This window comes from Alosa pseudoharengus, unplaced genomic scaffold (genome assembly GCF_046254945.1).
Source record: "Alosa pseudoharengus isolate Yale_2024_CS ecotype anadromous, Long Island Sound unplaced genomic scaffold, YU_APseudo_1.1 YU_APseudo_1.1_scf_1, whole genome shotgun sequence".
Taxonomy (NCBI): domain Eukaryota; kingdom Metazoa; phylum Chordata; class Actinopteri; order Clupeiformes; family Clupeidae; genus Alosa; species Alosa pseudoharengus.
Genome location: NW_027468564.1, coordinates 58,638,834 through 58,747,266, shown reverse-complemented (window position 1 = coordinate 58,747,266; position 108,433 = coordinate 58,638,834). Strand labels below are relative to the sequence as shown.

General features: G+C 41.9%; 7 protein-coding genes across 13 annotated transcripts; 4 read left to right on the top strand and 3 right to left on the bottom strand.

Annotated features, from left to right (window-relative positions):
- The first annotated feature begins 9,270 nt into the window (after nucleotides 1–9,270).
- On the top strand, nucleotides 9,271–21,706 carry pex6 (peroxisomal biogenesis factor 6). Of its 2 annotated transcripts, none has more exons than XM_076295731.1 (17): nucleotides 9,271–10,470; nucleotides 10,664–10,833; nucleotides 10,982–11,065; nucleotides 11,147–11,240; nucleotides 11,330–11,463; nucleotides 12,136–12,247; nucleotides 12,490–12,692; nucleotides 13,321–13,507; nucleotides 14,040–14,116; nucleotides 14,330–14,462; nucleotides 15,811–16,016; nucleotides 16,892–16,953; nucleotides 17,191–17,299; nucleotides 18,756–18,872; nucleotides 19,821–19,898; nucleotides 19,997–20,136; nucleotides 20,672–21,706. In XM_076295731.1, the coding sequence occupies exons 1-17, from the start codon at nucleotides 9,271–9,273 to the stop codon at nucleotides 20,806–20,808; spliced, it is 3,243 nt and encodes a 1,080-aa protein (XP_076151846.1). In that variant the 3' UTR covers nucleotides 20,809–21,706. The 2 variants fall into 2 exon arrangements, with proteins under 2 accessions (XP_076151846.1, XP_076151841.1); XM_076295726.1 differs by having other exon boundaries at nucleotides 14,315–14,462.
- An 8,207-nt stretch (nucleotides 21,707–29,913) lies between these two features.
- On the bottom strand, nucleotides 29,914–43,912 carry LOC143119636 (voltage-gated delayed rectifier potassium channel KCNH1-like). The gene is made up of 12 exons (XM_076281260.1): nucleotides 43,840–43,912; nucleotides 43,324–43,350; nucleotides 42,560–42,683; nucleotides 42,074–42,180; nucleotides 41,846–41,974; nucleotides 41,561–41,679; nucleotides 40,111–40,503; nucleotides 36,740–37,169; nucleotides 33,838–34,037; nucleotides 33,421–33,673; nucleotides 31,781–31,977; nucleotides 29,914–30,804 (listed from the first exon to the last, which is right to left on the bottom strand). Exons 1-12 carry the CDS (start codon nucleotides 43,910–43,912, stop codon nucleotides 29,914–29,916), a joined length of 2,943 nt encoding a protein of 980 aa, XP_076137375.1.
- Nucleotides 43,913–45,624: 1,712 nt separating this feature from the next.
- rcor3 (REST corepressor 3) lies at nucleotides 45,625–51,444 on the top strand. The gene is made up of 12 exons (XM_076295715.1): nucleotides 45,625–45,855; nucleotides 45,985–46,041; nucleotides 46,482–46,559; nucleotides 46,669–46,721; nucleotides 46,836–46,997; nucleotides 47,693–47,817; nucleotides 47,985–48,063; nucleotides 48,188–48,406; nucleotides 49,028–49,105; nucleotides 49,230–49,287; nucleotides 49,422–49,666; nucleotides 49,824–51,444. Exons 1-12 carry the CDS (start codon nucleotides 45,732–45,734, stop codon nucleotides 50,181–50,183), a joined length of 1,638 nt encoding a protein of 545 aa, XP_076151830.1. The 5' UTR covers nucleotides 45,625–45,731; the 3' UTR covers nucleotides 50,184–51,444.
- Nucleotides 51,445–52,191: 747 nt separating this feature from the next.
- traf5 (Tnf receptor-associated factor 5) lies at nucleotides 52,192–56,921 on the top strand. 3 transcript variants are annotated; one of them, XM_076295699.1, is made up of 11 exons: nucleotides 52,192–52,354; nucleotides 52,994–53,232; nucleotides 53,340–53,397; nucleotides 53,494–53,595; nucleotides 54,101–54,265; nucleotides 54,372–54,449; nucleotides 54,527–54,601; nucleotides 54,746–54,838; nucleotides 54,952–55,071; nucleotides 55,331–55,502; nucleotides 55,854–56,921. In XM_076295699.1, exons 2-11 carry the CDS (start codon nucleotides 53,003–53,005, stop codon nucleotides 56,417–56,419), a joined length of 1,659 nt encoding a protein of 552 aa, XP_076151814.1. In that variant the 5' UTR covers nucleotides 52,192–52,354; nucleotides 52,994–53,002; the 3' UTR covers nucleotides 56,420–56,921. The 3 variants fall into 3 exon arrangements, with proteins under 3 accessions (XP_076151814.1, XP_076151822.1, XP_076151811.1); XM_076295707.1 differs by having other exon boundaries at nucleotides 52,192–52,369; nucleotides 52,994–53,190; XM_076295696.1 differs by having other exon boundaries at nucleotides 52,192–52,369.
- Nucleotides 56,922–57,039: 118 nt separating this feature from the next.
- LOC143134950 (creatine kinase, testis isozyme) lies at nucleotides 57,040–62,105 on the top strand. 2 transcript variants are annotated; one of them, XM_076295695.1, is made up of 9 exons: nucleotides 57,040–57,634; nucleotides 57,920–57,966; nucleotides 58,337–58,535; nucleotides 59,160–59,323; nucleotides 59,413–59,545; nucleotides 60,025–60,181; nucleotides 60,313–60,436; nucleotides 60,532–60,721; nucleotides 61,769–62,105. In XM_076295695.1, exons 1-9 carry the CDS (start codon nucleotides 57,430–57,432, stop codon nucleotides 61,909–61,911), a joined length of 1,362 nt encoding a protein of 453 aa, XP_076151810.1. In that variant the 5' UTR covers nucleotides 57,040–57,429; the 3' UTR covers nucleotides 61,912–62,105. The 2 variants fall into 2 exon arrangements, with proteins under 2 accessions (XP_076151810.1, XP_076151805.1); XM_076295690.1 differs by having other exon boundaries at nucleotides 61,718–62,105.
- Nucleotides 62,106–62,172: 67 nt separating this feature from the next.
- Nucleotides 62,173–84,923, bottom strand: mark1 (MAP/microtubule affinity-regulating kinase 1). Of its 3 annotated transcripts, XM_076295666.1 has the most exons (19): nucleotides 84,355–84,923; nucleotides 78,801–79,004; nucleotides 78,138–78,191; nucleotides 75,326–75,374; nucleotides 73,912–73,977; nucleotides 73,741–73,811; nucleotides 73,510–73,566; nucleotides 73,128–73,364; nucleotides 72,828–72,947; nucleotides 71,229–71,328; nucleotides 69,620–69,732; nucleotides 69,354–69,510; nucleotides 69,057–69,238; nucleotides 68,855–68,952; nucleotides 68,165–68,314; nucleotides 67,431–67,688; nucleotides 66,313–66,339; nucleotides 65,286–65,330; nucleotides 62,173–64,552 (listed from the first exon to the last, which is right to left on the bottom strand). In XM_076295666.1, exons 1-19 carry the CDS (start codon nucleotides 84,403–84,405, stop codon nucleotides 64,210–64,212), a joined length of 2,382 nt encoding a protein of 793 aa, XP_076151781.1. In that variant the 5' UTR covers nucleotides 84,406–84,923; the 3' UTR covers nucleotides 62,173–64,209. The 3 variants fall into 3 exon arrangements, with proteins under 3 accessions (XP_076151781.1, XP_076151790.1, XP_076151798.1); XM_076295675.1 differs by lacking the exon at nucleotides 66,313–66,339 and having other exon boundaries at nucleotides 84,355–84,922; XM_076295683.1 differs by lacking the exons at nucleotides 62,173–64,552; nucleotides 65,286–65,330 and having other exon boundaries at nucleotides 65,366–66,339; nucleotides 84,355–84,920.
- A 478-nt stretch (nucleotides 84,924–85,401) lies between these two features.
- ptk7a (protein tyrosine kinase 7a) lies at nucleotides 85,402–107,048 on the bottom strand. The gene is made up of 20 exons (XM_076277745.1): nucleotides 106,610–107,048; nucleotides 96,399–96,695; nucleotides 95,807–95,909; nucleotides 94,495–94,685; nucleotides 93,232–93,379; nucleotides 92,683–92,813; nucleotides 91,013–91,279; nucleotides 90,735–90,874; nucleotides 90,399–90,537; nucleotides 90,050–90,169; nucleotides 89,579–89,728; nucleotides 89,285–89,423; nucleotides 88,941–89,068; nucleotides 88,550–88,750; nucleotides 88,227–88,385; nucleotides 87,582–87,811; nucleotides 87,376–87,450; nucleotides 87,139–87,290; nucleotides 86,592–86,770; nucleotides 85,402–86,402 (listed from the first exon to the last, which is right to left on the bottom strand). The coding sequence occupies exons 1-20, from the start codon at nucleotides 106,734–106,736 to the stop codon at nucleotides 86,242–86,244; spliced, it is 3,237 nt and encodes a 1,078-aa protein (XP_076133860.1). The 5' UTR covers nucleotides 106,737–107,048; the 3' UTR covers nucleotides 85,402–86,241.
- Between the last annotated feature and the right edge of the window lie 1,385 nt (nucleotides 107,049–108,433).

Below are 108,433 nucleotides of genomic sequence, written 5' to 3'. Positions count from 1 at the left end.
ACACCAAAGAGTTGCTGAGATGTGAGCTCAATTTGTCTATTACAGCACCCCTAGAGGCCAAATGAGACCACTTTCCTTGCATGTCCTCACAATCAGCTACTTTGTCTCTGTATTAAGTTTGGACTTTGTACACCAAAGCGTTGCTGAGATACAAGCTCACTTCCTGTATTGCAGCGCCCCCTATAGAGGCCATATGATGCCAATTTCCTATTGAGTCATCACAATCAGCTAATATGTCCATTTATCAAGTTTGGACTTCATACAATGAAGCGTTGCTGAGATATGAGCCCACTTCCTGTATTACAGCGCCCCCTATAGAGGCTTAATGATGCCAATTTCCTACAGTGTCCTCACAATCAGGTTCCAAGTCCCTGTACCAAGTTTGGACTTCATACATCAAAGCGCTGCTAAGATAGGAGCTCACTTCCTGTATTGCAGCGCCCCCTATAGAGGCCAAATGATTCCAATTTCCTAGTGCGTCATCATAATCAGGTAACAGGTCCTTATACCAAGTTTGGACTTTGTACACCAAAGCGTTGCTGAGATACAAGCTCACTTCCTGTATTACAGCGCCCCCTATAGAGGCCACATGATGCCAATTTTCTTAGTGCGTCCTCACAATCAGATACCAAGTCCCTGTACCAAGTTTGGACTTCATACATTAAAGCATAGCCGAGATGTTAGCCCACTTCCTGTTTAGTAGCTTCATCGCCATATTTGATTGGCTGTCACGAGCAAACAAAAAAGAAATTAAAAGATCTGACAAGTATCGTTTGTGCGGATCGGTCTGAAGAACATCTCCGACAAGTTCTGTGAAAATCGGATGAAATTTGTAACCGCTGAAACTTTTTGGACTTTGGACTAAATCCAATATGGCGGAGGTCCAATATGGCGGAAAGTGATAGGATAGGGGTTGATGAACTCTGTATGGTCCAAGGATTCAGACACTACCTCAATTGTGAAAATCAGACAAAAGAGTCAAGGATCACGCGCATGAACGCATGTCCAGCATTGAACTGGTGGTGGCGCTAGAGCAGGGGTTCTCAAAGTTTTGATTGGTTTAGAGGCCAATTCAGGAACCCAACATTGAATTGAGGGCCGCCAAAGGGGCGGGGGGAGAAAAAAAAAACTGGAAAAAAATCCTATTTGTAATCATTTTAAAGACCAGGTTGCATCTCTACAGTTTCTATTTATTGCATTAAACACATTTTCATTCATAACTGAGGCTAAACCTGGCAAAACAATGCACACACAATCCCTGGGGTTCTCTACCATCAACAGACAAATTTAGGATATAACAGTTCTGGTTGCAGTCCATTTCAAGTACAAACTTATTTAGAACAAACAGTCTCAGTGTGCCTTGCTTCTTATCAGTATAGGCCTTATTCGGGCCAATTCCAGCTACCAAAGCACCACTGGAAAACCTGACGGCCACGAAACACCACTAAACGGAGATTCATTCTTTTCAAAGCACACAGTACAGTTGTACAGTTTTAACAGTTTTACAGATGTTATCAGATGTTATTATACGGCTCTTCACAATGCTAGTAGAACGCTCTATTGACTTGAATGGGATTTCCCAAAGTTCTAGCGGTAAATAAATTCATGTAATTATCGCTGCAAATATATAATTACCGCTGCCAATGGCAACGGGTTTTGTGCTTCTGATACGTCTTTCATATCACTACGCAAGGACTGGAACTTCATTCAAACGTGAAAGCAGACGGTTGATCAGCTGTGTTCTAAAGAATGTTTGATTCAAGTTCAGCAGCGAGTGTTGTTGCGAACTATTTGTTTCTCAGCAAATGCCACGATGAATGGTAACAAATAGGCTAGGTTATGTAGGCTAAAGTCATATCGTGGGGAGTTTATTATTTCGTTTTGGCCGTATAATAAGCGGGATAATGTATAGAACGCCGGTCATTACTGTGAAAATAAGTCCCTTCAGGGCGGAACAAGACCCCTCCGCTCAGGGTCCGGTTCGCCCTGTCGGGACTTATTTTCCCAGTAATGACCGGCGTTCTATACATTATCCCTAACTTATCGCGGGCCGCCAGAAATGTTTCCGCGGGCCGCCATTGGCCCCCGGGCCGCACTTTGAGAACCTATGCGCTAGAGTGTGCAATGTATATGCATATAAATTGCTGTGAGTGATTGGGACAGTGTCCTGACTAATGGTATCGAGTTTTGTTATGTTAACTCAAAGCGTCACAGAGATGTTAGTCCACTTCCTGTTTGGCGGGTTCATCACCATATTTGATTGGCTGTCACATAAAAATGAAATTGAAAAATCTGACAAGTATCGTTTGTGCGGCTCGGGCAGAAGATCATCTCCCCCAAGTTCCGTGAAAATCGGATTAAATTTGTGAACGCTGAAACTTTTCGTAGAGTTTGGACTAAATCCAGTATGGCGGAGGTCCAATATGGCGGAAAGTGACGTAATAGGAGTCATTGAACTCAGGTCGGTCCAGGGATTACAACAATGCCTGATTTGTGAAAATCGGACCCACCGTTCAATGGTCACATGCGTGAATGCAATCCAGGTTCGACCAATTGGTGGCGCTAGAGTGTTGGGCATAGAGTTATGTAAATTGGTGAGAGTGATCATGGGACGGTTCTGAATCAGTGCGTCGAATTTCATAACTTTAGACCCAGTGGTTCTATTTTCGGCCAAATTTCGACCCGTTGGTGGCGCTAGACGGCTGGGTTTAGAGATCCGTAAATGAGCGTGAGTGGTCAGTGGAGTGTCCCGAAACGTTCTGCCAAAAAATCTGCCCTTCTCAGCCAGGCGTTCTATGGGCTGCCATAGACTCCAATGGCAGATGTGTAATAATAATAATAGGAAAAGCTAGTAACTCAATGGGTGCCTTCGCAGCTTCGCTGCTTGGCCCCCAATAAGTAATAGTCTAGTGAAGTCAGAAATGAGCCTGTCTAAAGGCCTCTTGGAAATCATGTGGCATGTTACATTAAATGCGCACTCAATTGCGATTTGAAGCTAAAAGTATCACTGATAGCGAAGGTAAATTGCATATTTGTAAATGTGACGACGGCAAAACATTTTGTGGTTAAAGTGAATCGTGGACTAGCCTATATAATAACCAAAGAAAGTAAAGGAGATGATTTGCACCAAATAAAGGCCGTGGTTGTGTTTCTACAATATGTTGGCATCAAACGTAGGCTAATTTCTGTCAGAAACCAAGTAGGCTAAACGTTTTCATTGTCATCGTGAACTATGACGATGCCCATGTTCACTAGGCTATGTTTTTCATTTTTCAAGCAGTGACATAGGTTTAATGCATGGGGTAACGTGAGGTGTGTCAGAAAAAAGATGGCCCTGTCCCTCTCAAAACATGTTAAAATAGTGTGATTAGCAACCAGAAAATTAAAAAAAAATCCCGGGGAAGACACCCCCGGACCCCCGTGTTATTATTATTACGCTATTATGACTGGCCTGCACTGCTAAAATAAATCTAGAGGTCACGGTCATCTCATTTAAATGGTGGGAACGTCAAATAGGCCTATAAGTCTGAAGAGCTACATATGCGACTGAATTCACCTGGGGGTCGTTTCTAGAAAGCATCGTTTGCTAACTTGCATCGCAACCTTGGTAGTTCTTGGATTTGGTGTTTCTAGAAAAGGTAGTTCGAACTCTCAATCGCAAAAAAGGACGCAAAGTTTGGTCGTTTGAACTACTGCCCCTAGGCAGTCGCACTTGTGTCGTTCCTTGGTAGTTCCTGTTGGTGTCCGGAGCGCCTAACCAAAAATCACAACCGCCTAACCAAAATTTGCGAAGTGGATGTTTATCTCGTGACTCAATGATTGATCTATCCTGTAGCTTAATTTTGATTAAGACACTGACTCCCCTACTTGGGTCATTCTTGCTATTTATGTTAATTTAAGTATTGCCTTGCTTTTAGTATTATAATCTTCACAGACCCTTACATCAGCAGTGCTAAATGGTGTAGTGGCTAAAGCAGATTACTTATTATCCCAACGTTGTAGGTTTGATTTTCTTATGATGTGAGATTGTCCTCTTGCTTCTCGCTACCTGCAGGTGAACTAGTGTGACACGTAGATTCAATTGTTTTTGACTGATGTATTGTAGGCCTACCTATGGTCTCTCGATGTAGAGTAACTATATACATAAATATGTATGGTAAAAACCTATTATGTCTCGTAGACCTACTCTTACTCAGAGATGAAAAGAAGAGATAGGATGCGAACTCGGGCCGAGCGCGCAGTGCACCGACGCATTCCCGTTAAGCCACGAGACAGTTGACAAGCTATGGGATACCCAGACATTTGTCCAGGCTATATATTTTTTCCAACATATTTAAAGGAACCGTATGTAAGAAATGTATTTCAATTAATCATAAAATGGCCCTAATATGTCACTAGACATTAAGAAATCATGTTCATTTCAAATACTTATATCACTGACAACAGTAGTCCGGCCAGGATATTGTCATTTAAAAAGTGAAGTTGCAGCCCTCAACTGATGTTGATGTTGTGTTTTGTCATGTCATGTTGTGTTTTGGCCTGATGCGCCACCCTCCACCTATCTACTAATCACAAAGTCAGTAGTGTTTCGGCATCCGGGTTGGCAACCTCGAGTCAGGGGGGAGGGGGAGGGGATACACCTCTCTACAGTAATTTGAAAGTGATTGCAGTACCAGTTTTGGCCACAATCTTACATATGGTTCCTTTAACACAAATAATGACTCATATTGGTCTGCTTAAGTTAACTGTTTTATATGCTTGCAATAGGTTTAGGTTTTGGCTGGTGGCAATGACAATGCCAGCATTAATCACTCGGTTTAGATTAGAAAAATGTCGACATAGGCCGTGACAGAACATTTCTAGGGGGTGGGGTATTACACGTTGCCACTGTTCGCTGCATCATCAACAACGTTGTTGGAACTACGGTGTTCGAACGACGGAGGTAGCGAATTGCGACACAGGTACGATGCTTTCTGGAAACAGGTGTAACAGTGTCGTTGTTTGGTCGCAAGTTGCGTCGTACCATGGTGGTTGAGCAACGTCGTTGCTAACTTTTCTAGAAACGACCCCCTGAACAGTGTTTGAAATGAGGAGGACAGAGGTACTCATTTCATGAACTTTACTGAGTCTCTTCATGCATCTACAACTGGTCACTTGATGGTAATCTGTAGTCTGCTTGTCTTTGTAGCGCCACCTATAATAATAATAATAATAATAATAATAATAATAATATTACATTATCAAGTTCTAGTATTGAGGCAAGCACACATACCAAATCCAGTGTTACTAGAAGTAAAATGTTTTTTACTTGTCGGTTGTTGTTGACGGTAGATGCAGTTCTGCATTATTCCCGCTATCTAAGATCATATGTACTGTAGGATATATTCTGAGTTAAAGGTTATCTGTGCAACTTGTTATTGTGATGAAATGCATTAAACGGCACAGTGCCTCACTATGTTAGCAATAAAAATATGGTTGTGTTTTGATTAGAATTTCTGAGTTTATTACCTGTTAACTGTAATCATGTTTCCATTAAATACGTTAATAAACTATAGTATGGCTTCTTTAATGCTCAAACATGTATTTAGAGAACACTTTTATTTGGTTTTAGTGATTACTTTTGAAATTAACCCAATTTAGGGGAAAATAAGCAAAATAAATCGCTATTTTATGTTAAAATGCTGATTATGTGGCTTAGAACAGAATTGAGCTTGGTAAACAAAATATTCAGAATCAGCACCCTCAAATTAGGTAAGAAGGGTGGTTTACCAACTTTTCCTCAAATTTGCCATCAGAAGTTCTCTTCTGTGAAGCTGTAAACTTTCTGGCAAAAAGAAGGGAGGCGGACTGGTGCTGTACATTAACAATAGATGTGCAATCCCGGACATGTAACAGTAAAGGAGACTGTATGCTGTAAGGATGTGGAGTTATTAGCGGTTAGTCTCCGTCCGTACTACATGCCGAGGGAGTTCTCGCACGCAATTGCTGTCTGTGTTTACGTTCCACCTCGAGCTCTCCCGGATACAGCGTGTGACGTCATCCACACCACAATCGCAAGGCTTCAAACCCATCACACTGACGCCTTTTTTGTGATCTCTGGCGACTTCAATCACATAACACTGGATTCCACACTCACACATTTTTATCAGTATGTTGACTGCCCTACAAGGAAAAACAGGACAATAGACCTCATGTGTGCAAACGTGAAGGGATGCATACAGTGCAAACCCCCTCCCCCCACTGGGAAAGTCAGACCACAACCTCATTCATCTCCAGCCAATGTACAAGCCCAAAGTACAGAGGCTACCAGTTGCCACACGCACCTTCAGGAAGTGGACACCCGAAGTGGATGAGGCTCTGAGAGACTGCTTCGAGTGTACTGACTGGAGTGTGTTACAGAATGGAGAGGACTTAGAGGAGGTCACACAGTGCACAACTGACTACCTGAACTTCTGCATGGACATTGTTGTTCCCACCAGAACTGTACGCAGCTTTCCCAACAAGCCTTGGATAACCAGCAATGTCAAGACCCTTCTTAACAACAAAAAGATGGCGTTCAGAGAGGGGGACATGGCAGAGCTGAGGCGCTTGCAAGGGGAACTCAAATTCAAGCTGAAGGAAGCTAAGGAGGATTACAGAAAGAAGGTGGAACAGAAGCTGCAGGAAAACAACTTGAAGGAGACATGGGACTGCATAAAGGTTATCACTGGCCTGAAGAAGAACAGCAGCTCTGTGGAGGGGGACCTGGACAGGGCGAACCAGTTGAACCACTTCTACAACAGGTTTGACTGCCCTGCTCCAGCTCCAATGGCGGTGGTCTGTCCACCATCCCCCAGCCCCCACCCCCACACCCCCTCAATACCAGCGAAACACTCACCTCCATCATCACAGGCTATCGTACCCCCACCATCACTGGATTTTGCACCCCTCCCCCACATAGCGATCACGAACAATGAGGTGACAACGACCTCAGTCAACAGCCATCAGACACACAGATCCCAGATGCACCCCTCCCCTTACACCCCTCACCATTACAACAGATCAAGTGACAGTCCAACTTAAGAAATTGCGCATAAATAAAGCAGCGGGGCCTGACAGACTGTGTCCAAGGCTACTCAAGGCCTGTGCTGCTGAACTGGGGGAGCCACTGAAGCACATCTTCAATTTGAGCCTACGCCTTGGACAAGTTCCAACCCTGTGGAAGACATCATGTCTTACCCCTGTCCCTAAGAAGCCACACCCTAGTGAGCTTAATGACTACAGACCTGTCGCTCTTACATCACATGTGATGAAGACAATGGAGCGATTGGTCTTAGGTATGCTCAGACCCCAGGTACGCCATGCACTAGACCCGTTACAGTTTGCATACCAGGAGAAAGTGGGCGTGGACGATGCCATCACTTATCTTCTACACAGGACACATTCCCACCTAGACAAGGGGAAAAGTGCTGTGATAATCATGTTCTTTGATTTCTCAAGTGCTTTTAACACCATCCAGCCCCTCGGATTGGGAGACAAGCTCTTGCAGATGGGTGTGGACGCTCACCTGGTAACCTGGATTACAGATTACCTGACCAAGCGACCACAGTTCGTCAGACTGAAGAACTGTCTCTCTGACACTGTGATCTGCAGCACCGGAGCGCCACAGGGAACGGTGCTCTCTCCAGGCCTGTTCACCCTGTACACATCTGACTTCTGCTACAACACCGAGTCATGCCACATGCAGAAGTTTTCTGATGATACTGCAATTGTGGGGTGTATCAGGAACGGGCAGGAGGAGGAGTACAGGAGCCTGGTGGAGGACTTTGTGCAATGGCGCAAACTCAATCATCTTCAACTTAACACTTCAAAGACCAAGGAGATGGTGGTGGATTTCCGCAGGTCTAAGCCCACTCTGCTACCAGTCCACACTGATGGGGTCAATGTGGAGGTGGTTAGTACCTACAAGTATCTGGGTCTCCACCTGGACAATAAACTGGGCTGGTCAGCCAACACTGATGCACTCTACAAGAAAGGGCAGAGCAGGCTGTACTTCCTGAGGAGGCTGCGGTCCTTCAATGTGTGCAGTAAGCTCCTCAGGATGTTCTACCAGTCTGTTGTTGCCAGCGTCCTCTTCTATGCAGTAGTATGTTGGGGAGGAAGCACAAGGAAGAAGGATGCGGGGCGAATTGACAGGCTGGTAAGGAAAGCTGGCTCTGTAGTGGGAGCTGAACTGGAGTGCATCACTTCACTATCTGACAAAAGGACCCTGAACAAACTGATCAACATCTTGGACAATGAGTGTCACCCACTCCATAGCACTATTGTTAAGCAGAAGAGCTGGAGACTTCGCTCACTGCCTTGCACAACTGACAGATTGAGAAAGTCATTTGTCCACAGGGCCATTGAACTGTTCAATGCCTCACTTAAGGGAAGAGGAGAGATAGACTTCTCTGCATAGTCTGTCTGCCTCTTCACCCCCTCCATGTTTGGTACTGTCTGTCCACTAGCCACTTGTACCACTGTCTTTATGCCTCACTGTTTGCATGCTATATTAGCACATTAGCACATATGCATAACACCCCCTCCATGCCACAGCCGAACTGTGGCCACACTTATACATTTTTCTTAAATAGTTAAATATATAGATATAGACTTTACTTTATTTCTGCATTGTTGCACTGTTGGACTTACTCATTTGCACTATCACCATGACCACTATCACCATTGCATTACCACCATGACACTCATTCACACAGAGCACCTTAGAGCACCTTACCATACCTTACTATGCTCAGAGAATCACAGGCTCAGTCCCTGCCTCAGTCATTGCAAGCGCCTCTGATTGATTAATCACCACTATGTGGATACTGTTTTTAGAATTGATTTAGATTAAGTGTTAGTTAGTATAATTTGTATTTTTGTAATTGTGAATGTGTTTGTGTTGTATGTATGCTGCTGAGACCTTGAATTTCCCCTGGGGATCAATAAAGTATCTATCTATCTATCTATCTATCTATATCTATCTATCTCTCCCTCTATAGAACATTTGCCTGTTGATGGGTATGCCTATCATACTCCATGCCACCCATGTTATTTGTCTAAAAATGATTTGGTCTAATGCAAAAATCGTACATAACTTTTTGTATATAGATATCGCTAAGTTATAATCTCGTATTATAAACCTCATAAGACCTCATTTGAAAAGCATGCTCCGAGTTGTCTCGAACGCGGCATCGAACACGTCCTGTTTGCGTTGCACAACAGTTTGCGCATGTGCAACTAGAAAACATGGCTGCGCCCGTCAGATTAGTTTTCCCTGAGACGTTTCCATCGCATATACCTGCTTTGCACGTTCTTATCAATAGGCAGGAGTTCAATAATTTCTTTCCAGGTTGCAAGGACTCGTCGCTGACGTTGTTGTACTCATATTGCAAGTCAAAGCTGGGTATTCTGTTATGTGCTTGTTTTGTATCAGATGAAGAAACGCCGTGGTGTGAGTCACCTGTGGTGTTGCACAACGGTAACAAACTTGCATTAAGAGTTTTTGCAAGTAAATTGTTCTACAAACACTATGGACTTTCGAAGGCATCAAAGGGTGTCGTGCGTCTCTTTCAACCACTGGTGTTAAGTAAAGTTGTTGTAGGCGCGCGTAGTAGACAAAGTTTCAAGTGGGCGACGTCCGACAAGTTCTCAAATGGCTTGCACGTTCTTGCAGCTTGTCAGGACCAGGCGCTTTTGGCCAGACAAGGAGACCCACTGTCGTTACCTTTTCACTCTCTAGTCTTTGATACCACGCAGGGTCGCCATCTGTCTGACTTGGTTGTGCTGGAGTCCAGCCCTGTGTCGCAGGGAGTCATTACCGTCAATACAAGTTTGGTGGTTACTGACTGTCGAGACATCAGTCCATATCAGACCTTGAATGAACAGCTGAACCACAATTCTACTCGTAATTTGATGTCTTTGATCGCTTCGGACTTTGCCCATTATGCCAATAGCCTGGGCAGTGGCAACTCTTTGCTGGACAATACAGCATTTGTTGGCTCTGGATTCTCTGGTTTTGTGCAGGCACTGGAATGCAGGGTTGAGATCAGAGTTGTTGATATTCTCAACCTCTGCCAGAAAGGTGAAATCATTTTTAGAGAAGGACAACATGCTGGGTTGGACATGGACAACACAATCTTTCTCAGCAAGAATTTGCTGCTTAAACTTGGGTTGTTTAATGGTGAATGGGTTGTGGTGTCTACATTGTGTGCACCCTCTGAAAGGACCAAGGCATCAGTGAATTTAGAGCCAACTCAAAGTCCTGAAAATTCAGAAAACAAGAGAGCCCGACTAGATAAACACCTTGCCTCGGTAATGGTGGTAGACTTTGCCAAGAGTTTCAACACAGCTATCAGTGACAATGTTGGTGTTATCTCCTTAGTTCATTGGTTTAATCTGACCAGTGGAGAGCCACTTCCTCGGGGCAGCAAGACTGTGAAAATCAAGGTGAGTTTTTATTAAAGCAGGTGGTTAGACCGTGCAATGAAATGAAAATCTTACTTTGTTAGTCCTCTGACACAAATATTAAATATAAGTAATTCATATGTTTGTGTCCTAGAGCCTAATCAGGAAATCACCTAGGGCCCAATGTCTTACTATTTGTTTATTTTTCATATCGCATTGCATTTTATTCCTATAGAGATGGAATCCCCTGTCTACTCTTCCAGGACATCAGCTGTCAGAGAGCTCTTCCCGATCAGCCTCACCACCATTTGCCACAGAGCTCCACATTGAGGCAGTCAGATCACCAGGTGTAAGCTTACACAGGCTCTGGGATGCACTTCTCCACCAATATTTTAGTACACCAAGGTTGGTAGCCATGTGCTTCCCTTGTAGCCCAGCCTAGTCCTCAATCAAGCGAACACTCATGTTCACCAGAATATGAGTGTATCATATCATGAATGATTTAGAATTACAGAATAAGGTAATCAATTCTAGAATAATTGTTCTTGTTCAGGCTGGTGTGGCAGGGAGCTGTCTTAAGTGTTCCTACAACTGGACATCCTGAGGTTATTGAGACCTACTATGAGGGAATAACAAGGTAATCCACTTTTTTTAATTGACATTTGGTAAATACAACTGTACTTTTTGTCAGCCTCTTTTACAAATCTGACACCTACAGGTGGCCAGTCTTGTGCTTTAAAGTGAAGAGAGCATGCGGCACAACAGACTCAGGACCCTACCTGGCGGATACAACACACTCCCGTCTGTACTTGGTGAGGAGACTCTCTTCCACTACACAAGTTGGGGATTTGGTAGTGCAAGTGACATGAATGTTTGTGTGTAAGCATTTCTATCTGCACAGGAGGGCAGCACCAATAGCCCAGCTCCATGGTCTGGCTCAAATGATGCCTCATTCTGGACAAATGTGTCACCTGCTGGGCTGTCAAGCACTGTAGAGCAACTAGTGACCATCATTCATCCCTATATCAGTGAGAGGTTAGTATGTTCTAGATTAAAGTATTTATTATGTTATGTTATTGTGTTATGGTTTGTATAATATTGTTTTATTTTCATTAGGCTGTTTATTAATTTGGCATTATTGTTTATTATTGATATTCTCCTTAATGTAGTCTTACCATGTCATTGTTTTGATTTGATTATTGATTGAATGGACATTATTGTTTTATTATTGCTTTTCCCCTCATTTCCATTGCTTATTTTATTAGGCTATTGATTGAATTGATATTGTTGTTTATTATTACTATACTTATTATAGTTTGACCAACATTCTAATCTGTTCCCTGTTCAATTTTAAATATTATGTTGTTTTGTATTTGTGTGTCGCTTTGGACAAAGGCGTCTGCCAAATCCATAACATAACCATAACCATTTATAATTTAGTTATAGATTAAGGTATTTATCATTCAGGCGGGTGGTTATAGTACCTCTGTGGGCTTATCTGCAATTCAATTCAACAGAATATTGTTATGTTAAAGGCATTTGGCATCTCTTGTATAAAGCAACTTACAGTATATTAGTTGAAAATAATAGTTAAGAATTAAGTTTAAAAAGCCTACAATATCATACATTTTTACTTTTGACATTTTCTTTAATGTTTTTTTTTTATGCCCTTGTGATTAAAAACTGACTTTCCTTAAAACCCCAAAGCTCATCCGCGTTCCAAGGAAGGGGCACCATCTTGCTCAAAGGACCAAATGGTTGTGGCAAAGTCACTGCTGTCCAGGCAGCATGCCGGAGGTTGCACCTGCATCTGCTGAAGGTGATACTGCTGAAACTAGTTCTCTTGTCATTAAAAATGAAGAGTAAAGAGCTGCCGTGTCATGAGGGTATTTTATGCTCTGATTACACCTGGATCGACAGTTTCATATTGTGTTTTGTCAAATTTGTGTCATATCTGTAATAAATCATGTTTTATATTCTTTCTACCTCTTCCCTAATGGTTAACTCCGAACAACCCAAACATGCCACCATTTTCCTGTCTTCCATTGTGCCCTTTTGCAGTATGACTGTGTCACGCTCTGTGCTGACACTGCAGCTGCCTGTGAGGCCAAGATGAGATCTGCATTTCAGAAGGCGGAACTCCATCAGCCATGTGTCCTTCTGCTCAGGAACGCTCAGCTGCTAGGGCAACCACGGGATGGCACAGAAACGGATGCCAGAGTCCTAGCTGCACTGTGTCAGTTAATAGAGAAGGCCCCGTCCAGGTGAGCTCTATGATAAAACAGCCCAACTTTGCCACTACCACCTGCACAGCCCCATTTGTAGACATTTACTAGGAAAAAACGATTGTTTACCGTACACTAACATGCAGAAACATTGTATACATAAAAAAACATTTTGTATCTCAAACACACTGCCACATTTATTGGGGTTATGTAAAAACATTAGAAGAGTGATTTTTTTCAAAAACCTATACGGTAAATTTGAAAACACCAGCAACCAACTTCCACATCTTACCAAACTAACCACAGCTCATGCCGGCCTCCAACACTGCTGCTTGTTTATCTAACAAGATAACTAAAATATTTTCCAGCAGTACACACTACTAGACCTGAGCTAAACATGGTGGAGTGGCTTTTGGGAACTGATGATATCCAAGTCATAGTCAGTTTCAAATCCAGACTCCAAACCTAGCTGTTCTCATGTGCATGTATTAACTGATTTAATGCACTCTACGTTTTATAAAAAACATTTTGGTAGTTCTTTTATTTGTTCATTGGTGAGACACTTTAAATTGCCAATGTGTATGAATTGGGCTTAGAATATAAATAAATGCGCCTTGCGCTGCCTTGCCTTAATTATTGACATGTCTGCCTCTTGCCTCTTTGACAGGGTCATAGTGGTAGCCACTGTGAGTAACACAAAGGAGCTCTCCTCAGGTATGCTGGCAGTGTTTGTCCACCAGGTAGTGATAGAGCGCCCAACAGAGGAACAGAGACGAGCCCTGCTAAGCATGCTCAGTGAGGGCCTTCCCTTGGGCAAGAATGTCAACCTGAGCAAGCTGGCTAGGCAGACTGTGGTGAGACAGATTCATTTTTATTACAATACTTTCTACCATTCACTGATTTGCCTAAAGGCTATTAGAACCATTTTTAATTCTATACTGTACACAAGGTGTACAATTCATATTCTACACCAGTGTCACACATTTTTCTTTAGGCTTATTTAATCCCCCAAAATTTGAAATAAGATCTCACTTTTTTTTCTTAAGAATTAGAAGAAAAAGAGAGTATGTTGAGATCTTAATTTCTCAGCTGCGAAATAGCCCAAGCTGCTAGGTTGGAGAATCAGGTGATACCTCAGTATGAGCTAGTTAATTTTTTGTGAGACAAAGAAAAGACATATCCGAGACCACATTTTTCTTTGGGAATTAGTGGTTCAGGGAGGAACCGCAGTAGTTATGTGAGCAGGGAACTCAGCACAAGTGTTCCGTGCAGCCTGTTTGATACTATGTATTTGAGTGTCTGAATGTGAGACATTCACTGCACAGAGTTTAAGAGGTGTGTACCAGTAAATGAAATCAGCTGACAGGTACTCTATTCCTCTCCTAGGGATTTGTCCTTGGAGACCTTTGTGCGTTATTGACTCTGGCTGGAAAAGTTGCACACAAAAGGATTCTGAAAACAAGGTTTGAGTTCAGTTTACTCTCCTTTGGCCACTACCCCAATTCAACATATTTAGATATGTTTTAACTTAAGGTTCATCTGATTTTCTGTGCTGTTGTAATGCTTAATGCGGTATTCTGTAGTATGGACACAGGACTTGTGTTAAGTCTGTATATAATTGTTATTGCTTGAGGTAATTGTACATCATTAATGGTGATTAGCTGGCTGTCCTGTAGCTTTCCTGGAGGACTGAGTTTGCAGCAGGAGGAGGACCTGTGTGCGTCAGGAGTGATTGTCCAGGCTGAGGACTTCAGTGTGGCTCTGGACACTTTGCAAGAGATGCACTCGCAGGCCCTCGGGGCCCCAAAGGTGAGAGGATTCAGGTTGGGGACATATTTTGGCATTTTTCATATTGGCCTCCATTTATGAAGTGCACTGAGAATAATAATAATAATAATAATAATAATAATAAGTTTATTTTATATAGCACCTTTCTCAAACCCAAGGTCGCTTTACATAGTAGGAAGGCAGGGAAACACAATAACAAACAAACAAAACAATACAACAGAGACTAGTGGGGTATACTACGAAGCATGTTAGACATATCTAGGCTATGTAGACATATTGAGGCTTGACAAAGCCTTGACTCAGGGGTATACGTTAAGTGATACTACGATAGCAGTTATGTGATATATTTGTCAAACTAGGCTTTCAGCTCAGTTCTGTGTGCGTTCTCGGTGTTGGGATGACGTTGGCCAATCGTGAAATGTGGAGACGCACAAGACCGCCTCTATTTAAAAACAATTACTTCTGCATTTATGAGCGATAGCTTAATCTACACTGCGGTAATTTTTTGTGTCTAACCTATAACATCAAATAAATCAATTGTCATCAGTTGTTGTATGGTATGCACGTTCATAGTGGGATATTTGCACGCACAGCACTATTAAAGCGCATTCGAGATCCAAAATGTTAGTAGAGGCGGAGCTCCACCTGTAAGATATATGACAGAATCCTACACGTGAGAGAACTTCGTTTTTAAGACAATTGATTAGTCAGTGGGCGGTAGATTACACGATTTGAGTTATAACTTAGCACATAACCTCCTCCCGACCAGGTTTGGTTGACAGCATAAGATGATGTGATATAGCGACACTAAAACAGATCCACTTTCGTGTCACAGCATTCCCTGGCTTTGAGCGCAACATACCTCGCTAACCCACTAATCGAGATTCGTAGTATACCCCAAAGGGCAGGGAAACACAATAACAAACAAACAAAACAATACAACAAAGACAAGTTATCTGTATGGAACTATGTGTTGGGTGTGGAGGAGAAGTGATCATTAAACAGAAAGGTCTTGAGATGTGCTTTGAAGAAAGGAAGAGAAGGACAGGCACGAAGAGGTTGGGGGAGGGAGTTCCAGAGTTTGGGGGCCAAGGCACTGAAGGACTTGCCACCCAGGGTGGAGAGTCTGGAGCAGGGGATAGCCAAGAGGTTTTGGTCAGAGGATCTGAGTGAGCGGGAAGGAGTGTAAGGGGTCAGGAGGTCGCAGATGTAGGGGGGAGCAAGGTTGTGGAGGGCTTTGAAGGTGAGTAGTAGTACTTTGTATTTGATCCGGGACGGAACTGGTAGCCAATGGAGTTGATGGAGAATGCTCAATGCAGTCTAGCATTGATGGGTAAGATCTAGTCCTCACTCTTCTCCCTGCTCTCAGATCCCCTCTGTCAGATGGCAGGACGTCGGGGGCCTTCAGCAGGTGAAGAAGGACATCCTGGACACCATTCAGCTCCCTCTGGAACACCCCGAACTGGCAGCCATGGGCCTGAAGAGATCTGGGCTGCTGCTGTATGGACCACCTGGTACTGGCAAAACTCTGCTGGCCAAAGCAGTGGCCACAGAATGCTCTTTGACTTTCCTGAGGTAAACTACCACATTGGACATTAACTGACTATTGAAAGACTGTTGAACATGCCATAAGAATAAGTCAGTCTAGAAAGAAGAGGGCAAATACAGACATTCTATTACTATTACCAGTACTAGACTATCCAAACTAGTAAGGAATAGGTATCAAAACCAGCTTTAATTGATGGGTATAATTAGGCTTTAAATGATAACTCCAAATTAGTTAGGGAAAAGGCATCAAAACAAGCTTTAATAGTCATTGTAGCAGCCTCTGACACTGATTTTAGTGATTATAAACAACATTCCTGATAGTTTGGCCTTATGCCCATCACTGCACCCATGCCATTTTCAATACAGTCCCTTGCTATTGCCTATTAAACCATGCTAGCTGGTTAGCATGCTAACTTCAGACATGACGTGAAATCAACCAGATATTTATGTCAGATAAATGTCTGCATGTAAGAGAAAGCCAATGTTCAACTGATGTTGCTAGGGGAGAGTGGGGTGTGTCACACAGTCATTGGACAGTTCAGTACAGAAAGAAAAAGCAAGTGTCCAACTCTGCTTTGAGAAAGAAAAAGAGGGAAAAAAAACATAAATAGAACATTAAATAGAACTCATCTGATGAGAACAAGTGGTTCTGCTTTGACTTGTGTGGAACTTCAAACAGCTGGTCAAAGAAGACTTGGGCTCAATGTGTGAGATAAACAAAATGGCTCATGCTTCATGCAGGCTACCTCAGGAAAGGCAATTCATGTTTTGACAGAGCAATTATTTCAGAAAATGCTGAGAGACTATATTCAACTTAAGATCTTAAACATTTGTTTCATCTTACATGCAGACACTTATCTGACATAAACTTGCTCTTCTGATGTCTGACTTTGCTATTTTAGTGTAAAGGGACCTGAGTTACTCAACATGTATGTGGGACAGAGTGAGGAGAATGTCAGAGAGGGTAAGTATGGCTGTGTTGGCTTGTCCTGAGAATATCATCTTATCTTAGATATAACTAGATAATACATTCACACCTGTAGGGTTTGGCATGAAAAACATGTCCCAAAGTTTTAATTTTCACAAATTAAATCCATTTATCCATTTCATATGAACAACAAATTTGATTATTAAACATCACATGAATCTCTCTTTCATCTCTCTCTGTCTCTCTCTCTGCCTCATCTCATCCTCCTCTCAGTGTTTGCTTCAGCCCGTAGTGCAGCTCCTTGCATAATATTCTTTGATGAGTTGGACTCACTGGCTCCCAACAGAGGCAGAAGTGGAGATTCAGGAGGTGTGATGGACAGGTAAACGTTTTTTAACATATGGTCACCTCCAGACCCGTGTATAGCTACCTAAACAAGTTCTGGGATTCTGATTGCTGAGCCTGAGGTGCATAATGTATGCTCTATATGTATACATGGCTTTGGCACTGAGCTTGATGACTGTTCACAACCTCTATAGGATGTAGGAGTTGTGAAATGTGAAGCAGAAGCGTGACACCGTGTCCTAACTACATGCAATGCAAGCGACTGTTGTGTAGCATTGAAGTCTCGCTGTCCACACTGAATCTATTAAATAGGACCTTCTATTGCTTCATATTTCTCGTTCAAGAAAATAGAGCGTTCTGCTCAAAGCGTCACGCTGCACAGCACCATGTGTCTGCAGTTAAGACATTCCAATACAGTACCGAAGCCATGACGTAGCGTTGTCAAGGCAGCAATTTCTCTGGATCTAAACATACCAATCTAAGCTAGAGGTGACCATTGCGGTGGCTTTCTTAATCTATTTAAATGTTTAGGCAATGGTTTTAAGACGTTAGTACATCTTTATTACACTGTGGGAATCACATAATACAACACATATTAATGCCAACACAATCAAATGTGTTTTAGCATGGGCTTCCTCCGTAAAAGAGATCAGCATTTAACTTCACAGCCTGCACCTTTGTTCTGAGTACACAGCATGACAGATCTGGTCTACAGGGGCCAAGGGTCTACAGTCTTTTCATTCATTTCAAACCTTTATTTTCCTTCTCGGGTGTACAATTGAGGGCAGCCCTCATTTTCAATGTAGCCGAGATACAACATGAAACAATAATATAATAACAGCAACCACTGATATCACAGCCATAAAATAGATAAAATAAATAAGAATAGATAAAAAATACAATACAGACAATCAGGTAAAACAGCTACAGACTGGGACAGGGAGGTTTGTTACTAATGATTTGAATTGACCATAAGAAACTAAATGATTTAGTTTAAATGTGCGTTGAATTGAGTTCCAAGTGGTGGGGGCATCAAAACAAAAAGCTGACTTTCCCAACTCAGAACGAACACTGGGAACTTTAAGCTGAAGATAGTTATTTGAGCGAGTAAAATGATGACCTGAGTGCCAGCTTAACAGAGAAGATATGTAAGGTGGAAGTTCTCCAATAAGGGATTTGTAAATGAACAGTATCCAGTGTCTAGTCCATCTTTCTGTTAGGAATGCCCAACCAATACTGTCATATAAGATACAGTGGTGTGTATTAAATTTGGCACCTGTCACAAACCTGATAGCAGAGTGATAGACTGTGTCTAGAGCTTTAAGGGGGATGGGGTAGCGTTCCTATAGATTACATCCCCATAATCCAGCATAGGCATAAAAACGGCTTCAACAATCCTTTTTCTGCATGACATGGGTCGGATGATGATGATCTCCCTTCAAACTCTCAACTGTGTTTGACTTTGTTTTTTGTTTGTTTGTTTGTTTTGGCAGGGTTGTGTCTCAGTTGCTTGCAGAGCTTGATGGCCTCCACTCCACTGGTGATGTTTTTGTGATTGGAGCAACCAATCGTCCGGACTTGCTCGACCAGTCCCTGCTCAGACCTGGAAGGTTGGCACTTCATGAAGACTATTAACTTTGTATCAATTTTTAGTCCATGCTTCACCATACTTAGACCTTAGACATAGTATATCCACTATATTAAAATACCTCATACTTATTTTTGTCCTAGCACAGATGTTTTCCACATGAATTGTTCTTTGTATTTCAGGATGTATGTGTACCTATAAAGATGCTAAATGAAAATAATTTTATCTGGCACACAAAGTTATAACATCTTAACTAACACTAGCCTGACGAGCCAGACCCACATTAAAATGTAGAGTCTGGGCACTCACCGTTCGCAGTGCTCAGTCCGAGGGGCGGGATAATCGGTTGTCTTTCAAATTTCCTCTGCACGCAATAGGACAGCGTTGAGTCCCATGCGTTTTCCCACCAGCGGAGCTAGTTGGCTAGTTCAAACTTTTGCCATCTTAAAACAAGCTTAACTCGTGTCACACTGTTGGCCAACAGCAACATCCATCTTCTTTGTTTTCAAGTAGCAGGGAATTTAAGCCAAACCGTTCCCACTCTGCCATCAATCATTATGTTAAGCCCGCCTAACGACTCTATACACGATTTGATTGGCCTGATCAAAGTTTAATTTTTCAAGCTCACAAGCCAACAGAGAGTTGCTAGACTAGCCCTGGAAGCAAATGTAATTTGCTGCCGCTAGGGTGCGTCTAGATTTCTAGGCTAAACTAACACATAACAAGTTATGAAACTGATAAAAGTTATCAGTATTTAGCCAATAATTTGTACAAGGAGGAGGGACATACTGTATGCAAGGCCATAGCTGATAGTTTGGCTTTGACTTAAAATGTAGCTGCTTTGTAAGCACTGCTATTTCATTCAAATAATCCATGTTGCTTGTCCATTCTTGTTTTATGATCCTTTTATTAGCTGATCTCGTTATCTAGTGTCAGTTCTCATCTTGTGTTATTTTGTCCCGTTTTTTAGATTTGATAAACTCGTATATGTTGGGATCAATGACAACAAGGACTCACAGTTGCAAGTTCTGAAGGCCATCACAAGAAAGTAAGTGTGTGAAGTATGCGTGTGATGGGGTGTCCTGTCCATCCCTGCTGTTGTGTTTACCTGTCTAAAACAATGTTGCCTTCTTTGTGTGTGGTCAGGTTCAGATTGGAGCCTGGAGTGAGCCTTGCGGAAGTGGTGGCACGTTGCCCACCTCAGATGACCGGAGCAGACCTCTATGCACTCTGCTCTGATGCTATGATGGCTGCTGTGAAGAGGAAGATTCAGTGCATCAGTAAAGGTGGGTTCCTTGAGAGATTAGACAACCGGTGTGAGCGCAGGGGGCCGTTGATGTGCTGGGGTAAATGTGCTTATGCTAAGAGATTAAATTATTCTGTTAATCTTCATGTAAATAAAATATAATGTAATGGTATGCTTAGATTTTTTTCAGGTGTGTTTTGTACTTAAGAATCATACGTGTCATTTATGCTTATTTATTGATTGATTGTAGATATAATAATAATAGATTCTGCAACTTTAAACTCCAAAACCTGCCCTGATGCTGCAAAAGACCTCAATGTAGTACAAGGGAGTAGTTTTAATCACAGCGCTCCTGTTTAGGCGCTCAATTCAATTGGTACTTCTGACTGTAGCACAGAACAACAAACACAAAATCTATTAATAATATATAAAATCTTCTCTTAAGTCTTCTTAAGTCTTAAGTCTTCTTCTCTAAAGTCTTCTCTTCTTTAGTTTTCTTCCCTCCTTCAGTTTGTTTTTCATCATGACCTCGTGTACACCCTCTGTGTCTCCCCCATTTCCTCTGCTCCTTCAAGGCCTGGAGGCAGAGGACGGAGAGCTGTTGCTCTCAGCGGAGGATTTCCAGCAGGCTTTATGCAACATACAGCCGTCCGTGTCTGAACAGGAGCTACTCAAGTACAAACTTATCCAGCAGAAGCTCAATACAAAGTAACCCCACCAATTACACTTGGGCTCTTACACCATCCAACTCAGGCACTTCATTCCCAGAAAATAACCCACAACTCACACAAATCTAACACATACATGTATTTACAGTGCCATCACATTAAACTTTACACTGCTGCCATAACCTCAATCATATGACTGCATACACATCAAGTCAATGTAATTTCAGCATTGTCATTAGACATTTCAACGACCAAACAGTTTGTAAACATGCTTGTGTCGTGTACAAATATTTGTTTTCAGACTTCTTTCTGCATACTGTATTTGGTCACACTTTATATTAAGCACATTCATTGACTAGTGATTTAATGTGGCAGGTTTCAAAAAGTGAATCTTGAAGTGTACTTATCATGCCTGTTTAAAATGCACTACAGCTTCCTTTTGCAGTTTCGTTTAGGTGTAATACCAAGCTGTTTAAACAGTGTGGTCTATTCAATTAGATTTGTAGGTGTAGTACCAAGCTGTTTAAAAAGTGTGGTCAATTCACTTAGATCTTTGTGGTCTATTTCACCTATGCTGTGATATGGATCACAAAGGACAAAAGGACAAATTAATATAAAGTGTTACCAAGTTTATTTAATGTAATGTTGTAAATAATGTCTAAAAATGTAAATTCAGAGAAGTACTACTGGAAGTTTAAATGACTTTGCACCTGCCATCACATGGTAGCTCAAAATAAAAGATGAAGACACAGTGAACACAAAAAACAATCTTTTTATGGTATAAAATGTCTCATGTGTAAACTTTCAACCTGTGCAAGCTTTTCAATTCTTGGTGCTCATTAGCACAAAACTCTGAGCACTTGTCCATACTGGGCGTTATAGCATAAACCTCTTTTCCTTCTGTGAAATTCAACTGAAATAAAATTAATGATGTCAAATTAACCTTATTATTGTTCCTGTCACCTACACAATAATACTAAGATCTAATTATCGGGTAAATGGCACAATTTGTCTTACATATTCCAATTGAAATGATTACAGTTCAATTTAAATTTCTACCATGACATGATGTCTGCGCACTACTAAGAGTCAAGCATAATTCTGCATTGATGTTGTAATGCTTTAATGTTCAATTATCTCTCTGCTTTGTGCTTACTTTGCCAGATTCATGTGTCACAATTGTTTTGGTTGACAGCTTTAGTTGACTTCCATGATGTACTGTTTACGTGCTACTAGCCCGATGGATGAGTGCTGTTTTTTTTTTCAGCTGTTTTGATATTTTTTTTCCTCCATGCACTCAAACACAGTCACTTTGAACAAATCAGAAAAAAAGAGAAATGCTCTGACCAGAAAAAACTATGGACCAGAGAACACAGGCATAGAAGTCATTTGGCTAAACAATTCCAAGTGCTCAAATGTCACTTGAAATGTAAATAATGTACAGACACACTCATGGAAGGATAATGAACCATAACAGATGTGTATTTTAAAGAAAGGAGATGTACTGTACAGATGGCCTTTAGAAAGGATTAGAGTTTGGGTAAGTACATCTCCATTAATCAGGAGGTTTGGATTTCTGTGGTCGATCCCTTGTTTTCACATGTTTCACTGCCCTCTGTTGACTTTTGCTTTTAGTTCGTTGAGTCTGCAGAGTTTGAAATCTTAGCTCTTCCGTGTTGTCTTCCATGTTAAATCCAGGCAGGGTCAGTCTTCGGGCCAAGATCTCAAGTGAAATGTGGCATTCGATTGCAGGTTCTGCAAGACAAATTAAAGTTTGCTAATTTTTTAATAGATGAATTTGTTGTTTTGTTGTTATACAAAAACTGATCACTGGTCAGTCCACCTATGTTTCAACTTGGATATTCAAAATACATATTGCAGTGCCATTTTTCCCCAAGACTCAGGCCACCACTTCTAAGTTCTAACCTAATTAACTCCCAAATGCTTTTACAGTTGTGCGGTTTCTTTTTCTTCTCAGATTTGTGGAATTTGTGCAGTATCCTTCTTCTGAAGTCACAGCACCACCACTTTGGTGTAATATTTTGGGAGTCTCACATGCAACATGTAGCCATATTTACCGCTTACGTGGCCTTTGCTACTTTGGTACGCTTCATCCTTTTCCTCCGCATGAGCGTCACCTGAGGCCTCTTCAAGCCCGCGATGAGCAGCAGCAGTCTGGGCCGGGACTTGGTGAGCCAGCTTCTCAGTAGCGTGCCCTTAGGAAACCTTTACAGGGCACAGGGGGTCATGCATCAGATGCCACTCATATTTGTTGCAGGATAATTCAGTTAAGGTTATTCATTTTGTTCATGTGGTAATGTAACATAGTGGTTGTTTATAGCCAACAAACATAATCTCTCAAGCATGGTTTGTACAAGGAAATATTTCAAATCTAACAAAAAGAAAAATGTCTCTAGAAACTATCCTAACCTAACAAATACTCATTTTATGTTCAATAAGTGCATTTATGTTTCATCTTGCTGAAAAAATATGTAGTCAGTGAGATAAACAATGAACAGACTATGAGCAAGCTCTTGGGAGCAGTACAAACCATTCTTGTTGGACTTGCTTGAATGCACAGATGTAGGTAAGTTAAAACTATCGCATTTCATTTTCTGCATACACATGTTTCACAAATAACCAGGCAATCACTTGTGCAGAGTTTGTGCACCATTGATTATTATTATTGGTAACTGGAATCTAGTTGGTGACTTGGTGTTGAATTGAGGACAATAGCATCTTTCACCTCTTTCTTCTTCCTGTTTTTACTCATTTCATCATTGCACACCATGGCCATTTACATTGCCTGGTTATTTGATGTGGAAATAGATCTGGCATCTCTCAACAATGACCATATACTATGTCTCTGCAATCAGAAATCATTACTCATACCATTAATTCACATGCTAGGGTTGTCATTCATATCTGAAAATCTTGACATGCCCCACACACTCTAACTTGATGTCATTAAACTCAAATAATACCATCTGTCTGGCAGTGTTCTGAGCAGAGGAGTCTGGAATGTGCTGTCCTATACAATACAGGCTTGAACCTCATGATCTCAATCTACTCTTGAGGGAAGGGCAAGATCCACAACTGTAGTTGATTATACTTCTGCTTACAGCCATAGACAAAATGATAGTCTTTGTCAATTCATTTTTTTTACTTAATCACCCTTTCTATCGTCACCAGATTTGACTTGTAGTTCACACAGCCTGATAAAGTGCGCCCAGCAGACATGTTTCTGATCACATATCACAAAGATGTTAACCCTATTAAAAAACAAACTTTCCACATCCTCTCATCAGCTTTTTCACCAAACTGCTATTTTTTCCTCTCCAAATGACTCTTTGTATGAAGATGAAAACCATCTTCATAGACTTGCTAACCAAGGAACTCTATAAGCAGATCACCTCACGCCAACATACACGAATGACACTCAAAGGGCCCCTAATCCGGTGAAATGAAATCCCCACCCATCCAACAAAAACAGAAATCCGAACTGTACCTCAACCAGTAACACTCCTCACCGAAGCACCATAGCAACAGATTTAGCCTCTGGAAAAGCGACACCTTCAGACACAGAGTTCACATTCTAGGCCTGTTGGTTCGCGGGCAGATGGGCCATCCGTCTGCAGCGCTGGACCCGCCACTGGCGTTTTTATAGATGTCCGAGGTCTCATAGCGCCACTGAGTTCTGACTGCTGAGCACCATGGAAAATATAACACCTCTCAATTGTTCGACTTCTGCTTGCCGAGCACTGCCCTACTGGCCGGAGAGAGATCTAGCAATGTTTAGATGTGCTAGGACCTTGCTGAGGCCATTGTTGTCCCTGCAGGGGCTTGATGTGAAATGTACCGAAAGCAACATTGTTTGTTTTGCTGCCTGTTTTTTTTTCTGTTTTTCTTTTTTTCTTCTCTCGCTCTGTGCTGCCTTTTATGAGTGTCAGTGGAGGACAAAATAAGGTCAGATCAAAGTTAGCCTAATGTTTTGTTGATGGTTGTATTTAATGGAAAATTCAATCCATCCTCAGGTACTACTTTTCTCTTATCTAGTTGAAAATATAATTCCTAGTGGGGTTTGATGAGACCCTCACTGTCTTTATTCTGGCCTTAGTCTTCTCCTCATCACGGATCAGGATGTTATTAAGAACAATTCAGTGTTTATTGGGCTCTCCACCCCAACCCGCTTTATTATCATTAAATCATCTAGTTGTGAGGACACCACAATATTTAAATTTTAATCTTCAGTTGATTTTGTTAAATCTGCCAATTCAAAAGTGAGCTGCTTTGGCTACCATTAAGCCTGGATAAAATCCTACATATACAACACCAGTGCATCTCCAGGCTTTCTAATGACCCTCAAAAGTCAGGAATTCCACAGGTTGTCACGGTCCCTTAAGTATTCTCCTCCGTGGCCGGCTTGGAATGACCGGTCAAAGATGGGTGATCATGTGGCTTGCTCCCTAAAGACCTTCACTCTAAAAAAAGTCTGACCAGCAGGCATTTAATGCACATTAACTATAGCAATACATTAGTGTCTTATCATACTGTTGGCTACAGATAGCTGGTTTTACATTCAAAAGGGCAAAGACTGGCGGCTTCACTGAAATAAATAGTACCGATACCTCCACTCCATTCCCTGTCGTCTTCATGAGTTTCCAATAAGCTTAGTTTCCAAAAACCTTTGTACAATTGAAACACAAACACGTTTGACTTCTAAAATGCATTCTTGGCATTTCGCCACAACTCGAGCCCTAAATATTTCTGTAAATTAATTCCAGAAAAGCACATTTAATATTTGTTAAATAGCACACAAAACAACCCTGCCAATATTAGAACTCAAATACACACTCAAAACATAAACTTTTTTTTCCAAAAAAAAAAAAATCATGCCCCAGAGTTATTGAAGCACTTATCTTGAAAGAAGAGAGATCAGCCCTTACCAATTGACCCCGCACATTTGTCAGGTTATGCCCCCCGCTTCCCCGCAAAGGTACATATATGATCCCTTAACAGAGTTTTTTACGCCCCGCACTAGAAAGTTCAACCAGGATGCAAAAACAAATCTGTTAAATAATAGGAGGCCGTGAACTCCCTGGGCGGGCATGTGGGGGAGGGGGGGGACACACAGGGAGGGGGGCTTTTTAAAAGGAGGGTCCACTCAGCACTTCTCACTGACGAGGGCAACGGATGATCCTGTCTGCCTGGCCAATCCCAGTGGCTGGTGATGTGGTTTCTATGACATCCGGCACATCACATATATAAAAAGGTCCCTGCACTTGAACAATACAAGTAGAGGTCAGTCAAGTATTTCTGGCACAGATATGGGAAAACAGGATAAACCTACCAAATACACACAAACAGCTCCCTGATACCCACTCCCTGTTTGTGAAGCCTTCAGTCACTCAAATAGTATCCCTCATTTTATACAACACATTCCACTAGATTTCAGATGAAATGTCAGTCAGCAGTCTCTACTGTATATTTACATTCTCTTATTCTCAATCTTCTTTCTGTGTTGTCTTTGAAGAGAGTTGAGCAAAGCTGCTTTGTGTATGCTGTGCGTACACAGTGGGGATGGGAACAGACTGCAGAGTGCATGTTCTGATGGGGGAGCCACGGCCCTCTAAAGTCAGTGAAATGTGCTTAATGTGTAAAGATAGAGCATCCATATGTAATGAGGGGAGGGGGAGAGAGACCACTCTGTTCTGTTTGAGAGACTTTTTCCTGCATAAGCACTGCAGAGGTGATCTGGGAGAGGAGAGGAAATGGAGAGGAAACTGAAGAGTGAGGGAGGGGAGGAGAGGAGGAGTGAGTAAGAAAGGGAGGGAGGAGAAGAGGGACCCCAGCACTGCATTGCAGGAGGGAGCCTGGATGGTTAAGGGGAGGTGCAGTGTGGTTTGCAAAGGGAATCTCTAATAAATTAGCAGTCTTCTCTGATAAAGAGAAAGACACATACATTAGGCAGAATCTAACCAAAACCTGCTATCAGCACACACAATTGGTACTGTATGTGCGAGACCTTGGATCAGGTATGAGTCACTTGTTTTGGTAGGCGTTAGCTGTTCAAAAATCTGGCAAGAATGTTGAACCATGCTGCACACTAATTAGAGTGTAAACCTAGACTATAAGTGTTGTCACGTTTTTCAGTGTGTTGTAGTTCCACAGCCACAAACATGCAAGCAGCACATCTGAAAATGTAGTGTAGGCCCCCCATACACATGCAAGTTTGTGGTGTAATAAATAGCACTACTGCTGAAGGTTTCCTCTTCAACATAATTAATAAGGAACAACAGCATACATAAGAATAAAAATCCATTTATAAATATAAATCACAATCATGCATTTGCTGGCTGACATAATATGTAAGGGATACTGAACAACAGCATTAAGTTACCAGAATATATTAATAATTAAAGTCCTGCTTGCAAAATCACTGCAGGCTTCATCTAGTAATTGTGATAATAGTTATTTCAGACTTGTGCCACATGCTATTTATCTGTTACAAAGATGCAGTTCATTTAGACTTAAGAATTAGTATTGTGTGAATATCATAATTTGAAATAATGATTCATTTAATAAGCTGGGAGACGACCATCATCAAATATGATTGGACAAAAAAAACTTCATGGTTATGCATATCATAATTTAACTGCCATTCTAAAGGACATTTGACTGAAGGGAAATAATTATCATAGAGCAGGTGTGTGTGTGTGCACGTGTGCATGCATGCGCATAGACATGTGTCAACAATTACTTAAGGGAAAATGATATATAATGCAGTCAAGGACAAGAGGTTTATTGCTCATTAATTAATGTAATGTTCCCACCCATGAAATAAATTATTGGTTCACATAAAAGTATAAAAATATTTAATGAGTAACAGTAGACAGTTGATACATGTATATTTCATACAAAGACTTTGTGCTTAAAAGAAGTATGATTTAATTGAACTTAATAATAATAATAATAATAATAAGAAATAATAAGAAAATAGATAATAGAAAGAAGGGCTCTTATGTTAATCCATTCAACACAGGAAATGAAGACATTACAGGATTATTACAGGACTCCTGTTTCTGCCTGTACTTCTATTTGCTATAAAAGCATAGGTCAAGGAAATTAGATTTTCAGTTAAATTGTGCAAAATTCAACTCATGAAAATAAATGTCATCTCGATTCGCCTATCTTAACAAGAAGTCCAGTTAAGTCATATTTACTCTTGCATAGCAAAATGGAATAAACGGATAAATATTTCAGTTAATAATGCTGATATGTCATGTAGAACACATTAGTATTAAGATGACGGACATGCCTTCCTCTTTTTTATTCAAAATATTGTAATCATTGAGCAAACACTGGTCACCATCATATAAAAGAGACCATGCATAATTTTTATTCTAGTTTAAGCACAAATAAATATTCTTTGGATTTAATATGTTATACTTTCAAAAGTGAAACAACTCACATGATCAACCCCCTTGTTCTCCCCCTGACGATTACTACATATTACCACACACAATAAAAAAAAAAACACATTACAGACAGCTAGACAAACATACAACTGATTAAGATCCTCACAGTTTTGTGTAATTTATTGCCAGTCTGCCATTCTATGACAGTCTCTTCCCTTTTTTTATTAGACATTATTATCTCATTGTTTCAGTGCTGCAAGTCATCTCATCATAAATCAAGTTAAAGTGCAAACCACTCCATTACCATCAAAAAGCTTGGGTACCCGAAACTACACATTCCCACAGCATGCTAGATAGTGTGATGGGATAAAGTGTTTCAGTTGAGTGATACATAAAAAACAAGACTCAGATATTTAACAAATATACTGAAACTCTCCTGTTTATCCTTGATATGCATAAAAGCTGTCCACTTAAAGACACAGAGCAGCTCACATTGAATAGCAGGGCTCAAATGAGGCTACAGTGGGGGCGGGGGGGGATCCATTATTATCTGATTCCCCTACTCTTGCAATGTTGAAGAAAACCCTCAAATGCATTATGTGACATGCCTTTGCTCCTCAGCCAAGCCACACACATCGCTGTCAATCAATATATCGAAGAATAGATCAGTCATTGGCAACCAGTACACTGGGCAACTTTCAGAATCCTACAGAGATGTGTGGCTTGGTAATAGCACCAGTTTCAGATTTAGAAAACATTAGCTCACATCAGTAATCCCCCTTGTGAGAAGCTAATCAGTGGGGAAAGTGGCAGGACAGAAACCCTAGGGCCTAGGCTAACAATCTGAGACTGTGCTACTGCATGCCAAACACAATAACAACGTTGGTCAAATGCATTATGTGCATATGCTTACAGCAGAATCTCATTTTCTTCCCACAATTTCCTCATGATATTCTGTCCCCAAGGCCTAGTTTACCTTGAGACATTATGAGTGTTTTCATCCCTAAGACTGAAAGGTTAACATGGATGGAACCTTGTAATTAGAAAGTCATAAACCGTGGGTTCCATTTGATGTACTAATGACGTCAGAGCACCTTTTCGCTGGCAGTTAGTAGTTTGTATTATTTCAGAATGACGTCTGAAAACTCACTATGTAGAGCACAGCATTTGTAAGAACTCGTTCCACAAAGATTTAGGATAAGTTTTAGTCATAAGATAGTGGTCTAGCTTGCTAACAGCCAGCAAACACACCTTGTAAACACCAACAACACAACAGGCACTGATAAAAGTCAGTTGGCATGCTAACTGGTGTATTTTGACAATATAATTAGCGACGTTGTGTTGTAAGAGCTGTTTCACAGGGTTTTCAGGACCAAGTTGGAGCACAAATCTAGGGAAAGTCTAGGTAATTGGTGGGTGTGTTAATCTCTCCCTCACTGAAACATGCACCACACTTTAAAATCTGCATGATGTCACTTAAATCCTTTTTCACATTATACTATGGTATTCACCCCCCCCCCACATAAACACACACACACACACACACACCCACACACGATGGATGCTTTTGTAGGTGTATGACCACTCAAGATCAAGACATCAAGGTGAATCACAAAGTGAACATCAAGACCGCTCTCACACCTCACTTGAATACTTGACTTGTCACTCATGTGTTTCGTCCACCACACTGGCTCTGCAGGGGAGTCCTGAGTAGAGTTCCATTCTCTGGACTCATGAAAGTGTATTGTCCTCGCCGGACACTTGTGAGGGCTCGGGGTGTGAGGTGGTGGACGCTGACCTCGTCTTGAGACGGAGGAGCCGCAGCATCTCCGCCAGCTGTCCCTCCAGGGCAGTGATGCGGCCACTGAGTGCCCGCATCTCTCCCCTCAGCTCCTGCCGCAGCTCCAGCAGGGCCGTCTGCACGTCCAGCTGCTCAGCGGTCACCTGGAACACACGTCTGCCCTCTCCTGCTGCCCCGGTCATCGGCGCTTGCACCGGACTGCAGTCCTGAGGGGTTTGAGACACCCCTTCCCCAACGCTGTCCAGACGGAGGTCACTCTTGGTTATGCCACTATCACATGAATCTGTTTTCTTCAGCAAGATGACTTCATCATGCGACTTTGTCCGGTCTGGCAGCGTCTCCATGGACTCGGCCTTGGCCACAGTGACCCAGGCGTGATGGGTGTGGTCACGCTTACCTGGCGTCTCCTTAAAGCGGCCCCACCCTCGACCCTTTGGCAGCTCTGCTGACTTCAGACCATCTGGCATGCCGTAGGGGGCATCGAGTTTGGCACGACTGGTGAGTTTGGTAGTGGCGGACGAGGAGGATGATGTAATGGGAGCGGAGGTACTCTCTGTGACCGTGATCATGCTCGTGGCTGGAATGACTTCACAGACCAGTGTGGTCTGCTCTGCGCGGATGGAGCCCTTCTCGATGTCCTTCCCCTCCAGAAGGGCCTGCCTCGCCCTCTCCGCGGCCAGTCGCGCCTCCCTCTGCTCCCGGAAACGCCGGAACAGACGACGCACGGGGTGGTCTGGAGGGAGATTCAGCGGCGCCTCGTCCTTTCTCTTCAGTCGCTCCTCCTCCTCTTGTTTCACATCGCTAATTTTACGGAAAACAATCTGCAGAAAAGCAAAACACCATGTAAACATTACAACCGAGTCTAGTAGATGTTCTAGCTGAATTCTAGCTGGGTTCTTGTGAAATTCTAATGTTGCCCAGTGATACTGACCACCAGACTGCTTTTGCCTCAGAGCTTTGCCTGGCAACTTGGTTGACAGCTGATTAAATCTGTTTTCGTTATCCCTATGGGTCTGGGTTTCAAATGGACTTCCCTAATCTATCGGCTGTGACATTTATTTGCTGTCATATCATTTATCATTTTGTTTGTTTGTTAATGTTATTTTATATTTGCTATTTATGCCAGTAGTTTTGCAACCACAAATCTTCTGGCATAAATGCTACACATTATCATACACATTAACTAGCAGAAATAAAGTTAAACACTTGAATGAAAGCTTCTGCAACCTCTCATGTACTTTCATGTTTACCAACATCCATCAGATCTTTTGTCCTGTCAGTCTCCCTGTCTCTTCTTTCTCTCCCCGCCTGCTTACAGTAACCCAGAGTTCAATTCAGATAAGCTGAGGCATTTGTAATAGTTCAGTTCTGTCTTCTGACTGATATTTAACTCAACTGTCATCATCCTCTCACCAGGCCACGGAGGCCACAGTGGTTGTAAGTAAGGGAGGCATAAAACTCAGCCCTTTTTTGTATGATCTATTATGGAGCAACACCCTATTTTCATATACGGTATGTAAAATACAGTGTAAAATAATGCTTTGAACCCACCAGTGTCGTGAAAATTACCATATTTGTTATAGACCCTTTCAACAAGGTAAACAAAAACAATGCTTGAACATTCTATTTGGGCCCCAATCTACTTCCTCTGCATTAAGATAACATATGGAATGTTAAAAAGGAAGTCTTGTGGGGCCAACTATGATGCTGATAATGGAACTCTCTTGAAAGGGTCCATAGAATGTATTTCCTACAGAATTCCAAATGCACAACAAAAGGAAAGTACTGAAAGCTCACCCTTTTCCTTAGGTTGTATGTCAGATGTAGGTTGCGTGCAAAGTGGTTTGAGAAAGCTGTGTAGAACTCCAGAACCTTCTGCAGAGCATCACGCTTTATGATATGGAGGTCACAGTATGTGAGTGCCCGTACATTCGCACAGGACTGTGCCAGATTCAGCTCCTTCCAAAACACATCCCCAAAAACATCCCCTTTTCCTAGAAGATAAACAGTCCTGAGTGAAAGATAGAATATTCCATTCATGCATTTTCAATAACAATAACTTGTGATAATGGTTATTATAATGGACAGTTTTTCACAGAAGTCAGGCAAGTCATTTTGTATACTGTATTAAATCATTCTATTGGAAAATTGTCAGCAATGGGCTTTTCCTTTGCTTGAGTACACTTTCCCATATGAACTTCTCTAGCAAGAAATGACCACTGCTAAAGCTGATTACCAACAGCCTAAACCTTTTACATATGATGATGTAATTTACCGGTACTTGCATCTCCTCACAGATCTGGTTCATGCTGAAAAACGTGACTGTTAACAAATTCATGAGCCAGATTCTCTCACAGATCCTGAAAACGGTGCATGTTTGAATGAATAGATGTGTATTGTGCAGTGAAAAAAAAAATGTTTCTCAAATCATTAACACATGAAAGTTCTAAATTCAGTCCCTAATATGGCATTAAATATTAATACAGTCAGTTTCCAGTCACAAACAAATGCCTGCCAAAGATCATTTCTTGGAAAGGCCTTCAGCTGTGTTGCTTTTAAGCTGAGGGACAGGACAGCATAAATATTTGATTCTCACCCAACCCATGTCTTTATGAACCTGAACATCAAACATATAAGCGTTCTATAGGGGAAGTAAGCATCAGTGGGGGTATTATAAACCACTCTGAGCTATCTTACTTATTTATCTCTTCTGGCATCATCTTTCTCCTCCTCCTCCTCATCATCAAAATTAAACACATGTGAAAATGAGTGCAGGGGCAGCATATTTTAATCTCCATAACTCTGTTCTATCTCTGTGTTTGTAAATAGCACTGTTGTTTTGATATGATAAAAAATGACAGATAACCACCTGTGTTAACCTCAAAATTATTTGCTAATTTTACAAACCCTATTTATTGCAAGACTATAAGTGTATCCAAAGTAAAATGTTATACTTTTAAATGTAAGGTCTGTTACAATACATACATATTTTGTATGCTGCAGTACCCATGTGTCTCTGATATTATCAGCAAGATGTCCTGAATTATGTAGTCTTTGTCTTTCCCATATTGAAGAATGACTAGGGCATTTGACCTCTGTGTCACCACATTTTATACCTCAGGGAAACAGGAAGTCATGGATTACTGGTGCTTTAAATTTTCAGTAACGGGTGCCAATAATTGTGGCAAATGTGATTTTGATCAAAAAACAAAATTCTTCAACAGAATAAATGTATCTCCCCTTCTATCAGTGAGAGATTCACCAAAAGGCCCTTAATTGCCAATAATTGTGGAGGGCATTGTAAATCCGGTGTCCAAGAATAAAGCTGTACTCTAGGTGTCAACTTCCTATTAAAACGTTCTTTTTTTCTCCTAGCTTTAGAAATGTCTTATCAGTCCTGCCAATATACTGCCTCTCTTAAAGCACATAAAACTCACCCAAGATGGCAACAACCTCATCATCTTGGATGACCTCTAATGACCCCGACACCACAAAGCAGAGACTGTCCACACTCTCGCCTGCATGGAAGATCAGGTCACCAGGGGCACTGTGGACCGTCTGAAATTCCATAGCAAGAGCACGAAGACATCCATCACTGGCCAATCGGAAGGCCGGGTGTTCTTTAAAAACCTTCCGGTTCAAGTGAACACAGATGTCTGCACGCATGTCTTTTGGACAGATCTGCAGCACCTATAGGTCAAAAATGCCGAAAATTCAGGTCATGACATAGAGTTCCATCATGATGAATAATGTCAACAGTGGAGTTTTTTACTAATAAGCAGTGTAGGGTTTTTAATCTGAGTTGTACAAACAAGAAGTAGTCAGTGCTGTATGAGATGCATCTTGCCACATGCCTTATCAGTATCAATGCCCCTGGACATGGACCAGGTGGACACTATGTAGTCCATCACTCTCTCACTCAGGCCCTTAGGGACCTGGTAGAGCTTCAGGAAGTCGCGGACACTGTTCAGCATTTCGTGGTATCTGTTGGTGTTGGCATACATCTGCTGGAAGATGGTGGTGACATTACCAAAGATGGTTGCATACAGAAGGGCTGAGGGGTAAAGAATATAGAAGACAGGATTAGCACCAAACCACCAAAACAAATGGCACCAACACTGTTCAGTATAAATTTAGATGTTTATGCAATGAATGTTATCTAGCTCTGCACCTCAACTCAAATCTAAACACCATTCCCACAAACAAGACATGAACGTTTGTACAGTAACTCTGACAGATGTAGTTTGGTCTTCTGTTGTCAGAATATCCACAAGCATTCCAAGTGTCTTGTTGGATTAAGCTATTCTACTGCATTTGCCTACATACTGCATTTCAGTCATAGCAGATGTAGCTATATGTGGGGACTGTGTCACGGCTCAGACTATCAGCACTGCCTCTCCACAGGGGTGCCATATGGCTCTGCTGGGACTGCTTCTCTTTGCAACAACACTTCCTATGAACTCATTTCACTTTGATGCCTTTCAATATTTTATGTAAAGCTTTCAGTTCCTGCTAGCGCAGCGCAGTCAAATTGTTTTTCACTTTTTTTTTACCTTCCTTTTTTCCCGAAATATTCGGTCAATGACACCAAAACACCGGGCACATGAAATTGGTGAGCATGTAGCCCCATTAGGCTGATACAGAAAAAAAGCTTTCGGTTCCCATTAGTAATAATAAATACTGTTTGTATTGGTTAAAGTGTAGTCAAAGGAGATAATGGTAGAAGGAGAGGGAGGCAGAACTCGAACCCGCAAACAGCAGCACATTGGATTGGGAGTCGAGCATGCCAGCAATCGAGCTAAAAGCCCAGGCTGCTAGCTCTTCTGCCAGCACTACTCTTAAGGCGTCCGTCAGGAGGGAGATTTACCAATGTACGTACTGCACTGCTATGGACCAGTTGGCCGTTACATGTGCAAACTTGTGTAGATATATTCAGTCCCTTGTCATGTTATAATTTTGTCCTCTACCAATTCTAACTCACACACACACACACACACACACACACATACACACATCTGTCCTCTTTACCCCCCCCACACGCACACCACACCCCACACATATACACCTATCTTAACTTCAATGTCCAGCAACTCAGACACTTGCACAAAATACTTCTGTTTATAGCCTTGCAAGCCTTACTTGCCCTGCCAACACACATCAGCTTCATCCAGCAGTGAACATCCAAATCACCCTGAGGCCAAACAAGGCCACGTCACATGACAAGATGAACTCAATACAGCTCACTCACAGCACACACACACCCACCCACACACACACACACATACAAACAGAAATACATGGGTTTGGTATGACTTCAAGCATCATATTGTACTATTAGAATATTAGAAATCCATTCATTTCCAATCAGAAAAAGAAACTAGACCTAATCTATAAATACATTTATGGTTATGGTTTTGGGATTTAGCAAACGCTTTTGTCCAAAGTGACTTACAAATAAAACAATACAATAGTTAAATTAACAGTGAACAGTTTTAAAAACAATGGTAAGACTACAATAAGGAGAATAGCAATAATAAACAACACTGTCAATGCAATCAATAGCCTAATGAAAATAAACAATGAAAATAAACAAATACTATAATTCACTATAATTTAATGATCCAGATAATGTTACCAGCAGGTGCTTTGCTTCCATTATGTCCTATGCCAGGAAAGTTTTCCCATCAACTAAAAACTAATTTAACTAGTCAGTCACACAAACAGTATAATTTAGAAATGTCAGTGACAACTGGTAATTGAATGTTTTGGATAATTTTGTCAAATGACAAATTACGTATAATTTTCTTAATTCTTATTTTTCTTATCCATGTTTACACAACTCTTACCTGCAAAAGCATTCTATAACAGCACAACCACCAGCAGCAGTGCCATGTCTCAGTTCACTTCCAGTTCACTTCATCTTGACATTTATTATTTGTGCTTAACAAACATTACTCTCCACTGGCTCCCAGTGGCTGTTCAAATTAAATTCAAGTCTCTGACTACAGCAGGCTTCTGATTGGCACATATCTACCTCTATCATTCATGTCTGTTACTACTGTAATTGGCACTGGTATAAGCAAGAGATCCCTGTTCAGGCTTTTGTGTCATTTGTGGTCATTCTTTGGTGGAATAGCAAATCTAACTTCAAGGCTCCAGACTCACTTTGTGCGTGGGTTGCCCTGGTGCACTTAACATTTTCCTTTAGGTGCAACAGCACATAACAAATAACAAAAAATTCTCAACAACAGGGTCAAGGTCAGATTCATGGTCTTCCAGGTCTTTGCAGAACAGGGGTGAGAACTACAAGAAATTACATTCATTTCAATTAGTAATTGTGCATGTGTGTTTTGGACATATTTGGACAGATATAGAAAATATTGTAAGACAAGTCACTGTTATATGTGGATAAACTGATCCTATCATCATTGGCTTATCTATAGAGACATGTGCTTAGAGGATAGAGGAAGAGGAAGCTTTGGCTACATCCCAGGTTATGTATAAAGGCTGAAATCAAATGTCCCCACTTTCCTCTCTGCTAAGGGAGGACAGTGGGTAAATGTACTCTGCTGGACCATCACCCAACCAGTGGATGTCCCTCAGGCCCAAACATACTGTAGCTTTCTGGATTAGCCTTGATGCTGGACAAACATGTGCTCTGTTGGTGCATAACATTTCTGCATTTCTGTCTCTCTCTTCACTGTCCTGTCATAATAAAGTCAAAAAGCCAAAAAGACATATTTAAAAAAAACTTACATCCAATCATCATCATGGCTACAGCAAAGGTCTTCTCCCCGTCTGTTGTAGGGGCGATATTTCCAAAGCCGATGCTGGTAAGGCTGGTCATGGTGAAGTAGAGGGAGGTGATGTACACCGAGTCCTTGCTTGGGCCGCCCTCCCATCTCCCAGTGCCCGTGGCGTTGAAGCGATATGGGGTTCCCATCGTTTCGCTCAGCAGGTACAACCAGCTGTCTGTCCGCACCATATTGGCGTCCTCGTCGATGACTTCATAGTCGCCGATGCTGTACCAGATGCAGGCCAGCCAGTGGGAGGCCAGCCCGAAAACACACACCAGCAGCACCAGCACGGCCGCGCCGTACTCAATGTAGTGGTCCAGCTTACGCGCCACACGGCCCAGACGCAGCAGACGCACCACCTTCAGGGAGCTGAAGAGACTGCTGATGCCCTTCAGACAGCAGTGGATGTGGAGGAGCAGGATGGGGAGAGGAGGTAGGAGGAGAGACAGAGTGACTTTGGTTACTTTCACATCCGAAAAAAGACATGTCATAGACATGGAGGAGACAGCATATGAGATACGAAATAATTTGAATATGAAATCTACTTAACTATAAAACATATAATTGGTCTTCACAATCAGGTACATTAAAACAAGCAGTGTCCTTTCTATGTCGAACGGTAAGGTTCAAACCTTTTAATACTCAGTGATTCTGTAACTGTTACTAAAGATTACCTTGAACAATTTCTGAATGTCTGAAAATGAAAGTTTGAATTCCTTTTTGTTAGACATGTGAAACAAAGACTGTCTTCACTACACCTGCAGATTACAACATCACTGTCTCTTATTGGGCACCTTAACAATGTTCACTGAATCCAAAACAACTCACAGGGTATGTTCAGCACAGCTTGTTATTTCTGCTCAAATACTGCAAAATGTGACAGTATCGCTTTGTCAACGCTAAGAGAGCATAGCTTACTGCATGGGCACACAGACACAAGCACACAAACAAAGATTCAGAGAGCTGGATAACGCATGTTGACATGTGTGACCCTTTGAGGCATTAAAGTGTTCAAATCAACTCCCTTTCCCCTCTTTGCATTGGCACAACAGAACCCGGGAGACAGAAAGAGAGCAAAGCAGCAGAAGAAATGTAGGAATAGCCAAGACCGGTCTGTTCTCTTCATATTTATCCAATTATTTAGAAAAGAGGAGAGTAGACGCAATGATTGACTCCTGACGTGCTATTAGAAATGCATCACATGGTGATTTACATTTATATTATATCATTAATGGGTGGATGGAGTTGGCATTTTCTTACATTTGAGGGAGCTTATTACTCATAGTGCAATTCAAGCCTGCCTTTGTGATGGACGTACAATTTAACATTGTAGTAGAGAGATGGGAATGGGGAAATCTGTCTTCACAAAATGAAGTACAGTGACAGTCTCCACAATGTCCCTCAAACTGTAATACACTCTGTCACTGGCTTGTGCAAATTGTGTTTTAGTACTACTACAGTTAATACTGTGCAAATAGGAGTTTCTGTGTATTTCATATGTAGCCAAATGTGCAATCCATTACATCTAAAATTGGCTTTTAAAAAATCTTATAATTTGACCTCACTGACTAAGTATATTTTTTGGGCCTTTTTATGCCTTTAATGAGACAGGACAGTGGAGAATGACAGGACAATGACAGGACAGTGGAGAATGACAGGACAGTGGAGAATGACAGGACAGTGGAGAATGACAGGACAGTGGAGAATGACAGGAAGTGAGCGGGAGAGAGTCGGGGGTGAGCTCCAGAAAGGACCACGCGGTGGGAATCGAATCCGGTGCCCCAGCCAGTCGCGCCACGGTTGGGGGCTGACCAGTGGTTTTTAATGTGTCTCTGCAAATGCAAGAAAGACAGAAAGAAAGCAGATCCTCTCCTGAATTGTAGAACTTTTCATATTCCAGTTCAGTCCGTAAGAGTCTGAGCTATAACTCTTATGGAACTCTGGGCATCCTCACTGGACCAACACCTGTCGTCGGCCTTTGAAAAGTTTTTCCAGATTTAAAGAAAATACAACTCCTATTAGCTGGGAGTCAGGCTGAACAACTGCTGACTTGGATGCCGTCGAGTCTTCACAGTTATAGAAATCTGGACAATTTATTGCCGCTCATGTTCTGTTATACCCACCCTGGAGAGCTAAGACTCTGGCTGTTTCTCAAAGTCAAGGTGGGATTCTTCAAGGCTGCAATTTGAAGAATGTTACGTCATCGAGTCCCGTCGAAGCACTGTTCCAGTGTCAAGCATCCATCAAAGGCTACCAAATTCTAGCAAGGATGAAGTCCTTCGTTTTGCTGAATTTTGGGGATGCAATGTATTTAAATGTAAACATATCCTCTTATTGTCACTATGTAAAGTAGCCTAAATGAAGTATGGGCTCAGGTAATTTTGACAACTTTAAACTCTCACACCTTAATTGTGTAAAAAAGGCATTTAGGAAGGGTATTTAAACATTTTCCGATGAGAGCAATTGCAAGCTGATTAGTGCATTTTTCTCTTCACGATTTTGCTTAATGGTTGCTGCTCTGCGGTTTATTTTAGCAAACAAATAAAACATGTATAATTTAATTTATTGACGTGGGAGAATGACTGGTGCATTCATTGTTTTTCAAAAAGAAGTGGCAGGAGGCATGATTTTCAATAACACACACCTGCAGCTCCTGCACACTCGCCAGTCTGTTCCATTGTGTGCTTTCCTAATGCTAAGAGGAAGCCTTTCCTCATCTTTGAAGGATTTGACTAGGCAGGGCTCAGTTCTACCGATCTACCTTGTCTCTGTTTAAGACAAGCCTCCATTCAACAAACGTCTTGGGGACTTTTAGCTCAGTCTACTGTGACTTCCTCCTATACAACAATTATATATTTTCACTTCAATACACTCACGCATACCTTAAGCAATAGTATACTATTTATAACTGTAAATAATCACTATTTAATACTGTTCATGCTGATGTAAATGAAGTTGTTGGTCCAGACAGTAAAAATAGGGGTAATAGGGTCATATATATATGAATGGGCACTTGTAATGGAAGTTTATATTGATATAAGATTTGGATTGATAGTATTGCATTTGTGTGCATTGATTATGTAAATATTGGGTTATGTTGTCATCCTTTTGGGGATCACAGTAAAATTCAAGTATTACATTAGAACTAACACTTATTGCATGTCATGAATGATAACCGTGTCAGATTTCTTTCTTTTTTACTTAGTAATGCAAATCTATGGAAAACTAAAAAGCTGCATGTAAAATGAGACTCTACTAATTAGATGTTCATACACTGCCACACATTATATTTCTTTAAAAATACTTCAAGAGAAAAAAAAACATACCCACCTCATCTACATTCTCAAAGGCATTGATGACATCATAAGGTAAACAGGACAGCAGGTCAATGACAAACCAGGTCTTCACATAGTTCATGCGGATAAGCTTGGGGTCAGATATCACCTCCCCTCCTGGTCCGACAAACGTAGTATGGAAGTTCAGCACAATGTCCACCAGGAAGATTACATCCACAATGCTGTCCACCACCAGCCAGGTGACATTGTTCTGCTTGGTCTTAAAGGAGACGTTATAGGGCACCATAATGGCTGTGTAGAAAGTGAGGATGAGGATGACCCAGTCCCAGGTGGTCTTGAAGGCACAGTAATGCAGGATAATGTGAGGAGGGGTCTTGGGAGTCTCTTGCTTATACTGGGGAAGAATGTCAGAGCCCAGCTGCAACACCTGAGGAGACAGTTTGTGACAGTTTGTTTGTGACAGTTATGCCATTGAAACAAACAAACAAACACACACACACACACACACACACACACACACACCACCTCTAGCCTCACCATACTTAGCACTGGCATACCTACACTATGTGTTAATGTGCCAAAACAACATTCTGTCTCTAAATGTGGAACAGACAAATGAGTTGATTGGTCATCAAGGAATGTGCCTTCAAAGTCAGACTGAGCCCCAGCTCACTTATTGACCCTTCTTTTCCCCACACAGATATCTCAATCTGCTCCTACACTTCCCATTGCAGCCTTACTTTGACAGTAAACACTATATTGTTGTCTATTGTCATCTTGCTCTGCCAAATATTGGATGTTTATTGCCAATAGGTCCTTTGTACTATTATATAACACATTTCTCTGAAAAGGTATTGTATACTTGTACTGTATTTGCATAGCATGTGTTTATTCAGTTGTATACTCCTCCTCTGGTGTACCACAGGGCAGAGTGTTTGAAACCCTCCTATTTTCTATCTACAGGCACAGGGACATCTCAATTTGATTGAGTGACTGTCATCTTCAGCTCAATTGAGCTCCCCGTATTCCAAGCAAATCCAGATATCCCACATAATGTTAGCATCCAACTTGGCTTACTATCATTGACTACAACTAAGAAACCTGGGCGATTTGATCAGGTTTTTGTCAGTTCACCCTCTATAACATTAGAAACATCAGACCCTATCTCACACAAAATCCTACACACTTCCTTCTTCAAAGCCCTGGTCATATCTAGACTAGACTATTAAACTGTTATTCTAGCAGGCCTGTCTGCATATGTGAGTTCATAACAGATAATTACTCATTTGATTGTTTTTCAATATTCCATAAAATTCAATAAAATTGACATGCTAATACCCTTGTATACCCTGCACTCTCACCATGCCTTGAACTGTGTGAGCCATGTGTTATACCATTGTACCATAGAACTGAAGTGCTGACATGTCATCCCTCTGTAAACAAACTTGGTGTGACTTGACATGACTTGGTATGACAAACACTACCTCTGCCAGACGTGAGTGCTTATGGACATTCTCGCCTTTATGGACAGTAGGAGCCAGCTGCTGGATGACCCCACGGCTGCTTGTCAAAGCTCGCGTCAGACGAGCAAACTTCCCCCAACCTTAAATCAGAGTAAATAAATCAAAGAAAACAGATGAAAGCATGGACTGACAAATGAAACAAAGACCTTGCCCCTCCACCTGACTGTCCCTTATTAGCATCGACAGAACATTACCAACTAAATCCTGCTTATGATGAAATGAACATATCTGGGTACATTCACAAACCTTTTGATGAATCATCTTCAATAGGTTGCTTAAAAGCTGTAATGTCGTTGAAAGTACATAGAAACAGCACCACTTTGTCTTGTTCATTCCGAATCGGGGCAATCTTCACAAAGAACCACACCGGCATTCCTGGAATCATTAATCATTTTCAGTCCCAAGGCATCTTTGTCTTTTTAGACCTATTGCACTTTATACAATAGAAAGTGTGTTAATACAAATGGCACTTACTGTTCTTCTTGTACATGAGAATTTCAAAGGAGAAAATGTCATAGTTTTCAAATGTTTGTCGAACTTTCTCGCATGTGTCTTTGTCTGTGAGCTCTCCATACATGAAGCTAGGAAGAACAAACCAGCGGTTACAGAGTTGTTTCAGTTTGATAACTTTAGTCCCGGGATACCTAATTAGGTAAAGTATGAACACAAGAAGTAAGGTGACATGTAGCATTGTGTTGGTTTACATCAGCTCATCACTTGTGTAATATACTTTTGTGTTACAGTGTAGTCATAAGACTTAAATACCTAAATGTGCATTATTAGATTGGTAAATAGATTCTAGTGTCTTGCATATAGCATGTAATAGAAATGTGGGTTAATTATGAATATACTAGTATGTATCTCTGAAAATACAGGTTTAGAATTGTAAGAGCAGACACATGGTCTATGTTCTGTGGTTTATGATTGTTTTCAATGTAATAATCCAGAGAACATAAATACCTGCAGGTGCTGCTCTTCTGCATAACCTCAGCACGATGATAACCAGATAGTTTGCAAAATCCATCATTACTGTACACAATCGGCCAGTCCACAATCTGAGCATTGCCCAGGACAAAATTTGTGTCTGTAGGAAAAGTAAGTTACAGAGAGATATGGCAATACCAAAACTAAAAAATTTTTTGAAGCAACAGCAATGTTGTATTCTATATCAGTCCAACAAGAGCCACTCATTCAGAATGTGAGAAACAAAAAGGAATTTGCTTGAACTCTGCTAGATATTTAGGAGTTAAGCTACAATAGTTTGGCTTGATGAGTAGTCACAAATTGGCCTAAATGGGTGTAGAACAGTCACAGAAGGTCTGACCTAGACCTGACCTAGAAACTGAGAGCATCTTAAAATACCTCAAAAAACTGGATCAAACTACGTAATGTGAAGATGTCAAAACCATGCTGAACGGGACAAAGGCACAGCAGATTTGGGCAGTATTGAAATCCAGCCAATGCTGTCCTTTAACTACCATGACCAAACGTTTGTGAACGAGGTTCTGATAGGGTTCACACTGCTCACCTATAAAATCAAACGTAAAAATGAAGGCTAGGTAATGAAGGGAGAGGGGTACGGGACAGAATGAGCCGGTAGGATGAGCTAAATTTACAAAACAGATCAACTGGGAAACGAGGGGAAGCAAACAGAAGATATCACAAATAACTCGAGGGTGCACAGAAACAACATATAATTAAACCAATTCAAAAGGAAATTATACCTGTCTGTCTATGAGATAATGTCCAAACTGAAAAGTTGAAAAGAAATATGGTTAAATCACGTTGATGAAAGGATACAAACGCGTACTGAACGCGACACGCGTAATCTGTACCTACCCAAAAATGGATAGCTTTGGACGTTCATCAATAACGCTATTCATTAGCTAACTTAAGAACGATTCCCGATAACTATAACGGTGCTGCCAGCTCAACTGTCATGCATTTGTAATAAATACAACAGTAGGCTATTACCCTACTTTTTACGAAAACCTACCACTACAATCACTGGGATAACTCTTGTGCCATTGCGCTTTCAAGGGCAACTGCCCACTGCGGCATTGAGATGTTTACAGTTGGCTGTACATGCGTATTGTGGTCATTATGCTATAATTTAAAGATAAAAGTAAGGGAAATAAAATAATATCTTAGCAGTCGCAACTGTGCATATTATACATCCCGTGAACCGTTTCAATAGTCGTCAATATTTTAATGTAGAAAAATACAGAAGCTTTTCTTACCGTTTGATCGCCTAACAATGTTTTCTAGAAAAGTATTCTGTGGGGCCACGAGACCTCTTCGACCACCAGCCATACCGGCTGCAGATTCAGTGAGCTTACGCTAAGAGTGGGCTGGTAGAAGTATCCGCAGGACAAGAGCTTCTGTTTGCTGCCACCCTCATTAGGCTATCTGTTGGTAGGCCTATGGGCTACTAGGGAGATGTAGGCTACGAGGTTTTCTCATTACGCGCCGGCTCGCTCTCTTATGGAACTCCCCTTGCACGGCTCCATGCAAAACAGTATCAATCGAGTAGAACCGATGGGCAGAGGTGGGTAGACCCCTTACCGCCCACACGAAAATGCAATGCAAGTGATCTCCACCTGTCGGCGAAAATTGGACACTTCACGACTACATCTACAAACGATGGCGAAGCAAATGAAACGTTGAAGATGTTGCAGACACAAGAGGTCGGCGGTACATTGATGAAAGAAATTGGTTAGTGATAGTCAAGCCAGAAATAATTTTAATAGACTAGTACGTTTCCTAGCCTAGTAAATGTTAGAAAATAAAGTTGAACCAAACACATCTGTTTTTTATTTGACCTTGAAAGCATTGCAGTATTTTTGGTAGGGCTATGCTAAATCCACAATAATGACCATGCGTTTTGTGTAGCCACTATTACCCATGTAGATTTTTGTAATAAACCTAGGCTGTAATTAGGTAAGTGCAGGCTAACACGTATTTTGAAAAAGCCACTACAAACAAATGTAAATACAACACAGTCGTTTTTCATTAGTTTAAGTAAAATATATAAGATTATGTCCATACAGTTAAAGTTTATGTACCTCAAATTCTGGTCAGAAATTTAGTGAAACCCATACAAGTGAGCACTTGGCCTTAAGCCTAAATACAGTTCATGAGCAACAGCTGGACATTCCTGCTGTTAGCATGCCAGTTGCAAACCTATGCATCAGTGTTGTGAAGAAAACAGAGTGGCCTTTTTAATCAGCATATTTTGATATGCCACACAGGTAGCTGTGGCCTATTAGCCTACAGTTGAACACTTTATAGCTTACTTTAGACTTGATAGCCTATTCAGTAGACCTATACTGTATTTCCAAGGCCTTACTGCAAATGCAATAAAACACATAACAAAATTAGTGGAAAGATGAAGCATCTTACAACTAAATGTAAATCTTATGCCTAGGCTAGCCTACTGAACCGTATTGGCATGCACACTGATATGTCCAAGACTCATACAATAGCCTACACTGATCATGTAGTCTTCTGATTCTGGGGCCTGTAGGCCTAGTCTATGAAAGGACCTTCTCCGGTAAAAGTGCAGGCCAATCTTGTTTAACGGGCATAACAAAATGCATGGGTGTAGCTCCACCTAGTGGCATTTCAGTTAACATATCTAGCCATTGCAGAGACCAGTCAATGTTGTTGTTTAACAATAGCGATGACTGAAAACAAAATATAGTAGCCTATTTTGTCACAATATTTTACTATTCCTAAAAAGAACACGGCCCTTGCTGAATTTCCACCATATCAGAGAAACCAAAAGTCTTACACATCTTAATTGCGATATATTACAGAACCTTCCGCCAGAAGAAATAGTTTCCCAAAACATTGAAGATTTGATTAAGCCAAAGGTGCAAATAATTCAATCAACTACATTTAGTTTATGTATGTAACAATATGTTTTTACACGTATGTACAACAATGTCATTTTATAGGAAAAAGTGTAAGATCGTTCTGCACAGCAATGGAGGATTAATACTTGACTGTGGCACGGTGTCACAGCTGCGTAGCAGGGGGGTTATTGAGGGAGACAAGCTGAATAATTTGTGCATTGAATGCATTTAACTGTAATTTCTTTTAGAAATATTATTTAGCGCTCATATTTATAATGCCGGGAATGATGGATAAAGGTTCAGAATATCTCGGGAAAGGTAGATCTAATGGAACAAAAAGTCCCTCAAATGCTTCGAATGGACATTTTTCTGATGAGAGTGGCAGTGACGACGAGCACGGTATAGCCTCGAACACTTATTTCCAATACGAATGCATTACATATGTTTTGTCTGGACTTTGGTAATTAATTGCAGTGTAATTAGTGTGTATGTACTGATGCCATAACACATATTCATATTTATTTGCAGATGTGGGTATGCGTGTGGGATCTGACTATCAAGCAAGCATTCCCGATTACGACCCGGGTAAGGCTAACTTGCCTTTCTCAGCTTACGTTGGTTGCACTGAAAGTGATTAGCAAAAAGGCTCATGCTACCTAGGGTGGTAGCCTCGGTGTGTTTTGAAAATACGATAGCAAGGAAAATATACATTATTTTAGTGCAAACACTCAGTTAAGCAACTTATCACATTGTCGGGATCATGCTGTTTATATTTTTTATTCGTACACGTACCTGTACGTTATAATGGACTTTGTATTTTCGTGCTAGATGCTAGCAGCTCCTAGGCTACCTGGTCGCACAGTGTCTAACGTCATAGCACTTCTACTACTACTACCCCTGTTGATTTTATGGCAAGATTCAACTGTCGGATCTCTTGTATTAACGTTAGGCTCTAGTTTGCAACAATATATGAAAGGAAAGACCGAAATGGAAAAAAATACTAACAAACTTACGACATTGTGCAGGTGCGACAAAATACACTGATAAAGACATTGGTGGAATGTTAGTGTGGTCTCCGTACCATACCATTTTGGACACGAAATGTAAGTGTAACCAATTCAAATTTGAACACGTGGTTTTGTTTATTTTTTTGAGCGATTGAATTTTGCTTCATCCAGTGTTAACATTAACTAACAATTGCATTCTTCACAGTGGATGAATACATTGCCATTGCGAAAGAGAAACATGGATACAATGTTGAGCAGGTAGGTTTACAAACTTCAAGTTCATCAATCGCTCAATACCACGACAGCATGTGTTTGTTTAGTTTATTTGTAGCGATAACAATTTCATCTGTGTTGTGTTTATTTGTAAAATAGGCTTTAGGCATGCTTTTCTGGCATAAGCACAACATAGAAAAATCTCTAGCGGACCTACCCAACTTTACTCCCTTCCCCGATGAGTGGACTGTTGAGGACAAAGTTCTGTTCGAACAAGCTTTCAGTTTCCATGGGAAGAGTTTCCACAGGATACAACAAATGGTAACTGGGAGTGCAAACATCTAGTTTACCTTTTGAAATGGGAGGTAGTTAATTGTATGCAGCAAAAATTGTATGCTGTTAAAATTGTTTGTGAGTGGCGATATGCAGAGTAAAGAGATTTGGACACACTCAAGCCCTGTAAAGGCAGCACCAGACTCAAGTTCATGCTCATATATTTTGATCTGTAGAGAATGGATTTAGATGCTTTCAACTTATTTCTTGGGTCTAGTGCACTACATGATGCCAATGGCTACCTTACTGGATTTGCCAAGACAAGAGCTTGTTTCTTCACATTAAATATTTTTGTGTAGACATCACTAAATCATAAATGTGTAGTTTGTAACACCAAATTTCAGCTAAAAAAAATCAATTTAGATACTCATTTCTTTTTTAAGTCTAGGACTAGACATAATCCATGTACTGTGAACCAGCCCATAATGTTCAGTCCAATTCTAAAGGAAGATTGGTAATATGTATCTTACACTTGATAGGGCTTCTGTCCTAAGGGGGTTAAACATGTGCTATTGGACCACTAGATGGCATTATCACAATCAATAATATGTTTTTCATACAGCCTTCTATGTAGCTTTGTACTGGTTTTGTACAAAGGTGACAGGTGACAATTGTAAACCTCCTGAAATGTCAAAAATGTGCGTTCCATCATTAGATCCTAAGTGGTATTGTGTTTGCTGTAGTTGCCAGATAAATCAATATCCAGTCTTGTGAAGTACTACTATTCCTGGAAGAAGACCCGATCCCGGACAAGCTTGATGGATCGGCAAGCCAGGAAGTTGGCCAGTAGAAACAATCAGGAGGAAAGGCATGTTCAATTGGTCTATTATTATTATTTTTCTGTTGTTGTTTGTTTATTTGTTTTGAGAGTTGTTATGTGTTGACATTTTTATTGAAATTGCTATGAGTGTGAAGAAGAGTATGGTCAGGTTGATCTTTGAGATGTTGAACTGAGACATTATTTTCACACCTTAGTGATGAAGAAATGGATGAGGCTAATCCCATTGAAGCGAATGATAGTGATTATGATCCAACTAAGGAGACGAAGAGAGAGGTACTGGAATTCTGACTTGAATGATTCTCATTCACTGATGTGGAATATAATGTGTGCGACTCAGACACTGCATGTAAAAGTGACCCATTCTTACTGTCCCTTCTTCCATCCTGTCCCTGGTCAGAGCCACTCGGAGACACAGATGATGAGCTCTAAAATCGGATTGGGTCGGCGGGACCACCAGACGCTGCAACACCGGCACCACTCTCAGCGCTCCAAGTGCCGCCCCCCTAAAGGCATGTACCTGACACAGGACGATGTAGTGGCCGTGTCCTGTAGCACTACTGCTGCTAACACCGTCCTCCGTCAGCTGGACATGGAGCTGGTCTCCCTCAAAAGACAGGTATGGCTCCAAACGCATTGCTATTCTTTTTTTTGCCGCTTCATAAATGTTCAAAGTGAATTATGTAATGCTGGTGTGGTGTGTAGCATTAGACATTTGGATGAAGTGTGTGTGTGTGTGTGTTACCATTTATTATTACACAGCTGTTCATAATGCCGTAGAATGCTCCATTCACTTGAATGGACCTTCCCAACGTTTCCCAACGTCTGAAAATAACAGACCGCTGTCACAGAAAATGGGTTGTTTGCTTCTTATATGTCTTTTATATCATAGTTGGTTCCCTTATCGCAATGGAAAGTGGACGTCAGCAAGTAATACGTTGCACACAACACCTGAAACTTTCAAGTTCTATTTGTTTGGCGGACTATTTGTTTTCTCAGCGGAAGCCACAAAATGGTAGCAAAATAATTTTAAAAGACCCACTGAGTGAAGTTTCTTGACTCGTTGTGACAAGTAGCCGTGTAATAAGCTGGATAATGTATTGTCCACCGATCCCGTTTGCCCTGTCGGGACTTATTTTCCGCTAAATACCGGTGGACAATACACTATCCCTTACTTAGTTCTTATTAGTAGTACCTACTAGCTCACCGCATATGTGGTTCTTTTCATACTGCTGTTTAGGTTCAGAATGCCAAACAACTGAACAGCAGTCTTAAACAGAAGATGGAGACTGGTATTGATGATCTCCGTCTACCCGAGGTAGGATGGGTGAACAAAGATTTTAAACTTTTTAGTAACTTCAGAAACATTTTTTTCAATTATATATACTTTAAAGAGAGTCTAATGTTTTCCAGCATGGCTTTCTTGTTTAATCTCATTTTAGAGTAACCAAAAAGTCAATGCACGGTGGACCACTGATGAACAGCTACTTGCAGTACAAGGTAGGACTCAAAAAGTTCTTGAATGTTTGCAAACTCTTATGTTTCACATGGCCCATTTTCTATTCCTTTTTTTAACATCATCACCATGATCTTTTCTGTTACAACCAATTTTCTTTCAAATGTGTCACTTTCAGGTGTCAGGAAGTACGGTAAAGACTTCCAGGCCATTGCCGACGTTATCGGTAATAAGACAGTGGGGCAGGTCAAGAACTTCTTTGTGAACTATCGTCGCCGATTTAACCTGGAGGAGGTGTTGCAAGAGTGGGAAGCAGAGCAAGGCACACGTGCACCAAACGGGGACAGCGCCACCTCTGGCGAGGACACAAAGAACAACTCCAACACCCCTTCAGGGAAAAGTACAGATGAAGAAGAGGAGGAGGTTGTGGAATGTTACTCTGTTTCTTTCCAGAATAGATGTTAACCACTTATGTATGCTTACTGGGGTGATGCTCACAGAATAACATCTCTCTCTCTCTCTCTCTCTCTCTCTCCCTCTCCCTCTCTCTCTCTCTCTCTCTCTCTCTCTCTGTGTTTAGGTGACTCCGGCCTCAGGTCCGTCTCCAGTTTCGCAGGCTTCTTCAGGTCAAGCAGCAGCCAGCTGCACCACCTCACTTAACCAGCCTCCACCTCTACTGCGCCCGTCCCTGCCTGCCACCCCCGCACTCCATCGCCACCCCCCACCTCTGCAGCAGCAGGCTCGCTTCCTGCAACCGCGGCCCACCCTCAACCAGCCTCCGCCCCTCATCAGGCCGTCCAATCCCCTGCCTCCGCGCCTCAACCCACGCCCCACTGCGCCCACTGCTCCCTCGGCGTCCGGCACGGCTACTCCAGCTGTCCAGCAGCCCCCCACACTCATGGGCATCCAGCCTGAAACACCGTCCCCTTCTCTGCACTGAGCACATGCTTCTCCTATAAAGACTGAAGCTGAGCAGATATTGTTTTTCATTCTATCTTTAAAATGTCTGCCTTTATTCTTTTTATGGTAAAAATGTTCCTGGGGCACTACCAGCCAAATAACAAGAGCTCTTTGTAGAGCCAGCAGTCTGTAAAAAGGAGGAAACATGTAAACCTGTAGTTTTGTATTTATTTAAAGATTTTTATGTAACATTTAATTTAGAATTATGTAATCATAACTTATAATGATCATTCATGTGTAGATGTCCTAGTGTTTTAATAACTTGCTTAAAAAAAACATAATTGAAATTTCACCTGAGGTTATGTTGGCACAATCTTAAAATCACAGAGCGTCAACACTAGACTCCAAAATATCATGGCAGGCAGAACTTTTTGTGAGTGTTTTTGTCGTTCCTAGTAATGTTCAACATTTATGCTCAGTAATTTTAGATTTGTTAAAATACGCATTTGTGATTTGTATATAGAAGCATTTATTTATTTTTGTACTTGGTGCTATGGACTCTTATTTTGTTTTGTCCAAACTCTGGCATAACCTAAACCTTCAAAGTGCTCTTATAAGACTAAGAGAAAATAGTTCTTAAAAACTGGAAGATAAAATGAGGATGAACTCAACTGTGTCTCTTTTTTTTTCCAAATTGCTTTTTAAAACTTCGTACAAATTTGTGTTGAAGGTCACTGTTCCAATATGTTGATGGACAATGACTTATTTTAATCACAACAGTTACATCTCAATATATTTGTACTTTTGCCTTCAAATTGACATATGTAATGTTATTGGTTATTCTGAAGAGAATTGGTATTCTTGATGCACTTATTGGTATAACACTCCTGTGATCAGTGTAACACTAAAGAACCACTGGTTGTCATTTGTCTCCAGTTATGGTGCAAGGACATTCAAGGCAAACTCTCATCCTGCCAATGAAGCTATCTAGTGAATTACATACTCTGGTGTTGCATCTATATGTAAGCCAAGGGTTGTGAAATGAAGACTTCTTGTCTTTTTTAAAAAATTAAAAAAATCAATGTATTTTTGTTATGGAACTGATTCCACATTGTTCAGCATTTTTGCAGCTGTTTTGTTCGATTGACTTTGTATTGAAAGCATAGATTTTGTTTATTTATTTCCATGTCTTTTAGTCTGTTGTTTTCTCTTGCCCTCTGACTTTGTCTTGGGGTTTTAATGCTCACTTGTAATTGTTCACAGCTGAATATCACTGAACAATAAGCATTTTTACACCAACACTATGGTATTTGGCATGTTTATTAAATGTCAACTATAGATCTATTTGATTTAAAGGCAACCGTAGAAGCTGTAAATGGAATATGTCTTTTTTTTTCTTTTGTTTTGTTAAATCACAGCTTAAATGGGTGAATTACGTGGCATGCACTGAAATGAAAAAAAGGCTGATTGTTAAGTTCTTGTGGAATTGCATTGTATTTGTATGTAACAAGCTGAATAAAATGGAAAAGTAAGAAGCTTTTTTTTTTATATCCCAGATATTGTACACTTCTAGGAAGGCTGCTGAACTAAACTTTCTATGGGGATGTTGGATGTTTGCCCTCTAGACCTCACTGTAGTCTTCCCTCTTGCGGTAGCCTACTGTCATGCCCCAATGCCCTTGGTAGGAAATCGCACATGCTGTGGAGACCTCACTTTGTAAAGACTTTTATACTGACTTGTTCAGGCACTTGTATGCACATACGTCGTTATTCCGAAAAATTGTATGTCTGCATGCTGAAGCCTAAACTGTCTTGCATTTAACTTGAGTAGTTTATTGTATAATGTTGTACTATTAAACAGGTACTCTGTGCCTCAAACTGTAAAGTGCCTATGCTTTGTCTTAATTAGTGCATTTATTAGGCTATTGATAGCCTTTATAACTTATGATGACATTAGACCTCAAACACTGGACGTTTTTATTCTCGCTCTCTCTTCAGCATGAACTACAGTTCCTGTCATGTCTTTTTTCCGCTCTTATTGAGTGGCAACGCGCCATGTTCAGTTCTGACGTAGTAGGCTGTGCGATTTGAGCGACTACCGTAAGAAGCCCGTGCAGATAGGCTATATTCCTGTAAGAACTGTCAACTGAACAGGTGGGACAATTGACTATCCAGACCGTAACATCTACGCACATTTTACTTCAATTGTGAGGTATATCTGCATTTGGTGAGTTTTAAAATCATGCATTGGCTTAATAACAGCACTGGTGAAAACGAAAGCAAGTTCAAATTACATTTATTTTAATCCTATAACACGCTGTACATAAAATATTATTACGTCTTTCACAGGAGATAAAACACCAGGTTTATTGCATGAAATTCATGTTAATGTTGTTCCACAAGAGCCATAACTACTGGTCTTTATGTAGCATGAGATGGGGATTCCCCAGAAGTGCTGAGAACGCTGTTGTAACAGTGTATTAGTGCTGGCATTACGCACACCATCAGCATAGTTAAGGTGCATAAGAGCACCATATAAACTACCCCACTGAAGACTTTTGTCATGCTCGTCATGCATGTCACTTTTGTTGTGCCTCAATGAAAAGTTTCTACTAATGAGGTTCTAGTGAGCTCTGATGGATATGGAGGGAAGTCATGTTGTCTGTCAGCCTACGAGCACACCGTTTCGGAAGGGGATTTCTGTTTTGCAAATGTAGAGTGTAGCCTATTGGTTTATGTCACTAGATTTAGTTTATTGACCTATGTGGAAAAGTCTACCTTTGTAACATATTTACTTAAGCATTGTTAGCCTACTTTAAGTGAATATTTGTATGACGTTTTTCATTTATAGGCTATACTCATGTCCGCAGAGGAGAATGAATGCGTATGGTCGAAAGAGCAATCAAGACAGTGTGGTGGTGGTGGTGTGAAGTCATGGGAGCTGGAGTCTCTTCTTTCTGCCCGGACTCTGCACTTCGTGGAATGTATTGGGGAGCAGTACATGTGCCCTGTCTGCAACAGTGTCGTGCTGAATCCCCACCAAGCAGGGTGTGGACATATATTCTGCTATCAGTGCATCCGTGTACTGTTGTAAGTTGGCTTTGATGGGAGGCTAGACTCATCCCATTGCTCGTTGGTAGTCTTTCATAGACTATATTTTAACAAATGCTTGAATATTATCTTTATCTCCTTTCCAGAGACAGCAAAACGAGTCCAAAGTGTCCATTAGACAACATGCTTATCAAGTCAGACGAGGTAAAAATATACTGTTAGGCCTATAGGCCTACTGTTTTCAAAAATCTGCAAAAAGACAGAGGAAAACCCTTTCACAATATTTGATTGTCATGGCAGGTGTTTCAGGACAACTGCTGTCGAAGAGAACTGCTAAACCTGGAAGTGTACTGTACAAATGCATCAGCCTGCTCACACAAGACCATTCTAAGCCGTTTGCAGGTTGGCTTCACACCTGAGTAGCACATATCCCTTTTCACAATTATGGATGGGTGCTGGATCAGAGAAATAACTCCAAAAGTAAAATAAGAGAGAGTGATCCGCACACCATATAGCTCCCTTGAAAGGTTTTTTATTTTGCGTGCAACGTTTCGAGCCCCTGGCTCTTCCTCTGGCTTTACACCTGATACATTCAGTCACTTTGTTGGCCTAATTCATCTTTCGGAATGTTGGTCCTGTCTGTCTTTATCTTTTTGATGTTTCTGATGTTGACGATTATTAGGCTTAAAGGACATGGAATTGTGCTTAAACTCACCTATGACAGAGAAACCCATACTCAATGTAGTTTAGCTCAGGAAATGCCACATGGATGAAATCGAATGTAAAGTAGAAAGACTAGAATCAAATATAATAAAATAGCTAAAGTAGCTAAAAATATTCATAAATCATAAATATTGTATGAATATGTCACTGCTTGCCTCTCTCCCTCCCTCTCTCTGTTTTATAGGAACACCTGAAATGTTGTGAATATGAGTCTGTACAGTGCTCAAACTATGGCTGCACAGAAGTAATGCAACGAAAAGACCTGAAGGAGCATCAGAAGAGTGGCTGCGTGTTTCGTCTTGAGCTGTGCACTCACTGTAAAAAACCTTTCCCACTGGGCCAGCTGAAGGTTGGAAGTGTCCTATTTCAGTCACCTGCAATGAATCAACAACAACAAATAATGCAAATGTGGTGATGTTAATGTTAAGCACATAAACCTACATTTATGTCCACAGAAACATGAACAAGCCATTTGTCCTGAGGGTGAAGTGGAGTGTCCCAACAAATGTGTTCAAAGGATAAAAAGGAATAAAGTGAGATTTCACCTTCAATTTGCTTTGCTCCACCTAGCTGGATCTGAGTTTTAATTTGTCTCTTGTCCATTCACCAGCTCCATGAGCATGCTGACCAGTGTCCTGAAGAAGAGATAGATTGCTCTTACCGCAAATATGGCTGCAGCACCAGGGTATGCCCATGTTCAGACTGCTCTTGTTCTGCCAATGTCTCTCAGTCATGTTGTAGGAAGAAACATTTGACAATTCACATTTCACCTTCACTGACTTTTGATGTCTTGTAGATGATACAGACTAACCACCCCGTCCCTTTACAGGCCAAGAGAGCTCTTGTTCAAGTCCATGAAAGTACTGAGTTTAATCACCATGTTCTGCTGGTTTTGGAAAGCAATAGTATGCTGGAGAAAAAGGTAAGAACAGTTATTAAGAAGTACCAAACAATTCACAAAGTATAACAATCAGATTTCCTTCAACACTCTCTAATGCACTCTGTCTGTCACTCTTCACTGCTTAACGTGCGCAGGTAGAAGAGCTACAGCAAGACCTGGTGCACAGACACAGTGTGCTGCAGAACAGCTGTCTGCTGGTCAACACGCTGGACAGAGAGGTCTCCAAGTGTGACCGCACCATTTCTGCCCTCACGGTAAGATGGCACTTGAAGCATCATCAAAACTGTGACTAACTTAGCATTTTCTCCAAATTGTCTAGTTTTTGTAAGAAAGCTGAATGTATAAAAAACTACTTTTATTTGTGGAAAGACGTGACACTAGAAGTTAGCACTAATTGTCTTCTTAGAGCTGTTGAACCTGAACATCCCTGAAGTTTTCTGAAATGAAGTCAAATCCTTGATGGAGTTTAGCTAACCTTTGACCTGTGATGTTTTGCCTGTGTGTGTGTGTCAGTGCTCTCTGGAGAAGCAGAGAGAATGTGTGTCCAGCGTACAGCAGCAACTGCAGGCTCTGAGGTGTGTATTGAGAACAGACTTTGGCCAAGAGCAGCTGCAGAGCCTGAAAGCCTCGCTGGACTCCCTCAGGCAGCGGGTCGATGCAGCGGAGGTCCTCCGAGAACATCTGGGTGAGAGGACACGTGAGAACACCCAGAACATGCTGGAAGATTTCAGCAGCGTCGACACATTCTGCAATTCACATTGATAAGCGTGCCATCTCAGTCTGGGGCGCGTTTCCCAAATGCACCCCAACTAAGTTGCTAACCTGTTTGCTAACCTGGTGCATTTCCCAAAACCATAGCTGCTAACCTGTTAGCAACTTAGTTGGTTGGCAATGGGAAATTGCATTGCAACCAACAAAGTTGCTAACTTAGTTAGCAACTATGGTTTTGGGAAACGCGCCCCTGATGAATACCTGAATGTAAGGGTTGCTCTGAGGACATCCAGCTATGTGACTGTTTGCACGCGTGCCCCTTCAGGTGTTCTGGAGCAGACCTGCCAGCGCCACAGCCGTCTCCTGTCCATCCATGTGGAGCAGCTGCAGAACAACGAGGAGCGCTTTCGCCACCTAGAGTCCACCTCGTACGATGGCAAGCTCATCTGGAAGATCCGGGAGTACCGACGCAGGAAAGAGTCTGGCATCCCGCTCAGCGCACCTCCCTTCTACACCAGCCGCAGCGGCTACAAGCTGAGCGCGCGCGTGTACCTGGGGGGCGACGGGCCCGGCCGCGGGAGCCACCTGTCCCTGTACCTGATGCTGATGCGCGGGGACTTTGACTCCCTGCTGCCCTGGCCCTTCCACCAGCCCGTGGTGTTTTCAGTGCTGGATCAGAGCGGAGCGCGGAGTCACATCACTATGGGCTTCACCCCGGACACTGACAATGACAGCTTCCACCGGCCCCGCAGCGATGCCAACAAGGCTGCCGGTTACCACCAGTTTGTCTCCCACACCAACTTGGAGGCGCCGAAGAATGCCGTGTATGTGCGCGACGACACCCTTTTTATCAAGGTGCAGGTGGACACAGTGGGACTGGAAGACCTATAGCATACTCACACCTAACCGACAGTTCAGTTATGTGTCTGTGTTGTAGATTAGTAGTAATGCACGGGCTGGGGCCACTGTGGCGCAAGCGGCTTCAGCATCCATGCCAGGAGCCATTGGGGACCAGGGTTTGAGTCTGGCCAGCGGTCATTTCCTCACCCCACCCCGTCTCTCTCCCACTCCCCCAGCTCTCTGTCCCCCTTCACTGTCCTGTCTGCATAAAGACAAAGAGCCCCAAAATATATTTTTTTAAAAACATGCACTGGCTAAAAAAATTATAATTCAAGGCAAATTGAGAATTATGTGTATTCACATTTTTCACCCATTCAGTTTTCATGAAGTTGTGAGTTATAGATATCTTGTTAATCTAACCTAATCTAAGTTATCGTGTTAATAATGAACTTAAAAGTCCCCCACAATGTGAATTTTCAACAGGCAGCCTATATGTTTTTTTCAAAGCTAAACTCATGCATCTTACAAATACATCTTTGAATATTCTTCACTGCTACATTGTCATTTTTTCTGTTCCATTCTTTGATGGTACTAGAGCACATCCGTGGGTATGTTAACCGCTCCATGGGGGGGTGGGGGGCCAAGTGAAGCAATGTGTGAGCACCGTTTCTCCTGGTGGTATTAACAGGATGTCATAGTGTGAAATGACTCAGGGCCATGGCCTCTTTCGCACCATCAGATTCATATGGCAACTTCAGAATAGCTACCAGACACTGCTTCACTTCAGCTCGCGCTCTCCCTCTCGACACAGCCTCCACCTGAAACTTCCGAAACCGTTTCAGAACCTGCACGCCTGCACTGCACATCTAACCCTATCCAAAGCACACAACATACAACACACAACACAGCACACAGCGCCAGTACTACTGTGTAACACAGTTGCAAAAATAGACACAAAATTGAAGCCAAAGGCAACATGATACCTCAAGTGTAATGCAGGGCTTTGTGGGGGATGAAAGCCAAGCAGGTGGGTGACAACAGAGATAGCTGTGACTCGTCTGATGAGGCCTCCGCTGGCTATTCATAGCTCTTTTGTTAAGGAAGGACAACATTCATCAGTAACACATATCTTCTGCTGTTGCTTTGCTGCCTGGTCTGTAGCTGGCTGTGGAGCTTCTAGACTCTCTGATCTCGGTGCCCTTAAGCAGGCTTCCCCTACAACCAAAAAGATGTGGTCACATCAGAGGAAATGGAGGAAGTTCAAATGTAAGTTCCACCGTTGGTCTAACACCTTTGCATGTCCTCTGTGGCGTACGTGTGTATGTGGAGTAACTATTTAGTAGACGTGCAACCTTACTGTACTGTCCTTACGGCATGTGTTGTCCTTTTGTGGCTTGCTAGTAGATCTTTGCAGTGTGCTTTCATTCTGTTAGCAGATGTGTATCTAGCTGCAGTGAAGAATTAATTAAACATTGGGAGATTAAACAATAGCTCTGTTGTGCACAGTTCTCTTTCTGAGGACAAACGTTAACGCCAACCTTCTCTTTTCAGCCCCACTTGAATTTCCTTTGGAGGCCAAGTACAGGCCTATTCTTGAGGTACCCACAAAGATTGATTGAGTTATCACCTCTCCCTAAACAACATTGACATTCTTGGGAGGTTTTGTAATGCCTTGACCAGCAGGGTATTACCATATTATTCAAATTGATGTGCAAAAAGCCTAACTTTTCTAAGTGTTTCAGTTTAGCGAGATATCTGGCACCTTGGATACTAGTTTAAGTCATCCCCATATACATTAAGTGTTGATTAAAATGTGTCATAACTGTACTACTTTATGTATCTACTGAATGTACTATTTACTGTGTCTACTTTTTCTATCTTATTATATGAACCCATGGAACAACAGTGTTGTTATTTGCTAATGCACTACCACTCATCGTGATACACCATGCTTTGTTGCTTCTTCAGAGCACTTTTCCTATAGACCCCATGAGCCGTTTCAACTTGAAGAGGGGTTCCCCTCAGGAAGAGTTCCCCTACTTGAGGGGCAATCACACTTTAATGGGCGAAATCCTCACTCTGCATCTTTACACGCGACAGTTCAACCGGGCCACAGAAAGTGGAGTCATCTTTGACGATATCATTCGGCCTGGCTTAGAAGACCCTGGTGATATGTTTGAGTGTTTGTGTGTCTGTGTGTGTGTGTGTGTGTGTGTGTGTGTGTGTGTGTGTGTGTGTGTGTTCACTCCTGTGTATGTGTCTTAAAGTGTCAATGAAACAAGTCAGAGGTAAAGTGTACAAAGCAGCATGTTTACATTCCCTCTGCCCTGCCTCCTCAACCCCAGTGTCCGTTAGCAGGATTTTGATGGGATTCAGCAGGTCTGAAGCACCACAGTTGGGGTCATAGTCTCTAAAATGTCAAAACCCCCTCTGTGACTCCTCATAGAGCTTGGGGAGGGTTTGGGTTTGTGTGTGAGTATGGGCTTAACATGCAAATTTAAATCATTCATTCTGTGAGCAGACAGGTGCACTGGAAAATGATACAATACAGTACAATTCACCTTTTAGTGCACAACTCTAGCACATATGGCTATATGTCTGTAATTAGTCAACAACGCTATGTGTGAAAATCACTATAATGTTATAACTTTAATAGTATGTATAACTATAATGTATTTCTGTTTTAATGCATCTCAAGCCATTAATAGTAATGCTAGTATACCATGTGTACACTGCATAGTTTCCAGAAGTTAACTGTTGTGTCTGATGTCATGTTGCCTGCCATCATTAGGTAAGCCCACAGAGCCAGGTCAGGTCAAGTCAGTGGGCTGTTTGGCTGGCGATGCCCAATCCTACATCCTCTTCTGTGACTTCTTTGACCGCATCATTGAGGCCTATCATGACTACAAAATGACCAGTACACAGGAGAGTGACTTCAACAGCGGCAACCTAAAGGTTTGGTCCCACCGACTGCATACCACGTGCTGGATTATTCCTCCTACTTCATGTGTGTACTGTGTAGTGAGCTGTGTGTGTGTGTGTAGGGAGGGGAGGACTTTGATGCGGCCTATGCTGTGAGCTGTGAGATCAGAGCGGCTCGCTGTGTGGAGGACTTCTGCTTCCCAATGCACTGCAGCAGGGGAGAGCGCAGGGCACTTCTCTCACTGGCACAGAAAGGTACCAGACACACTCGGACATCAGCACGGTCAAACACATCAGCAAGTGTCCTCAGAAGAGATATCACACATCTTGCAGTACATTTTGATAGTACTTTGTGTTGGTTAAAGAGTTGGAAATACTACAAATGAAGTTATATTAATCACAACAGTCTGGTGATGTAATATGATCATATTAACCTCATGGGGGTGGGTCTGTGCTGTCAAGAATAGTGAACAACAAATAATGAGCAATAGTGTTTCGCTTATTCCTATGATAAACATATTTATATTTTCTTGTATTTCAAGTGGGGCCTTGAATAGTATACATTGAATCTATTTAACAAAACAACAAAAATGTTGATGAATCATCTGTGCTGACAAAAAAGTAGTTTTTAATTTGTCACACTGCTTCAAAGACAGGTCAATACAGATGCATGGTAAATGTGATATTTCATGCATGGGTTTTGTATAACACATTCCTGATGGCTCATTATTCAGCTCTGACCAAGTTGTCTGAGGAGTTCCCAGGCAAGCTGTACTCGATGGAGCAGCTGAGTCAAGATGGCGATGGGAAGGGGCTGTCCATGATGAGCCCATCCCCTGCCATGTGCAAGATTGGAGTGGCCCGCGATTGGCCCAGTGCCAGGGCTGTGTGGTAGGTAAAACAAACATTAGGTCTAGAACTCTATCTATATTGTGCTTCAAAACTGTTCATCAACAGTAATGAGAGATTGTCATTTGGGGATTTTGAATATACACATGAATTATATTCTCTCTACTCCCTAGGGTGAGTGAGGACGGACAACTGGTCATATTGGTCAACTTTGAGGACCATCTCAAACTTGAGTGCACCAGAACAGACGCCAATCTCCAGCTGGCATTTGACTGCATCTGTGCCAACCTGCTGAGGGTATGGGGAGATCTTTTTGCTATTTTATTGTCTGGAACAACTTGACCGCTTAAACCACTTGTGCTCTGTATTTGACTCTATTCCATCTGTCAAAGCTGGAGAAACTGTACAAAAATCTGCGCCACACATTTGTGTGGAAGGAACACTTGGGCTGGGTGGTGAGCTCTCCTGCCGAGGTGGGCACAGCCTTGAAGGCCAGCGTCACCGTCAGGCTGCAGCACCTGCCTGGTCACAAGCGCCTTGAGAATGTCCTGGACAGACTGCGCCTCCACATGATTCCTACTGGTACTACAGCCACATCAATTCTTTTTCACCATGTATTATGGTATAGAAATAGAGCCATCTGATGGGTAGCACTAACAGGTCTGTAAAACTATCTACAACTGAGTTACAGACTAATCTTTTGCCTCACAGTTTTTTCAAAACAGTTTACCTCAGCAACATCTATATGTAGATATTTGGTAAACCCAGAACTCTGCATGTATACAGATCTTCTATGCATATCACCAAAACTAGGAGTGTGATATGGTCTTACCAAACCCCTCCCCAAGACAACACTACTCTATGGTAGGTTTATATGCAGTAATGCAATTCTCCTGTCTTAGGCTGACTAATGAAGAAGGACAGCATCCAATGTGATCTCATTCAGTGTCCCTTACATCTGAGACACAGATATCAGTTAACAATTTTGCAGCTAAGAAGCCAAGCAAGCTAAGTGCAGACCTAGGGTCAGTTCTCTGTACAAAAAGCAAACACTATTTTTGTGTTTTCATACAAGGGTAACAGGGGTCACAAACTTAAAGTTGCATCATTGGTCATAATCAGCAGGTAGGTTTTCCAGTGAGATGTCATATAATGAAGCTAAACCTTATTTGGAAATACAGTGCACATCCAGTGTCACCGTATCCTTTAGCAAAGATCTTAAATATGTTAAAAAAAAACACAGTGTAATTATTTTATCTCACAATAATGGCTTCAAACTCATTTTGATGCTACGCTGACTTAAAAACAGATAATGGAGTCTCTGACTGTGCCCATGTGCGCCGGAAACACCTAGTACTGCACCATGTGACTTTGTTGTCATGTGAGGAGCATGACCCTTTCCTTTGGTTCTAGATGAATTGGTGGGTGGTTGATACCCAGTGTGTTGAAAATAGACGAAAAAGGGAATTCTTGCATTGTGTTACTATACAATATTTCTTTTTGTTTGTATTCTATAAGTGGTATAAATTGTCCCTTTTGAGATCATACATTACCATGTATGCCTTGTCTCCTCCATAGACAAACCCGGCCTGTACATAGTGACCAACACTCCCACCATTGGCTTCACAGAGGTGGGTGTGGTCCAGCTGGTTGTGGATGGTGTGAAGCTGCTCATTAGCATGGAGAAGAGGCTGGAGAACCACGGGGGAATAGACGATCTAGTACCTACACACAAACTCAGCGGCTACACAGACACACAGCTACACGTCTAAAAGGAGCAGCTACACTAGGAGTCCTGTGATGACAACAAAGTTTATGTGTCGTGTAAGGTAAACGGTCTTCATATGGTTTTTAAAAACAATGTGGGCCTTATTGTGGAACAGCACATGGTGAATTACAATATGCATACCTCAAATTCTGAAAATAAATTACCTTTGTCATTTTGTTGGCTATGGACTGAAAATGACCACTGCTCATGACAATCACTCCAATTTTGGGTACTTAAACTAAAAGACGAACAAACACTTCAGAGGTTCCTTTCAAGTCTCTTTTAATAGTGTGCATCAGTGAGTTCAGACAACCAGTCAACTTTTTCATGGATGTTTTTTTTTTTTCAGGATGGTAGTGAGGGGAACAGGGAACAAATCAAGATATGGGGTATAGGGGGAGCTATTAACTTATTCATGACTTTTGATCACAGACCACTGCCATCTGGTAAGGCAACAGAAAAAGTGTTCTCCAGGTGACAAAAGTACCATCACAATAAAAAATAAATCAGTGCCATCCCAACATCACCCTTCAAACCCGCACACACACACACACACACACACACACACACACACACACACACACAGTCACATACATACATTACCCACACACAGCTACGAGTAGGGAGAGGTTGGGGGTACTCACAGTTTAAAACCTTTACATATTTCTTCTCTCAACTGAGAAAAAGCGCTTCAAATAATAAATGGACTGTACTGTATTCCTCACCTTCCCTTCCTGTCCCTTTAAGTGTGTAGCGTGAGCATTGCTTTTCCCTCCTGCTCAGTACTGCTATAGAACAGTTGGTGATAATCCCAATACAGACTTTCATTGCACATTTCACCCTTTTCACTTAGTACAAAGGAATACCATACACTCAACTCTAGTGGTTTTACATCAACTCTTCCGCCAGGCTTCTCTCCATCACTCAGTCTGAAACAATGGAGACCAAATCATTAAAATGACACCTCCTACATGGGGAATATGCTTGGGTTTCTAACTTCACAAGGGGCCAGGGTGCAAAGACAGGCAGAGCAGCAAATGAGAAGGCATGATGTATGGCAGGGGGGAGGAACGGAAATCCAAGGCGTTCTCAGCCAACAGTTTGAGCTGTAGGCTCCAGGGCAGCACTAGAAAGACAAACCCAGCAGTGAGTAGTGTGAGCACAGCTTAAGGTCAAATCAGAGGCCAGTCCTACTATAGTATGCCTACAATACAGTACCATTTATAGAGTAGTCTTCAGTGTTCATTAAATATTCAGAAAACATTAAATATTCAAATCAAGATGGTCCCACATAAAAGGGGAAGAAGAGGAATGCCATTCATGTTCAATGCCATGTCAACATAAAACATTCTCCTTTTGTTTGTTTTGTAGAACCAAAAACGTACTACAGATGCATTATGGGTGGATGTAACTGGTGTTTGAATGTGACATGCTAACGTTTTCAAAAATACTGCTATCCAACTGTTATTTTTGAGGACTAGGCTCCATATTTGAAAGTAAAAAGTATTTTTTCTTGTGAAAAACATTAAAACAATGCACTAAAAAGATGCTAATCATGTCATGAACAGAATCAAAATAAAAAATTACAGTATGACGTTAAAACATACAGTTCTTTTTTCTGTACACAACCCAAAGACTATACAAACACTTTCAGACATAATGCTGAAAGCACCTTGTATTATACAACTCTATAAACAGTCAAGGTTGACAAAAACATTCTCTAAATAACCTGTACATATGGAAAAAAAGTATCTGTAGAAGTCTGTGGTGGTTGCCCCCCCTACAAAAGGTAGTTCAAGCGAGAGAACTAAGAATAGCAGGCCATCAATACGGTTTATTATTGCAATGATGGTTGCGTTAGCCTCAAAAGTAATAAGCAAGGCTCTAGGACGAAGGGCAAACAAAGGGCCGTTCAGTAAACTTGGGACATGACCAGGAATTCAGCTGGATTCAACTTTGATCAGAAATGAGTAAAGATGATTCTCAACTAAGCTCCTGGTTCATCCCCTGACTTCACTGGACAGGGTATTGACATGCCCAAAGGAACAGCCATAGTGGGGATCAAGGGTCAGATTCTGGAGGGAGCGAAAGGTTCTAGGAACTTTTTTCCCCACTTACCAACCCCCACACACACACACCAGTAGCCTGAAAAAAAAGCAGTAAACTGAAAATGGCATTCAAGTCCTCTGCTACCAGCGAGGATGGAAAACAAGTGAGGAACCAGGGCATGTTGCACCCCCCCATCTCTCCATGTCTAGCTTCATAGCTCTTCTTCCATTTTTTACTGGGTCACTTTCTCCCTTCAGAGCTTCAGCTCATTGGCTATTTTGGAGGCAATGTTTTTGAAGGCGATGGAGGTGCCAGATATTCTCTTGAAGCGCACACCGTTGAGCGAGAGGCGGGGAAGCTTGCACACCTCCATCTCCCATTGGACCAGGCAGTCCTGCCGGGCGTCACCGTGGACACAGAAGAGCAGAAAGCGCTCCCGTTGCTCGTAGTCACAGTTATTGGCGTCCAACACCTTGCGGATCTCACGCATCATGTCTGACGGCTCCATCGAGGAGGTGGTCTTCATGCTCCAGGTGAAACGCAGGGAGCGCGGCTTGGAGTCACGGCCATCTTCCTTGGGCTCACCGGACGTGCTCCTACAGAGGCATGAGGAAACACAACAGGACACATGTGACTCTCTTACACACACACACACACACACTCATAAACACATGCACACAGAACTGGAGGAGTAGGGATAGAGAAGATGAATAATTAGACTGATGACACGCACGCATGCTCACACACACACACACAAAATGGTCCAGCCAATAATTAGGCTGTGACAAAAAAACTACAAGAAAGACAAAAACACCAAAATTAACAAAAAGTGACAGACAATTACTAAACAAATATACTAAAAAAGATAGCAGCTTTGATTCAAACCACATTTAGAAGAAATTATGCTAATAAACACGTCCATACATGTCTCCAATGTTCTGCAAATGTCAATCAAAGATAGCTCTTCCATTTCCCACCAACTATGCCTGGGGCAGCAGTAGGCTACATCGCTTTATAGCATGAGAAATCCCCACAACCACATTTTCCCAGTCCTATATCAAATACCCTCAGCGAACCAGCACTATGGACAACTACAAAATCAATTATATTGAACACTTACAAAAATAAAGGGCAAATGAAAACAACAGCAGCCTTGTCCTTTTGATACACACACATGTCTAAAATGGTTTTCAATAGGAGTCAGTAAGACTTGCTTGAATGGTAAGGTAATGGTCATTTCTCAAGAGGGAGAAGAGGCAGGTTGTTGAGGGCATTTGGGACAGGCCCTGGGGCTCACAGTTTGGTCTACGCACAGGACACAAGTCTCACCTCAGGCTGTCAGTCCTGGCTCTGGCTTCACCCTCACTGGGAACCCTTGGAAGCAACCAATTAAGAGTTCAATTCCACAGACAAGCATAACAAGGTATATGCATGCATTGTATACCTACACACATGCGTCGTTTAGAATAGCCAACACCTGTGGGGAGGATTGGTTAGTTTGTAATATACAGTGATGAATATAGTGTATAGTAGGAATGCTTTCTTCATATTTGTTTGATTTGTCAATATCTCCTTACTGCTTTAAAATATTTAGATTTGTCCAATTCACAGGCTCTCAATCCTGGTCCTTATAACCTCCTGTGTGTGGTAAGTGTAAGCATTTTATTTTCCACTGTTTTTTTGCCATTTTGATATTTTATGTGCCATCTCCCAGAGAAAAAAAGACACAAGAAATGAGGCAGTGTGAAACAGATTCAAATAAGTCATTTGAAAGACAAGTTTATTGTCATGTTAAAAGGATTTATCAGTAATGAAATGTCTTGTGCTCAAGAGCCATTATTCTGAAGCAAATTGATTGATGAGTGGTGATGATTACACTTCTGTTTACCTTACCAGTAAAATGTTCTTGCTTTGTTATTTTTTTGTTATTCCTATCCTATCGTTTCACTTGTCAAACTGAATTTCATCAAACTACATTTTGGATAGCAATTTGGTTTCTACTCAGAAGTATTCAGTTGTTGGCTCTATGATGTCTAAACAGTTTTCATCTATCCAGCAAAACAACCTCTACATGAACCCATACCCCATCGTTTGCAATAGATCTCCACCATGACCACACACACACACACACACACACACACACACACACACACACACACACACACACACACACACACACACACACACACACACACACACAACCACACACAGGCAGGCAGGCATGGGATATGCAGGCTGGTATAATGCAGGTTAAGAAGTACTGCAGGGGCAACAGAGTCAGAGGAGGTCATTAAGTGGGCAGGAGGGGGTGGCAGGGCAGGAATGATGGGGGAACATGGGCGTGGTGGTGTCCTACCTCTGAGTCACCCTGAAAGAGAGAGTTCTAGAACACAAGAGAAAAGAAGGCATCCTTAAAGCCACTTGAAGCTCATTGAAGTACAATGCTTAGGAAGGTTCAGTCAGTAAATATTTTGTCTGAGAAGGGGAATTTTCCAGAAACAGGGTTGGGTTTCAATTTCAATGTGTTGCACCAAAAACATGTGGCATCTAATTAACAGCCAAAATGCTGTGCATCCAATGCTATAGACTGCTTTAGGAGCGCACAGGGCATCCTGACAGCTCCACATCAGCAGATGCACTGTGACTAGGGGAGAGGAACAATAATGCTAAATAAGATGGCTCATTGCACTTCAAGCAAACATATGCAGTGTTGCAAATGTATATGCAAATGGTGATGCTGCAATCCTATTATAAAACTCTTGATCCTTGTGAAATAATTAGTGATAGACACTTTTCTATACTCTCCATTAATTGACCTGTGTGTCATGATTAGCTCAGGATCAAAGAAAAATACAACAAATGTCCAAGTAATTACTAGATAGCGTTATTGAGACTCTACAGTTTAATCTGTCTCAGATGCTAAGATGTGGGAAATGCATTGCTTACATAAATAAAAGGCCTTCAGTCGATTTGTATAAACAACAAAATAAAATGTAGTAAAAGGAGAAAAAAACTGAATGGCTGGAATGCAGAATATAGGGAACAACACTAACAGCACCAACAGCACTAGTGTGAAGAGACCTCTGGAAAAGATGAAGAGACCACTGCACATTTTTCTGATGTCATCCTACGGTTGCTGAGTGACATATGAATGAGTTGACGGTCCTGTTCAAATTTGCAGCGGTCATTTAACTTTGAATAAGAGCAGGGGGGCTGGACCTGGGGTGAAGTGGAGTGGCAGTGGCACACAGTAGAGATCAGTTGGCCAGCACTCTACACTTTCTGCTGATGCACCCCTAGGCCTTCTGCTTGTAATATGAATCAGACTGAACTTTTACAATGGTGAGGAGAACATTCCAGATGCACTGGAAATACAAGTCCACTAGTACTGAGGGCACACAACAAAACATCAGCTGCTGCACGTCGCTGTTGTCTGGAAGAGCAACGATTATGGTGTAAGGGCTCTCAACTGACCTGCGCACAAACTTGGAGGTGATCTTGCTGATGATGCCCGAGGAGGTGCCGCGGCGCGCTTGGGCGAGAGCTCCAGTGTCGTGGGACAGAGAGGGCGAGGCGGGCGGCCCGTTGTAGGTGGCACTGCGTCGGTCCCGGAGCTGCCCGCCGTGGAAAGTGCTGCGACTGGACGTGCCCCGTGGAAACCGTGTGCGGTCAGGCGTGCTGCTGCTGATGCTGTGGGCCGAAGGGGAGGCCGTGGGGGCGCGCGTGCTCGAGCTAGAAGTGGACGAGAGAGAGAGAGAGAGAGAGAGAGAGAGAGAGAGAGAGAGAGAGAGAGAGAGAGAGAGAGGCGAGATAAAAAATAGAAGAGAGAGAAACGACAGAGATGAAGATGATGGCAAACAGAGATGGTCATGGAATTCCATTCTGCCGATATAGACTGTAGGAGATAGCAGATGGGATATAGGTGATAGGAGATGGGATATGGGAGATGGGATATAGAAGATAGGATGTAGGAGATGGGATATAGGAGATGTGATATAGGATATAGGAGATGGGTGATGGGATATAGGAGATGGGATATAGGTGATGGGATATAGGAGATGGGATATAGGAGATGGGATATGGGAGATGGGATATAGGAGATGTGATATAGGATATAGGAGATGTGATATAGGATATAGGAGATGGGTGATGGGATATAGGATATAGGAGGTACTGATAGGAGGTTGTCTGGTCCAATGTGGCCTCACCCTTTGTACTCGGCGTTGTCCTCAATGGGAGGCAGGGGGGACTTCACAGGGTGCCCAGAGGCAGACATGGACTTCATGTGGCGTGACCGTGTGGATGCCATGCCTGAGGATGGGGATGTGCCACTAGCTGAGGCAGACATCTCACTTAAACTGAGAGAGAGAGAAAGAAAGAAAGACAGAAAGAAACTATGTAAGAAAGGCTGCCAATACATGTCTTCCCTATTCCCTGTAGTGAGTTACAAACAACCTGGTGTCCAAGATCGCTACTGCCGGTGCCACCCTCCCTCCTGGAATATTTCACTGCTCCTCAATGCCACACGAGAGCTATTGGACAGCCTCATACAGTGTCCCTAGTATCTTACTGTAGGCTGTTCCTTGTATCTTACCTTGTATCTGTCCCTAGTATCTTACTGTCTTACAGGACATTGGCAGAGAGGAGGTGAACTATTTACACTTATCATGTTATTACAAAAGATAATAACATTATAATGAGGAATTGCACGATATGATAGTCATGTATCATCATATGCACCGCATATCTCCCTTAGTTCAATAATCCCCACAAGTGCAAGCACATACACACGCATACATGAAGAGCTACAGTTTCCTTATTTTAATTCTGTACAATGGATATTGTTGAGTGAGTGAGTGAGTGAGTGAGTGAGTGAGTGAGGGAGGTCATCAGCATACCTGCTGTCCTTGCCGTTGGGAATGGCCGAGTAGCGCTCGGTGCTGGAGCGCTCACACACATACGTGTTCCTCCGCGTCATCGCTCCTGCTGCACTGCTCTGTTCACACACACAAACACAGAGAGGAAGTTAGATCCAGCCACACAACCACACCCCTGCCTGATGTGGGCCACATCGTCCCACCCACGAGAGTGTGCACCCACCCCTGAGGCTGTGGTGGACCTCCGGTGCTCCTGGGTGACCAGTGGAGAGGCGGCCATCTCTCCCTTGGAGCTGGAGGTGGGCAGCTTACGCCCATTGTCCCAGTCTTCCTTCTTCTCCCCCTCCACACTGTTGGCCTGCGCCCGCTTGGTGTAGGACACGGCTGGGGGGATGGAGGGCGCCACTGCAAGACAAGAGCCACCGCAGTTAACCGACTTGACCAATCTCGCCTCGGACACCAGGCCTCTCTATGCGCACTAGTTACCGTTGTGCTTCATGCCAAAAACGGTCATGCTCACCATAATCACTATAGCGACGTTGCTTCTGACTGGCCGATGTGCTGCGCTGGACTTTTGAGGTGTGGGCAGGTGATTGGCCAGAGCTGTTATTGAGGTCACTGCTGGGTCGAGTCCTCTGGCACAAATTGAGGTTGGACAGTGATTCACTCCCCTCAAACTGGACACAAAAGACGGACAGTCAAGCACCACGCCGCTTACAACAGAGTATCAATGTGATTTACAGCCGCAGCCCGATGACTCCCCCCACAGCACCACTTTCCACTGACCTCAGCGTGTTTCCTTCCCAGCAGCAGGTATGTGGCCATGACCTCATCATACTTCTGGCCCACGAGTGACTCTGTGACCTCATCCTTTGGGAAGCCCATAGTGACCATCAGCTCTGTGTGACAGGAAAGGCAAACAGAGAGATCAACAGAGGGACAGGACCACAGTACGAGTACGAGACAGAAATTGAGATATGTTTCATGTAACGTCCAGACTAGGGGTCTCAAACTCAAATGAGCTGCCAACGTCATCTGATTGGAGGGCCGGCTATTTCTGAAAATGCAATGTTCTTTTTTTCAAATACCACACAAAACTGCAAACAGAAAGTGCAAGTGTTTTTATCTAGTTTTAGACAACTGTACTAGCAACCTTAGCTTACAAATAAAATAATGATAAAATAAATATTAATACAAATTATAAAACAAATGAAAAGCGTAAAAACAGGTATGTGTGTGTTTCACACCAAATAAAAATATTTTCCTCTCATAACTTTTTTAAACCTGGCAAACTATAGGCGTCAGGGTTAAGAAAGCAACACCATTGCATTTTTATATCAAAATTTCAAAAGGCCATGGCTTTAAAATGGTCAGAGATAAAGTCCTACTGTAAATGTAAAAATCTTTGTAAATTTACCCATCTAATTTGCCACTGGATGGCAAGCACCTCAAATTATGCACCTTTCAGTAAATACTGGATGAATATATTTGAGCAGGTTTACTTTCCTTTTTTCATATTACCCACATAACAAATTAACAGAAAAACACCTAAGATGTATACCAACACCTAAGATGTATATGGTTTCTAAACCACAGGGCCTACAATAAAGTATTCTGGTCAAATCAGTTCCTATCGCGGGTAATCTGAGTACCCAGAAGTTCACATCATATTGCGGGTGACTTTGTAGTTTAGAGCCCTACTTCTACTAGCCCTGCTGTCTGTACCACGTCCATTACGGACACTATCATCACGATTACCACTGCAACCTCCAAGCTATGTTGGGCAGAGGGTCGAAATAAGCATGGTATGCTTAGTGGACACAGTCGTATACACGCAGACGCACCTCCATTCAATAGAGTAGACGATCGATCATAATCTCCAAAAGGATATTCTCCTTCAGATTTAGAATAGGTGAATAACATAGCCTACCTAAGACTTCATCACACGTAAACGTTTTTCAACATTTGGTGTAGGCCTATTTCTGCTTCAATTTATGCAACACTATAGCCTGCATCGCTTTCGCGTCATTACAAATGCACGTCTTTGTGTTTCTCACGTGTAATACAAGTATTTCCTGAAAACTTTGCGCAGCGATTTTGGGTTTGAATGAAGCTCTGGATGTCTAGCACATAGTGGAGCAGAGTACAAATGAGATTTGTCACTGTACTTGGAACTATCGTCTATTTTAATCAGTACCGTTGTTTGTTGCAATTAAAAATAGTCTCAAGAGCCAGATTACATTATTATTTTGACATACGTCGCGGGCCGGAATTGGGCCAGACGCGGGCCGGATTTGGCCCGCGGGCCGGGTGTTTGAGACCCCTGGTCCAGACAATGTCAAGCTAACGGAGGGGTTGAGGGACCAAGGCAGGGGACAGAGAGACTAAAGCAGACCTATTCTGTCTGGATCTTTGAAGTCGGGCTCTGGTTCAGTGTAGGGCTTGAGTTCCTCCTCCTCATGGGCCACGTTCATCCAGCGGTCCTTCATGATTTGCTGAAAGAGATAGTGTAACAAAATGACACCCTTAATGTTTACACATTCATAAATAAGATGGCTACAAGCAAGTGTCTATCATATGTCATATGCACCCTAATGTTTGCCTATGTGAAAAAAATGCCTGAAATACACAAAATACAAACACGTCTCCACTTCAGTTCCATCTCAATCTCAGAAACAAGACGATACAATTAATTTAATAATAAAAATAGTAACTATAGAATACAAATAACAGTATACAAATTAGGGATGCACGATATATCGGCGGCCGATATATTATTGGCCGATAAGTGAAAAAATGAAAATATTATTATCGGTCCGATAACAGAATTCTGGCCGATAATTTGCGCCGATATTTTTTAAAGTCCTAATTTAGGCCTACGTAAGGTCCGTCTGGCTACACTGAGCTACTTGAGCTTGGTTGGCTATACTTTTTCCTCAATATAATGTCAGCGTTGTGAATGTATTTCACCACTCTAACCAAATCTGTGGATATGCGTTCATTTGGGAATCTGTGCATCTCAAAATCGTCTCGTGAATGGTCCGCCATTTAACCTTACCAGAGCGGAGCTCAGCCCTATCTAGTGCTGGTGTGTTTGCACTTTACCACGCTGATCGGGGAAACAAATAAGCAAACTCGTTAGTGGGACGAGTACATAAGTAGGCCTAGTTCTAAGTTGTGTTTTAGTATTATATTTGCATTACGTTAGCTTGGGTTGTGTATTACTACCTAGAAATATGCTAACCATTCCTGCTTCAGTTCCAGACAGGTCATCATAATAAGTTATTAAAACCTTCGGGGCTAACACCTTTCATTTCTGCTGCAGCAGGTTGTGCGCAACAGAGTAGACGGACATAAGATACAGTCTGAGGAGTTGCAGCTTTATTCAGTTGAAACTGAACATAAGTTTCCCTCACAAACTCTGATTTGGTCACTATACTGTAGCTTATTCCCAGCTGAGCCGTTTATGAGCGTTTAGTCCTAAATTAAAACGATTCATACTCTCTAGCCACTCACTCGCAATTCACTGACGTCAGGTTCACTTAAAGGAGCCACACATACTGTAGGGCTAGGCTACTGTTTTGTTGTTGACTGCCGCACTATTGAGGACTATTATGAGTTCTGTCCTATCATTTGGTGGTAGGTAAAATTACTGCAATAAAATTATGCTTATTAAATGCTTTCCCCAAATCACTTTTCACAATTTTTTTTCAAGAGTAATATTATCGGTTATCGTATCGGTATCGGCCACAACAAACCAATAAATATCGGTTATCGTTATCGGCCCTAAAATTCCATATCGGTGCATCTCTAATACAAATAATTCCAACATGATGTAGGAGACCTAACCAGCTATCCAGCTACCAATACAGCCTAAAACATAAATGCCTGCTCCACACCAAATGTAAAGCCAATGCAACTGTAAGCCAGTGTTAAGTCTCGTCTATAGGGTTCCTGTGTGTCTCTGTCCATCTGAGTGGCAGCATGGTCATACCTCCAGGCTGCCCCGCTTGCCAGGGTTGAGGACCAGGAGTTTCTTCAGCAGGTTCTCACAGTCTGTAGACATGTAGAAGGGAATACGGTACTTTCCCCGTAGCACCCTCTCTCTCAGCTCCTGGAACACACACACACACACACACACCTTTAATTGTTTAGAGTTTCAAGTTGTAACTGTTTTTGTTCAGATGAGTAGTAAGCAAACAAGTGTGCAGTAGATAGGATCACTGGTTTTCACTGTAGTAAAAACTGCCCAGTACCATTACCAGGGCAGCACAACTTCTTAAGTGCTACTGACCTTGAGATTTTGTCCATCAAAAGGCAGCGAGCCGCTAACCAGCGTGTACAGGATGACCCCCAGGCTCCAAACGTCCACTTCAGGCCCGTCATATTTTTTGCCTTGAAAGAGCTCAGGGGCAGCGTAGGGAGGGGAGCCACAGAATGTGTCCAGCTTGCTGCCAATGGTGAACTCATTACTAAAACCAAAGTCGGCTATTTTAATATTCATGTCTGCGTCCAGGAGCAGGTTCTCAGCCTGGGAGAAGAGTGGGGTAGAAGTTGGAACAGGAGAAAGAAAGAGAGAGAGAGAGAGAGAGACAGAATATATAAGAAAATAATGATATTGCAAAACAGTCCTGTGTGAGGAGGAGACAGGTGCCAGTATCTGGTGGCGCACTCACCTTGAGGTCTCTGTGAACTATCCTCTTTTGATGACAATATTCCACAGCTGATACAATCTGGGGAAGACAGTAGCACTTCAAGCATCCATTCACACTGAACATTTCAATGACAATAAGATACATGGCGCTACACAGAGTAATAGAACATCCATATGGCTTTCGTTCTTTGTGTTGTTGTTACAAAACTCGAACTTTATAGACCAAGATGCTGAATGTTGTGTGTGCGTTTACCTGACGGAACTTTGCTCTGGCTTCTTTTTCCTTCATTCTCCCATGTGCAACCAAGTAGTCAAACACTTCTCCTGGAGTGGGCCAGAGTTCAGACACAGAAATCAGCTGTACCGTTTCTACATGTCACTACCCAATGAAATAGACAATGAAACACATAATATGCGTCCTTACCTCCACTGGCATACTCCATTATTAAATAAAGGGTCTTCTCCGTCTCAATCACTTCAAATAATTTAACTGGGTAAACAGAGTGACACAATAGAGGATGGATTAATGCTGATTCGATCACAAGAGACATTACTGCAAATATTTACAAATACCTTCATACAACATGCACACCATAATCCCATTAAGGTCCATATTCTGGTTAAGGCTCTTTTCAGAATGAGGAGTTTACATGTGGAGTGCAGCAGTGTTGAGCTACGGGAGTATTCCCTTTTACATGACATACTGCAAAACTTCCAATCATAGCGAGACTATAATAAATGCATTTTTACGTACATCATACTGAGAAATGGGTTTTCATATCCAGGAAAATGCACGCATGCACACACCTATAGTGGCAAAATACTGAATGTCTCCATTCACATTCATCTCATTAAAGAGACAGGAGACACTACGGAGATAAAGGCCCGGGAAACTGCAGTCAATTACCAAGAGCTTATTTAAGGACTACCTCGAGGACAGACAGAGAGAGTGAGACCAGACATTAAAGTAAGTAAGAGTAAGTGGGTGAGTGAGTGAGTGAGTGATGAGAGAAAAGCTGTGTGCGTGCGGGCGTGTGTGCGTGCGTGTGTGCGCCAGACAGAAGGAATGGCTAAGCCTCTCAGCACTGTTTTCAGCTTGCTGGAATTGAATTAGTGTCTCCTACAATGTAGGGGTAAGCTTTTGGAGAGAGAAGCAACAGGCAAGGCTCGTTGTCTATCTGTTTTGGAGTGGACAATCACAGCTCTCAACCTGAATTATCCATCCCAGCACTCTTAGAGCCACAATCTACTGCTTGGCTAATTCCTCCAAGATACTCACATGCTGTCAACTAACTGTATCAACTAAAGCACACAGCTTTGGACCACAGGGATGCCCTACAGACCCGTAATTTAAACCAGTAGTAGTAAACCAATTAAAAATGCAATCATCTCAATCCCGTCACTTATGATCTGAAATAGCTTTCTGTGCAGTACAATTCAAACGGTCACATACATGATGTGCAGATTTCAGATGGATTGTCGGTGCACTAACTGCTTGATTACACTCTTGGACTAGTTGCTGTAGTTGTAGGATTTCCTAATGGAAGGAAACAACTGCTGGACATCATTAATATTGCTGTCACCTGTTATAATCAGTTTATCATCCCTCAATTTGCTTGAACTTTCTCACATAAATATCTCATGTGGTATTATTGGTCACTTCATTGGTCATTTGGTATTATTGGTTACTTCAGAGTGGCAAGTTTTACATGGCACAAATGTTTTAGGGAGCTGCATATGGATGAGAGACTCCTCTACTGTACGTAATGCTCATCATAATCAGGTCAAGCTAATGAACAAGGGGAAAAGACAAACAACAAAAATGGGAAAGGTCTTACCAATATTAGGGTGATTCAAGATCTTCATAATCCTTACTTCACGAAAGAGCTGGTAAAAAAAGAAGACAGAGTTGTCAAGAGTAGCTGCTGCAGTAAAAAACAGTCTGGTGTCATTGGCAACCCAAAGCACAGTCAGACTCAACAGTCCATCAGTAATAAGTATCATAATAAGATAAAATATAAATTATCCCAAAACTTATCCCGCCATTCCGTGAGACCGACAGGCAAAATCCACCAGCAACCATGGACTGTAGTACCACTACAACTATTCCCATCCTACCAATGGCTGAGAGTTACAAATAGACCTAAGCAATGGATGTCCAGACCTCCATAGGTCATAAGGGGGGCATTTTCCCATCTATACAAATACACCAAACCTAGAGACCACTCTGGTTTAAAAAATGCCCTTTGAGGAGATTTGAAAGAACCCAGAGCAGATGCTGTTTTGATATTGTAATTGATTGGATATGTGTAAAGCTGTTTAAGAATTGCAAAAGAGAAAACAGCAGAGTGATCACACTAATGCATGTTTGCCATTAAGACAAATTATTTAAGGCTCCCATTTCAGTTTTCTATAAAAGGTTCTACACATTCCAAAGGAAGTGAATGTGGTTTCCAACACTAGAGAGAAGGACCAGGAACAAGGACTGAGAACAATGTAGCGACACATCAATTTATCACATGACAATAAAGACATCCCCTAAGGCAATAGGTTGTTGGAGAATTTCTGGGGGAGCTTGGTCCTAGGAGACTCGGTTATAGACTCTGTTTTATAGAATGTAATGTACACTACACTTAATGCTTACACAAATGTGGCTTATTCAGAAAAAAGTAGACATGATGAATATGCTATGACGGATGCAACTGTTAGATGACAGTGAGTGTGCAACAGACAGTCCAGCTCTACGCTTGGGAGAAATAAAGCAGCCTAATTTTAGGATACTTAGGAAATCAAACAGCATTCGACATTCAGAAGTTCTTCTCTTTCTCCAAAAAATATGTCTGTCTGGAGTCTCTCTCTCTCTCTCTCTCTCTCCCTCCCTCTCTGTGTGTGTGTGTGTGTGTGTGTGTGAGAGAGAGAGACGTGTGTGTTTGTGTGTGTGAGAGAAAGAGAGAGAGATGTGTCTTTGTGTGTGTGTGTGTGTGTGTGTGTGTGTGTGTGTGTGTGTGTGTGTGTGTGTATTTGGCAAAACATTTTCTGACACACACACACACACACACACACATTGGCTTTCCTTGACTCATTCAGTGTGCATTCTTTGGCTCTTTTCAGCACAGGCATAAGCACAAGGGAGTTGCTCCTCACCTCTCTGTCTATTAACTATGGAACAGTGAAGCTTTAGAGAACATGCGGGATCATAGGACCAGGTGACTGAATGACACAGCATGCAGATGCAAGGAACTGAAGCATACAAAAATGAATGCAAACGTGTGTAACTGTAACAGTAAAATTGACCATTCGTCTAGGGTGTCAACATACAACTACAAGTGACCAACTAAGTAATTAAGACCACAACGTGGGTGATGAGGGGATGATGGGTGTATTGATCAGAATCCCCCTCAATTTAAAAGTGTGTTTGATCCCTATATCTAAAAAACACTGCATAGTCTTAAAAGGACTTTCAGGAGAAATGACAATCATCTTGCTAACTTATCAACATTCTTCATTATATTGCTGCCTAACAACCTATCTGTCAGAAGCCAGAAGTGTTAAAATGAGAAATTCCTTAACTGAGAAGTGGAAAGTTACACACACAAACCTCACTTCCCAGTTGCTGGAATAAGCCATTACCAAACGATGCCCTGTGTTACGGATTTACTCTCAACTCTCCCTACACGTCCCCACTGGGTCTGACATCTGACATCTGACTCCCCCTGTCCTGTGCTAACTCCAATTATGGTGTCAACATTACAGATGGGCCTCACCTGGAGGCAGACAGAGAGGTGGCACAGAGACGTCTTGAGTCATCACAGTGCTCAACTCCACGCTGGGGAATTCTTAATACGGTGAGCCATATGGGAAACAGATGCTCCTGGGGATTTCTGTCCCATTAAACACTTCTGACCATGAAGTCAGTGATACTCAAGATTCTCCAGATCATTACTTGCACAGTGTCAGTAATTCTTGTTATTGAGTTAATGCTGGTCGCTCATGGCACAGTTCCTCATGGTTCTGATGCAAAATGCTCAGATGACACAGAATCTCGGGTATCCTCGCCGCCCCTTTCAGGACTTTCCTTAACAGATGCTTCACCACTTGAGGCTATTCAGCAAAATGCATTACAAGGCAAGCATTGTATAACACATTGCACAAAATCCTACTGTAGATTATGAGAGCTATGCAAGCAGATGCAGCTGTGAGAAAATGAACAAGATGAACACGGCTGACATAAAAAAATGAATGCCAAACCTGGCTACTTCTACAAACTTCTACTACAAACACTACCCTCCCATCAGTCTACTAAGCGTCCCCCAGGACAAGCTCAGGAAGCCATGACTGACACACAGTGGTACCATGGCAACCATTGGCAACTCTGATGTCGTATGACTTACAGATCCAAGGTCACAAACAGGAGGCTATCCTGGATGTACGCAAACGTTCTAATGGCTCTATTCCATGAAAAATGGCCTCCAGGGAGAAACCAGATAATACTCATGGTGTCTGGGCCTGAACAGTGCTTTGTGAAAAATTTTACAGTGCAGGGTACTGTACTGGTGAGTTGGTGTTGCTGTAAACGTCTGTAAACGGTTTGTTGTGACTGCACATTATGGTCACAGATGTGGGGAAAGAAATGCTAAAAGACTTACTTACCTTTTGTAGACTAGTTGGGTTTAACTGTGTCTTGTCAATTATCTTTACGGCTACCTGTGGGGTAGACACAAGGAGGGGGATTTTAAGGAGCAACAATACACACAAACATAAACAAAATAGCTAAAATACAACACTCTTCACATAAAGTGGTTTAATTTCTCATTTAACACAGTTCAGATATAAAAGCTTTCATTTGAAATATACATTTGCATAGTTCCAGTACATGCACAGGGATTTTAACAGTGAAAATGTCACAATGAAAAAGTGATGCTGCTTCCTTTCATTGCCTCTAGGGTCTATGCTAAACCGTATAAGAGCTGCACGGACACCATGGCATCCTGTGCAGTGCAGCCATGTGATGGTGCGTCTGAGTGGCTTACGCAAGAGCAGCTCTGTCCAGTGCTCTGACCAACACACTGACGTCCACAGCATCAATAATACAGTCCGATTCCTGCAGTACAGAGTTGAGGCCTGGCCTCTCAGCTTTTACACATCACACATGTTAATGTTGACACACGCGTGCAGAGGGCAGGTGTGCTAGCATGCCTACCCCTTGACATGATTCACCTGACAGATTATGAGGGATGCTATTAAATCACTGTTCACATTAATGGACACAGGTTATGGATGTTTAGGATAACTCTGAACACTTCCCAGACTCACCTCTCTCCCTGTCAGCAAGTGGCGTGCCAGTTTCACTTTGGCAAAGTTGCCCTTGCCAATAGTCTTCATCAGTCGATAGTTGCCGATGTGAGGCTGCTCATCTGTGATGGAGGTCACCGAGTTCCTGCACCGGGGCAGGCTCTGCCGACTGCCAGACTTGGTGGGAGGGGCGGGCGGCTCTGGGCCGCCATCCACGGATGTGTGCTGTGGAAATGAGGTAGACATCAATGAGACAATTTCTTCATTACATCAGAGACACTCCCTGCACCCCAGAGTAAGAGAATCTGAGCACTTAAGCAGGTTTTAGAGGCAGGATTTAACACTCAACACAGAACACAAACTTATTACGTCGTATTACGTCGCTTAACTCCACCAAACCAACACAGCATCGCTGTGCACTGTAGTCTACCACTGTACTATTAGAGTCATAGCTGCATAGAAGCACTGGGGCACAGCTAATTAGCACTGATACAAATTATAGTGTAAGTTGTTGAATCATCTAGTAACTCATGTTATGAAAGCTGAGATGGGAGCAGCACAATGCTGGCATACAGAGATATAAGAGTCACTCTTAAAGACCCAATTCATCTTCATGAGCCTACTGGTGGAAGGCTCCCATCTCAATATCAGGTCACATTTGCAAGAAAAGAAGAGTAGGCCTAGTGCTCAAATAAGAGTAGTCAACAACCTTTTATTTGAAATCTGCACTGTAGCTAGGTTTCGTGCCCCTAGTGAGTGTAATGTGTGCTCTTCCACTTGGGCCAATTGTTTTGTGGATATTTAATGGTGATAGTAGTGCTCTCAATATGCAGCACATGCAGCCTATTCACTCAAGACCTAAACATTTTAAAATAAAATTGAAGGAACCTCACTGCAGATGTGAGTGGTCACATTTCTGACAGATGGGTGTGGTTTTGGGGCCACGCCCCAACACATCTGCATCCAGGCATAGACAATCCAAGAGGGTGGAAAGATGTTACAAAACTTATTTTTCAAAACAGATAGATAATAGATCCTATAAAGATTTTTAAGAGACCCCATCATTTTACACAGAACTGTGCCATGTGTATTTTGAAGATATTAGACACCCGTTTTCACTAGATGCCTATAAGGTAAACATAATTATGATATACTGCCAAAGAGTTCCTCCATTGTGAGCTATCAGACAGCAATAACCCTTACTTCTCTGTTGTAGAGGGTCATTACGCTGATAACATGGCATGACACTGGTTTGTCTATGTTGGAATTAAGAGGAATGGCATGTCGGTAAACAGACATGGTAACAGAATTTCCTCAAGTCTTCACAAAGACCTCTAAAATAGCTCAAGGGGAGAGAACACATGGGCATCTAGGACTTTGATGACCACCACCACAGTCAGTGTCATGATCTACTGTGTGTCCTGCAGCAGAAGCAGCACTGGGTGGGGCTCCACGTGTACATACACATGCACACACACACACGCACACACAGTAGTCGTGACGCAGCTCCCTACTAGATAATTGGATGGGATCAATATTAAATTGGAGCGCAAGTATTGGTAGGTAGAATTGATAACAACTAATAATTCATTTAACAACTGACAATCCCTTGAGGTGAATTTGATGCACACTGACAATGTTCCGGTCCTATCCCTGGTCCTAACCCACAGGCCGACTCCTGACTGACAAAATCATGAGTCTCTTCAAACACATTTGCTAGTATTCATTGTGAGAACTAATGATTTATAGCTATGATTTACAACAAGTTCATCAAAACTAGTGTTTGTCTGATGGACAAGATCATCATCCATCATCATGGACAACAGTCAACAGTCATCATGAAGTTGAGTCAGCACAGACAGCGGGAGGCACCCTGCCATACTGTATCATTTCAGTGGCTCTGCTAGAACACATCACAAGTTTGCAACAGTTCATTCTGAACTAAAGAAATTACAGAGGAGAGCATGTTTAAAAATGAGTTCTTCTAATTTTGTGAAAATATATTCCTCTACTCTATCAAAATATGACACAGTAAAACAATTACTGTAGTAATAGTTGTTTCAATCTGAAAACTATTCACCAAAGCAAAGGGTTACTTTTTCCTGGGTCGGTCTGATCTCCTCAGAGCCCCTCCTGAATGTCCACTCAAGGCCAGTTCCTCAGATTAATCATAGATGAAAACATTTTCAAATTTTCTTTTACTCTAAGTGACAGTTCTACCCAAACACAAAAAAGTTGCTATGTCGATAATCGCCTATAGAGGATCGCTAAGACAATGGCAGAAGTACCGCCATTGTCATGTTATGAGGTTATGTGCCATCAAAATGATTTTGGAGAGTTATGTTAAGGTAAAAAAAGACTCTTAAGGATGCCTTTAAAATAAATTGTCCATTAGTCATTGGAAATGATTTTTGATGTTATGACATGTTTATGTCTGCCCCCCTTGCTCAAGGCTTCATGTGTGAATCCTATTATCTTACAGATACAATCTGTAAATTAATCTTACAGATACATCTTCATTGGTATGGTAACCCAGATAAGAAGTCCAATGTAGAGTCCTTAGTATAACACTGGACTAAAGTGAAATATATCCTTTGGTCAGAGTGGAACTGTCCTCTTCATAACATACTCGACGGAGGAGTGCAAAAAGTACCGGTACTCTTCTAGGACATTCATGACATTAATACATTGACACTTGCCAGATAAGTGCTACCCAACATTTTCAGAAGTTAATGAGATTTATTAAACGCAAACTTGTATTTCAAATGTAGTTGCCTAGTACTACACTTCCAATGTGAACATGAAGAATTCTGCAAGTCATGCTCATTGAACAACTGAAGCAGCCATACATTGAAATGTAATTTGGTCCACTTGGGCCAACGAGGCTACTATGCCTTGTATCAAGAACAAGACTTTAGTACCTTAAGTACCTTAAGGTTATAGCCATGAACATATTGCCAAACAACTCCTAGGGCCAGGCCTCATTGGCAGAATTTAATTTAATTCATGATAACCTTAATGTAAGGTGTACCATATTATTTATTGATGCAACTGCCAATTATGCACCTTTAAATTATTTACTGTCCCCTCCGAACAAAGGATACTATATTTCTGATTGCCAAGAGAAAAAGCGGAACCTTGTTTTAGGAAGCATCAGGACCCCTGATGGTGTTTTGTACAGAACAATCTGATAAAATGCCTAACTTAATCTATGTACGTACAGCCTTTCATATACAAATTACCATGCCACTCAATTTCAAAGAAAATCAGATTTTCCCTAGTCTGTTTCTGGGCTCAAAAGAAGGAAAGATCAACAACTCTGACCACTTGTTTACCAGACGTCACTAGTGTGCGTTGGTCCCCAGCCTGACACAGAGAGTGTGAGACAGTGGCTAGAGACGTAACGCTACTGAGTGAAAGTGTGTGTGGGGTAATAACTACAGGAGAAGGGACTTAGCATCCTTTCCTGGAAGGGCACCAGAGGCACTTCTCCAGGCCTTTCTGAAGGGCGCTGACACACCAGCAGCATTCCGGTGTTAGCATGACAATGAGCGCATTGCCTGGACACAGCATTCCAGAACGGCACATTAGCCAACCCCCTATCCTCCAACCTTCCAGCCAGCCACCCCCACCTCTGCCCCCACCAGTGCTGTCTTTAAAAGGCCTACAATCTCCTCGACTCCAGCTAGTCTTATGCAATTGTGTCAGAAAGCCTTGCCAATGATATGCCAAGCTTCAGTGAACTTTCCTTATAGTTTCTCTCTGCCTCACCACACACAGTGACTCACTCGCTCTCACAAACACTCCTGAGCACTCAAAGAAGTACACATGTGCACTACTGTTCAGTGAGTCACTTATTACTGTCTTACTGTCTAAGGTTTGAGGTGTGACCTCAGAACAAGTGATGATGGCTTTCTGCAAAAGGTGACTGTGTGGCTATATCTTTCCCAGAGAGATTTCCGAGAGAACGTTTCATTGATCCATGGAGCCTCACGCAGGACCTGTCTTTGCATAAAGGACAGAAAAGTGCACAGTCATGGACTTACACAGCCAAATCAGATACCCTTGGCATTAAAATGTTAACAACACAATACTTCACAAACATGATCCCATTTATAATGGATAACTATGTTTAGTGTACACGGAGGATATCGCTATACTGCTCTGCTGAGGTAGGAAATTTGAAACAAAACATTTCAGTTTATCCACAGTATTGATCCAATGGGATAAGCAGGTACTGATATCAGCCCAGCCCTCTGTGCCCCAATCGAAGACATCTGAAGTCAACAGATTTCTGAAAGCAGATATCAAACAAACATTGACAAATCTGTAGTGTGAGTTAAAAGGAACATAAATAACACAAATAGCAAGGTAAAAACCAAACATTTACATCTACACTGAGACTTGAAGTACTAGCCACATGAAATAAAAACGTGTTTCAACCCTTCTTTCGGTCCCAGGTCATACACAAACTGCCCAGACCTACAGCCTACCATCGACCCGAAAACTCATTCTGTGCTCAGTGCACAACAGTATGGGGCAGAGAGGAAAGGTCCATCCCAGAAACAGGCCCACTTCAGCATACTAACACACAAGCCCCTGTTCTGTCACCGCACTGCCCTCAGCGTATAGTTCCAGTGAACAGAAAAAAATACCATCAATCATCAACAATGACTGGGATATCCTACTACTATAAATGATAGCCTATGAATTTCAGATTTTACCGCAATAAATTGAATAGGCTACTTCATCGGACAAAACCAGTAGTCTGAATTTAAATTCTATTTCAATTCATGCACTAGATCCCAGTGATGGGCGCGTGCATCAGTGAACAGTGATCAGTGCGATTAAGCGACGTGATTATAATATCTTCGATTTAGATGAGGTAGCTGATACTTTCATTCTGTTTGATACATTTATGGAACTGGAGGCCTATGGATCACATTCTGACAAAAGTGCCACAAAGCGAACATTTGCACATTAGACCTCAGCATTAGTATTGGGGGAGTAGGCTAACGTTGTGTACCAAGCAGAAACAATGAGGTTCACTAAAAACTTAGGCCTATGTCAAAAAGCATAGTCATGTGCAATGTGAATTTAAAAGTTCACACAAGCTGTGCAAACAGGACACTGTTCATTAGACGTAATGTTTCCATGTTGAGGCCAACCAGCCCCATCATCATCAGAAAATAGCCTCTATCAGATTTGTTATCATCGATGGTGATGATGAAGAACTTACACAAACACGTCTGGGAGTTTTTCGAATGCCAAACTCTAAAAATTGTGCATGGGGTTCAGATTAGATTATCAATGCACCACTATAAAATAACGTTGATTCATTCGAAATCGGCAAAAACCAAAGGGTCGCAGGTATCGGCGGCTAAATCATCAGCTGGCAGGCTAGCTAGTTGGCCAGGCGATATTGAAAGCAAACCTCCAGCTTGCTACAATTAACATTACGGTGCAGCGACATCACTTCAATTGCCACTGGCTAAAATGTAACCAAACGTTTTTCCTTGTGTATATTATATCCTGGTCATTCAAACGAGAAAATGAGTAACATTCCTGCACTTACATTTTCGGTATCGCGTTCATTCACAGTGGGCAATGGCGTTCTGGTCGACATTTTGTGCTTTCAGGCCTCTTCAAAAACACCAAGGCAGCGTAGAGAACAGCAGTAAGCTACTAGGGAGGATGATATTTTTCCTACTCCAGTTGCTAGACCACCAACATTCCAACCAGACCGACTGATCGGTAATAGTCCAAACTACATATCCATCTTCTGGTACCCCTCGCAGTGGGCTACTGGTATGGGCCTTGCCTGATAGATGCGACCCAGGTACTCAGAGGAAGCGAATAGCGGACTCCGCGTAAGATGAGTTTGAAATGAACAGTGCGCTAAGCATTGATCCACCCGGCAAACACAGCTAGGAAGAGGGGGGCATTCTTATTTGAAGCCGTCTGTGAAATTCACCCAACCTCAGCTCTGTTGATCGAATGCAACGTTTGTTTAGTTTGTTGATGTTGTTTTTGGTCGGGCTGAGCGGTGCAAAGTGAGAAAAAAAAACAGTTTCGGCTATATGATCAAGATGTTTTTCTTTCTTTTGAAATGTTCGAAATAGCCTTATTCAAATACAAACCGGGGGTCGTCTGTATGCCAATTCCCCCTTAAATGATATTTGTAAGTGAAATTACAGCAAGGGTAATCTGTGTTTATCTGTTAAATCTGAATTTTGTGAAGCCTACTACTGCATCTCTGGTAGCGCGACATCACCATCTATTGGTTTGGGGTTTTTATTGCGCGTTTACGCGCGATTCAAATCAACTAAAATGGTATAGGCTAGGCTGTATCACGAGCGAACCGACCTTTGACCATCATCCTAAAACTTCCTAAGATCTAAGATCACACATTTTGACAATATTAAAGGTATTACAGGATTTGTTTGTAGCTAGGAATGGATTGGATGAGCAAACACCCTTTCTCGGAATTTTCCCCCAGTTACCCCCCCCCCCCCCCTCCCCCAAGTGGCCCACGCACTCAAACTGCAGAGCCACCCTATGCATCTACAAATCATATAGGCCTAGTGAAGCAAAACAGAAAGAATGCAAAGTGCTCATTGGACTATGTAGTTTAATTGTATTTGCAGCATGTCATGACAGAGTTCTTTGAGATGGTAGGTAGCATACGCTTAACGGTTATATTAGTGGACTCAGTCAAACATAGGATATACGTTTTTATACATGTTAAAATAAATGTAAAAACACTACAGTATAAAACATCAGGATGGAAATACAAAATGCATAAATGTACAAATCATTTTAAAAGTTAATAACATATGCTACTATAGAAAAAAAATCCTTCATTGAAACAGGCACTTAGGATTTAAGTGAAGTTCGGTCATAACTACACCATTTTTTATTTACAAATCTTTCCTGGGGAATTATTCAATGCATACAAAAATACATTTGAACAATATCAAGACACATAAACATAAACAGTACCTTTATGTACAATACAATGACATTTAAAAATACCTTGAGGACAGGCATGAAAAATTCCAGCTATATAAAATAAACAAAACTGTGATTTAAAATAAACAATGAATCAGTGCATGGCCTTTACATTGTGTTTCACACACTATGTTCAAGCAAAAGAAACCTTGAACCACTGATAAGATAAAGAGAATAATTTCATTGAACTTTACTTTCACAAAAGTCAAACACCTTTGTAAATGGCATCTGGTTGGCCAGTACATTTGCATCACCCCATAAAATAAAATATGTTTTGGGGAGTATTCCATGGTGGAAAAATAGAGTATTTCAGTTATGTGTCTTGCCACATACAGTAAAACAGACACAGATACACACACACACATACACACACGCATACACACACACACACACACATACACACATACATACAGAGAGAGAGAGAGAGAGAGAGAAAAGCACCATGGCCATTTTAGACTTTGCTTTCAGAGGGCAGCTCACTGAGGGCAGTAACAATGTCACTGAATGACACACGGTCTTTGGGGCTTGGGGCCCAGCAGCGCATCATCAGCTTATAAACCCGTGATGGACAACCGTGTGGAGGAGGCAACTTCAGCTTCCCTTCCTGAAGACCTGAAAGACCAATTAAGTGACCATATTTAAGACTCAACGGTGCAACACTGCAAGATTATTTTAACGAAAAATTAACTAAGGCCAGAAGTAACCAGTTAACTGTTCAGCAGTTATACTGAATCATAGTTGATTTAGTGTAGGCAAATGAGCCCTGAGCACTACTAAAATGAGATGATGTGCATGTCTCACCCTCTAGGACCTTGTCATCAGCCAAAGAAGCATATGGAAGCTCTCCAAAACTGAAGATCTCCCACACAAGCACGGCAAATGCCCACACATCTGTCTTGGTGGAGAAGTCGTCCTCAAAGACAGCTTCGGCGGGGAGCCAGCGCAGGGGAATCCAAGCTTGTCGGTAGTGATGGTACTCACTGCGTGGAAAAGACCCAAACACAAATGTCAGCAGTGGAAAGAACCTCACATTCTCTTTGTCATTTCCATCAAATAGATGTTGGGCAATTCATCCACTCCTTAAAGTTTCTCCGTAACACCACATAACTCTTTACTTCTGAGAATATGTCTATTCATATCTTTTCAGTGTGCATGTGCATTTACACCCTCTGATCACTTGGTGGCAGTACTTCTCAAGTCTGTGTGATCTGTGACCAGAAGAAGTCAGTTCAAGCAGCAGTAAAGAGTTTTGTTTCAAAAGCTAAGTTGGCACTGATAACTTGGCACCATAGATGGCAAAGCGGTCAGGTCGAGGCTGGAACACAAAAAGAGAGAAATGGCACTGCACCTGTGGTACACGTCTTTACTCAGACACAGTGCTGATATTTTGACATGGCGTTTGGAGCTGATGAGACAGTTCCTCGCAGCCAAGTCTTTGTGCACAAAACGTTGGTTAGACAGGTGTTCCATCCCTTTAGCAACCTGCAGGCAAACTGACACCTGTGGAGGGAACAACAAAAAGGTCAGGAGGATGTCTATGAATGTTTGTACCTCTGTGTGTTTGGGACAACTGAACTATACTCACTTTTTGCTTCGTACTGAGTACCTTGACTTTTTCATCTTTACTTTTGGAGTTCCTCAAGAACTGCTTCAAATCTCCCTGAAGGAAAATATAATGAAAAAAACTATAATTTCATTCTTAACGCTTACAATAATACTTGACAAATGGAAATAACATGTTCGGCACAAATACTGTTTTTTTCCCTAACCCACTCTGGCCTCCGTACTCACCATGTCAGCATATTCCAGTATCATGTAATGTGGATCCACCTCCCTGCACATGCCCAGGATGCGTGTAATGTTTGCATGGCACAGCTTGGAAAACATGTCGGCCTCTCGACGAAACTCCTGTTGAAGCTGCTCGTCCCGCGTCTGCAGACTCTTCACCAGCACGACTGCCTCGTCTTCATCCTCCAAGAGCTTCGCCTTGGCTAGGAACACCTCGCCAAACTCCCCCTTCCCTACAGAGCAGCCGAAACCCAAGTGTTATGCACACAGATCACAATATTAAGACACGTTTGATTTTAATGCCAGTTGATTATGTGTTATTTATGTGTAGATACAAATTTATTCTGCCACACTGAAAATGTTTCCTACATTACGAAGCTCATTGTATGTTTACATATAAGTTGCAGCCATCGCTACTCACACTTGAATTAAGATCAGGGATCTCATACATTCTGAGATACTAAACAGCAAATTAAAATCAAAGCATAGCCTGCTAAAGATTCAATGCCCGCTTGCATGCATCAACAAACCCCCAAGGCAGATGATTAATAATATAATATTATCATTACTATCCTCAGGATTATGATTTTAGTAAGGTATTCAAAATGTGCTCTCAGTGCTCTGCACAGTTCAAAGCAGGCACTGTACCTAGTGTTGTGATATTGCTTAGGTTGGCTCGGGGGAAATGAAGCTTGTCGTGGGTACTGTGGCGTTTGTTGGCATTTCCTGTGGCAGCCATGTTGGTCAGGGCGACCGCCTCCTGGATCTGTGCTGTGGCCTGGCCATTCTGCTGAACAGTGGCGCCCCCTACAGATGTTGGAACAAACAACATTTTTACATTCACAACACTATGGTTAAGGAACAAGCATGTTCTAAAACTTGTGAATCCATAATAAAAAATGTTCTTCAAATGGCTATTAAGTCACAAAGGTCTTTTAATAAAATAAAAGGACACAGGAACTCAGTCTCACCATTAAGGCACTCCATTTCTGGCTCCTCCCCCTCGGCAGGGCCCTTCTGTAGACGTTTTGCATTGCGTCTCCTCTTGCAGTAAAGCATGAGGCCCAGCACAATAATGATGTAGGCTACAGCTGCTCCAACTGACAGGCCAATGGTCTGAATCATCTTATATGGGGTTTTCTCAACTTCCAGTGAGTGTTGCACAGGCTTCTCTGTATCAGACATTCACAAACAATAAGCAGAGTCAGTCAGCTATTCACTTTTCTTTGTGCAGCTTGTCTTTGCTAATGGTGCATCTTATATAATACTCTCTCTGTTTGAGTATGGCATCACATCAATACCATCGTTTTCCTCTATCAAACATGACTGGGTCATTGATGGAGGTCAAGGGCAATTCCTTACCCACGACATAGAGTTCTGCAGAGGTGTGGCCAATGTTGCACTTATTCCCAGCGATGCAGATATAGCTTCCTGTGTCCTCCATGCTCACATCGTGAATGACCAGAGACCCATTAGGCATTGTTTGGTACCTGCACAGTGAAACAGAATGTGATATACAATGATGTCTAATTCAGTGAAAAACCCAATGAAATTTTCTTCAGCCCTCAACACAAAAACAATTCATAACATCCTCTGTGAAAACAAATAAAAGAATGTTATACACTGAACATTTCCTGTAAATCTAAAATATCTGCTGAAATTCTACATTATACAGATTAAATCACAGTTTGAATATGGAGTCTGACCTGCTCCTAATGGCCCTTGCATCTTTCTTCTTCCACTGAATGAAGGGAGCAGGATCTCCACTGGCCTGGCAGTGCAGAACGGCCGTGTGGCCCTGGTACACAGTGGTGTTCTCCGGCTCCAGCTTGAAGGAAACATACTCTAAGGATGGGAAAAGAAAAGAAAAGAAAAGAAAAGAAAAGAAAGCATACCTGCTGTTGAATACGTGTCCAGAATAGGAATACACTGGATGTGTTAGTGTGGTGATGTGTGTGCATGTGTGGCTTTGTGGTTTGTGTCAGTGCTCCTCTTCCTACCTGCCACAGTGAGCTCCACCTCCGCTCGGATCTCCCCCTGCAGGCTGTTGGAGGCCACGCAGGTGTAGTTCCCAGCATCCGCCTGCATCACCTTGGAGAACTGAAGCGTACCCCCTGTTTGTGTCACCCAGGGCGGGATCTCACTGCCATCTATATTGGGCAACAGACAGCAATTCATGATCATCATCAATTCTCACCTTCACTGTTACCAACTCATCTTCTCACCTTAACAGTCTATCAATCTCTATTAATGCCTCAATCTAAACTGATTACACATTTTCATATTCATATGAATATATGACTCAAATATTCATCATAACTACTATTTCTGCTACCTACTATGCTAGCAAACACATAATACGCAATGCATACCCAAACTGTCAAGTATCTGCACCATTCTATTCAAACACAGTCAATTCAGATCAAAATGCACAGTATCCACTGTAGGGCCAGACAGGCTTTCATAATCACCAGATTTGATCCACTGGATGACGGGGGTTTCTTGTCCCCTTGCAGAGCACTGCACACTGCCCTCCTTATCCAGCTCCAGGCACTGGGAGGACTGAGGGGTGGGCGTGAATTTCAGACGCTCTGTGGGACACGGAGACAACCACACACACACACACACACACACACACACACACACACACACACACACACACGTTAGACCACCAAGAGTTGCATTGCTTACTTCTAACAGCACTAAACACTAGCGAAAACAGGAGTGTATCTCTTGAACCAGAGTACACACACAGGATACTGATGTGCCCAATGTGTTAACTGGGATTAGGAATGTATAAAGCCAACCAGCCTTACTTACCTAGTACAAACACACTGGCGTATGCAGTCAGCCTCCCAGCTTCATTTCTGATCATACAGCCATACTGTATGTGCTTGTCATATACCTCCACAGTGTTAATGCGCAGAGTCCCATTAGGAAACTGCTTAAAGCGCACATCCTACAGGTGACAGCGACAACAGGTGAGGTGAGGAACAGTGACAGTAATACAGGTATCAGTCATAGTAGCAGTGATATCTAAATGTATATCAACAGTGATATCTAAATGTAAATCAACAGTGATATCTAAATGTAAAACAAATCTGTGGCAAACATTCACTAAAAGAATGCTTCTGGGAAATGATAGTCCTGCCTTACCTCATTTTCAATAGGGGCGTGGTTTCTGTACCAAATGACCTCTGGCTCAGGATTAGCTTTGGCATGACAGTGCAGGTACCCTGCCTGACCCTCTCGCAGTTGACTCTTCTCTGGCGGCTTCTGAACCCAAACTGGTGGTGCTGGAAATATGATGGAAGTAGATTTTAAATATCGCCACAAAAATATCTCAAGAAGAGCATTACTGCTTCTCCAGCTATAGAACTGTTATTAGTTTGCACATTTAATATGGCCATTTAAAAGCAAAAGCTAATACTTACTGGCCACAGTCACGGTCAACTCTTGCTTCTTCATACCAGCCTTGTTCTGAGCCACACAAATATAGAGTCCAGTGTCATCTCCTTGTGTGGGGCTGAAGACAAGGTCCAGGCCGTTCTGGTGCACACGGCCCTCCTCAGGGAGCCTTTTCCCCTCCCTCTCCCACCACACCTCAGGCTCGGGGTGCCCACGAGGGGCGCGGCAGGCCACCCGCTCCATGGAGTCTGCCGTGAAGACGCGAGACATACTGCTAACCATGTCCTCCAGCTCTGCAGAGATCAGAGAGAAGGAGAGCACTTTAGGGAGAGGAATCTGATGATATTAGGGAGAGCAATTTGATGATATTGTGGTCTCGTGATGAAGCATGCCCCAATTTGTGTTGCTTACAAAAACAGTAGTTAATAGTATGTATTAATAGGTATTTCAGACATATGGAATCTGATCAACTGCAACCTTGTTTCCAAAAAAACGTTGGGACACTATGTAAAATGTACACAAAACCAGAATGTGATAATCTACAAATCTCAAAAACTCATACCTTTCTGTAAAAAGGACATATACAACATAACATTTTGAAACTGACAAATTTGACTATTTCATGAAAAATATATGCTCATTTTAAATGTCATGCCAGCACCAACACGTCAAAAGTTGGCTAATTCTAAAGAAAACACAAGGAAGCAAATTTTACAAGGTTAACTGGCTCCATGATTGGGTGTAAAAAGGACATCCCAGCGAGGCTGAGTCTCTCAGAAGTAAAGATGTGTGAAAACATGTGTGGCCAAATGATGCAACATAAGAAGAATATTGCTCCTCAATGTAACATTGTGAAAGATTTGAGAATGACATTATCTGTACTAATCTCATTAAACTAGTCAGGGAGTGCAGAGAAATCTAAACAAGGGACGGCTCAAAAAATATTGGAGGGCTGTGATATTTGGAGACTCAGATAGCACTGCATTAAAAACAGACCCGTTTCTGTAAAGATAATTATATGGGCTAAGGAGAACCATTGTTTCTGAACACAGTGTGATGCTCCATCCACAAATGATGGTTAAAACTCTACTATGCAAAGAAGAAACCATATTTAGACATGACCTAGAAATGCATGGCATGTTCCAACTATTTTAAGATGTGTTGCTGGCATCAAATTCTAAAGTAACATATATTTCTGTTCCAACAATTTGCTCTCTATTCTCAATTATATTAATTGGGGCCGTGGCCCACTTTTGGGGCAGCTGTGGCCCACTGGTTAGCACTCTGGACCTGTAACCGGAGGGTTGCCGGCTCGAGCCCCGACCAGTGGGCCGCGGCTGAAGTGCCCTTGAGCAAGGCACCTAACCCCTCACTGCTCCCCGAGCGCCGCCGTTGTAGCAGGCAGCTCACTGCGCCGGGATTAGTGTGTGCTTCACCTCACTGTGTGTTCACTGTGTGCTGTTTGTGTTTCACTAATTCACCGATAGGGTTAAATGCAGAGACCAAATTTCCCTCACGGGATCAAAAAAGTATATTATACTTATACTTATACTTATTAAATATAGGGTGTTCATGATTTAAAAATCAGAGCAGTCTGTTTTGTATGTACATTTTACACAGTGGCATAACTTTTTTGGAAACAGAGTGGTGCATGGTCATTATAACTAAACTCAAATGGAGGTTTTGTTTATTTTACCAGCCAGTCGCAATGATGCTTCTAGAGCCACAGCTTGACCCTGCGGCCCTTTGCCCACACACTTGTACATCCCAGTGTTCCGCGGTTTCACCTGGGTGATGAAAAGTGAGCCATTTCCCATCAAGAACACCCTATGAAGAGAGAGGAAGAGTGACGTTAAGTCAGGTCAAGTCACTTTTGTTTTACAGCACATTTAAACACAACATGAGTTGACCTAAACAGGAGTTGACCTAAAGTGCTTCACAAGTCAGTAAGAGAGGGAGGATCAACTGCAGAGGTGTCAGCAAGAATGTAAAGGTAGATTCTGGTGAGAGATCACTGATTTTGAGCTCAAAAGCCAATCAAATTACAGCCCTCCCTTCTGTGCTCCTGCAGCAGCATGCTGATAGGCTAGGTTGTGACTGATACATTATGTGTGTTTTCCATTGTTGTTTATAGACAGGACTATACACGCACACCAGAGGGGTTTCCCTTTGTGCACACACACAGAACCAGCGTGTAACACTCAGATGAAACAGAAGTGAGACACTGAACCATTCCGAGACATACCGAGACTTGTTGGCGATTGGTTCATCCTCATGATACCAGACAACTGTGGGTGGTGGTTCAGCAGTGAACTGGCAGTGGAACATGGCTTCCTCGTTCTTGAGCACCACCAGATCTTCTGGCTTCACCACTGGCTGAGGATAACTTTTATCTACAGCATCAAAAAGGGGCCATGAAGTCAAGGAGTAAACAATGAATGAAAAGTGAAAACATCCAAAATTCAAAGTGAGGTAACTGGACATTTAAGAGGGTTTGATGAAATAATCCCACTCTCTATTTATATCTATTATACCGGATACGGACAACCAAACCACTGGGCCCATCACATTTTTATGGCACTTGACGGCCTCCATATTTCTCCAAGACATTTGGAAAATGGAGGGTATTCAATTGGTTGCTCTACTAGATGGCACTAAACCCTACACACTGTATTTATACTAGGGCTGTCAAAATAACTGATTAATTTCGATTAATTAATTTGAGAAAAAATAACTGATTAAATAAATTTGTGCAGATTAATCGATTCTATATGACCTTTGACCCCGAGCCTTTCTAGTCAGTAAAAATTAGACTGTAAAATGAAGGAGAGAGAAGAAAACATGCTGCCTGGATCATTGATTGGAACATTTACTTTTAAAAAATGGCCTGATGGTGTTGATAAAAAATAAAGTGTTGAAAATAAAGTCCACTCCAATGTCTACTCTACAGCAAGGAATTTGCATATCACCAGAGTTCATCAACTCTATAGTCACACATCAATGCAAAGAAATAAGTGTTGACATTGAGGGGAGTGTTGATTCATTTTCATTGTGTCCCCTAGGTTATATCTGTGGCCTGAAATTCCTTGTATGTGAAAAAAAAAACTTCTTCCCGAAGCACATTTGAATTTATTTCCTCAGCATATTTGGTCATATCATAGATTATTATGGCAATTATTTGAAAATAATAACAAAATAGTTTTTGAACTTTAATGTCACTAATGCTGATTATTCAATGATTTATTTGAATTTAAAAATTTAAAATACTTTCACAGCAAAAATTATATATGCGATTAATTTAGATTAATTAATCACAGAGTATGTAATTAATCAGATTCATTTTTTTAATCGATTGACAGCCCTAATTTATACTTCTAAACTCAATGAAAATCAGTCAGTGAAATGAACAAGAGAGAATGTCTCTTGAAGAATGTTTCTTGAATTTCCCCTGGGGATCAATAAAGTATCTATCTATCTATCTATCTATCTATCTATCCTGCACACGCACCAACGATGTTGAGGGTGAAGTTGAGGCTGCTGCAGGTGTGTCCAGCAGGGTTCTTGCCGCAGCAGTAGTAAACCCCGTTGCTGTCCGGTGTGGCGCTAGCTAGTGTGAGTGTTCGCTCTTTGTTGTTGATGCGATGGATTTTATCCCGCTCTGTGAGATGATCGCCATCTCTGAACCAGCGGCATGTTGGCCTGTAATTGACAAAGGGAGAGTGTTAAAGTGAATGCAATCTACCACTCTCTTCTTTATATCTTAGCACATTTCCGTTGTTACATGATTATGTTTTCAATACAGTATAATCACATGTAACTACCAATTGTGTACAAGCTACAAGCTTTGAAATTTGATGCCGTTTCAGCCTTAAAATACAGGGCTGGAAAGTAAATATTATGGGGCCCATTCTTTGCTAGAGATATGTCTGTATGTTAACAATTTTAATAGCAGGCATGCTAATGGATATAGTATTAAATCAAATTATTAAAAATGGGGATGCACCCTTATATCAGCCTAACATAGTTAGCAGCCAATATCAGCCTATTGTAAAATAATATGACATTTAACGATGACAGTGGATGATGTCTATATGTTATGTTGCATCAATTCTACACTAGCTGTACTATGTGCAGACTGTTCAGATATAGTACTATGAAAAAGACTTGAAAATGTTTTTAATTGTAATATGAATATTTTTGATCCACTAAAGTCCATAAATAACAACACAAATGAAGTAAGCAAACAAATATCCATATCAGCATTGGTTACCAAGTTGTTATTTTAAACATTAGTATCGGCCCAGAATTTCACAATTGTTGCATCCCTATGAAACAAGGAGCAACCTGACACAGGGAGCATTCTTAAGCCATTCCACAGCTTCATCAGTTGGTCCAATAATAGAGCCTTACCATTTGCCCATATGAGTTCACCAAAATCATATGAAGATTTCCAACATAGACCAATCTCATTCAAAATGAGCAAATGTGATAATTATCATGTATGGATGTATGCACAAGTGAATGTTATTCAACATATTGAGATATAGTTCAACACTGTAAACAAGGTGATATATTAACATTCAGCTGGGTTTGTTTGTACCTGTCTGAATTTACATTGTTATGTTGGAATGGAGGAATCAAACATCTGAACTTAGATTGCTATGTTTAGAACACTGCTGTCATAACGGATATACTGGCACACCTCAGCTTATTTTCTATTTGCTAAACCGTGTATGTTGCACAGGGCCCAAAGAGAGCTGTGTATACTCTGATGAAACAGCCAAGCAGCCAGAGAAAAGGGGAAAAGGGGGGACACTCACCGTGGATGCCCATCGATATTGCAACGTAACATCACAAGGGAGGAGCTCTCAATGTCTGCCTCTGAAGCTGGCTCCTGAAGTGTGACTGCACCACTCTCCAACCCTGAGGAGAGCAAAAAAGAGAAACAGATACATAGTAAATTACAAAAATGAGAGGCCAAACAAATAAAATGGGTACTCCTGAGATACTCCTGTGTCTGTTGGTGCCCAAAACCATGTTTTGATTATCAAAAACAAATTCCTCCACTTCTGCAAAGTGTCTTTAGAACAGGCCGCAAAAACAGGGGGCTCCTTTAAGCCGACCCACCTTTTTATTTGACATAGGCAGCTGGACACTGCATTTCAGGCAATTAATCTTCGCAAGGGCCATGAATGAGACCTTTGTCTAGGCCTCTAGCAGGCCCAAAATAGCTTTCTCTCAAGCGGCTGATGTTTAATTTAGTGTAGTTGTGGAGTGCTGAGAGGCAGAATCAAAGCTGATGGGTTGCATGTGTGTGTTTATTAGCACCAGGGTCTGGGGGAGACCGCTGGGAGGGACATGGTGGTGGTCAACTGAGCTGTGTGTTCGATAGGGAAGTTGTGCCACACTCACATTTGATATTGAAGGAGGCGTTGTTGGAACGTGCTTCTGCTCCTGTGCCATTGATGAGGGCCACACACTGGAAGTTTCCAGAATCGAGGGTTCGATCCACAGCGGTGAACTTCAGGTTCCCGCCCTCCTGGTAGCGCCTCTCGGTGTTTGCCACTGGCACTCCATCCTGCAGCCAGGTGTAGGCCACGTCCTCCAGGCTGCTGACCTCACAACGCAGCATTGCACTGCGACCGTGCAATGCATCCTGGGACTTCGGCTCCTCACTAAACTGGAGGTAGGCAGTATGTGCACAGAGTACTGGGAAAAAAAAACAGAAAAGAGGGAGGGTGGGACCATTATCAAGGATCATATCAGTATAGCTGTACACATTGAGTATGATTCCCATTTACTCTGCCAACTTGCACAGACTGCCTTCATGGTAGTTCCTGCCCTCTTAGACATGCAACTCATCATCAGATCTACTGGCCTGTGCCAACCCATGACCTGCCTCCCCTCCTTCCCACACACCACATCACTTAGACAGCTATTCATGCAGCCCTAGTCCACATGCAGGTGTGCTGCAGACAGGGCCTTGCACCTTCAAATCACTTGTCATTCTTCAACGCCTGCTTGTTGAGTGATGCTCCGGTGCATTCTCTCAACTATGCCAACCTAATGGGACTGTTATATAGTGACCGTTAAGGAATACGTCTTAAGAGTTAGTCTTTCTAATGAGAGAACAAATGTACAACCTTCAGTTCATTTTTTTGATTTCAGAGTTTGTTTTACTGTACTATCAGAAAAATGTCATGTTTTGCCAACTCTCCAGCAACAGTTCCACCACTCACACAGAGCCAGACGGGACAGCGACAGAGATCTCCCCCTCCCCCCTCACACACATACAAAGTCCTCTTGGGCCTCAATTGAGCCCTTGCAGGGAGAGGACTGTCCATGCTGAGGAGGGGAAATGAATGCAGTCTCTCCCACAGAGACAATGGCAATGCCACACTACAGAAAATAGAAAGGGTGGTGGCTAGGGCATGCTAAAAAATTATCTGATTTCTTTTAGCACTCTCAGAGCAAGAGCTCTGCTGAAAAGCTGGACATAGTAAGTCTAAGAGATCTGTGCTGATCTGTTTTTTTTTTTTACTACCGGACAAATGATGGATCATTCAGTAGCATTAGAATGTCCACTTGCAAGTCTCGGACAAGCTGGAGTGCTCTCACGGTCCTCACGTCTGTCTTAGAACATGGCGTCATACCTAGACTAGAACTCTAAAAGAAACCACGCCCCTCTCCTCCACGATGTTGACAAAGCAAAGAGCCTTTACACGAAACATTTAAAAAAAGAGGAAACGCTGCACTACAGTGCCCTCCGCCCGACTGGACAGAGCTTCATCCTCACAAATGCTGACCAACGTGACCCTGATTAAGATGAAAGCCTGTCTGTGTCCCAAAGGGAGGCCTTCTCAGAGGCTGCTACACCAGACGTTGAAGGCTGTCTTTTTGAGCAGGGAAACCGACCTAATGAGTACCAAATTACCACGCCCCAGCAGCAACTGCTCTCAGCTCTGGGGCACAACAATGGCAGGCTTTAAACCCAACTTAAACCATAACAGGGAATTCTAGGTTCCTGATACCAACACACATAAATGCATGCAGGAGCCTCAAACATACGCAGCAGTCTCAAAGACAACTACACAGCATTAGGGTATGCAAATGATCCCTCTATGTGTCCTCTACAGCCAGACAGGGAGATGTGCTGGAGAATTTCACTGTTTTCCTCCTGGCTACTGCAGGAAAAAAGGAGCTCTATGCTGATTTTCAGTGAGAGGTCATATTTGCCCACAGAGAGTGAGTTTGCTCTCTACAATTTCAAAGATGTGAAGAATAACAGGACAGCGTAAAACAACAATGGAAATCCCCGGGCACAGCTATAACAAAACATCATTCATATTTAGTGAGTGCAGTGACCAGTGAGGCATGAGAGCAAAATTCCAACTTTACTGACCACTGGATTTTTGAACTGACCAGAGAGGATCTGGATCCAATAGAGGCAATACAAGAAATAACGAAATAACTAATTTCAATACTATTAGAATTCAGAAGTCTTAGACAACGAGACTGATTCACTCCATATGATTATAGAATGCTGTCTGTTTTAATTCAACTTTAATCAGTCAAAAGTTAGACAGCTGTTCACAGAAGCAATATTTTAAACCCAGTACTCTGTAAATACCTGTTCTAGGCAGGATCCCAAACCTCTTTCTGGATTCTTGAGGAGGAATTTACAGAGAGGGGGACAAAGGTGGCATTCATGGTGCGCTGCATCTTATGGTCTACATGGGAAACCAAGGAATGCTTGGGATCATACCAGATGAAAAGATACCTATCAAAATATTCTGCTGGCACACAGCTTGGATGGAAGAGCACATGATATGTGCAGGGGCACAACGTTAGCAGAGGATTACGCATGTGTCTGGTACCTTGAGAAAAGTTTGTGCAAGTCACACAAGTCGTGGTCCTTCTGCAAATTCTAAGCTTCAGTGATTGCCATTTTCTATCTTATCCACGCTTTTATGTACATTTTGCAACAATCTGGCTAATACTCAAAAGTATACCTCTAATATATGAACACAGTTCTAATACACAACGAAAGAGTAATGAACCACAATAGCACCTAGTGCCATATCATTTTCAGCTTCCCAAGTATCTGTGACTCAAACTAATTGACTATTCTATTCAACAAGAGGACCTAACTTAATTTGTAGGACATTAGGCTTCATCAAATTAAGACAGCCTTCATGAACACTCCTATTCTCTGTTAGTTTCAGCCATCTTGATTTCTGCCTACAATTTGATGCAAACATGTTTTTGTAATAAGTGTCTGCTCACGCAAATTCTAAATGTTATCACTTAGCGAAAACATAAATTGCACTTTGAACATGATGATTTTTGTGATAAAATACAAAATGCCTATATCTATTATTATATTATAGTATCCATTAAAGTAATTTCACAACTGAACAACAGGTAGCTGCCATTTTAGTCTTTGGTTTCACAAAGAGCAACTCAAACATTTGATGCTTTGTGTAGAACATCCAGCATTTGGGCCTAATTGATACAGACTGAGGTTATGAGTAACTTTACTAGACCCACAGAACATGTGAGAGCTAGTGGAACTTTCACGGCAAGGCAGTACAAAAGATGTCTTAAGACATTTGAGCTTAGTCATTGCTATAGATAGATTACTTAGGAGAATTAATCCCCAAAAGAAAAATGGTAGTGTTGAAAGGTGGCATGCAATTCAGATCAAAGTCTTTATTAGTCATTGGGTGTATCTACTGAACATCAAAGCATTATGTTCTGGTCAGCAATGTTTTACTTTTTAAACAACATTTCATCAATCTTTTTATTTGAGGCAATGGGGAAATGGTTGCCTATGGAACACCAATACTTCTACAACTTCTTTTAAATTGATTTTTCACACTGATATAGGATAAGCTGGCATGTTAATGAGAGAGGTTTTCAGCCCATGCCACCCTTCCAGGCTTAGGCCCTACACTGGGACTCTTATCACACTCAGCTGCTGTTGTGCTTGTGGTAACCTAATACACTAGATAATATAGCAGGCCAGCCAGTGTCCCAAGCACCATTGGAGACATTGTTAAGGAGACACCATGGCCTAGTCTAGGGTGTGCAGGAGGGAGGTTGGCTGTTGTTGCAGCTGCTACACCCACCATCATGAAACAGCCCTCCAGAGGACATGGGCGAACAGGTGTCCCTATATGTCTTTCTTGCGTAAATCAAAATGATGCGTGGGAGATGGCATATCACAATCCATCATACACGGGTTCTAGTTGGTTGCAGGGACAGGGGGTGGATGGGTAACGGAACAGTTAGTTGGAAAACTTGTGCAAATCCTTGATGATTAAGGAACAGTTGGTCAGCCACAATATTAGGTACCAACATGGAGGGAACATTAGAACTGGCCATGAACTGAAATGATCCAGGCTTGTGCGCTATGGGCATAGCTGGCTCAAGTGACTTGATAGCCATACTTTGGGATTATCTCTCAGTCACACAGGATGCCCACAGGCCTTAGAGTGTTTCCATGTTGAAATGCATTAGCTGGATAAAGATGGTGGATATGAGTTACAAGAGTTTTGAGAGCTATGAATAGAACTCTCTGCCAAGAATGGGGCAGAAACACTGAAAGGAAGGTAGTCTAGTCTACACACTGTATGTTGGACAACAACCGATCCCTCAGCAGCTACAATGTCTGATTGGCCGCCGAAATAGAATCTATGTTGCAGCTGTGCTTCTCAGTGTGTCATCACACATACAATGGCACATATTCTCTCAAGCCAATCATTTGTTGTTTTCACACTGCAGAATTCTAAAGCTCTTTTGCTCATTCCATTTTTATCTTGATTTTTTTTTTTCATTTTAATGAAACTATAGTGGAACCAGGCTCTTATCTCCAATTTAATCAATTAGGCTCCCACTACAATGCCAATATGCCATGACTTAATCACAATTTAAATTCAAGATTATTAATCCACACAAGAAAGTAGTAATACAGAGTTCCAAAAAAACCCATTCCACCAACCTCCCAGCACAGAGCAACATGGGCTCTGTTCATGGGAACACAGTAATGCATGGACCATAAAAGCAGACAACACCAAACACAGAGCATTCACATGTGCAGGCAAATAAAGGGGGATCACAGGGGAGAGAAGAGCAGTGATCTCCGTGACCTGTGAGTGTCTGCTAGGGATGGAAATGGGGAGAGAACACAAGTGAAAATCCTAAATGAATTCTTCATAAACAATACAAACCTAGTAGCGTAGTGTAGTGTAGAATTTGTTCAGATTAACCCCTCACCTGCTGAGTAGAGCACACCTAGGGATGTAACGGTATGAAAATTTAACCTCACACAGTGTTTCCTCTAGGATTTTTTTAAGCAGTGGGGGCAGGCCTGTCCGAACCACCCCCCCACCCCCCACCGTCCCCCCGTCCCACGGAACTGACAACTGACACTTTGCTGCAACACAAACATTTATATGTATTCACCTCTATTCACACACAATGAGGCATTATTTTCAGTTGTGATTGAGCTGTATATAGAGAATCTACAAGAGGTCTGCACAATGATTTTTGAAAGGCAACTGCGACTATTGTACGTCTGCCCCATTTCTGATACCGTGGGGGAAGAAAATTAAACCGTGGGGGGCCGCCACTACCAAATCAACATAGAGGAAACACTGCCTCACAGTTATAGTGACCAAAATTATCACGGTTTTCGGTATTGTCACGGTATTTCTAAAACTGTGTTCAATATGTTCAGAAAGCACTGATAGGCCTACACAAGCTGAAATAGTTTCAAAAAGTGTCCCGTTCACTTTTTTCTTAATGTTTAATTGGCTATGTGCTTATAGCTTAACTTACCTTACCATAACTTGGAGTTTGCTATTTCTGTTATTTGGATGCAATGAGTGAGACCAAAGTAAGCGTTCAAAATAAAACTTTAGGCTACTGTATTCTCCTGATAACGTGAGTGGAATGGATTTAATGTGGACGTGAACATAAAAAGAAGCAGAGTGGCTACATGATACAGTGCACATTTTGCGGTGAAAAAGTTCCGCCTTTTAAAATCAGGTGTAGCCTAATCCAAATCGTAGTTAAAACATTCAATTAGACAACAGAATCAGTAGGGTACCAGTTTTGTTCCATTGTACCAGGCCTACTGTATGTCAAAAGCAGGCTCGGATGAAGCTGGGAAGGATTAAACACACGGTTTCCACACCGCGGTAATCAATAGTGATAATCATGATGTTTGAAATGAAAACGGTAATTATTATCGTCAACATTTTTATCACGGTTTACCATTATACCGGTAATTATTACATCCCTAAGCACACCTAAAGTTTTAGGCACTTCTGGCATCATGCCATTTCAAACCCTTTTATCTCAGATCTGCTTGTTTCTGTTTGGGTTATGCAATAAAGAATATTTTATTTATTTATTTTTTGCCAATTCAGCCTATTCAACCAAGACATGAGGACCTAAAACTCAACTCTGCAATAAGGTTCCATGACGATTTCTGACGCTGATAAGTCTTTCGTATGTACAAACATGACATCATTATCAGGGGAAGCGGTGGTGCAACTAGCTACAGTGCCATCACATTTGGGTCCTAGTGCCCACGGGGACTTGGGTTTGAGTCCGACCCGGGTCATTCCCCGATCCCACCCCATCTCTCTCTCCCACTTGTTTCCTGTCAGTCTCTTCACTGTTCTATCATCATAAAGGCAAACAACCCCCCAAAATATACTTTAAAAAAATGACATATTGGAAACAAAAATGAAGGAACCTCAATGTACATCCAAGCTAAGGGGTGAACAATTCTGCCAGATGGGCATGATTTCTTTCTGTACCATGTTCTGTACCATTTAGTACCATTTGTATCACTTCTACAGAGTTTTGTATCAAGGCAAACTTTTACAACTGTACCTACTTTCCAAAGACAGTGAATAACAATACACGACATCATATTCATTTCACCCATGTAGAGATCAGATGTAATATAGATGTAATATAATATGTTATATCAGATGTATTATAAGGCGTTGTATGCCATCAGAATCAGCTACTAGAAAAGAAAGTATAATGAGGTCATGTCCTCAAGACAGACTTATCTAGCAAACAAACTACGCATGTGTAATACATTATATGCTTACACATATAGGTATCCTAAGGGCTCTTTCCTGTTATGAAACACTTACAGTAAATAAAACACTTGGTAGATAACCATTTTTATGTTGTGCTGAAGCTTGGTGGTTTAGGAAGAGAATGCTGCAGTGCTACTAAATTCAGCAAGAGAAAATCGCAAATGACAAACATATGTACCTCAATTTAATCACAACCTCATTCTGATGTCATAACTAAACAAGAACCACTTGTTCTCAGAGGAGGCCTCAACACTCAGACTTGGTTTGAAATCTGGTCAAACTGAAACATGACAGCACAGCACTTTTTTTTACCTCCCCCCACATGACTCCAGTCACCCTCTCAACGTATTCTTCATGTTGCCCCCATCACAGTGGTGATGTAGAACCCTGGCCTGGAAGCAGGCATGCTACAGCAGGAGTAGCATGTGTGATCTCACAGTGCGAATCAAACTGTTATTCACAAAGGCATTATGTGGATCTTAAGCTAAGCACACACCAAAAGCGTGAGCTGCAATGCGGACTGTCAGTCCTGGTTCTGGATCTCTTGTGGGAAAAAGAAGAGAAGAGAAAAGGTGAAGGAAAGAGAAAGCATACTTTTAGATCCACTCATCCCAGAGCCAAAACACTATTAACCGGAACTGCATCTCCTTAAGGGAATATGTACTGCACCTTTTGGTAACAGGTAGGCAAACTAAATGGCCATTCAGAGCAACCGGTTTCCTGTTGGCTCCGACAGAGATTCCACATGTTGAATCAGCCACAAGTCAGCCAACAGAGCCAACCGAACACACATTGCACCGCTTTGGGCCATGGACGCCAGCCGACCGGCCCAGTGTTATCAGACGTCCAACCATCGGCTGGGCGTGCACTGGGCTTTAAAGTCCTCATCAAGATTGAAGACCACCAGGGACTGCAAACATGCACATACTGTAGACATTCCCCACTAACCTCTTCAGTGTGCAAGTCTGTACTCTTACTGCCAATGGGACATGTGGTTAAATGGTTTTAATATGGAAATGTTAAGAAGGGTCTTTATCTCATTCTATTTCATTCTCTCTCTCTCCAAATTTCTAGCCATACAATCCGTCCAAATGTATACATAGTGCATGGTGAGAAGTACACATGCTGCAATTGTCTTCAAAATATAATGTTGGACCGATCAATTAACAAGAGTGCAACACTTGTGCAAGTAAAAAAACATTGCCTGGTTTCTGTGATCTCATTCACTGCATGTAGCCTTCAAAATCTAACACAAAAAAGATTCTCACCCATTTCAAAAACTGCAATTTGACTTGACGCAGCTCCAGTGTGCTTTTGAAATGTCTGTTGTGGAAGTGATCAAGTGTTCAAGGTGTTTTGCTTATCTTCTTGCTTTGCTTACTACAATGGTTGTAGAAAAGTAATAAAACACTTGAGTGTGTTACTATAATTAACATCATGGTTTTGATCTCTCTTTTATAATATATAATTACGTCAATTCACTAGTGAGCATGTCATTGACTAAAACTATAAGCTCTTGTTGGATGCAAATTCCTTTACTTCCACAAGTCAGCATAGGACATTTAAAGTCCACTACCTGGAGACTGACCAAGAACAGACAATGAGTACATTTTATTCCACTATCAGCTCTCTCAGGCTTTCAAGACCTGACATGTGCCAACAGTAAGCATGTTTCATAGGACTTTCAACTTTCATCTAGGCTGCAGGAACAGGCCACTGCTTGATCATTTCACCTTTTCCACTATGGTGCAGTACCTAGGGCTGAACGTCACAGAGTGACTCAAATGGATACGGTCATTAAACTTGGGCCACTATAATGATAACTTCATACATTCTGTAATAGAAAATAATCTATGATTCATCACATTGTTTAACTAAAGAAGAAAAATACCCCTAAATAGGCAAAATTTTAGCTTTTTTGTAATTTGAGTAATTTGATATACAACATAGTGCATTGTGTTTTTGCACTGTACAATATTTTCTCCCTGTACATTTTTTCTTCACTACAGTTTATCTTCAATTTATATACACCACCAACAGAAGTCATGTCACTGCTAGATTTGTTGGATCCATAAATGGATATCTATTTAGAACACCTGCATGTTCTAGTAAAATATCTATGTTTAATGCAACAGCACATCAACTATGTTGGCTATTTTGTCTCACCCCTAGTCTGTAGTTATTCCACTTGGTAAAAATGCTTTAAGATCAAATCGATTTAATTCCCCCCTGAGCATGGCATTTCTCCATGACTATTGCTGTGGGGCCCCTCACCCATGCCAGCTCTAATTACCATGACAAAAAGGGGAGATGGCTCCCCTAGGTTCTAAAGATCAAGCAGAGCCCTCAAGTACCTGTGAATCAGCCCTGGCCTTGGCCTTTTATCTTTCAAACCACTATGCAAATATCCCACAATTTCCTGCAAAAACCCTGAAGGAACCAAACCCCCCAGAGAGTAGGTAGAGCTACGGACAATACACACAATTATCCCCAACCCCCAAGTGTTCTTTTGGAAGCATTTTACCTGTCTCCACGACCTGGTGGTGCAGGAGAAAACCTGGGCAAAACTAGCCTATCCGATCAAGAAACATACATAATGTAGGCTTGGTTGTGATTGATAAGACTCGAAGACGGAAATCAAAACACCAAGAGACAGTGCAATAGAAGAATTAGTATCATACCATACCGAGTAAATCCTCTTGATATCTAGGCTATTTATACGATCCACGAAAATCGGCAACTTCACCCCCCACCCCCTTCACCACACATACACGCTAAAGGCAACAGCATCCCAGCCGGTTTCAATTCAAGAAACAGCCCGTTGAATCAAACTGCAGCGACATAGCCACTAAACTACTACTAACCCATTAGGGCCTATCAAGATATTTCACAGACTGTTACCTGTAGGCCCATCTATGTTACGTTATTCAAAATGCTGAAACGCACTGATTAAGGTTTTGGTTAGCTAAACACGTTTTTTCCGCAGAAAAGTTCCTGCACAAATAAGAGAGCATTCAAACACAACATATGCTATCAATTACATGTCTGTGCGTCATTAAGAAGCAAATCACGTCTCTTCACTCTGCTGTAGCCTGGCCAAGATCGACAGTTTACGATTCTGTCAATAGACAATAAAATCAGTTTAGAATTTGGTAACTGATGCGCTATTGTTTCCTCCCCCTCCATGTCGTTGAGACTCCGCGGCCCCTGAAGGGTTCGCTTGGCGCACACAGACTCATTGTAAGCTACACAAAATCCTGGAAATTAGTTCATTTTCATTGAAAAAACAGAAAATCTAACTTACACAAATCAATATAGTCCCGCTTCAAACTTGCCAGCGCACAATGCCATTGCCAACCAACACTGGGCATTCGCTACAATGTAATTCTAACAGACATGCACTCGTTGAGAAAGTTCAAATTATTACCATGTTGCTGTTGTCTTCAAAATGATTACCATAGCTATATGCTGTAAAAGTAACACTTCTAGTTATCTTACCTTTACTGAACAACGCCAGGATCGCGAAAACAGTGGCTCCCTTTGTCGACAGCGGCACCCGTACATAAGGTAGTCTATTCAACACCAATTGTCGTCGGCGACGCTGTCCCTTATGCGATAAACTCATGTTTGCGCTTAAAGAAATAGTCGATCGGACAAAATAGTTTCAGATAGGATATGGGATATGAAGGAGTTAAACGATATCTACTGGTGTGCAGTTGGCTAAATCCTTGAATATTCCCACTTGTTCCTGCAACCATTCAAAAGCGAACAGTCCAGTTTAACTGTAAGAAAGCGCATGTGGTCACAAGTCTATGATGTTTCACCATAACCTTGGGTAGAGTTGGCAACTGAAACAAGGATTTTTTCTTCTTCTTTGCGGGTGGCTGTTGTGAGAGCAGGAAAGTTCGTCCCCTTCTCCAGCATCGCGTTTCCCTCACTCCGCGCCCCTCTGATGAGCAGTTTCCGGTTTTGGTGAGGGGTAATAGGTAGACCAGGCAGTAGGTGGATTCTCCCATGGATTCTCCCAACAGTGAGCCCAAGATATAGGGTAATGAACCAATGATGCAAAATGTGTTAAAGGATTTTTACTTTTGTCAGGTAGACTAGGCCTATATATATACCAACAGCACAACACATAACGAAGTAGGCCTAGGTTGTAGACATGAATCAAAGAAGTAGGCATACTTAAAAAAAGATGCCCTTGATGTTGCAAAAGAAAGATAATTGCAAACACTTCTAAGGAGTAGCACTCTACTATCCACATTTAAAATGTCATATAGGCCTATACTCCGACCACCAAAATCCAAGGTAAAAACACATTCAGAAGCCCCTACCCAAATTAACTTTAAAAAAAAGCACCCTAACCACCAATCTGCCAACCAATATGTACCATATGTACCAAGTGTTTATTATAATTATTATTATTATTATTATTATTATTATTATTATTATTATCATTGTTATTATTATTGAACTGTGTTACAAAATAACCTACACTTATCTGGCTGCAAGAAAGTTCTTAAAAGAAGCATTTCCAAACCATAGCAATGCAATCTAGAGAAACATCAGTTCACTGACTGCATTACATTTTGTTTTAGCTAAGACTAAAAGGCTGCAGGGGAATTGTGCTTCCACAAATGTTTTTATTTTATTTATTTATTTAGTAAAACAATTATAAAAGTAGGTGCACACCTCTTTTGACAATGGAGAAGCATTGATTTCATATTTAAACCATCATCTGAGATGACTTTGATTAACCCAAAATAAAGGTCAGCAGTGGCCTACCTTTAGGACCTTCCCATCATGTTTTGGTTGTCTATTGTACAGTAGAACCTTGGTCTACATTCTAGCAGGACATTAACGGGGCTCATGGGTGAGACGTAACGGGAAGGGCACAAAAGCATTTTTCTAGAATTGCATTTACAGCAGAAAAAAAGAAGACAATAGTCAATACAAGGAGAAAACATTGGCACAATGGTGGCTTCACCACGAATAGGACATTCCATTGGTATAGATGACAAGACCAGGACAAGACTGGGCATGGAGGCTGTGAAATGGCTACTGCAACATTAATAGAGCTGCAGGAATTTATGGCGAGTACTTGTTGCTCTCTACATGTGACAATAACCTCTTGTTTGTTTGGACCACAGGGTTATGTGGCAAGACAGAAACCATTCCTCATGGGGAAAAAAACACTCAAGCCAAGCTAAATCAGTAGATGGAAGTAAAATTCCAATATCCATCTAAGCTCTCAAAATGTGTACAAATCTGTGGTTTGACAGGATAACGTGTGATATTTGTATCTATAACTCGAAAAGGTAT

What these genes read in the sequence shown, in the direction of transcription:
- pex6 (XM_076295726.1), top strand. Translation starts at nt 9,271, where the DNA reads ATGGCTGCGCCCGTCAGATTAGTTTTCCCTGAGACGTTTCCATCGCAT. An exon ending in TACTATGAGGGAATAACAAG is followed by an intron (nt 11,066 to 11,146) that starts GTAATCCACTTT and finishes TGACACCTACAG; the next exon opens with GTGGCCAGTCTTGTGCTTTA. An exon ending in AGCTGGCTAGGCAGACTGTG is followed by an intron (nt 13,508 to 14,039) that starts GTGAGACAGATT and finishes TTCCTCTCCTAG; the next exon opens with GGATTTGTCCTTGGAGACCT.
- LOC143119636 (XM_076281260.1), bottom strand. Translation starts at nt 43,912, where the DNA reads ATGGCTGGTGGTCGAAGAGGTCTCGTGGCCCCACAGAATACTTTTCTA. An exon ending in GGGGCATTGATACTGATAAG is followed by an intron (nt 33,674 to 33,837) that starts GCATGTGGCAAG and finishes TTTGACCTATAG; the next exon opens with GTGCTGCAGATCTGTCCAAA. An exon ending in TGAGGTTGTTGCCATCTTGG is followed by an intron (nt 31,978 to 33,420) that starts GTGAGTTTTATG and finishes TTTATCTTCTAG; the next exon opens with GAAAAGGGGATGTTTTTGGG.
- rcor3 (XM_076295715.1), top strand. Translation starts at nt 45,732, where the DNA reads ATGCCGGGAATGATGGATAAAGGTTCAGAATATCTCGGGAAAGGTAGA. An exon ending in TACCATTTTGGACACGAAAT is followed by an intron (nt 46,560 to 46,668) that starts GTAAGTGTAACC and finishes CATTCTTCACAG; the next exon opens with TGGATGAATACATTGCCATT. An exon ending in TGGTCTCCCTCAAAAGACAG is followed by an intron (nt 48,407 to 49,027) that starts GTATGGCTCCAA and finishes ACTGCTGTTTAG; the next exon opens with GTTCAGAATGCCAAACAACT.
- traf5 (XM_076295699.1), top strand. Translation starts at nt 53,003, where the DNA reads ATGTCCGCAGAGGAGAATGAATGCGTATGGTCGAAAGAGCAATCAAGA. An exon ending in GCACCATTTCTGCCCTCACG is followed by an intron (nt 55,072 to 55,330) that starts GTAAGATGGCAC and finishes TGTGTGTGTCAG; the next exon opens with TGCTCTCTGGAGAAGCAGAG. An exon ending in GGTCCTCCGAGAACATCTGG is followed by an intron (nt 55,503 to 55,853) that starts GTGAGAGGACAC and finishes GTGCCCCTTCAG; the next exon opens with GTGTTCTGGAGCAGACCTGC.
- LOC143134950 (XM_076295690.1), top strand. Translation starts at nt 57,430, where the DNA reads ATGAGGCCTCCGCTGGCTATTCATAGCTCTTTTGTTAAGGAAGGACAA. An exon ending in GCCTGGCTTAGAAGACCCTG is followed by an intron (nt 58,536 to 59,159) that starts GTGATATGTTTG and finishes TGCCATCATTAG; the next exon opens with GTAAGCCCACAGAGCCAGGT. An exon ending in TCTGTGCCAACCTGCTGAGG is followed by an intron (nt 60,437 to 60,531) that starts GTATGGGGAGAT and finishes CATCTGTCAAAG; the next exon opens with CTGGAGAAACTGTACAAAAA.
- mark1 (XM_076295666.1), bottom strand. Translation starts at nt 84,405, where the DNA reads ATGTCGACCAGAACGCCATTGCCCACTGTGAATGAACGCGATACCGAA. An exon ending in ACCCAACTAGTCTACAAAAG is followed by an intron (nt 75,375 to 78,137) that starts GTAAGTAAGTCT and finishes TTTTTTTACCAG; the next exon opens with CTCTTTCGTGAAGTAAGGAT. An exon ending in GCAAGCGGGGCAGCCTGGAG is followed by an intron (nt 71,329 to 72,827) that starts GTATGACCATGC and finishes TATCTCTTTCAG; the next exon opens with CAAATCATGAAGGACCGCTG.
- ptk7a (XM_076277745.1), bottom strand. Translation starts at nt 106,736, where the DNA reads ATGAGTTTATCGCATAAGGGACAGCGTCGCCGACGACAATTGGTGTTG. An exon ending in CATCCAGTGGATCAAATCTG is followed by an intron (nt 89,729 to 90,049) that starts GTGATTATGAAA and finishes TGCCCAATATAG; the next exon opens with ATGGCAGTGAGATCCCGCCC. An exon ending in AGTAAAGACGTGTACCACAG is followed by an intron (nt 86,771 to 87,138) that starts GTGCAGTGCCAT and finishes TTTTCCACGCAG; the next exon opens with TGAGTACCATCACTACCGAC.